Source organism: Denticeps clupeoides, chromosome 13 (genome assembly GCF_900700375.1).
Source record: "Denticeps clupeoides chromosome 13, fDenClu1.1, whole genome shotgun sequence".
Lineage (NCBI taxonomy): Eukaryota > Metazoa > Chordata > Actinopteri > Clupeiformes > Denticipitidae > Denticeps > Denticeps clupeoides.
Genome location: NC_041719.1, coordinates 14030597 through 14173268, shown reverse-complemented (window position 1 = coordinate 14173268; position 142672 = coordinate 14030597). Strand labels below are relative to the sequence as shown.

The 142672-nt window shown below is 42.5% G+C and overlaps 9 protein-coding genes across 12 annotated transcripts; 6 read left to right on the top strand and 3 right to left on the bottom strand.

The window, feature by feature from the left end:
- Window positions 1-32759: 32759 nt before the first annotated feature.
- Window positions 32760-80477, bottom strand: ttll7 (tubulin tyrosine ligase-like family, member 7). 2 transcript variants are annotated; one of them, XM_028999819.1, is made up of 22 exons: window positions 80228-80477; window positions 70796-71073; window positions 70365-70496; window positions 69341-69462; window positions 67403-67470; window positions 67077-67235; window positions 64626-64842; window positions 64158-64322; window positions 62274-62432; window positions 54053-54147; window positions 51325-51472; window positions 50559-50632; window positions 49010-49145; window positions 47841-47927; window positions 46175-46373; window positions 44405-44706; window positions 42835-42969; window positions 41720-41800; window positions 40613-40773; window positions 38219-38392; window positions 37456-37581; window positions 34940-35075 (listed from the first exon to the last, which is right to left on the bottom strand). In XM_028999819.1, exons 2-21 carry the CDS (start codon window positions 70818-70820, stop codon window positions 37497-37499), a joined length of 2724 nt encoding a protein of 907 aa, XP_028855652.1. In that variant the 5' UTR covers window positions 70821-71073; window positions 80228-80477; the 3' UTR covers window positions 34940-35075; window positions 37456-37496. The 2 variants fall into 2 exon arrangements, with proteins under 2 accessions (XP_028855651.1, XP_028855652.1); XM_028999818.1 differs by lacking the exon at window positions 37456-37581 and having other exon boundaries at window positions 32760-35075.
- A 1118-nt stretch (window positions 80478-81595) lies between these two features.
- LOC114801666 (cAMP-dependent protein kinase catalytic subunit beta-like) lies at window positions 81596-89366 on the top strand. Of its 3 annotated transcripts, XM_028999821.1 has the most exons (11): window positions 81596-82011; window positions 84288-84296; window positions 84785-84846; window positions 84943-85071; window positions 85166-85264; window positions 85404-85486; window positions 86099-86225; window positions 87144-87239; window positions 87336-87458; window positions 87565-87729; window positions 88607-89366. In XM_028999821.1, exons 1-11 carry the CDS (start codon window positions 81966-81968, stop codon window positions 88730-88732), a joined length of 1065 nt encoding a protein of 354 aa, XP_028855654.1. In that variant the 5' UTR covers window positions 81596-81965; the 3' UTR covers window positions 88733-89366. The 3 variants fall into 3 exon arrangements, with proteins under 3 accessions (XP_028855654.1, XP_028855655.1, XP_028855653.1); XM_028999822.1 differs by lacking the exon at window positions 84288-84296; XM_028999820.1 differs by lacking the exons at window positions 81596-82011; window positions 84288-84296 and adding an exon at window positions 82065-83661.
- A 1024-nt stretch (window positions 89367-90390) lies between these two features.
- On the top strand, window positions 90391-93563 carry samd13 (sterile alpha motif domain containing 13). The gene is made up of 4 exons (XM_029001070.1): window positions 90391-90590; window positions 91505-91547; window positions 91853-91964; window positions 92740-93563. Exons 1-4 carry the CDS (start codon window positions 90584-90586, stop codon window positions 92878-92880), a joined length of 303 nt encoding a protein of 100 aa, XP_028856903.1. The 5' UTR covers window positions 90391-90583; the 3' UTR covers window positions 92881-93563.
- A 228-nt stretch (window positions 93564-93791) lies between these two features.
- On the bottom strand, window positions 93792-96240 carry uox (urate oxidase). The gene is made up of 8 exons (XM_029001069.1): window positions 96220-96240; window positions 95804-96016; window positions 95602-95718; window positions 95327-95405; window positions 95020-95206; window positions 94797-94920; window positions 94632-94715; window positions 93792-93866 (listed from the first exon to the last, which is right to left on the bottom strand). Exons 1-8 carry the CDS (start codon window positions 96238-96240, stop codon window positions 93792-93794), a joined length of 900 nt encoding a protein of 299 aa, XP_028856902.1.
- Window positions 96241-96847: 607 nt separating this feature from the next.
- LOC114802452 (deoxyribonuclease-2-beta-like) lies at window positions 96848-99566 on the top strand. The gene is made up of 6 exons (XM_029001374.1): window positions 96848-96984; window positions 97069-97243; window positions 97324-97402; window positions 97887-98048; window positions 98157-98354; window positions 98844-99566. The coding sequence occupies exons 1-6, from the start codon at window positions 96860-96862 to the stop codon at window positions 99176-99178; spliced, it is 1074 nt and encodes a 357-aa protein (XP_028857207.1). The 5' UTR covers window positions 96848-96859; the 3' UTR covers window positions 99179-99566.
- Window positions 99567-101366: 1800 nt separating this feature from the next.
- Window positions 101367-104765, top strand: LOC114802224 (deoxyribonuclease-2-alpha-like). The gene is made up of 7 exons (XM_029000935.1): window positions 101367-101524; window positions 101988-102113; window positions 103324-103489; window positions 103567-103651; window positions 103727-103885; window positions 103986-104177; window positions 104422-104765. Exons 1-7 carry the CDS (start codon window positions 101367-101369, stop codon window positions 104763-104765), a joined length of 1230 nt encoding a protein of 409 aa, XP_028856768.1.
- Window positions 104766-107070: 2305 nt separating this feature from the next.
- On the top strand, window positions 107071-109687 carry rpf1 (ribosome production factor 1 homolog). The gene is made up of 9 exons (XM_029000439.1): window positions 107071-107373; window positions 107454-107510; window positions 107682-107762; window positions 108086-108181; window positions 108331-108484; window positions 108712-108794; window positions 108922-109103; window positions 109228-109354; window positions 109501-109687. The coding sequence occupies exons 1-9, from the start codon at window positions 107146-107148 to the stop codon at window positions 109540-109542; spliced, it is 1050 nt and encodes a 349-aa protein (XP_028856272.1). The 5' UTR covers window positions 107071-107145; the 3' UTR covers window positions 109543-109687.
- Window positions 109688-110277: 590 nt separating this feature from the next.
- ctbs (chitobiase, di-N-acetyl-) lies at window positions 110278-114776 on the bottom strand. The gene is made up of 7 exons (XM_029000438.1): window positions 114583-114776; window positions 114368-114506; window positions 112288-112496; window positions 111952-112123; window positions 111241-111338; window positions 110841-111002; window positions 110278-110738 (listed from the first exon to the last, which is right to left on the bottom strand). Exons 1-7 carry the CDS (start codon window positions 114700-114702, stop codon window positions 110499-110501), a joined length of 1140 nt encoding a protein of 379 aa, XP_028856271.1. The 5' UTR covers window positions 114703-114776; the 3' UTR covers window positions 110278-110498.
- A 3184-nt stretch (window positions 114777-117960) lies between these two features.
- Window positions 117961-126430, top strand: LOC114801945 (vitellogenin-like). The gene is made up of 35 exons (XM_029000455.1): window positions 117961-118012; window positions 118291-118311; window positions 118413-118564; window positions 118846-119097; window positions 119182-119343; window positions 119450-119598; window positions 119685-119835; window positions 119934-120095; window positions 120195-120356; window positions 120443-120568; window positions 120655-120873; window positions 120963-121180; window positions 121259-121356; window positions 121467-121591; window positions 121666-121767; window positions 121842-121961; window positions 122048-122234; window positions 122325-122418; window positions 122503-122688; window positions 122770-122905; window positions 122997-123197; window positions 123263-123528; window positions 123607-123748; window positions 123842-123886; window positions 123970-124032; window positions 124216-124422; window positions 124500-124642; window positions 124721-124859; window positions 124948-125077; window positions 125168-125351; window positions 125447-125541; window positions 125643-125737; window positions 125824-125989; window positions 126077-126232; window positions 126318-126430. Exons 1-35 carry the CDS (start codon window positions 117973-117975, stop codon window positions 126428-126430), a joined length of 5007 nt encoding a protein of 1668 aa, XP_028856288.1. The 5' UTR covers window positions 117961-117972.
- Window positions 126431-142672: the final 16242 nt, after the last annotated feature.

Here is a 142672-nt window from a genome sequence, read left to right as displayed (position 1 = left end):
ACAGTTAGAGGAAAGTGGCTTCTTGGACCTGCACATTGCATGTCTTCACTATATCTGCAAATACTACAGGGAGGAAGAATGCAGGAACATGTATTTGAAGATATGTCTTATTGTTAGGATTAGTGTGTTATGGGTTGGTTGTTCAGGCTAATTCATATACAGATTAGGTATTATAGACATAAATAATCTTAAAACACATTGTGCAGACATTGTGAGACATTTTTGTTCCCTACATCCTCAAAGTCAGCAGGTTAAAGTGCCCTTAATCTGACAGTAAGGTGACAGAGCCTTGGCTGGCACATGGGTCAGTAAAGCATATGGTCTGTGATTGCAGCTGAGCAGCCGTAGTGATGAGATTAGGTTTTCCCATCAGCAGAGATTAATGGCAGTCGTAAAGGGCCCTGATTGTGACACTGGAAGACACTCAAAGGGACTATTCACTCAAGCGGCTCCATCGGCCTTGGTCATTTCAATGCCTGCACTGCATAGCTTATCCTCTACAAAGTCCTAAATTACATGGAATGGATAAAAAAAAAAATTTAAATCAGTTACAGCACGTACAGTGTATGCATGTACTGTCTGCCAGTCTTCTGTGAATGTCATGTACATGACATGATATGGGGCAGCTGCAGGAATCAGTGTATATGGCAATCAGGGACAGTGGTGGCCTAGCGGGTGAGGAAGTGGACCCGTCCCCACGCACTGCTCCCCATGCGCCTGTCATGGTTGCTCACTAAGGCCAAATGCAGAAGACACATTTCGTTGTGTCACCGTGTGCTGTGCTTGCTATGCTTCACAATGACAATTGCTTCACTTTCATCAGGAAGGCAGAAGACATTTAGCCATTAGTTTTTATTATTAATATAATTTTTATTTTACGTGCTGAAATTTCATCAGCCATTCAAAACAATTGACTATTTGTAACTGCCTATGGATACAGTTTTTATAATATATTTATCATTAGGGTAAAGATTTTTATGTTGGGGCTGTAATCACAGTTTGAGTCGAGTGATTAGAAATGTGTAGCAACTCCGTAAATAACACAGCACCGGTGCCATGTGGTGTCCAAACAGGAAAGTGAATCTAGAGGCCCTCCTGTTTTCTGAGGTGCTTCCAGCTCTGTCGTGGGCACCATTGCATCACAACCGGCTGAGTAATTAGAGCAGCCAAACTGGAAATGATCAATCAAGTAATTATGAAGCTGTTGCTGAGCCATTCCATAGTCCCTCAACGTGAGTTTCAGCTGCAGGGCAGATGAGGCTTAGTGGCGAGGGAGTGGAATACAAAACAAAGAAGGAAAAAACCCACTGAATTAGCTTAGTCAACTATACACTACATACAAATACTTATATTGCATTGTATATGCAGCATCCACATATTATATATGAACACATTGTAAATAAATACAGATTTTAGAATGTAGTCATTTTAGTTATTAATATGAAGAAAAATTATTTCTTCACACCCTATACATTATTGAAGGAATTTAGAATCCATGGGACATTTTTATTTGGCCTAAAAAAAGAAGGGGAGGGTGGAATCACCCAATTTATCAACCTCCTCTTGGGTGTGTAATTAGAAATTAATGCATTTCAGCGTTACCACTACACTATTATAGCCACTACAGCTGCTAACCTCATGCAAAATATCAGTAAGTTATAATACTGGAGAACTGATTCAGATAGAAATATCTAACTGTAGTTATACATTTATGGCTGCATTCTAACTGGAAATTAATACCCTCTTTAATGATTTGATGTAATAAGGTTTAAGAAAATGAACATCAAGGGAATCTTTAAGTTTTCCATGTTTCTATTAGTGCTTACAATTAGATAATTTTTATGATCACCTACATTGATCAGTAGCCATTGTTACCAACTGCTTTGTGTAATGTTACATTAATTTTAACATAGAAAATTTAGCTAAAATTGTAAATGCACATTCTTTTGAAAGCAAGTGATGCTAAGCCTATTTAAAACACAGTCTTTGTTATTCCTTAATAATGGCATTTAAACGGATACTCTACTAAAGAAGTGCCACATAAAAAAAAAACAATACATTAAATTAATCACAACACAAATTTGCTATAAATACTGCTTGCACTATTAATACTTTTGTGTATTAACTTACTAGGTATTGTCAGGTTCCTCTGCAAAAAGATCTTACATACGTTATTTCACAAATCCACTTTCTGTAAAATTCCAGTCATCGTTTGCAACTTCTTCAACCATTAAAATGGCATAGTTTTGGTTCTCAAAAATGTACTCAAGTATACGTGCTGAAATTTCTCAAATTGGATTAGATGTTTTATTAAAAATACATTATTTTACATTCTTTTGCAATTCCAGAACAACAACAACACAATTACTTTCACTGAATGCACTTTGCGGACGGTCCCTTTATAGGTTTTTTAATTTCTCAGTTCACATAATGATGTGACCACTATTTGAGCCATATGTGTTGCGACATTTATTTCTGTATTTACTCATGTCAGTTTAATCATCTGAGTCTTAAGGAGAACAAAGTTCAATATCCAGATAATACACAATAATTACTATTTTAGTGTTTTTTTTTTTTTTTGCTACTCTGTTTTTTTTCTCTTTTTACAGTTCTTTTTTCCCTGGGAGCTGTCATGATCAAAGGCAAAGGCAAATGCAACAGAGGTGATCCACAGCCCATTATACAGCGCCCTCTGTAGAGGAGCCAAGTTCCCTGTTGCCGTCCATCCACCTGTTCAGAGCAGCATGAGCAGCCATGGCTGAAATGGCAGCTCTCAGAACTGAGCGTCGATACTGTGCTCTCTTCAATATTTCATAAGTTTTTTTTTTTTTTTTTTCCAGGTGCCTCATTTTCTACTTTACACCAGATCTGTGATGTATTGGTACATTTAAAGGGCAGATCCAGAGGGAAAAAAACACAAATAAATGAAAGAATGATTTGAGTGACAGGGCGGCGTGGTGCATTTCTGACAGAGCCAGTGGCCTGTGAGACTGGCACCTTTTGCAGTGTTTCTGAATGCTTAAAAGTAGGGGTGATCCAGAGCATGAAGAAGTTGCTTCACAGGCTGAGGACAACAGGTTGGGACGTTGTTCTGGCCATCTTCTGCAGCGGGCATCTTCAGAGTGACCCGCCCCTCCGTTACCATAATGAGCCGAGCCGCAGCGATTTGCATGTGACTTTACGTGGAAGCGCGTCGCCTTGCAAGCAGCCGCCCTCCCTGCAAATCTGCGGCGATTGTCCCCCGCCCCGCCCCGCTCCTGCCAAAGAAAAGCGGTTATGTGATCTGCTCACGTCCACCGCGCATCGATCCCGGCGCTGCGTCCCCATCACAGAGGCGGTCCGCAGGTACAGGATCACCCTGTTGAAGGCAGAGCGGAACACATGCTGCCCTGTCTCGGCTGGCTTTGCTCTGGGTCACGCACGTACACACACGTACGTACACACACACGCACACGCCACCGGTTTAAGGGCCATGTGTGCTTAACTCACCGGTGGTTGAAGCAAACGGAGAAGAGCCCCCTCGGGCGCCTGGCGCAGTGTACGGGTCACGGTGGTCTGGGGTTGTGTGTCCGAAGCGACACCTTCAACGTGCCACTTCGCCGCTGTTTGTTTGTGTTCATTAGAGGTCTCGTAGGCGAGGGGGGGGGGGGGTGCAAAAGAGGCAACGAAGAAAGAAAAAAATGTTAATCCGGCCGAGCAACAGCAGAAGGCCTTTGTTCGGCGCTGATTATGTTCGCCCTCGATTACAATCTGAAACGGCTCAGATTTCCTTAATTCAGCCAGCCGGGGCTGAAATTGTCCCTCGCTGACTGATCGGTCGGATTGAGGCTGTGAGAGGCTCTCTGTTTTACGGGAACGTAAAAAAAAAAAAAAAAAAAAACCTCACTGTAGTCACAGAGTGACCGTAGGACGGCGAGTTTGAAATGTGAACGCGTGTTATGAAGCATTTGGAGAATCGTCTGGATCTCACATCCTTCTTCTACCGAACAGGGCCGGGAGTGCAATTTAAAAAAAAAATAAACTTTTTGAAGACGTTGGACTGAAATTGCATATGAGAGTGAGCAGGGAGCCTGTTTCTTCTATCCCTCGTTCCTCATACTGAGACAATATCCGGTGTTTTTTCATTGGTAATTGTATTTGTTTGATCCGCCTGCTCCGAATCGGTCTTCTCCGTTTTATAATTCTACCAACGCATTTCTATAAGCAACAATGAGCTGAGGGGATAAAAGTGAAGGTTCTCATCAGAGCTGCTCTCCTGGTAAACAAAAGCATGTCTGTGTGTTTGTTCGTCCAGAAAGCATCTCTGAGATGTCTGAAATCTTCAAGGCACGTTTATCTGTACATAAGATGATCAGATAGACACGCCCTTAGCGGTGAAGCAACAAAGGCAAAATATGTATTTATACCCAATGTTTTTAAGCTGTAAAAAATGTGAGAAATACAGCAACTGGCCACAGGCAGGTTCCTGGGCGAGGCTGGTAGATGACGGTCAGCAACAACATTTTAGAATACCTCATTGGCACTGTCCCACTCAGATCTTGCCCACATTTGTGGTCTTACTTTGACGACCTGAGGTTTAATATAAAAACCTTTATGGGCCATGTCCAAGAGCATTTCTTTTTTTAGACAGTGCAAAAACACACAAAAAGGCTTTCAGAATGACACGTCTCCGCCTCTGTAAAAGATCTACGGCGTATTGCTATTATGATGCCATGTTTACCTGGGAAAACAGATGTATAGGAGAAACATGTGTAGGAGAATAAATCGAATAAAACGTATGAGCACTGCTTGAGTATCATGTAAAAATGGACAACCAGGCTTCATTTAAAAAAAAAAAAAAACACGGCTCCTACAAGCACGAAACCAAAAAAACGGGCCCTCGCTCTGTCTGCATCTGGTTACAGAAGTGACCGCTACCCCTCGGTCTTAATAACCACCCAGTATTTACAGCGCCTGGTTCCCATTAATGGTGTAATTTCACTCTCCCCATTCTGGCCCTGCTCCCATCCCCACAACTCTGAATGTGAGTGTGGACTGCCGAGGGTCTGCCCGTGCCCCCCCACCATTTTTTTTATTTTCTTGAGTAATGTCACTTTAATTATTTCCCAAGACCTTGTGCTATAGCAATTCGGCAGCATCTAACGATCGAATTTGTCCAAGTAATTAAGAAGACGATATTGAAAGGCAACCTCGGTATTTCTCTAGGTGGTGATGACGGAGGCCGCACTTATTATACTTTTGCACTCCTGCAGCGAGAGGGCCGGGGTGTGGATATTTAAAACCAGCATGACATTCTGCATTTGTTGTTGGCGTTTTTTTTTTTTTTTACCCTCCCCTGCCCCCTTCATTTTTAATTCCCTTTTCCCGGCGATTTATGTGTTGATAACCACCCAGAACCTTTCCCTGGGGCATTCTGAATATACCTTTCAGGCAGATTATGCCCCCAAACGCACTCACACTTTCTCTCACTGACACGCACACACCGCCTCTTTCTCCACTTGCTTTATTGTTTTTCCCTGTCGTGGCTATGAGTTGCGGCTCTGACAGTTCTTGCTGGGGCAGGTCTCATATGTTTTTTGCATTGGTATTTTATAGCTCTGTGTGTGTTCAATAGGAACAAAACCATAACGTTCAAATCATCCTGTCAGTGGTCTCCGAAGACTACGCCTCGATTATGAAGAAATATTTAATGCAGCGCGCCACATGAAGCGTGTGGCTGAGTGGTTAGGCCCGTTCTGGTCAAAGATTCAAACAAAATAGTGGAGATGCAAATAAAAAAAAAAAAGTTCTGGAAAAGGCATTTTGTATCATTTTGATGAATGCAGGGCAAATGAAATCTTGCATTGTTCAGAGTTTCTGAATTATACGTTTCCACAAATCGACTAAGTCCGCTTGTCTGTCCTGTTCACTTGGAGACAATGTGCAGACACCGGACATTTTCAGAGCACAAACCACAAAACCTGAAATGGAAATAAATACATATATATATAGTGTATATATACATACTTTGTCATTACACCACACAGAAAAGTGTAATTTTCTCATGGATGTAGGTCAAAGATTCAAATCTGCCTACTGTTCCACGCCTCAAAGCATCTTTATTTATGCCAACATAGACGTTGCTTCCATGGGTGCTGCCATTATGTCACGAATTCCTCTTTCTCCTGAACCACAACTGCCAGGCCGGCAATCTGTGTAATTGAAATGACCTTTAAATGATTTGCAGCAGATTTGAATATGTATGGCTGATTGTTATTCTCTGAATATTCTCTCTCATGCAACTCTTGTTACGAACGCTGCAACATGACAGAACTGGCGGTGGTGATGGGATATGGCAGCGGCGGCTAATTGTGCCAATTTCTCGTTCTTTTCCACCCCATTTTGCACAATTTTTGCATTTGTGCGGCAATCGTTTTCACCCAAAGGATGTCAAGGACTGTGGATATAACCTCACGACCAGCACATAACGCAGTTCAGAGTGCTGAACTACACTGGCATTTACATAATTAACCACTATACTTCTGATTAAAAGGTAGCGCTATTGTACGCGTGAAGGAAAGAAAAAAGTACTAAGGGCCTCATCAGATCTTGCCCGGCTAATTGGGCTGCGGTCCGTAATGGCTCTTTTACTGGATAAGCGCGAGTCGATGCACCACCTGAACTACAGAGGAGCAGAACAGAAGCCTTGACTTATCTGAATTAGCTGTAGCATTAGACGTAGCGGCGCCTTCATTAGCAGGCAGACATGCAAATATTCTCAATTAATGTCGAAAAGGGAGCAGTGCTTGCTAAGTGAACAAAGCACGGTGTCGAACTTTCAGTCACACCCCATTGACACGTGGGGGTCACGCCATCCGCAGTCTGGCGGAGATGTGCAATTTCTTCGGAAATTAGTTGATTCAAGAGTCCCTGCTCTCCCTTAGCTCAAATCCTCGGGTAAAATAGCTGTTGCCAATGATGTTAACAATGAATATTATTGATTTAAAAAGCGAAATGCTGGCCCATTCCCTGCAATGACGGATAAAGCGTGCACACTTTAACCTTTTAATTAAACAATAGTCTTTAGCAAAGTAATTCGAGATTACCCAGCAAGATGCCATTGTGTGGAGGTTGTTCTTCTTTTAATTAATTTTCCATTTGACTTTATTGTCCGTTATATGCAATTTCTGTCCCTTTTGTCCATTTTTATTATTTTAAGATTGTGAACTTTCATTTTTCATTACATAAAAGCTTCTGGATATATAAACTTCTGGATTTATTTATCTTTTTTTATATATATCTTTTTATTGATTTGTTTCATGGCACTTTTTCTGTGCCCTGGGGGCATTTCACCCACATACCTTTGATGTATTGTTGTTGCTACAGTACCCATGTATTAGACAGAACAGGCGGTGTACAGCACAGATTGATAGGACTCGGACAGCATAACACAACAGTGAAAGGCAACAGAGTAAGTAACAAATTAAGTTCTGCAAAACAAATATAACATAAAATGGCACCATTATGCGGTAATAAATTGAGAAAATTTGCAGATCAATGTTTCAGCGCTGCTGTCAGCCACAACATTAAAACCAGGCACATGCAGCGAGAATAATACTGCATTTCCTGGTTATTATGGCAGCTGTTGGGGGTAAGATATAGTATACGGCGAATGAGTAGCTAAAGCATTGGAAGCATGATGTTGGTTTCGATCCAACAGAAAAACAACTTGCTGAAAACCTCAAAACTGCTAGAAGGAGCAATAGCACCACGATAGAAAGGAGTCAGAATGTCATGCATTCAAGTAGATGATAGTTTGGCATGTACCACCTACCTTAAGATTGATGCAGACCAGCTACAGCTCTTCTGGAATGTTTTGATGAATGTGACAAATGCTCCAAATTCTCTGAATTTCAGTCCTGTCCAGCATCTACGGAATGAGCGGCTCTTAATGTCGAAGGCCTGCCACTTTCTAGGTTCCAAATATCACAGGAATTCATCACTCTTGTGGAGTCTATTATTTTACAGCCGGTCCTCATGTTGATAGTGATCTGATTATATTATAATTATTTACATATGTATAATTTAAGAAAAAAATACATTTCTATGGCTGTTAAGTAGCTAGTGTAATTGAAGTAAAGCTTTCTTTTGAATGAAATATTCATGTCAATCTTGTAACAAAAGCTTGTATGATGCCAATCAAGAGTTGCCGGCATGTAGACATATTGAGTTTGGTAAAAAAAATTACCATACCACAGACTACAGATTGAAAGTGGACTGACGGATGGACAGTCGCGGTGGGACTGATGGATGGACGTGTCGAGACATGCCTCTAATCATGCCTTTCTCAGCATCTCCAACAATGTCTTGTTGACGCCAATTAAGGGACTTAGAGAGTCGAAATGCTGGGCATTACCAAACGGCGCCTCAGTGAGCACGTAAATTGGCTTCTCGCCGCCGTTTGTGTTTACAGCACACATTTGTTTGCCCCTTGGTTTCATCATGGTAAAATCTGAAGAGAGCAAGTGAGAGCCAGGAACGTTCCTCCATCAGCTGTAGGCAAATGTTCTGTTCTGATGCCGTTGAGCCTTTGTTTTCCTGCGGGAAAGGCCACAGTTTTTTTTTGACAATTTCAGTAAAGTTATGAAATTAGGATCATATTACCTTCCTGCCCTATAGATTTATTGAGACATGTTTTTTTTTATATAGGTATTCATTTGGGAGACCATAAATGTGGAATTAAAATTCCAAATACCTGTACAGCCAGCTGCCTCAAACTGTCCAACCTTTAATAGAGCCCTGGTGCAATTTCCTGCTGTTGAACGTTGAAAAAGTCTTCCAATAGACCATTTCTTTTTTACAAATTTCCTAGCATGAGTCATGAAAATCAAAACCGGAGGAGCAGATTGCCAATCCAAGTTCCTTGAATGGCCGAGGGACGTTATTTCTATTAAATCTGCCATTGTTTTGGTGACCTGCAGGCAAAAAATGTGCCACGCTGTGAATAAATTGGAGCCTGAGGCTCCAGGAAGGTTTCTAAAGCCGAATTACCCAGCAACATCCAAACTTGTCTACATGGCAATTTAGAGGAAAAAATATGGGGGGGAAAATCTCACCAAAGGTTTGCACCCATTGCGAAAGCAGCGTTTGTCGGCCCTCCAAAGTGTTCCGCGGACCCCGTTATTTCCTCCAAAATGCGAAAGAGATGCAGACACCCACCCAGCCCCATCTCAGCCCCCACACCACTACCATCACCCCCCTGGGAGGGGGCGCCCCGCGAAGATGAGAAATAATCCGAGCTCCGCGCCGAGACCGGAGCGACAGGCCGCATGACATCACTTATCCAAAGTGCAGCGCAGCTTCAAAACAGAACAATTCGGTTAGCGTTTGAAGCTCCGGCGGACGGAAAAATGATTTCCCCTCTTTTCGTCTGCTCCTGGTCCCTCACGCGCCCCGATATACTGCCGCAGTCCTCCCTTTCGCGGGCCGCTGCTACTAATACACACGTTGCTTTTGCTTAATGAACGTCTTTTCATCATGAAGCCAGAACCAATTATTCCTGGTCTTGGAAATTTTTAGCAGCTGTGTAATTCGGGGTATTATTATTTACCGAGAGGGCCGTCAGGGTAAATAATGGTGCCGACTGTACGGGGAGGGACCGTGTTTTCTCTCATTAGACACATCACAGGAACAGATGTCCACCTCGGAGGTGATTTGTGCGTGACCTCCGCTGCCCGAGCCACGGGGCCTGATGGAGACGGAGTGTTTTGTTCTCTGACGGCGCGCTGCTCGCGGTGACCTGTGCTTGGCCAGGGGACCCATGGGGCTGCTGGGACAGACCTAAGTGGTGTTCCCCGGCGTGCCGGTACCTGCCGCCACGTTCCTTCTGTGGGAAGGAGAGCTGTGACAATTTTTGTCCAAACATTTATGGTCATTCTGGAAATTTTATTATATTCTATGGTTTAAAAAACATGGAATGAGTTTGAACAGACAATATTTTAAAAATGAATAAGAAATAGAAATTATTAGGTTGCCGAACCCACAATTGTGATGTACCAGACGCTTAATTAGTGTGAAGAAGGACATTTTTTATTTCTTCTTGAATCAGCGCGGCTGAACTAAGATAATTGAAACAGGTTTTCAAATAATCAATTAACATTTTAAAGTGACAGACCTGCATGTGTAAACGTAGAACACTATTGGAAGCCTAATTGTTACTGATAATGAGCTTCTTTATATTTATGCAGAAATTCCAGTCAATAATCATTGTCATTTACAACATGAACTGTGTCTGAACCGGATTGGTGATCAATTTTAATGCTATTTTAATGGACAAATGATTTTTTTACTAGTAAAACCAAGGACGGTTCTAAATGAGCAGTACACGTTTGTCTCGGTATGCTGTGCAGCTTCAAACTGACTGGCTCTGCACAAAAGAAAACGGCGCGGTTAAATCACCATGCTCCAGTGGGGCGTTGCCAAAGTCTTACAAGGTCACTCCCATTTCCACCAGGCCTTCCCCCCCGTCACCGGAACACATCCAGCCCATAAAACGGCGCAGGAGGTGAAAGCACCTCCACAAGTGTAGTGTAGACCAAGCGAATCGGTAGAAAGCCGAGGAGCGCTCTGCATTCCTCGTTTACACTCGTCTCGGCCGCTGTCGGGTTGACGGAGAAGGTTAGGGCCAAACCCAATAACGACATGGTATTAATAATAAAAATAAAAAAAGGCTTCATGCCTCATATCTCTCTAAGCTTTCGCCAGTTTGCTTTGATTCCTAAACACCTGAAGCGACATCAGCATTCCGGCGGCGGCGCCGGGTTTGGGGTTCAGGATCATGCGAACGCGGCGCCGCGCCGCTCCGGCTCGTTCATTAACTGAAGGTGTTCGCTCAGAGCTGCTACGGGCGGCGGCTGGGGATTTAATTTGCAGGATAATACCACTAATAAGCACCCTGATCCTTAAGTTCTTATCTGTCTGCTGGAATGCGGAGGCAAGCTTGGGCAGTCGGCGTGGCACAAATCTGAGCGGGTCGGGGTATAATTAACTGATTATGACGGGCAAAAATTTCCTCCCTTTGGTCAAATGAGCTTCAGCCAACATACTTTCAGCCAGAGCCGGCGCGACGTTGGCTTTATCGCAATCCGATCGCCATGGAGGCCTCAAAGCGGTCCATGACAACGAGCAAATGCGCGTGCGAGGAAAATGTTTAAGCAATTGGTCGTATTTGAGGATTTAAATGAAATGTGCGGTAATCTACTTAGAACTCCCACATTCCTCACATGCGTGTCAACGCTGATATAAAAGGGGAATAAAATTAAACATGCGCGTATGGGTGCAAAACGGAGGTCGCGGCACACATTAATTAATGAGCCCAAATAAAGATCAGCCGGTAAATCTTTGTTAACAGCGTTCCGTGGTGATGCCCATTACCGTGAGCCATACATCAATACTAATATGGGACCAGCGATGCGGCGCGCTCGGGGAAAGGTCAGGCCCGTCCGAGCACAGGCCCAGCGCCGCTCCGCACCCTCGCCAGCGGCCGGCCCCCTCCTCGGTGTCACAGTGGCTGGAATGTCACGTTTTTTTTGTTTTTTTCAAGTCCAGCGTAGGTGGGCCGACAGGCGAGACGGGGGGAGCAGATGGCACCGGAACGTGTCCAAGGTCGTTTGGCACGTCGCTGTCTGGCCGCTGGATTTTGAAACCCAACACCTTCTCCTCCTTCACCTCCTCCTCGGCTTCTCCCGGCGCAATGTAGGTCAGTGAGGCAGCGGCACAAGGCCACAGTCCCTGTGCCCAACGCCCAGGCCCTCTTTACGACGGCCTTTAAAAAAGACTAAAGCAGAAGGAGCGCTGTTGTCTTGTCAGGGCGGGGATAAAAACGCACCTCGATATGCGTGCGTTTCCGACGCCCCCGTTGTATAGAAATGACGGTGCACCCCGTCAACACTGTCTCATCTGTTCAAGAAACGGGACAAAAGCTCCTGCCACACGAACAAAAAAAAAAAGCCGTATGTTTCTTTTCGAACACAAAGAGGACTTAAAGAGTAGCTTAAAAGGGGGATTCGCACACGCCGGTTCTCCCAGGTAAACTGCCGGGACGCGCGCGGCAACACAAATGGCGGCCAAATCAGCTTGATTCGCGGCACTCCCACCAAACTGGGGCAGGCGGCGCGTATTTCTGGGGAAGAGCGGAATTAAACCGCCCTTCCCGGCCGGCTGTGCATTACTTCTTCCCTCTATCGTTACGAGTAATCCACATCAGAATATCATTACGCCCGGTGTCATGTCAATTTGGCCAGTGCAGTTTGTAACAACTTCACGTTGGCCCAAACAGTGCAAGAGTTTGGCACTTTGACATTTTTTTTTTTTTTTTTTGGGGGGGGGGGGGGCATTGAATATTTTAATTTTTTTCTGGTTAGGTGCTAAAAAAAAACGAGGTACGGCGCAGTGGGGTGCAGCCTGAGTCCATTCATTTTGCACCATCTTCAGCAGCTTTACCGCAGGTCTGTAATTTTGCATTTTGCAACTAATTGTTCATTTTTGGTCAAGCTGATTGGATTGTGCCGTTGCTGCAGAACAAGCCGAGCACGTTTAAGTCTCTCCATGTCTTTTCCACACACCATGTCTTTCAGGGTGGACCGCATGTTTTCCTCGAGTAGAGAAATGAATGGCCACAATGCAGAATACATATGGAAGTCTTTATGTAAAAGGGAACCAAAAATTTGGGAGAAAAGCTTTGTTCTCTCTGTGGCGAACGTAAAAAAAAACTTGCTAGTTTTTGCGTGTCATGTATTTTCACAGCTCTAAGACATTTTCTTTTTGCTTTTCTTTGGGATGCAAGATTTAAAAAAAAAATTTGGCATAATTTGGCCATATGTACAACAAATGGTCCAGTGTATTTTTTTTTTTTAGATGCAAACATCACAGTATGTGAGGAAATGGCTTAAACTTCTTTGGGTGCAGTCTTTTTTCCTTTTTTTTTTGCAAAACCTGCTCATTAAAAATTCTTTTCAATATCCATTAATCATCCTCCCTTGCACTCACATGGACACGGCCCCCTCTGTCCCTCCTTCTCTCTGGAGGCCGGAAGTTTGTGCAGGAAAGTTGCTGCAGGAAAAAGTGTAACAACATGCACAAGGCACAAGTCTGAAACTTATTCTTGAAAGTACAGTGACACCTAAAGGCTACTGGCATCTTACTGGGGGGCAAGATTTGGTGACTTACCCAAGGACATGCAATGTGTTGTCTGTGTTTCGTGTGACTGTTTTTTTTTTTTTTTTTTTTAAATGATGAGTTCTCACTTTTACTGTACTTGGGAGTTCCAAGTGCTGTTATGGGGCATCAAATTCCCACCCTAATGACATGCCTCAGGCTGCCTTCAGGAGAAGCCACATTTTCATCTCACTATCTCATATCTGATTGGACATTTAAATTTCCTTTTAATTTTTTTTTTAGTTTTGGAGAAAGTTTCACACTGATTTATTTAATAATTTGCCTTTAATTATCATTTGGGTGTGTATATATATATATATATATATGTGTGTGTTCGTGTGTGTGTGTTCGTATTTGTGTCTTTGTTCATGCATATGAAATGTGTGTGTGTGTGTGTGTGTGTGTGTGTGTGTGTGTGTGTGTGTGTGTGTGTGTGTGCATGTGAGTGTGTGCACTTTCATCAGCAGATGCGAGAGAGCATGCAATGCCTTCTGACTGTCCTCGTATTGGTGTGAAGCAGCGTCAGCAGAGGGTGACAGACAGTGTTTGATCTTAGCCCTTCTTGTCTTGGGTTTCACCGCCTACAGTGAAGCACCGAGGCACTTCTAATATGGCAGCGCAGGACCCAGCGGCTCCATACTAACAATAAACCAGGAGTGAACTGTCAGCGGGTCTTAATCACCAGGATTACCGCCATACAGAATGTTAGATTCATGTTAATAAGAGGCGCGGTGAGAAGGTAAACAGTGTCAGAGATACACATCTGGAAAGTCCCTTTGTGCGTCCCTCTCATTTCATCACTTGCAAATATGTTGAATAGAGAAATATCTACAGCAGGTTCTGAGGAGCACTCAGGAATAAAATTGAAGGATTTTCTTGCTGCACAAAGGTCCGCTGTTGAAACCTCAGCACTGGAGGACTGTCAGCCCACTTGGGGGAATGTATGGGTGTGCTTTAAAAATGTGGAACCAGCAAAACAATGGCTTAAAAAAAGAAAATAATATTTTATCATAATTTAAAAGAACAATAAATCAGTGTTCTATAAACAATGTAATAGACCCTAGGTGTTGAATGACATTTAGAAATATAATTTATTATTTTACTTATTGTGAAGTGCTCATAGTGTTACCTCAGTACTCATTACCTCAGTACTATATATATATATATATATATATATATATATATATATATATTATTTATTTTCAAATAAAATTCTATTATTCCTAAAATTTGAAATCAACATGTTATATTTCTGTGTGATATACAGATATCACACATAATAAGACATTTAAAGCTATACCTATGTTTTTTTTTATGAAATTGTATCTTAGAATGGCAGCGAGTTGCCTGTTAACACTGCACCAGTAGAGGAATTGTATGGGAATCTCTATAATTTTCCATATCTCTGTTTTCATACTGTCCATATCTCTGTTTTCAAACATTTCACAGCTGCAGTTTTTATTTACCGAGTAACTCTAATGGACTAATTTTTCCTTTCAAATTCAAATATGGATATGTTTATGGAATTCATTGTAAATATGGGTCAGACAGAAAGCACTGATGATTTTAATCGCCTTGTTACAAGTCAGCCTCAGGTTTCAGTGTCTGAGAGGTCTGGAAAAGAATCGCACCACAGGTGCCGACATTACATGAAGAGACAGGAGGGTGTGTTCGATGGGGGTTACACGGCTACCCAGATACACCCCCATAATGTTTCTTTCACGTTTAAGGTGAATGCTGATGACTCTCAGGTTCTGTCCATCTTAATTTGACAGAACAATCAGGTTCTGTCAAATAAATATGCAAAAATATATAAGTCTGGTGCAGGATCAGAGGCAATTAATGGTAAGTAAAAGAGTTAAAAAAATTAACACACCAACTTAAAAATGATCAACAGCATTGTACACAATTGTACTGATTTCAAACCTTAAAGCATTTAAAAGTAAGAAGCTTTCATGTAAAGATTTTTTAATATAAATACATTTCTTTTGTCTTTGGAGGTTTCAGACCTGTGGTGTTCATATTCATTTAAAAAAGTTTGGTTTTCTTTTTGTTTTTAGAGAAATAATTTGTGTTTTAATAACATTTTTTAATTTTAATGACTTTAATTCATCTAAATTTGATCAGTCTGTGTTATTTAAAGATCTTAATGGACTCATTAATCAGGACACATAATAGTATTAAAAGTGGCTTAAAAACGTTCTCATATGTACAGTATGTTCCATGTTTTACTTATTTGTATGAAGCCACAGCAGTGCAGTTGTGTTAATACTATGGTACAGGGTGAAAGTGTGAATTACCATAAAATTATCATCATATAATTGTCATGAAAATAATAGGCATGTAAATTAATTTAGGAAAATCTACTATTTGTTTATTTATTTATTCATTCATTCATTCATTCAAGACCTCCATTTCTACAAACTCCTCTGGTGACATCACAGTTGTTCTATTTTTTTTATTTCCATCCCTTACTACGTACTGGCAAAATCAAAAATGCTGTTGTTGACATTATGGACCTTTCTAGAGCAGCAGGCCGCACCTCCTTCTCTTCAGAGAGCAGCTTTAAGCAGCGTAATTGCGGTCCAGAAATGGACGGCGGGCCTTTGTGATCGAGAACTGCGTACACGTTTATTCTCTCTGTGCGACCACAAGTTGACTTTATGCTAAAACACGAGTGCGTTAATACACGTGTGCCCAAGCCGCAGGCAGGACGAGCCATGGAGACTCGGCATGTGCTCTGCAGCTCTTCTGGCAGAGGGGGTGAAGGACCCGGGGAGCGTCGGTGAGAGGAGAAGGAGAAGAAGAAGAAGAAGAAGAAGGGGGAGGGCAGATGTATACATTATTAACTATGGCTTCATCACATGTTCCTAGTTTCTTGGGGACTTATTATTCCAGCCCGCTTTAATGAATAACAAGAGAGAGAGAGAGAGGGCAGTTGAAGATGAGGGTTCGGGGGGGTGGCTGGCAGGGGGGTTGTGATTTATGAAGCGAGTGCAGAGACCACCACCATCTGGTCTGCACCAGTACTACATCACAACAGATGCATCTGCCTGCCGAGGTGGAACCAGAGGAAGAAAATGCAAAAATAGCGGTGGGTGCCATGGCCCCGGCATTAGCACCTGACAAGGTCCCCCGCCCGCCATGCCGAATGAGGGCGGCGGCCTGATCCACAAAGGGGGGGCTCTTAACAGCACATGGCGCCCGAATGGTGCAGTTGAGATGAAAAATGTGGTTTTACCTGAGCTGTGATCATTTGGTAGCACCCCGCCCCCTTTCCCTGCAGCCTCAGTAATTAATTTTTCATTATCTGGATTAACAATGCAAGGTAGCACAAGGCTGCTGGGACCTCATCCCCTACCAGAGTTGCCGATGGTTTGTGCCTTTTTTTTTTTTGGCTCGTCAAGTCAGTTTAGAGAAGACGCCTGGTGCCGCACCCGGTTTTACTTCTCGTGAGAGCCGGAGGTGGTCAGAGCAGGTGGCCGAAGCGGAATGAACCTCGATCAGGCTGAATGGAGTCTCATGATGCTCTCGCTCTCTCCCTCTCGCTGCCCGATCTGTGTACGCTCACCGCTGTGATCACTTCACGAGGTTGATTTACAGTGGGCTGGACTCAGACACGAAGTGGAGAACTCCACTCAAGTTCTCTTTTAGAATTTTAAGAGAATCTGCAAACGATTTTTATTTCAAACGTGAAATCACATTAAATCTGTGTTAAATTAACACATCGCACATTGAATTTAACATTGTATTGTGTTGTGTATTCAAGCTGGATCAATGGAATAAAAAATAAGTAATGTACTCAATATAATAGTACAGATTTACAACCTTATTATTTTTAAATATTACTGCACACTTTTTTGTTTCTCATGTATTTAAAGGACACGACTGACTGCTGTGTCCTACATTTATAGACGGTAGGGATTTTAAAACATTTACACTTTGACTACATAGATCGGCACTACCGTAGATTGAAATCACAGAACAGACAGCCACACCCCATTGTTACCCCCTACCCCGTTCCACCCACCCACTGATGAACAGACAGCTATTCTAAAACTTTTGTGTGCATTGCTTGCCACTTCGATATGAATGATTCCCTTTCATTCCCGATTCATCACTGGTTTCCTGTTTTGAGTAAACATTAACGTCACGGCTCTTTAATTTTTAAATACTGTAAATTTATGAGCTAAACTGCGTCCCGTGCGGTTGCAATTGCTCATTTTGATGTACTTTTTTGGGCAGCAGGGAGAGAGGCATCGGGGGAAGGAGCCATGAAAAGGATCTGGTTGCTTGGTTTGGTTCATTTGTGGCTGTAATTACCCTGCGTCTGTTAATGATATTTTTTCGTTATTTTAGAAACCAGACGCTGCTTGAAGAAGAAGCACGTTGTCCAAAGACCCGACAGACCTTCAAACTCAAGCGGCCGGCGCTTCGCCGCCATCAATCATTGAAGGGGCGAGTATCAGGACTTCATCCTCGACAAATGGGGGCCTGGTATCTGCGGCGCCCCGAACGTCAGATCTCCGAGTGACAACTTCAGTGTTTAACGCCCGCCTGATTTCTCTGGGCCAACTGAAAGGATCCAAGAGGAGGCTGCGGGGGGGAAAAAACGGGGCCCGCCTGGCAAATGTTTATCATCGCAGCCAAAGGTTATGCCTGCCGGTAATGCGGGGAGAAGGGCCGGCATTCTGCCGCTGATTGAGGAGGCGAGGTGGCGTGCGGGGAGAGGCAGCTGTTCCCCCGCCGTCTCGCGGCCCACCTGTAACGTGTCATTCAGGGCCTGTCATCGCAAATCAGCCCCATTAATCATATTTCTGAAACCCCCCCCCCTTATCTTTACACACGGCTGCCCTCGTTTCATGTGAATCCGTTAAAGTCCTATTGGCACATTAGCTCGACGCGAAGTCAGAGGGCGCGGCGGCTGCTTTCATTGTTTTACTTGGGTTACCGAACCTGGTCTGGGATTAGGAACATCAGCACCGGAGGATCCGCTTGGCTTTAAAACAAGGTTAAGTTCTTTGTAACAGGATGCCAGACCCAAATCAGCCTACTGACTGATGGCGGCGTACGAGTGGAGGATGACAGATTAGATGCTTGAGTGTGTGTGTGTGTGTGTGTGTTATACCTGGTGTCGGTAATCTCTTAAGAGTTCTGGTTTTATTGCCTCTGGTGGCTAATGAAGTTAGAACCTCCACCTCCTCCCATGTGAACACAGGGGTTTGTGAGGGGGATCAGTCATATTGCTCCGACTGGGTAAATATTGCCCGTAATCATGGGCAGCTTGTCAATCTACAGCCACATGCTGAAATGTCTTTATAAAGAGAACGAGGCCGAGAGAGATTTGCAGGAACGACAGCACTGAATGGATCCCGGGGGTGGAGAATACTTCAACAACCCGCATTAATTTCTGAGGCATATGTCGCTCATTTTCTCTTTCAGCTCAAAGCACTTGTTACATAGCTCATAATCAACACCCATTCACCACCATGACAACAGAGACCAGATCATTTGTCTATGCCTGGCATTTTATTATTACATTTAATATAATGATTTTTGGCATCATGCAACAATGAGCTATAGCTAATTCATCAGACACATTGAAACAGACCATGTCTTGAATTTTTAAGCACTAAAGTACACTCAAGTATACCTGATGGGACAAACCTTTCAAAGCTTCCACTCTCCACCTCACAGTTCTGCTCTTTCGAAATGAATGATGCAATTAACCTACACGTCAGCTAACAGCCAGGTTTAATCATCCTTTCAGGGGAACGACTTGAATGCAAGTCGAGCTACAATTGACCGTGAATGCATGCATTTTTAAAGATTGGAGTGGAGAAAACGTTACAAGCGGCAGGTTCTGGGTTCAAAAGTTCACTGCATCACCTTGTGAACTGTTCCTAAAACCTCCGCGGCCCACCCGCTCTCAAGAGCTAAAGGCGGACTTACGCAAAATAACAAATATCCCCGTATGGATCCCCTCACACACTGTCCCTGTGACCCTTCTCAGGACCTCGAGGAGGAGAAGGAAGGGAACGCGAGGCGCGCCTGGTGCTCAGGTGACCAGGAAATGACCTGCATCTGCATGTGTGTTTGTGTTTATGTGTATTTAAGAGCGCGGCATGTTGAGCCGCCTTCCCCTCTTAGTTTGGTTTGTCAGCCTGTCATGCACACGCCTCACACCTGCAAGCTGGAGTTCAACTCGCGTGTGAAACATCTGGCGTGGATTGGACATCTTCCACCTCGTGCCTGACGTCACCGAGGCCCAGCGAGTGCCCCCACCAACCCGTGCTCTATCCAAAGGGTGTCTGGAGTTCAGGTTGGACCAATCAAATGTCCCAAAACACCTTGTCTGTAGGCTGCTGTTTGTTTTCCTGACATAGCAAGAAATGGAACCCGAGTGAAGCATGGTCAGGACCCTCTGTGAACTTGACCAGAAAGAGAATTTCACCCACACGTCCCAACCCCGCAAAGCTAAAAAACAACACCTGTCCTTTTTTTTTTGTTTGTTTGATTTTTTTTTTAATCGGGAGAGCATTGTCACATGCCATAGGCTCTCATTTATCAATATTAAGGGGTCATGGCAAAGCAATTTCCAAAATGTGAACTATCTGCTCTGCACATATGATTTCATTCTTCCCTAATCCCCGAAGAATGCAAGGGGGTTTACGGGCTCTCTCAGCAGCTCTGGCAGATGTGGGCAGCTGTGCTCTCCTCACAGCCTCTGCGGACGGGTCTTCCCGGTGTCGTAATCAAGCCTTTAAACCCCCCTCCTTTTCCACTCATCAAACCCGGGGCTATTTTTACCGAGCCCTTGGGCTCTTGAGTGATTTCTTTCTGATTGCTGGTGAGAGTGGGCTTTCTTTCGCAAACGGACCATTTAATACCTTGTCTAAAAAACATGGACAAATGACAGTAACACTCATAACACATTATGACTGGGTTCCTATTACACTGGTAGACAAAGTAAATTATGTTGCCGGCCAAAGGTTAACCTTCTCTTCATTGTCATGTTATGAAAATTATGGCAGATCCTTTTAAGACCTTATTTTTGCAGCCACGTGTGCCATCTGTAAGATAGAAATATCCCTTATTAATTGTCAATATCACGTATTTATTAGTCTACCTGATATTGTGTATTTTCCATGTAGTGCAGTACACCAGCCAAGAATCTGAATGGGTAAACTAGACTGGTAGAATGCTTGTTGTGCACTTCCCATGCACGACTGCATATGATTTTGTTTTACAAACCAGGTAGAAATTACTTTTTTACACCTTTTTTTACAATAAAACAAATAAAGAAACTGTTTTAGACAGTGTACCTTAAAAAATAAGCAAAAACAATCTCAATATATTTATTTTTATTCACGTTGATTTCAGTTGTAAACTAGAGTATTAGCTGTTCCCTCACATGGGACTTGGTGTATCTTGACAGAGGCTCTACAATTCCAGCTGTGAGAGTGATGTGGATGCCTACAAGGACGCATTTCTAATTAACATGCTCAAATATGGGATAAATAATATTCGTGATGATGTTTTATTCACATTGAGGCTGATGTACAATGCATGAATGATAAAACTGGCACACAGCAGTAAGTTGAGGTTCTCACTCACTAACTCAGCTATCCATAACCAGTCATTGGGCAGTGGCAAAGGAAGCCGACTTATAACTGCTCCCCACGTGCCTCTCATGGCTGCTCACTGCTCACTAAGGGTGAAGGGTTAGATGCAGAGGACATTTTTGTTGTGCGTACAGAGTGCAAAACTATCACTTTCGGCCCACACAGACGTTCTGACTTCTACATGCTATAAGGGAATATATATAATGGAAATGTATTCAGCCGTCACTACTTTCTCAACCCTGCTAGTCACTGCCCCTGCTAGTCACTCTTGCTACATTGAATGTTTCAAACTTGGTATCGGAGGTTATGGTATGGGGTTTTTTTTTGACTAATTCAAAACCTGGGTCATTATTAAGATGAACTGAACTTGCTCTGTTTGATATCATTCATGAATTCTGAGCTGTGATATTTTATGCATACACTGATCTCAACACCTTTCACATCCGTAAAATGCATTTTGGGCCAAATCCTATGTGCTTGTCCCCTGATATTTTTAGACCTTTCAGCTGGACATGATTCCTTCTTTTCATCTCTCTGCAGGCCCAGCTGAATTTACATGCCGCAAACAGCTGACGGAACAGAGAGACAGGAAACACGGCTGTTTGGATCGCACAACAGTTGACACTAGAGGAAACACGGCCGTCTGGAGCCTACCAGTGCAGACAGTGTTGGCTTGTATAAATCTTTGAAGTTTGGCACAAGAACACAAAAGCAGCATGCAATACAAGAATGCAGGAAGTTATTCACTTTCCTTATTCACTTATTTGGCAGTGGAATGTATCTAATTTTTGTGCATTATGTTAAATGGTCATATAACATACAGTATATTTCATCCAGTAGAAAAGCGTAACATAAAGTATGTTCACATGGTAAATATTATGCGTGTATCACCCCATTCATCATGGAAAAGGGTGTAGCACCTTAATCCTTAATCTTCAAATAAATGTTTCCATAACATTTATTTGACCAAATTTTTGACTGGTTGAAGCATATGTATGCTTTGTTGTAGATTTTTTTACTAATGCTATGTGATGCAATTATATGTGTGACTGTTTGTAAAAAAATATATATTTTTTTTAATTGTCATTTTCCAACATATTACTTAACTGCAATAAAAATTAAATCACGCCTGTCTCTTATCCTAATTTAAAACGAACCACAATGTCTTATAATGGTGCATAGGTGAGAAACACAGGTGACGCTGAACAATGGAAAGAAGAAAATGCAGGATCATGTGTGTATTTTAGAGCATGTGGTTGCTGTCATCACTAGTTGTCGATTCTGTGACAGATCGCTCCTCCGCTGCATTAGCTCAGATTGAACTCTGAAGTAGTTCCTTAACTGGATGATGCCGCATATGCAGAGGCCTTGCTATCCTGCTATTTGCCACTGCAACATCCAGAGGTTGGCTGTCGCCAACGGCTCTGGCAGACGGATCTCTTGGAGAGCATGGATGTGAGACAGGAAGAGAGCATAACGAGAGGAAAGAGAGAGCGAGAGAGAGAAAGAGAGATTTACTGCTCTTTTGCCCATCTTTCCTGTGGATAGGTGGGCTTAAGCGAGAGCCTCCCCGGGGCTTATTATTCCTGTGTAGACCGGAGTGTAGTTACGGCTCAGTTCGGCACATTTGTTTCTCCTTTCTTGTGAGCACAAGGCCATTTGTCGTCAGGTGGGATTTTCTCCAAGAAAAGGATGAGATCAATTAAACACGAGAGAATGTCTCAAAATAATAGCATTCAGCACCGATCATTTGTTGAAGCAGAGAAGTTCAATGTTCGTCCGTCCTGTATTATTGATGTTTCACTGAAGACATGGCATATTAAACATGCTCCCTATATTCCAGATAATTATTTCAGAATCAGTAATAAAAAATCTCTCTATCTGCAGTATCATAAATTTTCAGATGGAAACACTGGATAGCAGAACTTTTGAATCATTAGCTCAACTTTGAAATGCCTGTGCTCTACTCAGGCCATCAGATAAGTCATGTTTAAAGAATGAGTTGGGTAATTATTTGGGGAAAAAAAAGTGTTAAATCTTGAAGTAAAACATTTGGAAAAGAAGTGTATAACTTTTACAATGTAAAGAAAATGAATTCATTTCATAAAATAGGTCGGGGTCTTGTGGATAAATGTAAATAATATTAAATTTGAATATAGTGTTATTACTTGGTTATTTGGGACGTTTGGGTGCAATCTAAGAGTAAAAAGTCATCAATTAGAGGTGAATACAGTCTTATTGTCATATTGCCCAATGTATGTTTAATGAGTATATCAATGTCTCTGTGCGTGTATAAATGAATTCACCCTTTTTCTTATCACGAATACCTACAACAAATTAACAAACATGCACCTTGCATTAACCTTTAGGCATGTATCTCAAGTGCAAGTTTTATAATCCTGTTGCTTCTGTCTTATCAAATGTTGGAAACATGTCAGGCAGCTAAATTAACTCAAGAAATTTTCTGCTAAATGATCACACTACTCGACTAGACAGGCTTAATTGCACTCAGATATTGTCAGGTATTATGTAGAAAATACAAAATATGGGTTGTATTAGCCTGTAATTATTGAATGAAAGTTTAGGGCACCTATGCATTGACAATTCAAAAATGTATAGGATCATCAAATGTTTGGCGCATTTTACATTTATGGCATTAATCAGACACCCTTATCCAGAGCGCCTAACAATCAGTAGTTACAGGGACAGTCCCCACTGGAGACACTCGGGGTTAAGGGTCTTGCTCAGGGACACAATGGTTGTATGTGGGGTTTGAACCTGGGTCTTTACATTTACATTACATTTACATTTACAGCATTTATCAGACGCCCTTATCCAGAGCGACTTACAATCAGTAGTTACAGGGACAGTCCCCCTGGAGCAACTTGTCTTGCTCAGGGACACAATGGTAGTAAGTGGGATTCAAACCTGGGTCTTCTGGTTCATAGGCAAGTGTGTTACCCAATAGGCTACTACCACCTTCAATTTGACACTCACTCACTTTGAGCAAGCACTTAATCCATGCTAGGGTCGCAGGTCACAGGGCATTGGAGATTTTTTTGTTCAGATTAATTAGTTTAATATGTATGTATTTTCACTGTAACATAAACCACAGAAAGTGCCATTCACAGCTCGAATGCTATTTACTGAGCTAAAAGACACTTTAGCAACGTTAGCAGGTAAAAATTTGCTTGGACTGAATTACGTCTATAAAAATTAAAAACATAGGAAAAGCCTCAAACCTCTCACATACCCTTAAAACATAACTCTAGAATCCACAGAGGGCCCATCCACATATCATATGGAATTACTGCACAAACACAGAGAGAGGAACCCCATCACCAGCAAAAACAGCTAAACCAAACTCCTGGGCGCCCTGTCAGAATGATTAAGGTTAAGATTAAGACACGACACCCCCCCATCCCCAACTGGCGCACTGATTCAGCTTTCCAGCCCTGTGGCGCGGCGCCAAACTTGCAGAATTTGGCCGGGCTCCTTCGCAGTTGATGTACAAACCAAAGGCAAAAACCCCTGAGTACAGCTTAACCTATATTTCTTATTTCTGTCTGCGGCCTGCCAGATTAAATGACGAGGAGAAGATCTGCGAGACTGTGTAATGACCCAGCACTAGGTTAAGAGATTATAGACAGGCCATCAAGGAAAACGCTGGAATTGCTCTCATGTTTGCTAGGGGGGGTAACGTCTGGCCGCACCATCTTAGGGGCAGTTTTTATGCCAAACTTGCCTTTTTTATATATATACATGAGTGCGAGTGCTTTTAAGGTCTGCCTGTTTTTAAAAGACCATAAGGAGAAACTAGAGATAAAGGTACTATGTTCAAAGAACTTCTCACAATTTCTGGATTTAAGCCATCACCATTTTGTTGCTAGTGGGCAGCCATGAAAGCCATGACTTTTCAGTCACGAGTCTGCTTCCTCAGCCGCTAGGCCACTACTGCAGTACCAGGAGTGTCTGTGTCAAAAGTCAAATCTGAATAAAACCACAGATACTCAAGATGAAACACAACATGTTGTTGTTTTTGACAAGCAGAAGGGTTGTCAGAAGGGTTGTCTGTCTCCAGGTTCCTTGACCTTGGACAGAACTAAAGGAAGCCCAGTCCCATCCTGCAGAATGCACATTTTTTTAATTGGTGGAACGAATCCCTGCTCTGTTGTCAGTGTTTAAAAGGCCACTGATGGCAGTTCTTACATTTTCATTTCTCAAGGTTACAGCAAAGCACAAACGTGTTGCAGCATGACTGTTAATTCATGATCATCTGCTTTATGTAGATTCAAGGCTGCGCAGAGATGACTGTTTGGTGGCTTTTGTTGATTTACTGCAAACAGTAGATTGAATTCGACTGAGGTCAAGGCTCGGCATAATAGGTCTGAAAGGAGAGTCTGATGTGTGCCCACGCTCCTGAGTAAACATGTAAGACCTGATGAATTCCACACATGGTCTTTTCACAAGCGCACTTCAGCGCAGTATTTAGCTAAGTGTTTTCTTTTTTTCTTCCTTAAGTCATGTTCTTTTTCATATCTTTCTGACAAGTTAAAGTATAGTTGCTTTTGGCGGCCTGTTTTTAATTTTAGTTTTGTGTCAAGATGTCATTTTAGTCTTTATTTAGTCATGTCCATACTCGTTTTATTCTGAGCATTTTAGTCTTATTTTAGTTTAGAGTTATCCATGACTAGTCAAGGAAACGTAGACCTTTCAGCATTTAGTCTAGTTTTAGTCAACAGGAACTGGCAGTGGTGGCCTAGCAGTTAAGGAAGCAGCCCCGTAATCAGTTCAAATCCCGAGCCACCAAAGTGCCACTGAGGTGGCACTGAGCAAAGCACCGTCCCCACACACTGCTCCCCGGGCGCCTGCCATGGCTGCCCACTGCTCACCAAGGGTGATGGTTAAAAGCAGAGGACACATTTCGTTGTGTGCACCGTGTGCTGTGCTGCAGTGTATCACGATGACAATCACTTAACTTTGACTTTAATCAAGGAAATTTGTATTTTAGTTTTTTTTTAGTAATGCAATTACATTTAACCCAGTCAATATTGTATTTATCTTGTAAACCATATTTTGTCAACAGTATTTCATTATATATTTTGTTATAGTTATCATCACATGACCAGCATTTATGTCTCATTTCTTCTCATGTTCCTCACATCAAAAAAGTTTGTTAATGAAGATATTTTGTCATTAATTTTGTTGAGGAAAACACAAAGAAACCATCCTTGTGGAATCCCAAATCACCAATTGTAGACCTGATTTCAGGGTCAGATCTGTGCAATCATCCAGAATACAGCCGACATGGCAGGGTGTTGTGTGGTAAAGATTTTACACTCAATTACATTCAATTCAGTTTGAGAAGCGTCTTCCCTCATTTTGGAGGTCGTAATGTGTGTTAAAACAATAAACAGAGCCACTGGGGACACAGGTGCCAGTGGGTTTCTTGGTGTTGGTTAAATAGAGTGTTGCGTCAGGAAGGCTATCCAGTGTAAAGCTTTGGCCAGGTCGATTGTGCAGACAACCAGTCTGTCTGATCCGCTGTGGCGACCCCTAACGGGACTAACCGAAGGAAGGAGGAGGAGGAGAAATGTCTGTTTAACCATAGGGGAGTGATGTCAGGTGTTCTGAAAGCGCTTTGCTTGGAGCTACAACACGTTTCTTTTAACTTCTAATTATTCATGTCTCAATGTGAAATCTAAAAATAGCTCCCAAGGGTGCACAATGCACGTGTTTCAAGTGTAATTACACAATTCCACTCTGGATCATGCCTATGTGTGTTTATCTGCAATATTACATAGTGTATGCCTTCAGCAAATTCTGTATGTTTTAGCAGATATATCAGCAATATATCTGAAGCACCACACCAAGTTCCTCAAGTCCCACATGGAGAAGTGTCAGAAGTCACCTATCCCTTGCTCACATAGGGCTTATGAATCCACTTGAGGTTTCATAATGAAATTGAGGAAGTAGAAGCCTATCCAAAGGCACCAGGCCTGAGTTATTTATGTCAGAACTCACGGTGGTAATTCATGTGAGTGACTACTTCAGCTAGCGAGGCTACCTTAATCCTTCCTTGCGTGAGCCTTGAGTCGAAGACACCAATTAGATTTAGTCAGATAAGTGTTCCTCATGAGCAGTGTCATCATTTACCATCAGCAGCAAGTGGGAAAAGCTTATTGAAAGATTTTTAATAGCTTTGTGGAGAACTACATGACACCCTTCATTTACACCAGCTATATAAGGACGAGTCTATAAATGTCTGCTTTTGTATTCGCCAGTATTGTAACTCACCTTTTTGAGAAGGTTGCGTATCATGCGATAGGAAGGGTGAGCCATACCCAGACATAGAAGAGGTTTCATGTTGACTCAAAGATGATCCATCCTACATCATATGATCATGCACAATTTTTCATGCTGGTTGAATAATGGAGACCACAGAGGCATCCTGAGAATGGAGGATACATCACCGTGAGGTGCTGAAAATATGTTCATGAATAGCTGATGCTGAGTTTGAAGATAATGAAACATTCAGAGGCCCAGGGGCATTGAGGTAGGAGGAAAGGAGACAGTTTTAGACATCTCACACACCAAACCAATGACCATATTGCACTTGAATTTCAAAGAGTAGTCATAATGGGATGATCAGCACTCAGCAAATCACCAATGACCTCATCTCCTGACTGAAAAACAGTGTGCTGAGTGAGAAGAGATATCGTGTAGTAATGCTCATTGTTGATAGCTAATTAAATCGTTGAGACTAATACAGCACATTCACTCTAATTTGATGGTTTCTGCCCATTTTTAAATGGATAATTTAATAATTGTTAAATAAATGACATTAAGAAATGAGTGAAAGATCCAGGAATAAATAAGGTTCTAAGACCAACTTTACAAGGTAAGTTTAAAAAATAGATAATTAAATACAACAAATCTGGAGGTCACCCAACAAGTGATCTGCACATTTTATTTGAAGGAAAAAGAGAAAAAGAACAGCCTTTCAAACACATAAAAAATAATAATTATAAAATAAAAGGCTCCTCGTGTTGCACTTGTAGATACCGGAAGCTGCTGCGACGCAGCTGGGTCACCAAACTGCTCACGAGAAAATAAAACAACAGAGGAACGACGTTATTCCAACGCTCACCACCTTTTCACGCAATTAATTTGAGCTGGAGTGGCCCGCCCGAAAAGCGCCTCGAGAGCCCCGCTGATTTCAAATACCCTACTGGGGGATCAGTAATCGTAACAAATGTGTTTGATCAGCGTCATGTCCTGTTAAAGATTATGCGGAGCTGTGAGAGGCTCCGTGCACATTTTGGAGGTCGTGGGCTGAAGTCCAGCCAATCAGCACGTCGCTCGGTGTGACAGAGGTTGTCTATATTCATTTGCCTAGTTTATTACCGAGTAGCTGTCACTGAACTTCGGGGATTAACGTATTGGCTGCCGAGGGAGTTTGGTCCTCTGAGTGAAGCCATTTGAGATATTTAAAAAAAAATGAAAAGCAGGTGGGTCATCTTCAGATGTACTGCAGGGAGCTGACGGTGTCTCCCCTCCCCCCAAACTCGTCCAAATCCAGGAGACGGTGCATCCCCAGGGGGCCTCCGCAGTAATTGGTCAATGGATCAATCTGTTCCTATTTGGAATAGCGTCCCTCACAATGAAATGGGAGTCAAAGGTAACCTTAAGTGCATGAAATTAAACACTTGGAGGGGATGAGAAAATCTTTGTGCTCCTAATTACTGGGTGTCGAGTGGATGGTAGGTGCTGAGTCGGTAGGCCCTTGCTGAGCAGGAGAGGTTTTGGCACCGGAGGAAGCCCAGCAGCTGTTCTGCAGTCCCCGAGCCCAGCAGCAGGCTAATGGGCAGAGCGCTTTGTCTCATGTCCCTGAGCCTGGCTGCAGGGGATGTATTGATAATCCCCGCAAGGATGTCTCAATCCCCACAAGGCTTGTGAACGAAGGTCCCTGTGTAGTCGTTTTGGCTTTCTACTTTGACACTTTTCTCCCCACCCATCTACCTCTACACCACACTGAGGAGGAAAGAGCCCCCTCAATATATATAGAAAAAAAGTTAGATCCTGTTCTATTCTGTCATCCTTGGAAAGAAAGAGGTGAGCGGGGCAGTGAGGACACCGTTCTAAGTGTCCAGAAGCTGCTCTCTGAGAAGTGTTAATACTGGCTCGAGAATTTTTTCTTTCCTCTTGTTAAGAAAACAGGCCTTTTTACCCATTAGCGCACCCAGCTCTGCACACTGCATCCCTTGTAGCACCCAGGAGACCCGGCATTGTGGGGAGTAGGGCCTGTGTGACAGCTGTGGTCACCTTGAGGGCTGAGACTTCATGTTCGCCCAGCACTACTATGAGACACACTTGGAGGGGCTACCAGAAGGACAGTACTGCGATGTCAAAGACTGTAATGCATATCACACTTCTATAGCCAGATCTTCATACAACCCTGAACACGTTCAGGCGCTGGAAGAATATCACAAAGCAGCAGAATAAGAAACCTTGGCCAATAACTGATAATGCCTCTTGGAAAAGCTGGGCCAGAGGTCAATCTATGACAGAACTGTCTTTCAAAAGTATTTCTATTACTGATGTGTGATTCTACATTGCTTCTCTGTAATATTTTTATGTGGTTCTCTGTAATGCATATCGAGATCTGAGAACCATATGGATGAGTGTTTGGGTGAAATTTAGTAATGAAACAAAAAGCAAATTACATACAAAAGCAGGTGAAGCCAAATAGGTTTTAGAGACTAAATATGTGTTTAAATATGTATATGGGTTCAAATAAATGTGTTTTAAAATCAGCTCACAAAGATACAGAAATATGTTTTTTTTTAGAACACCAAAAAAATATACTATTTAGTTAATTAACTATATTGTTACATGTCACTATGATTTAGTCTATTTAATACAAGGTCCTTTTTATGGTATCTTATCCAAACTACACATACTGCAGCTACCAATAAAGCTCAATGTTGGAGGATGAGGCCATGTGAACATCTTCACAAATTGGAATCATTGTCATTATTCTCTTTTCATCTCAGTCAAAGATCCCAATAACTGTTTTGCTGACTGTCAAGTTTAAGCCGGCAGGAAACTGTTCTAACTGTTCTTTCATTATTAAAGTGATTATTTTCATACTAGTTGCAGTGCTTGTGGTTTCAACTGTTGTCTCCTTCTCAACAAGGTTAACTGTGACAATAAAGTGGGTTTATTTATAAAAATATGCGGCACTCTGGGTGTTGAAATTGAAGTGATTGTCATTGTGACAATCACACTGTGCACACAACGAAATGTGTCGCCTGCTTTTAACCATCACTCTTGGTGAGCAGTGGGCAGCCATGACAGGCGCCCGGGGAGCAGTGTGTGGGGACGGTGCTTTGCTCAGTGGCACCTCAGTGGCACCTCGGCAGTTAAAGATTCAAACCGTACAGGGATTGGACTGCTGAGGACTGGGATAAAGTTTCTCTGATGAAGCCCGTTTCCGCTTGGGGCATCTATAAAAAAATTATTGTCCGGAGAAGAAAAGGTGAAGCTACCATCAGTCCTGTCTCATGCCAACAGTAAAACATCCTGAGACCATTCCTGTGTCGGGCTGCTTCTCATGCAAGGGAGTGCGTTCACCCACATTTTTGCCTAAGAACAAATAAAGAGTGGTACCAAAACATCCTCCGACAGCAACTTCTCCCAACCATCCAAGAACAGTTTGATGAAGAACAAGGCCTTTTCCAGCATGATGGAGCACCGTTCCATAAGGCCAAAGTGACAACTAAGTGGCTCGGGGAATGCATATCGAGATGTGAGAGCCATATGGCTGACATTTTGGGAGAAATTTAGCAATGAAACAAAAAGCCAATGACATTCAAAAGCAGGTGAAGCCAAAACATTGAAATGTTGGGTCCATGGCCAGGATATTCCCCGGACCTTAATCCAATTGAGAACTTGTGGTCAAGAGGCAGGTGGACAAATAAAATTCTGACAAACTCCAAGCACTGATTATGAAGGAATGAGCCATCAGTCAGCATGCCAGGAAGAATTACAGAGATCTTGAGGAAAAAAGGACCAACATTGCAAATATTGACTCTTTGCATAAACTTGTAATGGTCAATAAAAGCCTTTGAAACTGTAAAATCTGAATTTTTGAATTTTTTCACAGGAATTTGTCATTCTCAAAACTTTTGGCCACGACTGTACTACATCAAGTACCGCTGCTCATTACTTCCAGTATCTAACCACTAGAGCTGCTGCTATAACATCATGTGCTGCTGAACTAACCTCGACCTTCAGCCTTCAGCTTACAACCGCAGCACTCCACTGTGAATTTCTGACGCTATTGCACTCTGTCTCATGCATTATTGCTTAGGTGGCTCACACGTGTATTCGCCCTGTGACAGACTGATGCCGTGTCTAGGGGGGTTGTTAGCGTCTTGCGCGCAACTGAGCCTGATAGATTGGCATGATGGACTCTGATGAGCAGGATGCTGCCAACGGACGTATGTAGAGATAAACAAAATCGTCCATTACAAGACACAGTCTTCTTAGACGGTATTGACGGATGCTGAGTAACACTCTGAGAATATCACCTTGAATTAGAGATGCACAAGGCGCGAGCGGAGACTCTCAGCAAAGCCGGACGTGTGTGTGGATTCTTTGACAGGGGCCATTATCATTCTACTGAGGGCTGCTGGGACCGGTGGGAGAGTGAGTTGCTTTCCGAGGTTATCCGTCAGCTGTGCCGCTGCTCCCGGCGGCGGAAGGATGCCGTAGACACGCCCATCACGATAATGTCCTGTGAAGGATGTTATTTCACCGCCGTGTGGCAGCTTTACACGTTCAGAATTGTTATTCATGCCAATAAGGGAAAGACAGGCAGGTTTTTTTTTCTTTTCACTTTCACTTTCACATCCAGTTGTGTCCAAATGTGGGCAGCAGGACTCCACAAAACGTGCCAAATGAATACTAATAATTGCAAAACGATGGCACGTAGCCTTGCATCTTTAATGAGAGCTTTTTGCAAGGGCAGGAAATCAGCTGCCTCATTTTACTCTCTATTTGAAATCGTGCTGGATTGCAACCAATTCTTTTTTTTTAATTCTGCCCCCCTCCAAAAGAGTAAATATTCACCAGTAGGTGTTTCCGGTCACATTATCCAAACGCTGTCCGAACACATTATCACATTTGGTCAGCTCGCATCATGCTGCTTCCAGAGCCGCATGCCAGCGGGGTCTATGGTTTCAACCACGATTGGCCCTCTGTGCTCATTTTAAACTGGGTCAACCTCTGGGACCTGTCTCCAAACGGAAGCGGCAGGTGAGCAGTGAACTCTTGAAGTCTGAGATCCAGACACTCCGAGCAGAGTTTGTTTTTCTCCCCTTATTTTGGAGTAGAGAGGGAGCATGGCAGGTCAGGGAGTCAAGACACATTGTCTTCTTCCTCTGAAGACGGCCGTGCCATTTGGGGAGGTCTTCGCTCCACACCTTCTCAGCTGACATTCGGAAAAAGGGAAAGGGATGGTGAGAGAGGCTTCCTGCACGACCCTCGGCTTTGGCTTTAGGAGTGCAGAGAGCTGGCTGCCTGCCTGAGAGTGCAAATCAGCGGCAGGCTCACCTCCATTTCCCCCCGCTCTCAGGTCGGGTCGAGACACAGCCAAGGCTCAGGCAATTCTCACATGAGACGCCAACCTCTGACACCGGTGTCACTTTTCAACATGGGGCTGGCCCGAGAGGAGAGCGTGGGAGGGGGGCTGAGGTGCTGGGATTGCTCCTACAATCCAGAAGACGAGCACTCACACCTGAAATAAAGAAGCGCCACAGCCAGAATCCCCAAAAGAGTGAAGACATGAAAGCAAGTGACTCGGCGTTCCTGTTCGGAGCCCTGCCATATGTTCTGCTCTGCGAGAGAAAATGAAACAAACCACAGAAAGCCAGGGATGTCAGAAGCATTTTATTGCTATGTAAATTATAAAAACAAAAACACTGCGCACTGAGAAATAAAAAAATGTGCAAAAAAAAAAAAAAAACATATTTACAATGGTTCAAATGACACAGGGGGCAAAGGGGGAAAACATAATATAGAATTATCGTCTCCAGGCTCATTACTAAGGGAATTAAGATAATGGATCACCTCGACACTTTATGGCCAGATGTTATCATCTGTGTGAACTATGAAGTGGGCTGTTAAACAACACGAGCTACACAGAAGCGCAGTACCCACTTCCTGCAAGTAATTAGATGTGATATAACAAAAGGCCCCTACTGTAATTGATTACTTTTTAAACACACCCTAATTAAAAACCAAATTAACATTACTGGATGTGCTCAACGTTGGCACATCGCTGCACGCACTGGCACTTTCACCTGGCAGAGGAGGAGAATTGGATACAGCTGATAAAACACTTTTATGGCAAAATTACAGTTCGACTCAGACACAAAGCTCTAACTCTAGCAGGGAAAATCTAACCGGGTATCTCCATAAAGGGATATTCCCATTATATAAAATACTGGACATAAATACAAAATATTTAACACATGTTTTCAACAATAATTTAACTTGTTTAACGCTAAGTTCATGAAGTGAAAAAAGGGTAACACCTTAATTTAAGGTTGGATGATTAACTATTTGTTCGCAAGTGAAGTTAATAATGTGCATAAATGTTTTAAGAAGATGTTAGTCAGCTGATTAATTATGTATTGATTACAAATAGATCTGACATTGGTGCCTTTTCATGCATCAATAATCTGAAATTTTTCTTAATGATTACCAATGTATTTGGAGGTTTGTATAAAGTCAGCACAATTTTATTGATTTTATACATCTTTAAACATTATTATACATTTCACTGAAAAAAATTCTGAAAAAGAGCCAATTTAAAAAAACAAAATCATGGTGGTTCAGTATCCAAATTATTTGGAACAACTTTAGCTGTAAGCATCATACATTATAGGCCTTTATCACAAAAGGCACATTTTAGGCTAAACAGTTAATAATATTTACCAGCCAATCACAAACAAGTATGTCACCATATAATGGCATAATGAACCTTATTGTTAACATGTTAAAGATGTCTAATAAATATGAATTACTTGCATATACCTTATAGTGCATAATTCGTTAAACTCTTCAAGTCAAAGGTATTTAAAGATTTAAACTATTTCACTTGTTTACCAAAAAGTTAAATCACAATCTTAAACCAAAGTGTTACCAAAAATAATTGCACGCAAAATTTCAAGTATTTCCATTATGCAGTCACTTTCCTGCTCTATTGGCAATGTGTCAGAATGGAGGTTTCCGTGTTTGCATGCAGAAACTAATGCAATCATCTGCAGACCTTTCTGGACTGCAGGGGTGCATATTTAAAACAGTATTTGCTGAGGTTTAGTCTGGCCCCCTGCGGCACAGCTGTAACGTATACTAATCTCAAGGGAAGGCTTTGCTCGCACTCTATTCTTTCTTGCTTTATTTTTTTATTGTGTGAAAGGCGACATTTCCAGTCCGAGGGAACACCTCTTAGCCGTTCCCCTGCCTGCCCTTTCAGAAAACTCAAACAGATAAAGGAGCTCAGCAAGAGGTTGAAATACAGTTCCTCAACACACCAGGACCAAAGAGAGAAATAATAGTAGCGTGAAAATAATGCAATCCAAAAGGTGTCATAATTCATGAAACAAATTTTAAAAGCAGCACCAAAAATTATTTCACACATTGTAAACAACAAGTAAAAGAAAATGTCTTCCTTAAACAGCGCTCTCTGAATAATTATTTATCGGTCTCATTCCTAGCTAAAGCATTCACTATATTCATGACTTTTTTTTTTTACATCCAAGTAATTCAGTTGCTTTAATTTCTGTTATTTTTTTTTAACCATTTGATGTCTTTAAACTGTACAAGCAGACAGCTATACATCAAGGTACAGATCAGGAACAGATTTAGTGTTTATTTATCAGCCTGATCCAACGTTGGCAGAGCTCCCCGGTGACTTAGCAAATCTCCCCCATATGCTTGGCACCCAGGGGGGCAGAACTGGCGCTGGGGATGGGTTGCGAGGTCCAGATCCACTCACCTGTGAGTGGCCGTGTCGTGGGATGTGGGGGCGGGGACGAGGACGGGCTGATTGGCAGAGGTGCGGGTCAGAACTGGCCCATTCTTGCGGTGAACAGGTTTCGGGAGCGTGGCCCGGCAGAGGACACGCGGCCAAAGCTGGCGGAAGGCCACTTGATGATGAACTGGGAGGTCACTGGCAGCAGATACCTGCACAGACGGAAGAGTGTGGGGATTGGAAGGGAAAAGATGCAACGACGGGGATTAGAGAGACATAGCTAAAGGTCGACTAGCCAGATCAGGCTGCATTAACCCAGCGTTTCAATCTGACACACGCCCCCTCACCGCCGACGCTTGCGGTGGTGGAGAACGAACGCCCAGAGCTTCCTTGGGGCATCGAGGACGTGGGTGGACAGGCTGCTTTAATAATGATCGATGTGCTGCATGTCAAACGGCTGTAAAGTCTTTGCCAAGGGTGATGGACTGGCACGTCGAGTGCCAATAGCACATTCCGGTTGTCTGCCGTTTGTTTCCCCGCGAAAATTGCGGCGTGATAAGATAATTAAGGTCCAGCGCAAGACATGAAGGTTAACCAATCGAGACAGTGAGTGACCTACTTCGAGCTTCGCCCCCAATAAATCAGCGCAACAGCAAACTGAGGGCTGAACGCGGGTGTCAGCCGCGTGTGACGTCTTCAAAAAAGTAGCCGAGACTTAACTTTGGCAGCGGGCAAACAGGGTGGCTCCTCGTGCAGCCGTCCCTTGTCCTGCTGGCACGCTAACATGGAGCCTGTGACAGTCTTCCTTGTAAAGTATTGCCAGGACAAATTAGCTGAGCTTTCCGCTTTTAAGCATACCAAAAAAAGCCTGGCACCGGGGGCATCGGCTGCAACGCGGGCCTGCCCAGGAGAGTTGGGAGGATTCAAATTAACTTCATTTAGTTCAAGAAGAATGTCCTTGAAACCGCTCAAGTGTACCGCCGGTACTTGTTAAGCGCATACTTGATGCAGAGTAAGTACCAACATATCAGCTACTCGTGCCGAGGAGCGGGGGGGAGGGTGTGGGGCTTCCTCCGACCTCCCTCGCACAGGCGCCAAAATAATGAAGCCTCCGATTCCAAAACCAACATTCGGATCCAGATATTAAGAGTCGGCGTGTGAATTGGGGTGCGCCCTGTTTATTGCTGGTTTTTATTAGAAAATCTGATGCTGGGGACACGTCGAGGAGATCAGCACGGGTGTCAAGGTTTCCCCCCATTACCATATATATATATATATATATATATACATATTGGGGTTTTTCTCGTTGATTTATTTTGTGGTACACACACCCTCTGTCAACTGAAGGAATTCAGAAATTCAAAAAACCGGCGCTGTAGTTGTTTTCTCCTCTACCTCCACTAGAATTCCGTTTCAGGAGAAGTAAGGGGACCCATGAGACAGTCCATCATCTCCAGCCCAATCACACTGAAGGCTGTGTTTAATTGGCCCTAAACTAGACCTAGCACTTCTGCCAGGTCTTCATCAGCTTTTGATCTTGGAAAGGCGAATATATATATATATATATATAAAAATATTAAAACCTGTTTCCATAAAACCCTTGAGAGCCAGGCTGTCAACTGTCAGGAGGCAGTAAATTTACTCGTTTCGTTGTGATGTTCATTAATAATGCAGAGTGCTTGAGAACTTCGCCCACATGCCTCACATGTCTGCTGTCCTGCAGGCCAGTCGTTTAAATAGTGGCTGCTTCACAACAGTGTAAAATGAAGGAGAAATTCTCAGCCCTCCTGCTTCTGAGATCGTCCCGTGGCTTGTGCTTTAGTGTACTGGCAGCGTGGCGCTGTTGCTGTTACCGCCACTGTTATTGGTGGAGGTGAGAGAAGCATGACAGAGACAGGGGTGAGAGAGAGAGAGAGCGAGAGAGAGACAGTGGTCTGACTGATGACTCTAAGGCGTTTTACGTAGCCATTGGAGGACGTGTAAAGTGTGTGTGTTTAGGCCACATGCCAGGGTGGAAGATGAATTGGTTTTAAAAAGGTGTGTGTGTTTGGGGGGGTGCGGTTCCGCTGGCTCCCTGACAACGTGACAAGACGGTGCTCACACCTCCTGCCCGTAACGAGGTGAGGTGCATACACAGCCAACGGCACAATGACTGGGTTTGGTCCCCATTGTTCACAGCGAGCAAGTCAGTGAGTGAGGAAAGAGAGGCAGAGAGCGAGAGAGAGAGAGACAGAGAGAGAGAGAGAGAGAGAGGTAGTAGAAAAGTGGAACAAAGGAGAGGATGTTGTTGTGCACCGCTGTCAGCAGGAGAGACCATAAGCAAACATCTGCAGGCTGCGGCCTCGGTCAGCGATGTGCCCTCTTCGGGCGCGTGTTAACAAACAGAGAGCGGAGCGGGGGTGGAAGACTGTGAAAATGGGAGAATGCGTGATCTGAAGCAGGCAAAGGAAAAAAGACGTGGGGTGCATGGGGTGGAGTGGTGCGAGACGCATCTGGTTAAGCGGTTTCTGGTACATTTCATTCCCACACCTCAGCACACTGGACAGTAGGGGTGTAACGGCCAAAGGACCAAACTCGTAGGACAAAACTCACGGAACCAAACTTGTCCTCTTCAGTAGAAAGAGACGGAAGAATCAGTCACCGAAATGTGTCCAGGGTGGCCTAGCGGTTAAGGAAGCGACCCCATAATCAGAAGGTTGCCAATCCGCTGAGGCGCCACTGAGCAAAAAAAGCATCGTCCCCACACAATCACAAACGTGTCCTCTTATTAAAATCTCGACAAAAATATGCAGATAAATGATCAGCGTTTTAATTCCAGCTTTCTAACGCACGATCTAGTGGATGTGACACCCACCATCTCGTATAATGCGGGAATAATTGCTGCATTAATAGCCTGAACTTCCTAACTATTCAGGATAATGATTTCACAGTTTTCATGTCATAGTGCTGTGAAATGTAAAAAGTATTATACTGAGAGCAGGCTGCACCTATAAGGGCTGGGGACAAATTCATAAGGACTACATGTATCATAATTTTGGACCTTTCGTGTTTTCTGTATTGTTACCAGAGAGACACTTGTGCTTTTTTTCAGTGTAATGTATTGCACCAATGAAAAAAAAAGAAAATGAAAGTAACGGTGTTGAAAAGAAAATGCTAATCATTCAAGTCATATAGCAGAAACTGAAGACGTTTAGGGTTAATAATTCTGAGCCTCGTCTGATTTTGTAATTGAATTAAGCTGCTCTTCGGGGGCCTGCTGACCTCCTTCCCATTAACAACAAGCCTTCAAGGACCTATGAAAATGTATTCTGCGGGTCCTTGCCGGGTCGCACGGGACGGGCGGACATGTCCTCACCTGGTGTCGTCCCACTCTGGGCTGAGGCCGGTCAAGGAGCCCCGGGAGTCCTGGACGAACTTGTAGACAACCAGCAGGCAGTCTTTACACAGCTGCACTACCCTCCGGCAGCACTGCAGCTCCTGCACGGTCACCACCTCACTGCTCCGGCCGAACGAGCTCTCCCAGGACGACCTGACAAAAAAAAAAAAAAAAAAAAAAAGCAGTGCAGGAAGGCCTTAGGAAAAAACCTTAAGGCATATCAACAGCGGCGAGAACATTCCGGGTGCTCTGAGCCTACCAGTTTCAGGTGGTAGATGTTGGAAAAATGTCAGAAACGTTGCATTTTAATCAGCATTTCATACAATGTTTACCTTGTGTGTTTCTAATGACGTTTCTGTGCTGCTTCTTTTATTCACATTCGCACGTTGAGAATCACAGGCAGTGGTTAGAATCATTCATTTTTTTACATTTTAACTAATACAAGGAGTCCGGTGGTTTTAAAAATATGACGTTTTTACTATTTTATTTTATTTAATGAATAAAGATGCTCATTCTTATTCATATCGGCCTTCAGTGTAGATCTCTGACGTCTGCTCTGTTGGTTCAGCGGCGCAGCCTGGAGGAGGGATTTCCAAAATATTTGCCTTATGAACATGCAATAATCACAAAATCTCAGAGTTGAATGTGAATATTTGCTGTGTTATTTCTTGTTTGCTAACAATTCCACAAAGACCAGAAAAAAAAAAGACAAGCATCTAATTTAATAAGCTCGTCAGAGAGAAGGACCAAATCGCGAATGTTGTCACTCAGGCGGACTGGTACGCTAATCCTCAGCTTTGATCAAGCACACAAAGGGAAAAAGAGGTGTGATCAAATTATTTGGAATTCCATAAAAGAACAAAGAGCAGGTCCGTTATCTTCGTTACCACAAATTAATTCAAGACCACAAAACATATTTGAAAATTTCTCTTATTTTCTGAGAGAAACAACCTTGTTCCGGCTAGAACTTGTGCACGTGGGCTGCAGCAAGACGTTTCAAACTTGGAAGAGCCCACAGCACCACTTTTTCCAGCGTGAAGCCATGGCCTTTGTGGCGCTCTTCCCGCGAATTAGCCACGTCAAACGCGCGCCGCTCTGTTCGTTCAAAGACGCCCTACTGACTGTGTGTCTCAGCGCCGGAAGAATAATAGGGGGTTTTGATGTCTCTTTTCATTCACCGCTTAAAGAAAATACAAAAAGGCCTTTCAAAGCCATAAAATTCTTCATAATAGTCGCGAGCCATGTTTGATTTGTCATAGATGAAATATTGAGAGGCGTGGGGATTTGAAGTGTACATTACCAGCGAGCTGGCCTCTCGCTACACGACAATGCCCACCCGCCGAGATTATCCCCCGCGCCGGCGGCCCACCTACTCCACGGCCGCTCCTCTGATTAGAAGCGAGCCGCATGGGGTGTTCAATGCAGCCATTAATCCCTCGCCACCTCACACCCTCATCAAGCGAAAGGAACCTGGTCTGGAAGCGCTGCCGCGTTATACGTGGCCGTCTGTCAATTATGAGCGCCAGCACAGGAGACGGCTGTCCACGTGGCCCTGGCAACCTGCTGCTTGCACGAGGAAGCGCTCACCAATGTGCTCACATAAGCTCTTTACGTGTGCAAGTTTCTGCGAGGAGATATATATACACGTGTGTGTGTGTGTGTGTATATATATATATATATATATATATATATATATATATATGCGCATACATGGACTTTGAAAGGCCAGTTCCAGGAGTTTTGGTGCTACTTGTTACGTATGGGGTTAAGGGTGTCTTATAAAACAAGAAAGCATCACAATCTTTAGTGATGTTTGTGAGTGTGACGTATTTGACAGGTTTGGGTTTAAATTATCCAGAGAGAGAAAGCAGCACTTATAAAAAACACATTCTGGCCATCAAAAATAATTACACGGCAACAAAAAACTGTATCACAAATGAGTACATGGCACGCACTGGCGTGCTTTATTTTCTTCAAAATACAAGAATGAAGTATTACATGGTTCTTAATTGTTTTAACTATTTATGTAAACCCAGAGGACGCCTTTAACCCTATAAAATTTCAAAATTTCACTAAATAAAAATCACCACACACACTGATCAGTCTTCGAAATTAGTCAGTAATGTTGGTTTTAATGTTATGAGGCATCTGTTTCTCTAGCAGACACACATTTTACAGACATTTGTGTTTGAAGGTTTTAGGGCAGATGAGATGTGGATGAGATGCCTGGAGACCCCAGTTCTATTCTTCTGAGGTGGGATCAAAGGCCTCAGAATTGGACCAATAGCAGCCATAATGAAACAATAGGGCAATGCTTTCGAGGGTGTATTGGATTTAAATCTGCCAGCAGGGCCCCCAAACATGAACTCTTACCCAGAGTTGGAGAAGCAGTTCCACAGACCCTGCCCGTGGCTCCAGAGCAGGCGGTTGAAGATGCGGTTGAAAAGGCGGTACAAGTGTAAACTCTCCACATCTGGCTCCCTCCAGACCCGCTGCAGCACGGAGCGCAGGTTGGTACGAACAATATCCACAACCTTTGCAATAAATGAATCCAATAATTCATAAAACTCTTAAAGAAAGCGCAAATACAAATAAATACAAACACACACACACACACACACACATATATATATTATTTATATTTATATATATATTAAGCCACTTGCAGCGAATGAGGTACAAAGAAGCCTTGTGCTATAAGGTAAATGCAGAAGCAGAGCAGTAATTGCTCGGAATGCCAAGCAGACGTGAGCCCTTCTCACACACTTTAAGACCCCTCTGCCCCTCTCCTTCTCATATCTGAAAAGAGCTGTACTTTTTTTTGGGGTGGAAGGGTGGGGGGGTCGAGTTTTCTAGTTTTATTACTGACGCCTGTGATGTGATGTGACATTCAGCAGATATGCCAGATTTAATGGCCTTACTGATGGCAACAGCAGCAACCATCCTGGCCTGGGGGGGGGGGGGGTGCACACACCCCCGCCTGCAACTGTCTGTTCGTCATTACCGTGGGTTTCAAGCTCCAAAATTTTCAGCTACCATGAAATGTCCTGTCAGTTTTATTACGTTTGGAATTTTTAAACGACACCAGAACATGAGTTTTGCATATCTGCATGCGTGACTACTTCTGGTTTACAGTCCTGCATCATTTAACCTGAAAACGATGATGTCCTTTTTGACAAAAATTGAATGCAACATGTACACAACTACCGAGACCATAAAGAGCTGTAGCTATATGCTGAATTATTTATTATGCCCGATATGTTAAAAATCAGAAGTGAACTGGAATATGACAGAAAATAACTAACTTGTTTGTGTTTTAAGAGCGCATTACCCTCCAAATTCAACACCCACAAGCCCCACCCCTTTTCATTTCTCAAACATTTCAGAGTTAAAAAGTGCATTCAGGTTTGAGCAGTGACGGCCATACTGGTAAAGGCCCATGTTACGCCCTCACAACAATAAATCAATGAGGAGACTCACCTTTCTCTGTTTAGTAGAGTCTAATTTCACCAGCCAGTAAGAGGCCACTTTTGGTTTGTGGTATTTCCAGTTGTCAAGAATCTGAAGGTGAAAAATAAGAGCAGAGAAAAATGAACTGACGGTTATTTCTCATTTATGACATGCCTTCACTATCTGGTCTGTCGGACTAACAGCAGGAATAAATGAAAATAATGAAAAACACTTGGATTAGAGTGCTGGAGACACTTCATTCCTTTTAAAACCACTCAACATATCGATTTGCGAGTGCTTGAATACATTTGCAGGCTCATCAATGGAATGCTTTTGCCGTCTCTGTCTGTCCCTTCCACAGTCCTATGTCTTGCTGAGAACCAATCCAAATCTCCACCAAATGTTTCCACTCAGAAGTCATTTCAAAGTCCCACATGCTCGAGATAATGTTTTTGTTCATTCAGGCACTGCTGGATTCATGAGCATTCATTTAGTCTGACAAGAAAAAACTGTCATAGTGACATAAGACACAGACACGGATCCCTAATAAAAAAATAAATACATTTAAAAAAGGCCATACACAGATGCAACCTAATAAGTAAATGCAATTAATTCCAATTTGATTCTTCATCATTCCCTTCTTAGCAAGTGAACGGTTTTCACTGATGCACTTTCCCTCGCACCCTTTAAAATTCCTAATGACTTTTCTGCTTCTTCCTCGAGCTGTGAAGGAAGCAGAGCCCCATCCCCAGGCTGGCTGTAAATGCGGGTAACCGGCGGCTGCCAAGTCCTGCCGTCCTCGGTGTGCTGCAGCACCTGAGTGAGAACGTGTGTGGAGCAGGTGCTGCCGTTCAGCTGCACGACAGCTAATGGTCCTCATTAAATGTGCAGGTGGGTAAATAATTGTCTCCCGCGAACCAGCGGACACAAAAGCGCAAAAGTAGAAGAAGGGAAAAAAAAAACACACACACACACACACACACACACACACACACACACACTTGCACAAATGAGTTTGGGAAGGGAGCAGGCCGGGTGCCAGGAAGGTGGAGATGTGTGCCTTTTTTGTGAGCGGAGGCCAGAAGGAAGCCGAGGCCCGAGAGCAGGGACGCTGTCCCCCCCCGAGACCAGGAAGACGCGCTCACCTCGTCCAGAATCATTTCGGCCTCCTCCTCGCTCCTGCCCGGGAAGCGGATGCGCATCTCGCTGAGCGTGGCCAGGGTCTGCTGCGTCAGCTCCGCCTCCTCCTCTTTGGTCCTCAGGTTCAGCAGGGACTCTCCCTACAAGAACATTATCGCATTGGCAAAACATGATGGCAAAACAAAACTAAAGACCAAGATGAATTAACACGTGTAGCACAACCGGGCTTTCTCCCTTCATCATCACTTTTCAGCAAACGCTTCCCAGCTCAGCAAGACGGCGGCGCGGCTGTGCCGCAGTTAAGAGCCTTTCCTCATCCCTGCCTCGGAAACAGAGGGATCAAGAGGAAGAGACCCCATCACTCAGAGTCTGTGGATCGGAGCGAGCCGGCATAACGACTCCCAACTCTGATCATATGACATGGAGACGCATGTTCAATCAAATAAAAATCTTGACTTCGACAGATGGCTCACTTCAATCAGAATAGAGAGCAGTGGTGGGGTCACAGTGGCACTTCACACTCATGTGACCAGAAGCACATTACCAGAAGCTATGTAGAACTATGATTCAGCATCAATACTTAATGAAAACACGCACATTCTTAAAATCTATGAATAAGTAAAATGCTAATTTGTATGTAATTTGCACGGTGGCTGCAAAATCATTTGTATTTGTGTTTAAATAAGAGTTTAAATAAGACTGAGAATAGTGTTTTTGTTTTTATAAATTTTTAGTGTTCATTGATGAGGACAGAAGATTTGACATTTTTTATAGGTTATCCATCTTCAAAAAGCCATATTAATAATTATGCTAAAATGTGTAACAAGAAACATGTATAAGCATTGGCATCACAGACATAAATTGGAGTTCAGGCTGTGCTGTTGTGCTTTGGGGAGATTTTGGCTGATTTGTTATATGGCAACACTGCCAACTGGTCAGACAAATGAATGATAAGTTAAGAAAATATGATTATAATTTTCAAGGTTATCTAAGGTATCCAATAGGAGTTGTAGCCTAATTATAACGCCATAATTAGTCATTAACAATAAAATGTTTGCTTATGTCTCACCTCTCCACACACCTGTCAATCAGTGATATTCATGCAGTGCACTTCCCACAGACAGCGGGCAAAGTTATGAGGAATGACCTACTTTTGGAGGATTTTCTTCAGAGAAACCATAATTAAAAAATGAGTGCAATGATCAAATCACTATGAATTTTGTGCGTATATATATACCTCATAAATATTACAGAATTGGTCCTATCAATTGTGAAGTTAGGAAAGATAACATTTTGAGAGATTAAAGTTTGTCTTACAATGGCATCAGTTTATTTCTAGTGGAATAAATTTCACTGGATATCAATATTTAATTCTTCCACACACAAAACTACAAATGTTCATTTTAGCCTTTTGTTAGCTTTTAGTTGGATGTGGACCATTTCAAGCTGAGAATGCCTGGATGTGGAGCCTGACACTGATAGAATGTTAAATTTTTTATTATTTGCAGATGAAGGTATGTAAAACAGGAAAAAAAAGAATCTAAGATAATAAAAAGAAGCTAATCTGGGACTTGCCATGTTAGAGTGGATGGTTCCTAGGCTGCTGCTGTGGGGGACTCTGTAGGCTGAGCCACTGCGGCTGAGAGAATGTGAGCGCGACACTGTGTTGGGCCGCATCAGGGCTGCTGCTGCGGTGTTGGTCGCAAGGGTGGGGCTTTTTGCCGCTCCCGCCCTCGGCTCATTGGTGGGCGACTGCGCTGTTAAGGAGGATATGGAGCGCGGACAGGAGATGGAGCGTCGGATGGGCCCTGAAAGGACAGGGGAGGCAGAGGGCCCGGCCTTTATCGACTTCAGAGGTGGCTTTCCAAGTACTCTGCCTGAAAAAAAAAAAGAAGAAGAGGAAAACACACACAATAAAGAAAAGAGAAAAGACAACAATAAAGCAGTGACCCAAATAACTCTACTCTGAGAGCTGAGAAAGGCCAAGTGTTCACACAGCAGCACTATCTGCTCCAGCTTTCAACAAGCCAGCCGGCTGGATTTGCTGTCTGAATGAAGTACGGGGCGGGGTGCGGGGGAATAAAAATAAATAAAACATTCTCCCCTCTCTCCCCACTTCTGACAAAGGCCATTCAAACGTGGCTTTCAATAAGCAGAAAACCATGTGCTGGTCTTACTGGTTCCCTCTCCAGCTCGGATTAGAGTGGCGGCTCTTGCCCGCACGCCGCCCCTGTATGGCTGGTGTTGAACGACCTCCAGTTTGACCAACAGCCAGGGCATGCTGTTCCGCCACTGAATCTTGAGGGACGGAAGTTGCCAAATCGAGTGCATTATAGGGGCTTAGCTTAGTCTGCCCCCAGATGGGTTGTGCGAGTGGAGGGAGTGAAAGTCACTGCAGCATGGCCCCGGAAACACCAGCCAAATTACCGCTTTGTCCTTCAGTCAGGAGCTAATAGCAAACCTCTTGTTCAAGCAGAAAATGACTCCTTCTGTTGCAATATTAGAAAGAAAAAAAAAACATTTTTTGGGACCCCCCACACCTTCCCCATCAGAATGAAAATAACTAAACCCAAACCACTGAAGCCGTGGTCAAAATGTTACATACGTGTTTATGAACCCCGGAGGAATGTACAATTTATCAGCCTTCAGAAGTAGACGTGGAGTTAACTTCGGCCAAGAGTTTTTTTTTTTTTTTACTTTCTCTTTTCTTTTTTTGTTCAAGGTAAGCCCCCCTTTTCTCTGTAGTTATCCAAAAGCTGTATTTTACAAGCCCTGAGACCTGAGACCCCATCAGATTACTGGACTGGAACACATCAAAAAAGCTCATTAAAGCAACAGAACATGTGAGCCGAGCGGGGTCCTCGGCAGCTATCGCATGCCACATAGACGCAGTAAAATAAAGAGAGGCTCCGCATTGAGACATCAGATGTTGCGACCCTAATTAAAAAGATGGATTTCGTCAGTTTCATGTATTAATTAGGTAAACAAACGTATTATACAGATTTACATCTGTAATTTAGGTTTAGCTGGCGCAGACAAGACACATAATACATCTAAAGTCGGACTGGGCAGACGGTGTTCTTGGAGCCCGTGTGTGTGACTGAGTGTGTGTGTATTAGAAAACTTGTTTAAGTAATTAAAGGACCCTCGTTGTCATCTGGAAATCATCAGGAAAGGAAAGGCCTCTCGTATAACAGACTCCGGTACAAAAAAAAAAAAAGAAAAACGGGGGAAATAGTGCTGAATGTCCTGCAAATATCGGACATCTTAATGGGCCTGGCTGATTGGTAATAAAGACATTCCCAGACCCATCTCAATTTCCAGGCACACCCACCCCATACTTACTGGATCGCTCGGATGATTTATGCTTGCTCTCTCCCAAGCTGTATGAAACCGTCTTGGTCTGGCGGAAGTCGTCCTTCTGCTCGTCGTCGTCATCATTCTCTGAGGCCGAGGAGCTGCTGTTGTTGCAGCTGCTGGAGCTGGAGCTGAAGTCCTTCTGCCGCCGGGGCACATGGGCACTTTCAGGCATGGAAGTTAGGGTCTGTCGTGGGACATTGTGTTGCATGAGTCTCCCAAATGTAGCTACAGTTAGTCAGTGTCTGATCAAATAGTTAGATGAAGCAAAACTATGCTGGGGGGGTTGGTGTCCATAGTGGGAATGTCAAGCTGTAGAAGCCAAGTCAGCAGGGGATAGTTTCACGGAAATTGCATAAGGCATATAATGTGGGACATGTCAGATTCTCTCATTCACTAATCCAATGAATCCAATCAATCTGATTCATTTGGCAAAGGTCATGGTTTCATCGGGTGATTTCTGCTAACACCCCCCATGGACAGCACGAGGGGTATTGAGACAAAAGAAGATGAAAGGTATTTTTTGTATTTGGTTTTTTGTTTTGACTGACAGAAAGGGCTTTTAATTGTCCAGATTGAGGACGAGGGCATGTGAGATCTGTCAATCATCCCTATGAGCTCCACTGATAGTGTGTAAAGATATTTTACTTAAACATTATTTAAATAAAGAAAAACATAACCTGACCTTAGGCAGAACAAATTTTACAAAAAATATTTAACTGTTTTATTGGCCCCCACCTAATTATATTTGAATTAGATCATTATGAGTAGTAGTAGTTTATCTACTGCCATTGTTCTGTCAAAACTGAATTTAAGTCGTTTTTAATTTTAATTACTGAATTGCTGACTTTTGAGGGATCCTCAGAAACCCACCACGAGACCTTCAACCAGCCTAATTAATGTAAGCAACACAAACTTTTTGATGAATTTATAATTACCTCCGTTACAGAAGAGAGTTAGGAAACAGAAAAAATTATGAAATTGTCTATTTCACACCATGGAAGCATTATTAAAGTACCCACAAGTACCCACAGACATGGGCTTGTACAATCACAGGGATAGAGGGAGGGTAGAGCTGGAAAGACAAGGAGGGGTGGAGGGAGGGAGGAGACAGCGGGAGAGATGCGAGAGCGAAATGAGTAGACGGGACGCGGATGGGGGAGAGGGGGAAAGAGGGAAATCTCTTCAGATTTGAACTAGTGCCTTGGCACGGCCTGTCTGAGTGTGAGCTGCTTAAGGACGACCCCGCAGTATTTAAATTGCTTCATTTCAAGAACACTCCTGAATTTTCCAGATGGTCTGTAATATACCCCGGGGAGAATGTCTATCCATCACAGGGGTGGGCTACGGCCTGGGCAGAGCAGGGAATCAACTCACACTTCACAAAAGTTCAGATTGACAAGTGCAAATTTATTTGACCCCCCCCAAAAAATTGTGCTTGAACAAGTAGATATCCATGTACGCTTTTAATATGGTACGAGATACTCCCTCCCCTCCCATACAGCAGCAGTCAAATCCCACACATCCTACATAGTTAGAAAAAAGTCGTTTTTTCATTTTTTTTCATTTCCCAGGAAGATGGATTAAAAATGTTGCTGCCATGGAAGCTGCTGGTGGTGCGAGAGAAAGATGAATAGGTTTCTTTTTTTCATACCTTGGATCCTCTTTGCCGGGCGGATTTGCCCATGAGCTTCTCGTCGTCCAGTTCACACTGCTCCAGGAGGTCCAGGATATCTTCTTCCTGTGGATGCAGCACATTTGCCTTATGTTAGAAAGGGCCTGTGGGGGGGACCAAGCAGCCTATTGCAGAATGTATTCTGACCTGTGACACCCCATGTAACGAGCATCTTAGTAGAGTGTGCTTCACGTGATTTTAAACGTGTTTTTAAAGCAAATATTTATTCATTTTCAGTTGTTGATGTCTTGCATTGTTTCATTCCAAGGTCTCAGGCTGTTCAAATTTAGCAATTTTGACACTTTAATCTTTAGTATTTTAATGTCGTAGGAGGGATCCTGGAAACAGCATGCATAAAATGAGTTTCTACAGTGCAGTTTAAACATCTATAACATCGGTAGCTTCTTGATGAAGAATGCATGCAGCTTTTTGATATTAAACCATTATGCACTCTCTACAAAAGGCTTTTTATTGATCTCGTCTGGTTGGCCGTGGAGATGAAATGTATTAAAATGCTTTGCTCTGTTCAGGGCCAACGTTCTATTGTTGCAGAAATGGAGATTAAATGCTGTTGTGCGGAACAGGCCGGCTGGTGAGAATGTGGACGGGCCGCAGTGTGGGAGCTCGCTGGGAGCGCTAATGTCTGAAGAGCCCTGCCAAGGAGAAAGGTCAGAGGCTAATGCAGAGCTGGCACCAGTTCATCTCTTCATCGTTACCCAACCCAACCAGCTCTCTCCGCTCAGCATGGCCTGCCTCCTATGGACACGTCTTCCTTCTTTTGCTACCACGTCCCATTCTCAAAGCCTTCCCAGTCTGGGCAGCAACCCCCACCCCTTCTTCCCTCTTCCAAATTTCATAAATCACAAGAGAGAAATACAGGGAAACTATGAGTTAAATATGAATGGTGGCACAAGAGGATAGGCAGAAGCAGAAGAGCTGAAGACGCTGCGGGGCTTTTAAAAATGCGCTTTTTAAAGGACCTGTGTACAAGGACGTGATAACAAAGGAAGACTGAAACATCATTTTCCACCATTTTCTTTTTTTTTTAACCAACTGAAAGGGTCTAAATAGAGGGGAGAAAGGGAGAAAGAGAGGGGTAGAAGATGGAGCTGGCAAACACTGAAGTCAGCCAAGTCTCAGGTACATGCCTTCATTCGTTTCAGCGGATTATTCATTTCCTTTTGAAGTGAGGCCGCTCGCCCGGCGAGAAACGTCTCAAAGGCAGCCGAAAGCAGGCTTTCGTACTTCTCCAACAGCAGCTTGTCATCTGGGGGATAAATACGTCTGTGCGAGAGAGAGAGAGACAGCGTAGAAGGGGGTGGCGAGGACAAGGGGGAGGAAAAAAAAAAAAAAAAGAAATGGGGAGAGATGAAAAAACAGCGATAGAGCGAGAGAGGAAAGGAGGAGTATTGGGGGGTATTCAGAGGGTTACTATGGTGAACCTCGTTTTCATGCAGCACACATATCTTCCTTTTTCACGAAAAAATTGCATTAGAAAAAAAAAAACGTTTTTGCTAACATGACCAATACGGCTTGCTTTGCTTCGGCCGATGTGCTGGGTTACCGGGCGGACCCGTTTCTCGAGCCTGACGCTAAACCAGCAGCTATGAATCTTTATTCTAATGCCACAAGGGACCCATAAGAGTTCAGGTCTATTTTTATTTCATAACACATTGAAATAACATCACTGTTTGAGTGTGGCCCTGTCATGAAAAGAATAAAATGGAGCCACAACCTTGATATTTACTTTTTAGATGGAACATACAAGCATAACATATGTACGTCACAAGCATTTAAAACACAAGCATTGGCCAGGAGTCACAGCTCTACCATTAAATCAAAGAATCAAAGATGACAAAACACGGGGACGTGAGGAGAAGAACAATTCTTGAAGAAAATCTTTACGGCTAATTTTGTGTATGTTTAGCAGACATTCCGCTGGAAGAAAAGTAAATCGATATGTTTTTCTCCTCCCGCATTAAACCGTGAGCGGTTTTTAAACAGTGGCCGGTCTGCCTAATTACTCATAGGATATATAATGGGCGATGGAGACAGTAATGACCACATGTGGAGGGTTGTCTTTGAACTAGTACCCCCATATCTCGTCTCTGTTTCATTTAATGGAGGGCTAAGTTAGTTAGGAGATTCCGCTAATGAGGTGCCTAAATCAGATGCTGGCGACGTGCTTCCGGACTGTCACTCTTTTTATTAGTCACATCCAGAGAGGGCTTGTTTATAGGTTACAAAATAATTTGCCGCCGCCGCTGAACGGAAAGCCTTTAGCTCCCTGGGAATTCAAAGAAGTCCTCCAGCGTGAGGGGGAGGGGTAGACGGGATGAGTGAAGGGCACGCCACCAAACATCAGCGACACCCGTACCACTGTGGCATCCGTTGAGGTTGAGAAGGGGAATAGTTTAAAACCGTGGCGTCTGGCGGGCCTTATCAGAGGGACGTTTCTGCAGCTCCTCGCCACGCATGTGTTCTGGACTCATGCGGGAGGATCGTGGGCGTGGCTGGGGGAGGGGGAGGCGCGCATCTCCTGTTCACTTTGACTCTTATCGTCTTTCTGCAGAAAGTCAACTCTCTCAATGTTATTTATCCTCGCGGGAGCACGCTGCTCCGTAAATGACCCTGTAAACGTAAGTGGAGCCCAGGGGAGGCTCCCGTGGGAGACCCCCGCACACATCCTCTCCTTACCTGTAGTTACCTAGATGTCGCTTTTCATGTTCCTCCCTGGAGATCTGCTTGCGGACCTGAACCAGTCTCTCTTTCTGAAACAAAAGAGGAAAAAGGAAGTAAAAAAAAGGAAGCTCTCAAAAATGCAGCGGCGAGATTCATCAAATCTGAATAACAATGCAAAGGGCGACTTCTTCCCCATTAGAACTCCCTTAATAAAGTCAGCGAATGGAAGAACGAACAAAGGCCTCATCTCTACACTTGTTAATACCGCAAGACGATTCATAATTCATATGGATTTAAGTCCCCCGTTCCCATTTTAATACATCAAAAACTATAATTGTGAAAAGGTCAGGTGGTCAATTTGCAGAGGACCAGCGGGGTACCTCCAATTACCGTCGCTGATCTCTGCTAAATGCTCCAACACACTCATTCATCCAAGCCCAACTCCAATATTTGAGCCATTCTTGTAGTTCGCAGTGGCCTTTTAAAGTACCACCTACCTGCGAATGTATTATAATTCGCGCATCACATGTTATACATGAAAGGTTGATCAAAAGACTAATCAAGTGGTTGAATGTTGTCTCAAGGCGCACAGCCCAGACTCATAGCTTGAATCTCTCTCTCTTGAACCTCTGCATCCCAGCATATCAGGGCATGAATAATTAAAAAAGGCACAGTAATTTTCTGTCTACAAGGGCCAATACGTTGTTGTATTAGACAAAAGTTTGAGGCGCTTTTGAGCCTCAATGGAAAAAGAAAAGAAAGAAAACTTTTGAAGCCGAACCAGTTCTTCTTTCCTCCTCTCCAAGGTATGCCGCTGTTTCTCCCACTCAGAGGACCCGGCTGAGAGCTTCTTCATGGAGCCCTGTCCGTACAGTCGTCGTTGAGCCTCAGCCTTCTGCTGGGCCAGGTTGCGCTTCTTATCGCTTGCTCTTTGATAAAAGAAAAAAATATATATATGTACATGTTTAGCATGCAAGATTGTTCCATCTTGGGAAAAGATTCTGAAATCAACAGCTAAGGCCTTTATAGCAGCAATGTGCCACTATGGGTAACAGTGTATTCTGAATTTAGAGGCACATTTTCACTTTTTGTTCTCTTAGTACTTTGACTGAGTGGAGATCAGACTCCATCGGCGAACAACTGATCTCCAGAAGGGAGAGTCTGTGTTCAGTGGAGTAGAGAGGCTCGGTAAATGGAGGTGCAAGCTCTTTTCATTTTGTGAAAGCTTGCAGCACACAGTGCCTTGACAAACAGTGCTTGTCTGCTTCAGGTGATCAAAACATAAAAAATAAAACAGTAACTGAAACTATTTTTCTCCTTACTGGCTACTTCTTTACATGCCATTATGGTTTATTTCTGTCATAATCATGCTCTTTTAAACATGTCACAGAGGGCTCACACATAGAAGGCTTAAAAAATGCAACGCAATTTTTGCAATGCATAATACAATTTGAATAAATTTCAATATATATATATATGTGTGTATGTATGTATGTATGTATATATATGTATGTGTGTGTGTGTGTGTGTGTGTATATATATATATATATATATAAATGAAGCATATGTTTGTCCAAATGTGGCCTAAATCATATAGGGCATTTAAGCACACCGTAAAAATATAGAAACTGTACAAGTCTGAATGTCCATCAATGGGCATATTGTTGCAGACAAGACTAGCTAATGGTTCTGGTTTATAGCTAATGGTTCTGGTTTATAGTTCTGACTAGTGTATCATTGTATTTTTTGCCATTAGTGATAATGTGAGTATTTTCATTATCGTCACAAAATAAAATCTCATCATTTAATACATTTTGACAAACCTTAAATTGAGAAAATAAATAGTGGTTGAAGTAAGCCACCTGAACACCAGTTCTCTTGATAAAAAAAAAATGTCTCTGTGTTTTGACAACCTAGGTCATTTGTAGCTGCCACTATTTTTCCAGCTCAATTTTTCAACAAGAGACCCCTCTGGTTGATTGCGTACCTCTTTTTTCCTCTTCAGAGCATTTGAGAAGCTTGACAACGCTAGGAGGAAATAAACTGTCCCGAAACTGCAGAGTGCTTGCGAAAGAGTTGCAATATGTGGCTCTGGGAACTTTCCACTGTCAGCATAAGACAAACATATACGCACAGTTTGTTGACCTAGTGTTGTTAAGCGAGGAGCTGGAGAGTATGACTGTTACTTCTATCTCACACCCGAAAGTGTCGTGTTCAATTATGCAGCGCACTAAATAAATGGCGAGAACGGATGCCTTGTTATAAAAAAAAAAAAGACAAAGGACCTAAAAGGCAGGAGCATACAAGTCCCTTTTTTTTTCATTTGAATATTGCCTAATCCCTTTCAGATTTGTGGCTGTATTTAAATTGCACTACAATGACAAAAGTCTCATAGGAGACTAAAGTCCCCAGTGCCGCACGAGGTTTTCATCTTCTGCATTTTCAGAAATCAAAGCAAGTGAACAAGAACTGGATTGTTTGGCTCCTTCTCCCACAGCTACAATAGGCCCATTTTCACACTTTTTCATGTTCACGAAACGGAAGTGGTCAGAGAGGCAGGCAGCCGAGGAAAGATGGTGGTGAAAATACTTAGCAGATGTAGTGCTCTGCTTTGCGTCAAACACGACCACAATAAGCCTTTCATCGCTTTCCCCACAACACCATGATATCAATGTAAACTAGTTAACCAGGTTACCCTAACATATTAATAAAAGAGTGTTTAACCTCTCAGAAGTGGAGAAACACAACACATTTTAGTTAAGTCTTGCAAGAATGTAAAAAATTCCAGCTCATTTTTTTTTTTATTAATGTGTGTCATATGTTGTCATATGATGTACCAAACAGGCTAACATTTACACCAGATTTTGTTTTTAAAAATAGTACAGAAAAAAGGCATTTGTACACTTAAACGAGACAACTCATAAAACATGATACACTACACTGGACTGGTCTTTTGTCCTAATGTGGTGCGGTTCCTGGGTTGAGCTATATTTAGCCACACAGAGTCAGGGAGCACAGTCACAACTAGAGGTCAGGTCTATGATAATCAATCAGCAAAGAGTTGCCTAGGGGCTGCAGCGTGCACGCTCACAGACAGAAACAAATACGCACACACAAAGCGAAACGCCTGAATGCAAGATGCAGCACAAAGCGAGCAGCACAGCGGAGAGTCCCGAGCCCGGTTTCTGCCTGTAGAGATCCCGGCGCGCATTCAGGTGGACTGTCGGTTTTACCAAGTCTTTTTCAATGACGTAAAAAAAAAAAAAAAAAAAAAACGCTATCATACAACATTGCTTGCAGATGTTGAGATTTTAAAACATCAAAAAGAGTCCACAAAGTTTCTGTGGTGAAATAAAGGAATCGATAAAATCGGCCTATGCCATCTAGAGCTTGACTGAGTGCTTTTTCTTTAACTCTTCCCGCCCTCTTTCTTTAATGGGACTCAGGAGATTCTGTCCAACGATAGCGTGGTAGGGGAAAGACAAGGAAAATGCTGCTTGAGAAAATACCTGATGTTCAGCAGTTTCAGAGCGTTGAGCAAAACCCCTTTCTTCACATCATAATCAATCTTCTGATCGGTCCCAAAGCTCGGAGCACGATTGATCTGTTGAAAAACATGAGAAGATTTTTTTTTTTCATTTCATTCTATCTTCGACACACTTTCAAATTAATCCCAAACGACAGTGAAACAGAAGCATTTTTTGGTTTGTTTGTTATTTCTTAACTTGAAAGAAAGACGGGGAAAGCTGGAGGGTGAAACGTGCTAGAGAGGTGCTGGGGGGGGTGTCTGTGGGGAGTCCTTACAACCTTTGACCTTACAGGCGCACACATCCTGTCCGACCAGGGGGCAGCTGTCACTCGCTGGACGTGGCCGTCGCCGCTTCCCTGACAGGACAGGGTCTCTGTGTGCAGCGCCACTCGACCCCTCCCTGCCCTCTGTGCAGCAGCTAAGCCCCATACATATCGGGCCTTGATCTGAACCTCAGGAACTCTAGCTCACCGTATAAATTGACCGGTCTGCGCCGAGTGCAATGGAGACTGCGTACAGTAGATACTGGCTGAAAGGGCCCATTGAAAGGGTTGTGACAATGAATGCGACAATGACAACCCCTCTTTAAAAGGAAAACAGTTGTCAGGTTTCTGAATTCAGGTATCAAGTGTTATTTGTTACATGCCAAAATCAGTTCTTTCTCCTGTCGCTCCAGATGGCCCAGAAGCTGTTAAAATGCAACAAAAGAAGTAAAAGGAGTTGGGGGGAGGGGACACTGATTGAATTGCCTTCCAACATAAAGGACAGTTCAAATAACAGAGGTAGTGACACTGCTAAAGACAGGATAGTTTTTCAGGGCTGGAGGTTCATAGATAACAGCACTTCTTTAGTCCTCGAGGAGTGCCGACGCCACCTGTCTTGGCCACCCGTAAAAATTTGTCAGCGTAAATCGCCCCATGTTAGTGCACTAGCATACATTTTTGCAAATTGTTGGCTCAGTTGTGAAAAGACTTAGCCTAGCAGCTAACCAACTCCAGTAGCTGGCTGCTAGCTTGCCAATACCATAAAACTACACACTCAAATACTGCCTTCATTGGTAATGTCATAATTGTTAGTTCTGAGCTCATGAATGGCATGTTTACTAGTGGGAAAGGGACATTTTTCACATGTAAGATTGCAAAAGAATTAGTTCAATGTTGTGTGGAACAGCCTGTACTAGGGGTGTTAGAAAATATCGATACAGCAATATATCGCGATATTTAACGTGGTGGTATTGTATCAATACAGGGACATCAAATATCAATATTTTTGTGTACAAATTTAGTCCACCGGGTGGTGCTGTCGAGTTCAGCAGAAAAGAGGATCAGCATGCGTCTACAACCTCCACTCCTGTAGATGGCGCTGTACAGTTGGGTACTTTGATTTACTGCCTGGCATTTCAGTGAAATCGCAAAACATGACAGACCGATTACAGCGTTCTGTATATCAGCTTTGTTCTTACATTTTCAGTGAACTGTAGAATATTGCAGTTTTTGTACAGTATCACAATGCGGGATATAGTCGCATCATGTGTAAAGTAAAGTGTAAAGTGAAGTGATTGTCACACGTGATACACAGCAGCATAGCACACGGTGCACACAGTGAAATTTGTCCTCTGCATTTAACCCATCAACCTGAGTGAGCAGTGGGCAGCCATGACAGGCGCCCGGGGAGCAGTGTGTGGGGACGGTGCTTTGCTCAGTGGCACCTCAGTGGCACCTTGGCAGATCGGGATTCGAACCAGCAACCTTCTGATTACAGGGGCCACTTCCTTAACCGCTAGGCCATGCATCGTGATATGCATCATAACGACCCCTAGCCTGTGATCTGTATTTCACTCTCAGAACCGAATTTTTTCTATTTTTTTTTACTAAAATATTAGTCACAAATTGGAGGTTTCTTTTTCTTCAAAACACTTCATTTGAGTGGAAACAAAAAGATTAAACTTTTAACCCTAACCTAGATTTTCAAGGAAAAGCAAACTGCTGTTGTTTTCCCGCCATTTCTTAAACTAGCATCTTTTAGAAAGAAATTTGGATTTTTGAGGTAAATGAAATAAAAACTCCCGCTCACATCTTGCACTACAAGTTTTCATTCTGGGCCGCTGTTGCGGTTTATTTTTCATTTTTCAAGAAAGCGGCCGGTAGGCGCCGGAGTGCGACGGCGCATACGTGAGCGCCAGGCGGCAGGTCATTAAACCCAGACGGGGCTGAGCACTCAGAAATGAGCAGCGTGGCTCCGACGCCGCCCGAGAGACACACAAATCCTCTCCGGGCTCGGGTAAATCTACCCCTGCTGCCTGTTAATCCCCATCACAAAGGTGGTTACTGATGTGTGCGAGGCTTAGGAGCGAGCTGTAAGATAATATTTACATCACAACCGAGCGTGCCACGCAAATAACAGCGAGCAGCGGCAACCGCGTGCTAAATCGGCGGGTTTCACTGCACTGACCGTAACCTGGGAGGCTTCTGCTCTTCTCCTGCCGTCAAGATGGCTGTCCTGCCTTATACCCACTCTCCCCCAAAAAACTGCAAATTGCCCTCCGAATTGCAGTGTCACTTGTTTGGGATGCTTTTTGTGAAGCCAGGTCCAGTCAAGGAAGGACAACAGTGGTCTCCCACTTTCAAATTCAACTCATCACAGTACCTTGGGACGGGAGGCCGAGGGGGGGAAAAAAGTGCATTTTTAATTTCCCCGCTTTTCAAAGACAACAAACACAAATGGGCACCAGGCTGCAAAGCTGTTGTTCTGCATAATCCCTCTCTGTCTTTTCTTTTTTTTTTTACGCTGTGATTTGAGGTGTCAATCTGTCATCTTGGGAGGAATGAGGCTGACAGCATAGCAGGCACCTTCTCAATGAGGAAGTCAAGCCAGTCTGGGGCTAATGAACCCCCGTAGCCTCTAAAACCCTGTAGTGATTTCCTTAAGTGTCTTTGGCAAGAGGCTTAAAGACTGTTTATAAAGTAAAAGACAAAAAAAAAAAAAAAAGATTTGCAACACTGCAAATTTGCAAACTTCAGGCGCTAGATAGTTTTATATATTTTTTTACTATTTGCACATGTCTTTCATACATAAATAAACTGCCAACAGTACTACAAAGGCACTTACAACACCTCAGCTATTTGATTCCTGTATTCATTCAGCCCCATTTGGATTCAATTTACTTTGAAGTCTAATGATCGGTGTTATTGCCCTTTACGATGGAGCGTGAAAGCAGCAAACGGGAAATGAATTCAGAAGATGAATTCACCTTCTGCATCCAGTTGGTAAATGAAAAAAAAATAGCACAGATATTCACAGTACAATAGACCAAAAAAAAGTTGCGATCGGATTGGAGATCAGAGAGTTGTATAATAACCCTGATTTGTCCTGATCGCTTAAAGCTTTCAGCACAGGACTCGTAAGCAAGATGAATTGTTCCGTGAGTTTGCGCTGCCCTGTTGTGCCGGTATGAGCGTAAACAAATACTGCTTCCTCTGGCTCCGATCGGCCCCCGAACACTCAAGGGTGTTGACATAGTTCAACCGCTTGCAGAGCCGACCGAAGCCCCGTCTCCAGTTTCCTGTCATCATCAATCAGTGTTTTGTTCACTGTTTTGCGATGACCAATGCTGCAATAAAAACTGTGCAGGCTTCACATCAGGTGAGGTCCAGGGGCGTCGGCCCGCCTGCCGTCACCTGTTCGGGACACGTGGGACGGCTTCTCCATGAAATGATGTGGTTGTGGCCCTTTTGCACGCAGGGCCGGCTGCTGGCTATGCTTTATAAAATGTGAGCGAGGGCTGGAAAACTGGCCTAATTGCCCCACACGGCTGACAGGAGTATTCCTGTTTTGAGGTTTATTGTGTGAGAATGGCGCGGGGAAGAGGTAACACAGTTTTATAAAGATTCAGATGGAGAAGGACAGATGCATAGATCACTGTAATTATTTTTTATTAAACCCACTTCTGTGGCAGGGCAGTCCACAAATTAAGCAAATACTGCCATCTACGGGCAAAAAGTGTGGAACAATATATGCCATTCAGAAAATTCCCATCCAATCCGAGATTCAAATGGTATAATTAACTTATTAATGAACCAATAGAAATAAAACACTTATTTCATTCTAAAGACTTATTTTACATAACCCTATTAAAAAGATCACTCATTCATTAGACACAGTAATATTTTAAATAAAGTAATACAATTCTGAATGGAAAAATATTTTAAAATGTTTTAATTGTACCAATTTGTCACTGTTTCTTAGAAAAATTGTACTAGTTGGTATAGATGAAAAAATTAATTATATATACATGTGTGTGTGTGTGTGTGTGTGTGTGTGTGTGTGTGTGTGTGTGTGTGTATATATATATATATATATATATATATATATATATATATATATATATATATATATTCCCATTATCTAAAGTTATAATGTTTAGTTTACAGAAATATTTGTCTGCCAACTCTAGGTCCTGTCCGGCAGCTCGGAGCCAAGACCTTTAAAGTGTCATTTGAGGCCACATCTGGTGTCACAGGGGGGGAAATGGCCGTCGCGATGGAGAAGCAAACAGCAGAAGATCAAACAGAGCATCTGAGAGCACCATGAAAAAGCAGCCTGTTTGTTTATGCTTGCTGGTGCAGATCATTTCCATTCATTCCCTGAGAAGAAAAGGGAAGTCTGGCTTGTGTTGCTTTCAGGGAAGGACAGCTAAACTCATCTTGAAACAATCGGGGGAGCGGGAGAGGGGAGGGCCTGACCACTGTGGGGGGCTTGCTGTCACCGTCCCAACAAACAGTCTGACCGGCACGCCTGACCCAACACAGACTCATTAGCTGCCATTCACTTTGTGCGCCCCCGCCAAAATACAGACACGGGCACCCAAACAGCCGAGGGGAAGCAACTCTGTGACAATTTAAAAAAAAAAAAAACCCCTAATAACTGCTGAACATCACGCCCTGCCTAAATCAGCCACACTTCAGCCACAGATCATGTGATCGCCCTGTGATGCATTCGCCTTTTCAAACATTACCAAACCCCTGGGCCTGAGGAGGCACAGCCCTGAAGAAGCACCGAGGTCCCGCAGACGGGTACTTCCTAACAAGCGACTCAGTCTGTCTGATAGAGAGAGAGAGAGAGAGAGAGAGAGAGAGAGAGAGTGTAGCAGCCAATGAGCTGCTGCCCCATAGCCCACCTTCCAGGACTTTAATTATTCCTCTAGCTGGCAAACACTTGTTTCTTTTATTTAGCCAACCAGCTGTATTCCTCCCCACCCGCCACCCCTTTAACAAAATCCACAAACAAGAAGTAAACGGAGATTTAATGAGGCCGAACACTGCGAGCGGTCCACCAGCCGGTTCGGCTCAGAGGGGAAAGACGCGAGAGAAATTTCTTTCTTTTTTTTTTTTTTTTTTTTTTTTTTAAAGATGAACTAATAAAAACAATAAATATTCTCCCAGTCAGGTTCCAGCAGGATAGACATGGCGAATCATTTAAAGGGGCAGTTTGCATGTATATTCTTTCTCTCACTCGCTATGCGCCCTGAATCTCTCCCTGTCGCCAGCTTTTGCATTATTCGTCATGCCAGCTTAACAACTCCAGTGTGACCAGCTCCTGAAAAGGGCTTCAAGGGGTGCAAGAGGCAAAAAAAAAAGAGAATTTATAAAAAAAAAAAAAAAGGAGAATTTATCAAAAAAAAATTTTTTAAAAAGAACCCAAAGGCCATGATATCAGTGCTCTGCAACGCTGTATTTAACTAATGGGCTGGGGCCTTGTTCTGGACGCTCCATCCTGACCTGTCTGGTCTTCAGCCTTCCCAGCAACAACCTGTCTAATCAGTAGGCAGCGCAGCAATTAGCATGCCACCAGCAGCCCTCGAGCCGACGACATTCAGATGATGCCCAGGCGAGGTAATGAAAGTGAGGTTTCTACGGTTACACCGTTTTGCTGGCGTTTTCTCCCCGCGCCTACGCCACAGCGGTGTTTTGAATGTCAATAGGAGGCAAAACCGGTGTTGAAAACCCCAGCAAATTAAGATAAGGATCGCACAAAGGCTGTCTCTCTCTCCCTCAGCTCGACAACAATGTGTCCCGTCTCACGGCTGTGGTCTGAGGCGTATCGGCTCTCCTCCCCTCTCTTCTCTTTCAGTCGATAGAGGGATGCCACACCATTATTACTGCCAATATCAAACACTCTTTTCTCTCGAGTGCCTCTTTTTTTCTCAGCTTTACCTCGTACGAAATACACACAGGTTTTTCACCTCGTTTACATCACATCCAAAAGAAACTTGCAAAGTATAAGTAGATGAAATGGCTTCCTTGGTATGTAAAAATGATCATATTCGACAAGTTTCTTGAGTTCTTTTCCTTTATTTTTTTTTTTATTTGCAAATTTATAAAAAAAAAAAAGATACCATCAACCACAGGGTTAACCCAACATGCTGGGAATTTATTTGGTCTGAAGTCTCATTTCCTTGTTGAGTTAGTGGGCCGGCGTCGGCAGCCGCGCCGTCTGGCAGCTCACGGGGGGACGCGAGCGAGCGGCAGCATCAGAGGCGGCGGCTGCTACCACAGAGTCCCGCTAATCTGCAGTGACACAAATACGGTAACCTGAGATATTGGGGCTCCGGAGTCGAAATGTTAAGTTGGTGCGTGGGCTCAGGTCTGAAAAATGCTGTTCATAAGAAAGAGGGGGGAGAGAGAAGGGCGGGAGAAATAAAAATGTAAAAAAATGAAATAAATGAAAATGCTTTTTAAAAAAAATGATCACTGTAATCTTCTGAGATCTGTTTATATTTTCAGTATATTTATATGAGTATTTTTAATTTTTTTTTTAATTTAAAAGCAGGCTTTGTTGGACAGGCTGAAGAGTTAAAGGGGGTGGAGGGGCATTTGGAAATGTCTCCTGACTAATCACTTGAATTCGGAAATAAATGATTGCTGCCTTAAATGTAGCGTGAAAAAGAAACTGTTTTTTTATTTATTTATTTTTCTTTTTTTTCCTGAAAAGGGACTTGCAGGGATGTTAATTGATGAGAGTTATGGCGGCTGCTAGTAGCACTGAGGGGATCATTACCAGTCGACTGGAACAACCGCATCTACGGCTGTTTGCATTCCCTCCAATACGGGGAGGGAGGGGGGACGAGAACTGCTGGAGCAAAGGTTCCGCCTTGGAGACCCAGTCGCAAAATGTGATTTTTTTTTTTTAGATATAGAAAAAATAATAACAGCCTGAATAGTGAGATTTGAGACATTGTGCCTCAGAATTACCTGGTAAAACAATAAGTCCTGTGAAAGTTTATCTTTGGTAGGCACTACGGTTCTACCAGAGGCGGCTCACATCGTGAAGTCAATCTGCGGGAGGTGAGAGGGAAAGGAGGAAAGGGAAAAGGAAAAGCCCAGCACTTTGGGTTAGCTAAAGGATTTAGGTCATGCTTTAACTGGCTGACATCAGAACGGGCTGGATGGAAAACATGGTCTGGATCTTGGTGAGTCTGGATCCACCCTTCACCCTCCTCCCCTTCAGATCCCAAACACAAAAAAAACAGAAAGAGGGGGGAAAAAATCATGGCAACATTCCTGGGCCGGTTGGCCGGTGAACCTGCAGTTGTGACCTACATTTGTGTGAGCACACACACACACACACACACACACACACACACACTTCAGCAGGTGGTTTTCCCAGCAGTGGTCACCGTGCTTTTTTTTCTGAGGGGGGTCTTGAGAAATAATCTACCTTTCCTCAAGTCCATGAAACCGACTATTCAGGTCCTCCTGTTGCAATCTGTGAAGTGGCGGTGGCGCCTGGCACCAAGGACGTTATGGAGCCCGCCCACCTCAAGCCCTACATAGGGAGAAGGATGTCTCTGGTGTACTCCCGCGCTCTGCCTCCGTAATTCACCGTGCAGCCCGAGACGAGCGCTCCTCGGGCAGATGAGCTTCCCGCGTTTGGCAGCAGGCTCTTAATATCGCTGCCGAAACTGCCGGTGCCTCGTCAGGCGCGCCATCATTATACTTTCAGATTTGACGTACGTGCCACAAAATTTTGGGGAAAATACATGTCTATTCACACGTTACATTTCCTACCGACTGCCAAAATCATGCAGGAATGTCTTTTTTTTTTTTTTGTTACATCCAGGTAACGTGGAGGTGGGTTATGTAGGTTCATGTATCTGTTTGCTTCGTTGGGGTTTTTTGGTGCATTCATTCATGTTTATTTACCTCTAAGAGCCAAGGCTTCAGCTTGCGATCGAGAATGATGTCGAAGCCGAGCACCTCGAAGCACACGCTGTCGCTCCCTGGTGGCTGACCAGGGCGGCACATCCGGTAGGCATGCAGGACATGTGGCTCCGCAACGATAAGGGTCTTCACCACTAGCTCCTGAGAGGAAGAAAACAACAACAACAAAAAAAGAGATCAGTCAAACCGCTAGACACAAAACTGCTGTTTGTGTGTGTGTGTGTGTGTGTGTGTGTCAGCCCAGCCTGTTTCAACAGTGAATAATACAAGGACATTAGACACCGTTGTGCCTAATGGGACGCAGACGAGTAAATCTGTCACCCGGAAGGCGCGGGCATGCACCACGTAAGCGCGTGGTTCAGGCCAAAAAGGAATAAATGGTCTGGAATCATCGGCGCTGTCTTATCTTCCAAGACGCAGGCCGCGGCCTCACCCCCCCTCAGAGAACGCCGGCAGTTTTGGGGGGCGTTCGCAACGCTGCGCTGGAGCCCGGGGATGTGGCCGGGGCCCAGACGCTAGTTCATCTGCTGCAGGCTCCATCTGCAGAGTGGCCCGGCAGGAACACCTTGGATTCTGCTTGTGATGGACCAGCCAGCAGCGCCGTGACAGTATATGTCTATATGTACAGAAGCCCCCACCCAGTTCCGATGGGCCAGTTGTGAGAGGATCGTGGAGCAGCAGGCCGGGTGTGGTGAGGAGAGGGAAAGGAGGGCTGAAAATGAAGCTGTGATGGAAGGGAGGGAAGTAAAACTGGAGAGAGAGGCTCGTCAGCGGATCAACAGCAAGCCAAACCAATTTGAAGGCGAGATCTGTGCGAGGAAAGAGGTCAGGCGGATACAGTCCGAGAGCAACCAGGGATCTGCAGGGGCTACTGGGAAGAGGAGTGGAGTAGAGGAGAAAATAATCACAGTAATCTGAGAGGAAGGGAGATGGACGGTTAAATGTGTGGAGAAGCCAAAGGCCTCGTCTTCTGGGGAGTTCAGGGGGTGGCATCTGACGCCGAACTATTAGGTATCTTGTTGGATGTTGTCAGGTTCTTCTTGAGGCATCAGTGTGTAACACAGACATGCTTGACACTAGTCAAAACACAGCATGAGAGAAGACGTCAGTGGAAAAAAAAAGAGAAGAGTATGATAGCAAAATAAAGGATGTAAAGGGAGGACAGACAACAGGGACAATAATAGAAAGGAGTAAAAACTGAAATAACTCTTGTTCATAATTAGAAAAGACCACCCTGTCAAAACAGCATTAAGATGTGTTACTTAATACAGTGTGGATAAGTAATAAATAACTATTCATTTGCTACTAATAGTTTATAATTGTGAATATGTTATTCTTGTCATTCTTATATTTGTTGATGTTGCTGTTGCTAATATTTAGATTTTTACTATATTTAGTTTATGTTTGTTGACTATAATACTATTATTACTATTTTTGAAAGAATATTCAACCATTGCTTTAGAGAAATTGTTAATATGTCTGTGTGTGTGTATGTGTGTGTATGCATGTGCATGTGAGATCCCAGCAAGGAAAGCCAATGTACTTGATTCTTTTTAACGGCAGTGGTGGCCTAGTGGTTAACAAAGCGGCCCCCATGATCAGAAGGATTCCGATCCACCAAGGTGCCACTGAGGTGCCAATGAGCAAAGTACCGTCCTCATACACTGCTCCCCGGGTTAAAAGCAGAGGACACATTTTGTTGTGTGCACGTGAGCTGTGCTGCAGTGTCTCACAATGACAATCACTTCACTTTCACTATCTTTTTAAATCCATCTAGTGAAGAAATGTCTGCATGTAAAATATATTTTGTTGTCTATCATCCCTCAGGAAAAATGTTTAACAAAGCTCAGACAAAAAGCAACTTGCCGACACGTCTCCCCAAAATTTGGCCACATCATAGTCATTTGTGCGGAGGAACTCGGTGAACCAGCCAATGGAGCGCTTGCTGCCCTTGTCCGCTGTCTCATCCCTCTCGAAGTTCTCATTGTGTTTGTTGACAGAGTAGTTAGTCAGATGCATGTACAGTTGATTCTGCAGCAAATAAGAAAACAACGTTTATTAACAGAGACGCCTCGGCTCATCCACTAAAGGTGTATATGATCAATGTTGTATAATGTAAACATAAAACCTTTATGAATTATTGATTTATTTTTACACTGCTGATAAATTCTAGAAGAGCACCCTATGAATCTCTCTGGCACACATCAGTCTCAGATGTCAGACGGAGCCTAAGAGAACAGGACACGTGTGACAGGGCGCGGCAGAGCGCATCCTCCGGGGAGACGGGAGTCCCTTAATATTTGATAAGACATCTGCTGGAGACAGCTGGCTCACCAGGTTGGACTCATTGGGTGCGTGGTACTTCTCGGTGCCCATCCGGACCAGGCCGTCATTGTAAAGGAAGATGCGCAGCGGATCGCAGGAGGTGACTAGGATGTAGATGCGAAGGTCGAACTTGTAGCCCTCCATGAGGAAGGGCTTGTCAAGGTACTCCTGAACGATGAAGTGATCTTGAGCCGGAAGTTTCTCACAGTTCCGGATCAAGGAGATCCTTCAAGGGAAGGAATTTTTTGAGAGAGAGAGAGAGAGAGAGAGAGTTGGGCTATGTTGGTTCACAGGCTTGTTGGTTCACAGTTGACACACTGGAACATTTCAACATCATTTTTAACTGCTGATTTGAAATCTTGTCACTATCACTCAAACGTTAGAATGCACAGGTCACCACCGCACACATCAGGCTGAACACACAAAGAAGCAAAGTTGGGATTTTTTTTTTTTTTTACAAACAACAGGGCCTGCTCTGGGGTGAAACATGCCCTCCTCCACAGGTTAGCTTAATTGGTTACATGCCTTTCTCATTGTATCCTGCATTAAGAGAGCAGAATGTTTAACTGAGACCATAACATCCATACCACAAAGCCCCCACAGCAAGACAAAAAAAAGCTGGCAGCGTTACCCCTTTTTTTCTTGCGTAATACAAAAACACAATGCGCAGCAGTAGCCAGCTTCCCAATTGTTAGTACAACTACGTTTCTTATACAAAGTTGCTATACAAAGTTCTTATTGTTTTTAGTAGTCCTCTTCTTATTATTATTATAGTTGTTGTAGATTTTACAAGGTTAAAATTACACATACTCTTCATCAATGCTAAATGTCCCAATAGATTAAATATTACTTATACTTTGTTTATGTTTTGTTATGTGATTCAAGTAGTATACTAAAAAAAATTATACATACATAATCGCTCTCGTATAATAGGACATAAAAATACTTTGACCTAGTTTTTCTTTTCTTTCCTTGATTCCCCCAAAAATGAAATGGTAAGGATTCCCATGGTTGCAAATAATCTGGAAGGTTCCAGAGGATCTGGATAGGGTTAAAAGTGTTTGTAGCTGTAGCAGTAAATTAGATGACATGATTGATGAGCACTGATGTCAGGTAATCAAAACCAACTCTCGGTGCCTGTTTAATTTGGCACCAGTGGGGATCTTGTATTTAAGCCTGACACTATTTAACAAGCTCCGGTTCAGACACAAACAATAACTTCATTTAGTTTTCAGACGGAAAATAAATTACGGAGGAAGATATAACTTAATTTCCTGCGTCATGCTGCGCATTTCTCAAATTTAATCTCTTGCATCCTCCTCCAACCGGCCGAGCAAAACTCATCATCTTTCACTTTCTTAATATATTGTAATAATTCAGGCTTGGACAACTTTATTTTTTTCTTTTTTTAATAAATACCATCTTACTGTAACAAAGGACCATAATGTTGTTGGACTGCACAAACTACTGAAAGTGAGAAGTGAGTAAAATTATCCTGTTTCAACAGTTCCATCTTTTGGTGGAAAATAGAATTACAAGCATTTACTAATAAAAATCTATATTAATATTTCATATTGACTAATTGCCACTCAAGCCACTTATATGGAATATCTAGAACTTTTATTTTACTTTTATTTTTAATTTAATTGAAATACAAAATCTTGAAATTAATATTTGCTTCTTCAGAGATGTTAATAAAATAAATAAACTGTTAAAATTACTGTTATTATTATAAAAATGTATTTCATTTACACTCTACCATCTTTTCAATTTATTTTCCACTACAATACTACTTCTGAATTCATTGATTCATTTAGGCATTTATGAAAACTGAACAAATTTTCCTCAAATATCTGATTATTTTAATGAATCCGGCAGCACTTTATTATTATCTTTACATTCATTAAGACATCTACCCTTTTTGCTATTATTGGTATTTCTGGCTTGGGCATATTTATACTAGAAAGACTCATGAGCCCCAGCATACATTACTTTTCTCGCCAACTCCAGCATGCCCGCTCTCCTTTTCAGTAAGTAGCTGAGGCCATCACACAAAAGTGAAATATTTCCTGACTTCAGGCCTGACGGTGTTGCAGTGTGACCTGCCCGCCAGTTGCTTTAGGAATGAGTGAGAGAATAGTAACAGAAAACAGCAAGCGCAGGGTAGCGTGCTCTATTTATAGTCTGGCCAGGTCTCCATGGCACTGGATAAGGTGACTCAATAATCACATGCAGGACCTTCGGGGAATGGACTGCCTGCGAGTGCTGCCCTTGCAGTGGATTTATGGAAGGGGAGAATGAAAATGAGGTCTGTTATAGGAATCGTTTTAGTCTCGCGCCAGAATTACTCAATTTGGGCCGCGTGGTGGCTTATGCCCCCATCTCTCACGGCGCCGACGCCGCGCAGTCACTCACCGCCAAAGCACTGCAGGGGCCGCGGCCTCCCTGCTCATGACCTACCCATGACCCATGGCTCCGTTGGCTGGCTTGACAATGAATGTCTTCTGCTTGCGCTTGCGCCGCAGCTCCTTAACGTAGTTCTGGAACTGCGTGTATTCAGCGGGGAAGATCCAGGTTTTGGGGCTGAAATTGTACTCTTGAGGCTGGTTTTTAATCATTCTAGACACGGAGGGGAAAAGAACATGAGCAAAAGGACCCCGACTCCACATGAGAACTGACATAATTCAATGATCTCAAACAGTTAAAGAGTGGTTAATCTGTCACAAGCTGTTTACGCGTTAAACCGAACATTAATTACTGCACTCCTTTTCTCCCGTTACACTTACTTGCCCATGTTCCGTGCCAAGCAGTCTTTGCGGCAAATTTCACCCATTCCAGGGAAATGGTTAATTCTCTGTGGCAAGGCAAGGGGAAATAATAATGTTGTTAGGACCATTACAGTAGTCACTTAATAAAAAAAAAAAAAAAAAAGCCTAAAGTGAGACTACAATGTTCTGACATTTATGCCCAATTACTGACTCAAAACAAAAGGTGATTGCGGGACCTTTCTTAACCCTTATTTAGTTTACCACTTCATTTTTAATTTAAAATGAAAAAAAGACAATCAATCTCGACTCCAAGGGCCAAGGTAATTGGTTCTGCACCGGAGCCCCTGCAATTGTAAGCAGTGACAGATGAATGAATTGCTTTGAATGCGGGGGAAAACCCAGGGTTTCTGTATTCTTTGACCAAATGAGGCTGAACAGTGCAGTTAATTAGGCTTGTACGAGCTGCGGCTTGACAGCAAACCTTCTGAGTAAATCACGAAAAAAAAATGAAAAGAATGAGAAAAATAGAAAAACACAGGAATAAGCATTTTACAAATTGTGAATAGATTCTGGAGACAGGGGTAATTACGGAAAGGAGACTGGAAAACTCATACAGCTTTACGGAGGCGCATATGGACAAGGGAGTCATAAATGGCAAAATCGATCAAAATATTGACTTTATTCTTTTCTGGCATTCTTGTTGTGATCGCAAGGCTTATGAGGACTCCGCAAGGAGGCAAGAGAATTCACCCACTCAAACATTAAACATCCCCCTAACCTGCTCATTTTCATCTGGCCAAAGTGCTGAATCCACCGAATGAGTGATATAAATGTGGTGAATGTGATTAAATCTGCAAAGAGTCGTGAGAACAATTCCATTTACATGCATAAAACAAGACCTCAAAAATCATCGTATTTTTGAAAGAAGCTAATTATCTCTTCCTCAGTCTCTTGTTCTCTGTCTTGCTCTATATACACGTATATACACACCTACACAAAAAGGGCGATATAAAATCTACTTCTCTTGTATAGTTATTATTTTATTGTTATTTTGTTGCTATCGCTAATTAATATAACAATGAGTTGCCCATGAACATGAGTAGACTATAACATAACACTCCAAATGTTAATTTTGTAAATTGTAAAATCTATCTCACTTAATATGATAAATATCATAAATATCATCAGTTGTATAAATCACAGATTACCCTTTTTCTGCACTTTCTACACATACACCTGTCAGCCCATTTCATCTATTGTTGGTTTGTTCATGTTGATGGCACAAGTTGAAGAATCCTGTGAAGTCTGTCTGTGCATCTGTCCATCTGCCTGTCTGTCTGTCCCCCCACAGAGAGGGACCTGAAGGGTGAAGTAAATCCCTGCTGCGAAAGGCCAATCATCGGGCCTGTTTTCTTTCCTTACGGAACAAAGGCTGCCGTTGAGGCATTCGTCTCGCTTGACTTCCGCACCGGACCCAAGGCTCCTGATCCAGATATCACACAGCAAGTAAGGGCTTAAAGGCATCACACCACAGCCTCCAACTGCTTCACCCCAATAAGCATCAGAAGCGCTCTAAAATCAACAGTCCTCAGAAGGTGAAGAAAAATGTCAGTGTTTCTGTTTTATTCAAAGTATCTGACCTTCATTTCTACAGGACATGATCTTACCTGCACCGCCTTGCAGGTCAGCTCTGACAAGCATCTTTTTTTCATCCCTGATAAATGCACAACTCTTGTGATCTTTTCAGCATCTGGCCTTTTTTGATGGACAGCCAAGATGTGCTGTGCCTGTCCACGGGCTCTGTGCACTCTCACGGCGCTTCAGAACAACCCTTTGCACTCTAAACAATGATTAAAGCTGAAAAATGTATCAGACTAGATCCACTTTTCCTTGGGGGTGAAAATGATGAGGCGTTTATACCGCATGAACGCATGCTTTGGAGAAATGCCATCATACCTGGTAGTTCCTGAGCTCAGCGATTTTCTCATGCTGCACGGCAGAGTCATTCCAGATGAAGTTGGCTGTTTCGTCCTCATCCCGTGTTTTGAGGAAAGCCATTTCGCCAATCACGGTACGAACTGAAAAAACAAGGAGAGCGATTTCAATTGGCAGCTTTAATAACATCATAGGCACACAGCCCTAGCAGCTCCGGTGTCATTTGGTTTAAACCCAACTGTGTTCAACTGTGTTTTAGAGACGGCCTGAATTAATATATGCATAAATTACACTTACACAATCTCACGGATCAAAAGCCAAGGGTAGTATTAGCTATCCGTACAGTGGCTGCACTGCATTAATGTTTTTTCCCCCAAAAAGATCAATTAATGGCCTATAATAAATTCAGATCCCACCAGAATAGGGAGCATGAGAGATAGGTGGCCAACATGTTTAGACATTAATCCAATAACTATTCATTATTCAGCATCTAATGAAAAATTCATATGCCCCAACGAAACAGCATATTAATTATTACTTGAGTACCCCAACCCTAAAAATGCTATACCTAATGTTGTATACTGGAAAACACACACACATATATAAATATATACAAACACGTCAAATCAGCAGCTAAGATTTTAGGTTAAAATGTTAATTAGCCAAATTATTAGCTATATTTTTCTACCTGTTATACCTGTTGCATCATTTAGATTCATTGCTTAATGGTAACATTATCTGGCTCTTTCTTATGACCTACCATGCTTGAGGAAGCATCCCATATTTTATTAAATAAATTACAAATAAACAAAAGCTTCACTGATTCAAGAGCTATGACCTGGGATCCAATCCCAGTATCATTTCACCATTTACTTCTTCTTCCCTGGAGGGTTTACCAACCTCCAGACTGGAGCTTATAGAAAATAGAACCAACCATAAAAAATACATATATACAAAAAACATGCAAATATGTCACTATTGTGGATAACTGACTTTCTTGTCACATGCAGACTATGGCCCACTGAATCATGGATGTCCACATTACCGATTTCATATTTGGTTCCCACAACATTGGCCGTGATGGTTCCTTTCTTTTTCTTGGTGCGAACCTTCCGTTTCACGCCATTCTGATAGGCCAGCGCAGATGGCAAGTTCATGGGGGACTTTTCTTGATCCTCTGCGGGAATCAGGGCACAAGATTAGCAGTGAAAGTTATGGAGGTGCTGGGGAGCTCAGAGATTCAATCTATTATAAACAACAAACAGAGGGAAGCTCATTTGCAAATAAATTGAAAGCAGTTGCAAATTTTTTAAAAAGCGTGTGGTGTTAGTGGCGACCTTCTATTGTCATTCACTGAGTGTTGGCACATGTCTTCTGCTAAGGTTCCAAGTTCCTTTTTTTTCTTTATTTCCTTAATGTCTGTGCCTGTGTGAGGTAATCATCCATGTCAGGCCTGGAGAGCGAGGCTATGCTCACCTCCATCGTTGGGGAGAGAGGGCATCTCACGGGCTGACGGATCAAAGGCCGATGCTGAATTGTCTGCCAGGCTCTCGGGACGTCAGGCAGCACCGCCGCAGATCTACTTTGTCTGCCCTGTCTTCGCAAATGTCGTTATCGCTGTGGCCAGCAGCACAACCATTGGATGCCCTCGTCTGGCTTCTTTTCATGGATGGAGAAGGGGGGTGAGGGGCTCTCCGGAACTATTGTAGCCACAGAGCATGAACCGACTCGGTTAGCGGGGGTCTCTCTGGCATCTGTGGAGAAAAAGTTAAATCTGTTAAAAACACACACACACACACACACTGATGCAACACACTTAAAAGGTGTCGGTCGAGTGAGTGCCTCTCAGACAGTTCACGAAGCTGTCAATCAATCTGGTTCACGCCGCTTCAAAGAAACACCACTGGGAGAGTGCAGCATGTCTCCTGTGATTGTGATTGGACCATGACAGAGGTGCACCCCTGTTTAGCATCTGTAAAGTCTATAATATCATTTGACCGTGGTTCTGGGCTGCTACTAGCTTTTGTTTCTGCCCATCTCCATTTAGTTGCAGACATAAACAGGTTTTTGTGATTGTCTTGTCAGTTTTGTCAGCTTGTCAGCTCTTGTCACTATTTTCCCAATAGCCTTGGGGATCTTCAAGATGTTTTCAGGCGAAATTGAGCTGAGCTTTAGTGTTCTTTTTCCTCAGCAGTGCTTTTCGTCTTGGCCATACAAGCCATTTTTTGGAGTTCTTTGGATGTTGTTGGGGATTTTTTTTGTGACCTTTTGGATGATTTGTGGGGTAATTTTGCTTGGCCGGCCACTCCTGGGAAGGTTAACCACTGTTCAATGTTTTTGTTGTACGATGGGAGATTCCAGGTCCATGACTTTTTATGTGTTGTGAAAGTCCCCCGTTTTATCTCCAAGCTGTGGCCTCCCCCAAACAAGCAAGAAGAATCACCAGTTGGATTCCAGGTCCATAACTTTTCGTGTGATGTGAAGAACCCCACTTTATCGCCAGGTGTCCAAAAGACCACTGTATTCCTGTATCATGGGCATCAAACATCAACATCAACATTGGTCGGTGGCAACCATTTGGGGGGGCTACATGTGCAGTACAAGGAGGAGTTCAGACATAATTTAGCTGCTGGGGCTTCTTCTCCCCTAGCTTCTGGGCTCTGCTCCTCTTCTCCCCCTGCTTCTCTAAGATGCAAGCTCTGTCTCTAGAGTCTCTCTCTACCTCTTATTTATTTCTATTGTGTCATGCCTCTCTATGTCCAGGTTACATCAGAAGAGTTTAAATGCATTGCTAATAAGTGAAGAGATTGTCACATGTGATACACAGCAGCACAACACACGGTGCACACAGTGAAATTTGTCCTCTGCATTTATCCCATCACCCTGAGTGAGCAGTGGGCAGCCATGACAGTGTGTAGTGTGAGGGGACGCAGTATGTGGGGACGGTGCTTTGCTCAGTGGCACAGATTCGAACCGGCAACCTTCTGATTACGGGGCCGCTTCCTTAACCACTAGGCCACCACTGCCCCAATAATAATTAATGGAGTCAGATTAACAAGGTCTACACAATGTCGCCCCTTCATTGCTGGATTTCCTTACATCACCATTAGTGGATAATGGCTCTCAGTGTGGTTCACTATAAATGGCTTTATAACTTTTTCCAGAGTGATGGATCTCAATTATTTTCTTTCTCATTTGTTCCTGAATTTCTTTGGATCTCGGCATGATGTCTAGCTTTTGGGGATCTTTTGGTCTATGTCACTTTGTCAGGCAGGTGTTGTTTGAGTGATTTCTTTATTGAGAAAATGTGTGGCACTAATCAGGCCTGGGTGGGGCTAGATATATTGAACTGTGTGTGTGTGAGATGAACCACTGTTAACTTATGATTTAGCAAGGGGCGGACAGTCACTTTGTCAATTACGGGTCCTCTCCTTACCCACTGAATATTGTGAACAACAATCAGCCTCATGTCAATGAGCACTGCCCAGTACATCTAGTAAGATGAACTTTGCATGATAAACAATTGTAAATCATAGAGTAAAATCATAGAGTCTCTTTTAGGTTGACTTCATGGGAGGAGATTAATCCTACCAGCTCCACCTACCATCTGCCTATTGGTCACCTCCACCTATATAAAGAGACTTTGCATGGTCCCCAGGGTCTGCTAGGCCCTTACTCTTTTGGGAGGTCCCTAGGGTCCACTGAGCTCTGCAAGGAGCTCCGTTGGGGATCTCATTTGTGTGTCTTGTTGCTTTGTGTGATAGACCCTTTGTCGTTAGCCTGTGCTAGCCTGTTAGCTTTATGTGCCCTTTTTTGTTAACTTTTGTGCGTATTTGAGTTTTCCCCGCTGGACCATCCCTTCCTTTAGGCTGTACTGATGTAGGTTAGCTGTCCTGAGTCCGCTTTTTTATAGTACCTGTTAGCACACTGTAAATAAAAGCACTGTTTGTATGCTTTGTTTGGTTGGTTGTGTGTGCGTAACAGTGGACGTCCTCCTCTCCACACCGTTGTCGCGTTTCATAGACCCCTAGACTTAGGAACGTGACACACGCCATCCTCCCGCATGTAGCTGCTGCGTCGTGTTCCCCTCAGGTTCTCAGCAGTTGGTTGGCACCTCTATCATGTCTTCTGAAGTAACACTTGCTGTGCGTTCACTGTTATTTGTCCAGAAGGCACATTTGGTGGTGTGTTGGTGAGTAAATCAGTGCCACTGACAGAATGAGTGAAGCCGTACTCAGATTGGCAGACCCCGAGGAGGAAGAGGAAGGTGGGGAGAGCAGGGGCTCATTATCATAAAGCACTCAAACTAGCCGTGAGAACAGGGACCTGTGTTTTTTTGGTTTTTTTTTTTTTTTTAACCAAAGCAGGTCACCGACTTCTCATCAAGACTTCAGGGAACTATCGGAGTATAGAATGTCACCTTTAGAGAAGTGGGCTCTGACAACTTCCGCAATAATTTTCTTGTCCCGACGTGCATGCTTTCATCAGATCACTTTGCTTTTGTATGTCACTCATGCACAAACTCTCATTTTGTCAATGTTTCTAGTGTTTTCTCAATTCTCAATTGTGTTCTTTTCTGAGCATTGATTAATGGCTGCATTAATGGCTGTTCAAATCCAGACAAGTGTTAATATAGAGAATTCCTGATATGATAAAGTAAAGTAAAAGTGAACCCACAACCTTCTGATTACGGGGCCGCTTCCTTAACCGCTAGGCCACCACTGCCCCTAATCTCCTGTGAGAAGTGTTGTGTACGCTCGTTTTGTGTAACCTACTTCACAAGTTCTGATGGACACCAAGCAACAAATTCATCGATCTGCTTTCATAACTGATGAAAGCTGCTGTCCTGGCTGCAGTAAGAGTAAGTGCCTGAAAAAGGCCACCAATGGGCCTTTACATGCTGCCCTCTTTCACACATCCATGCTGACTCCCTACTTGCAATATCAGGTCAACAACAGCCTCTAGTGGCCATTTGTAGAATGATTTGACCAAAAGAAACTTGGGACGCGTAACACATGACAAACTCTAGACTACACCGGTCAATCAAATCTCTCTCTGTCATTTACAGCGAAGCAAAAAAAATATCCATCAGAACTTCAGGCTTGACCATCATCTATGGCCTTCATTTAAGCGGTATGGTGATGTGGAAACACAGGATGATTCGTGATGGTGCAGGGAGCAACAGGAAAGCCGATGAGCTGGCTGCTGACACCAGGCCTCCCCGGGGGGGTGTACAGTTCAGCGTTCAGAGACAGAGAAGATACAGTCAGGAGATGCACTGCAAAGCCATGCCCCATCCAGCCCCCACCTCGAGCATACCAGTATCCATTAACTCACTGTGGCCCTGCTGAAGAGCATCCGGCTTCCCCACGGACCCCAGCTCATCCGTCTCCAGCAGCACTCAGTGAGCACTGACGGACGCATGTAACACAATCAACTGGGATATCATGTACTCCGAGGTCAGGAATAAACGAAAACAGCTCAGGGGAGCTGTGATGGGTGGTCATTTCTTCATCAACCAGTACCCATCACAAACGATGCTCGGATCAATCAGTACATGTTACCACACAAAATCTTCACCATCCATCGCTGTTACAAACTTAACTCAACAAAGAGTCCCTGATGATAGATTTATTATTACTGTAATGTATTATTTCTCTTTTTTCTCAAATTTTAATGAACTTTAATTATACTCAAAAACAATTTATTATTTATTACAATGCTCTTTAGTATTTTAGCTAAATAAATATTTTCATAAAAAGTACTTTGTTGTGACTATAAAGGTTAATATAATTTTGTTCTCGGTTTCGGATTAATCCACTTTTGATTCCAGTTCTTTATAATATCAAAACCCTTGGGACCACAAACCAAAAAATAAATATGGCTTAAAAATTTAAGCTCTTATTTACCATTCCAACATACATTTCCACCATAAAGGTGAACTGCTATGACAAATGAGTTCCAGCCCTAATCATCAGCCCTGCCTGCCTGCAAAGTCCCGTCCTCATAAATCATCCTGGCAGCTTCGGCAAGAGAGCGCTGGGCCTAATCACAAAATCAAGTTAGAGCTGATTTCTTTAGAGAGCATCAGGGGGATCCTTAATATTTCTTTCATCTCGCCTCGTGTCTGCTTCCAGACGGGGGCGGTAGAGAGCAGAACTGGAGTCCAGGCTCCCGAGAAGCTCCACGTCGCCCCCTAGTGGACTGTTTTTATAGGTACGCTGGAACGGCTGCCTTTGTTCTTCGAACCAAGTGTCAAAGATCATCCAAAATTTTGCAAAAAAAAAAAATTCTTTTTGCTGTCTACCAACTGTGATTATGAAACACTTTCAAGGAAAAGAAGGCCGTGCATCTGTAAAACAAGACATTTAAAATAGTGAGAAAGACCGACTAATTCCATGGGACCAATAAATCCTTTTTCTGCACACATCACCAATGCAAGTCGCAGTTATTTGACCAAAGTTCAGGGGGGAAAAAGCAACATTGACAGACTCAGTGTCGGTGACAGCGACAGCGTCAATATGCTTTCTACCTTTCTACCTTATGTAAAATATGTAAAATATTGAGCCTGCTGAACTGTTGATTGCAGAGAGCCACTTGTCCGGGGAGAGAACAGTGGTCGTCTCTGTCGGTGTCAGGAGAAAATGGAAGCCCTTGTCAATAGGAGAGTAATGAAGAGTGGTCTCAGGCCTGGGAGGAATGAGAACAGTACTTGAGGGATGCGAACGTGCCAGTGTTGTGCCAGTGTTGACAGCTAAATGTTTTCACACCGAATAAAGCAATGTGCAACGGTGCTTTTAGAACGGCCAGTAACTCAAATCAGACTTTATTGTTGCTGCGTTCTTGTAATGGAACAGAAAGTCTTTAGCATATGTGTTCTTAGTACCAAAATGCAATCTGTCCAACTTTTAGTGTTTTCCATCATTTGAAGTACAGGCAAAAATGGAAACAGACTTTCGAACAGAGCTCTGACGAAAATTAGTGGTAATAACTACCGATGCACCGATTTCTCAGGTCCAATAGGGACGGCGTTTGGCTGATCATGCTCTTCAGCATGATGCTTCCTGTGCTTCATTTACTTGCTGGTGTGATACTTTGCAGTGCTGCTGCCACTTTAGAAGCCCTGGAACGTGTTGGTGTGCCAAGCTTGAAGTAACTCCACACTGATGACATTTTATTTGCTAGCTCCCTGTGGTATTACTACATTAGAAATTGCTTAGAAAAACGCACAATTACACCCTAAGCACTCTATACATATAATAAGGAGCGCACAGGCAGGATGTACACCCAACAAATTAACTGGATAGATCGGTTTCACGCCGACACCCGAACCGACATGCGATATATCTATCGGATCTGTGCATCCTTAATAACAACCTTGCTGGATAAGGATGAGATGCATTTTTTGCCCTTCCCAAACCTAAATTATCACAAAAAGCAAAGTTCACATATTCTGGAACAGATACTAAAAGCAGAGGCACTTCATATGAAAAACAGCATTATAGCATTATAGTAAAGTAAAAAAAAGTTTAAAAGAGCAAACAAATATTTTTTACTACTGTAATGGGAACAAATACACTAAACAGCTACAGGTGACATTTTTCAGTGCATCCAAATACTGTAAAAAGTGAACACTGGCTAAACTTAAAAAATTTAAGTAATCTGTCCCACCTAATTTCTTAGCATTGCCTTAATGTAAACAAACAGTTAATGTTAATGCTTTAATATTCAGTGTGACAGTTTACTTTTTTTCATTGTAGTCTTTAGTGACAAATTAAAACTTGTATGTTGAAAGAATACTGTATGAGTTAAAATTTTTAACTGGTCTAATATCTGCATAATTTTAGGTTGGCCATTGACTTTAACCCAGCATCAAAGTTGTTGTCAACACTGTAGGAGACAACAATGCCCAGAGTCTGAATACTACTGAAATTCAAAAAATATTCCATCAACCTACAAAGTAGCTGATTAAGAAAAGAAAGAAATGTGAAGTGACTGTCATTGTGAAACACTTCAGCGCAGCTTGGTGGGTCAGGATTCGAACCTGCAACCTTCTGATTATGGGGCCGCTTCCTTCCCTTCGCTTCCTTCCCCAGCACCACTGCCCCACTGTAATAATAATATTCTGTTCACAATAATGTAAAACCATAATGCCCTAGCAGTTAAGGAAGCAGCCCCATAATCAGAATGTTGCCGATCCGCCAAGGTGCCACTGAGGTGCCATGGAACTAAGAGTAATTTGTCAATACTGTTACACACACACACACATATATATATATATATACATATATATGTGTGTGTGTGTGATATATATATATATATATATATGTGTGTGTTTATGTATGTGTGTGTGTGTGTATATATATATATATATATATATATATATATATAGAGAGAGAGAGAGAGAGAGAGAGAGACATACACACTCTAAATTATTCATCACATAATGTGGGATTAGTATAGACTAACACAGGAAATAAAACCTTTTTTTCTGAAATCATCATCAGACGTTTTTGCCCCATGGTCAGAATTTGGTTCAAAGTCAAAAGGTATATGGGAGTCCATTCTCACAATGCATTCAAATTACATTTCTGCTTGGGAGCACCTACTCCATTACTCCAACAGTTTCATATGCAGGTGATCCCTGCATCAACTGAGCAGTACAAGTAGAGCGTCCTCCTCTCTAGTTTGCGCCAATTTTGCAAGTGTCAGTGTTGTTATCAAGTAAGTAGAACTCTGTACGCTGCCGTGTATTCCCTGTCCTGGAATGTGCACACAAAGCTCATCTGAAGAGCTGCAGCTGTAAATCAGAGGACGTTGGGAGTGCAGTGGGTACGTATATAAAAGTAGCAGGTATGGCGTGTGACCACTAGATGGCGACAAAAGTACACAGTCAAAGTGAAGTGAAGTAAAATGAAGAGAAGTGTTTGTCACATGTGATACACAGCAGCAAAGCACACGGTGCACACAGTGAAATTTGTCCTCTGCATTTAACCCATCACCCTGAATGAGCAGTGGGCAGCCATGACAGGCGCCCGGGGAGCAGTGTGTGAGGACGGTTTTGCTCAGTGGCACCTCAGTGGCACCTTGGCGGATTGAGATTCGAACCAGCAACCTTCAGATTACGGGGCTGCTTCCTTAACCTCTAGGCCTCCACTACCCCGTCAAACCCATTGCTACGGTATCAGAAGAATAATACAGCTACTGGAGTAAATACCGAAAAAATCCCTTAATATCCGATGTTCTTGAATCGTTACATGTGCAGCCGGTCTAAGTGTGCAAATATTCACAAGACGTTTGTGAAGTGTTTGGTGCTGACCCTGGCAAGTTCCCAACTATTCAGACAGTTTGAATTCGTCAGCAATAATGCTGCTATGATGATCCTGACTTGTGAGGCTCCAATCATCTCTGTTCTCCGTTGTTGTCCATGGCTGGTGGAACAACCTGCCCTCCTCCACACGACTAGCCGAGACTATCACCACTTTTAAAAGCAGGTGAAAACCCTCTTGTTCAAAAAATATTACAGACAAATCTAACACTTACACACACACATGCGTACACATTGCACAAACTATACAAAAATGTATAAATACATTATAATTTTTCTTCGTCTAGCACCTAACAATCTCTGAGCATGCTCTTCACTGACAAGTCTGAGCCTTATCAGGGCTCTTAGTTTGTAAACTCAATATTCTATAGAAATCGAACGAGAATTGCTGGTGTCTTCCTCTTGTAAGTCGCTTTGGATAAAAGCATCTGCTAAATAAAGTAAAGTAAAGTAAAGTAAAGTAATTGTTAAATCTGCACAGTTTTGTTTCACTGGACCGGCATTATTTGCAATAAAGTGACCCCAATGGTCAACGGCAAAGGCCATTTCACCAGAACCTGTGACTGAAAAAAGCAAAAACTAAAAATATTCTAATATTTTCTACAAATATTTAACTGCTGGACAACCAATACCTATCACCTACTCCATAAATAACATAATTATGACAATCATCGCATATTTTTCACTCTGCATGTCATGATTCAATTACAGGCTTTATCGTATAATTTACAGGGCACGTTAACTCGTTGTGTACTAGATGCTGTGCTGTATGCAGAACGATATGGAAGCCATCATAAAATGCTACACAACCCACACGCCATTTCTGTATCTATCAGTTACATTCTGTAACTCATTATAAGTAAAACAAATTGTAAAAAGACATCAGCAAAATCATACAAACATTAAAATGTATATATTTTGTTATTAAGAGTATATTAATACGGCACTAATGGTGTATTAACAAATAGTCACGACACCATGTGCTGACCGATATCCATTCTAATATTTAGACCATGAAGGGGCGCAGACCTGGTGGAGATATGCCCGAAATGAACAGCGCAGCGCGTTAAAATGAACTGTGCCTCACTCATGGTGTCAGTGGTGTTGGGGGAGGCACCCCAAAACTACACCCAACGAGGAGGGGGGCAGGGAGGGGACGGTAATCTCCACTGGCAGATGGCCCTCCTCATCCTCATCCTCACCTGATCAATACCGAGGCCATTACCTCGCAGGCGCTTCGCAGGCGCCGCTTCTTCCGGCTTGCTGGCAGCTTTCGGGCGCCTGACACGTCACGACTGTCCAGGGGAGGGGGGCAGGGTGCGCATCTTCATTTTAAAAGCACAAATAACACGTACAGGGGCAGGAAGGGGTCTGTCATGACGGCGATGCTGCTGCTAACGCTGCAGCACTGTCAAATTAGCTTCAGGACGGGGGGGGGGCACGGAAAACTGAACAGCGACAATAACGAATAACAAACCAGTTTTGTTGAAGCAAATAACAAACGGGAAAAAAAGATTAGGTTAGTCCGTGTTCCACCGATGAAGTGGCATGCAGCTAGCGCAGGAGAGAAGGAAAGTTACCTTCACCGATGCCTCATCGGAGGAACAGACACAGCCTGGTACCCAGAAGATTCCTTCCCGTCGCGCGTTTGCTCCGTTTGTGCGGGTTCATGAGCACACTTCGATGTTCGGCCCTCGCCTTGTATTGCAAATTATTGTTTTGCCCTGTTATAATAATAGCGTGCTGTAAATGAATGAACCTGCTCAGTGGCCTACAGTCAGGCCGGTAAAGATTGAGGGTTAAGCGTCAATAGAATGAACCATGTTAGGGATGAGGGGGGGCTGGCTTTCGTCACCATAGAAATGGACACACAGGAGGAGGCGCGGCCTGCGTTCCAATCCGAGCCACACGGGCCCTCGAACACTTCCCCCCGACTCGTGACCTCGGGGGAAATCCCAATCCGTAATGGTCAACGCAGCGGCATAAACCGCGCTGGACGCGCGCGGACCTTCCGAATGCCACACCCAGCGTGCGAAAATATATAGGGCGGAGCGTGTAGGGGCTTGTGCAAGGAATTGAGACGCAGCCCAGGACGCTGGGACGGAGCTCTGTGCGAAATACTTTTTTTCAATTCGTTACAAAACGCCTGTGATGTTGAAGCTATATTTTGTATTTAATCGACGTCACGATTTTATAATATTGTCACATGCAGTGAACTTATATATATTTAATTACTATGTGTAGTCTGTACACCACTGAGCCATAAAGACTGCATGGCTCAGTACAGACAAATGTTTACTTCATTTTTGACAGAGTAATGTTTATGAAATAGGTAACATAAAAGAAAACATTTAACCCACAAAACTGAAGTAAAACTGTGAAGTAATGTTAATTGCATACTAGCAAATAAACATCACATTGAATCTAGATTTCTCCAACACAGTTAATGTTTGCAATACACCATTAAACAAAAAAAGAGCTGTAACGTAACACATTAGCTAAATACAAGCGATAAACACGTAAACAAACAAACAAAAACAGAACAAAGGATGTGTCACACTGCAGATGTACACTACCATTTAAGGGTTGCCAGATTTGGAGATTTTAAATATGGATTAGAGGGTAGGTCATATGTTATTTATTGAAAAGAGGAAAGTGGTTCACATTTGACTTGAGTAGACAGTGTAATTTTTTGGTATTTGTATTTTGTCTGTGAGCAGCAAAGTTGTTATTGTAATTAATTATAATTATGTGTTTGTACGCGTTTCCTAATCTTGCGTCTGGCTGTGTGTGTTTTATTCGGTAATATATAATGCTTTCCTATTTACGCATGTTCCTGATGATTTAAATGCTTTAAACTACTTCAGATCATGGCGTGTTTGTAGCTTGTAGCTACAACCTGGCAATGCAGCGCTGGCGCGCTTACGTCAGAGTTCGTGAAACGTCACTTCCGGCTTGGTGCCCCACAGATTTGTTTGGGTTCCAGCCTGTTGGCCGTGAAGCTGCGCTCCATTCGAACCCGGAGTCGGCTCTCTCCCAGCGCCTGGATGCGAGGGATGGAGCCGCGTACATGATCGGCCGGCCGGAGGACGCGACGCTCGGCACAGGCGCTGTATCCACGCGGCGGACTGTACTCTGTCGTTTCATGTCGCTCGGGTTTTTTTGCCGGGAAAAGGGGGCCCGAGTTCCGCGCGTCCAGCGCTTACTGGCACTTAGCTAGCCGGCTAGCTGCAGCTGATACCGTGCTAGCCACCCGAAGAATCGCGTTGTCCCGCCGTCACCTCTGTCCGTACCCCGCTGTCACCTCCCACCTCCATCATGGGGAACGCCGCCACCGCCAAGAGGGGCAACGAGCTGGAAAGCGGTGAGTCGCCGCCAGTTAGCGTCGCCATGCTAACGTCCACGGGCGAAAGGCATCCGTCGTCCTGCGGGTGCCTGGTTTAATCGCACGCCGGTTTTCGCGGCTTGTGTGGATGCGATCTCGGAGGAATGGCATTCTCCTGTCAGTCCAGTAGTGACAGGGACAGATCCCCCCCTGGAGACACTCCGGGTTAAGTGTCTTGCTCGGGGACACAATGGTACTGAGTGGGATCTGAAACTGGGTCTTCCGGTTCATGTTATAATACCATCATAATCTATATATAATGCACCAATAGCCTGAGCACATCATGCATTTATGCAACACAAGTTTAATGCAGTATTTAATTTTATTTTTACACAATATGACTCAAAAATTAAAGCTTTGTAAAGTTTTTGTTACCCACTAGGCTACTACCACCCATGTCGACTGAAGGTCGGATGCTTGCACGGCTCTCCGCTCCGTTACACGCCGTTACATGTGTGGTGTCCACGTCGTGCTGGCGCCCTGACTCTAGGTCGCAGCAGTAGACCGTCTGTAACCCCACAGTGCGAATAGGCAGAGATATTATGCAGTTCGCTGAAAATATAAAAGCAGAGCTGATATACAAGATGCCGTATATGATCTTTGTGGATCACATTACGTTAATTATTCAGCCAAAACAACACAACTGAATTTTGGACAATTTTTAGATTACTTCAAATCGATATTAGATGTGCCTGTAACAGTACAATATCACAACATAAAATATCGCAATATATTTCTGTATCGATATTATCCAACACTCCTAGTAATAATAATAATAATAAATGTTTATATATATATATATAATGTGATGATGATGAATATGTTTTGTGCCAGAAGGAAGGTGTGTTGTGTACACTGAGTGTTAGGGATGTTATAATACCATCATAATCTATATATAATGCACCAATAGCCTGAGCACATCATGCATTTATGCAACACAAAAAGTTTAATGCAGTATTTAATTTTATTGTTACACAATATGACTCAAAAATTAAAGCTTTGTAAAGTTTTTGTTTTAAACAGTAGTAATAGTGCTTTTATGTATTTTCTTTGCACATAGTTCAGTGTTTTGAGGTAAATATTATATGTTGGATGTGGTTTAATTGTTTTGTGGGTTCAGCCTGCATAAGCATAGTTTGTATCACATCTGCACAAAACAACTGAACATTGCTAATTCTTATTAATTGATTGTATCCAATAAGCGACCATTGTATTATTTATTTTACTGATTTGTGGAGCAATAAACCTAGCAAATAACGTGCTGACGGTGAATGCTTTTGGAGCTCACTTCCTATAAACTACTATAAGCCTTTAGCAGACACAGCAGCAAGTTTACTGTAATCTGCATCCGGATTTGCACCCTGTGCTGTACGTGGTTAGCATGAAGTCTCAAAACAGGAAGTGTGTCTGTCAGACGAGCCTCCAGGCCTCAGTCATCTGTAGTTGCTGCCGGGTGGCTCCGTGGGAGAATTCTTAATTCTCTGCTGATGGCTCAGGGAAGAGATCCAAACGTTGGCCAGTTTGTGGCCAGGTTCTTTCACAAGTATCGCAAGGGAAGCCAAGAGCACAAATCACAGGACAGTGAGGGACCACATGTCTCAGATTACATCACAATATGGGATGAAACAAGTGAGTATGGCCAAGATTGTAGTTTTAAAAATCCACTCATGGTGTTTCCTTCTTATTCCATGTGGCAACGTTGGATTTAATAATGAAAGATTCTGTTACAGTTTTAGTTTCTATATCGTGTGGAAAGAATGAAGAATGAAATATTTTGCATTTACGGGCATGCAAGTTGAAAGTCCGATACGTCAAATAGTTTTTACGCACCCTGTGAACGATTGAAGCGGAAAGCGGCTTCGAGAGCTGACTTGAAGGGATTTGTATGCAAGCCGGACTGACTTTCTGCGGTGAACCGTTGCACCTGCATGCGTCGGCAGGAAGCCAGCAGTTGACCACCCCCACAGGAACACAGGCTTTTGCTGGATGAAGTGGGCTCTTCATAGCAGCCCAGCACGCAGTGTTCAGTCGCGAAACAAGTCTGGCCTTTTCGGAGGAAATTTACTTGCGTTGCAATTGTTTTGTTTGATAAGTCATGGTTTTCCTGTGTGCGTTTGAGCGTGCGAGTTCTTTGTCATACAGCTACAGAGGTTACTAACCAATCTAATGTTTGCTTGTCATTTGAACTGCTTAACCCTTTCCTTTCTTTTCCTTCTATCGCTGCATTATCCTGCCAACCTTCTTGGGAACTCTAGAACTTTTTGGTATGCTCTTTTCCCCATATGTCACAGATGATGTCACCATTTTTTCTGATCATGTGCGGTCACACAGCAGTGAGGACGTTCAAAAAACTCAATTTTAGCTCAGATATTTGAATAAGGGCTCTGCATTCTGAGTGGTCAATAGGAGACTTCAGTTTTCTTAAACTGATCCAGGTTCTTTCCTGTCCACAGCAAAAAGAACTCCCATTGAACTACATATGGAATCAGGGTTTATTGTTCACATTGTCCCAACTGTTGTGTATTGTAGCTTCTTAATGGCACCTCTTCTAACCATTTCGCCAAAACTGCTAATTTATTACGTGAATTCCTGCTCTGCTGACTCTGAAGCTGCAATGCCTGCAGTACCATACAGTGTCCAACCAATATCTACTACTTGCTGATTGTACTTCATATTTGGTCAAACAAAGTTCTAGAACTTTAATTGCTGCTCCACTTCATGAGCTTATACAGATTGTTTGTTTTCCTTATAGTGAAAGAGTTTCTTGCCAAAGCCAAAGAAGATTTTTTGAGGAAGTGGGAGTGTCCTCCACAGGTGGGAAAAGGCAACTGTCCATAAACACTGGTGCCGCTTGAAATGTAATGCTTTCTGAAAGGGTCTTGCAGCCAATGGCATGATTTTGTGTTTTAGTCTACAACACGACTTGAAGATTTTGAGAGATTGAAGACTCTTGGTACGGGTTCATTTGGAAGAGTCATGCTGGTTAGACATCGAGTGACAGATCAATACTATGCCATGAAGATCCTGGACAAGCAAAAAGTGAGTTCCAACATGGCTTCTTCCATTAGTAGAAACTCACAGAGCATTTTTACCACCAAATTGTTATTACATTTGTGTAAATGCTTTTTTTAAGGTGGTGAAGCTGAAGCAGATTGAGCACACATTAAATGAAAAGAGAATATTGCAAGCTGTTTCCTTCCCCTTCCTTGTAAAGCTGGAGTATGCCTTTAAGGTGAGTTATTGGTGTTAAAAATACTGTTAATTTAATACTGTGTATGCATGCGTATACAGACCTAGTTAGAAGTGGTAACGTTAGCTGTATTTCTCCATATATTTTCAATTATTTATTGCTTCCCCTAATTTAATTACAGGACAATTCCAATTTGTACATGGTTATGGAATACGTTCCTGGTGGGGAAATGTTCTCACATCTGCGACGAATTGGAAGGTTCAGGTAAGGCACACTAATAGCGCCTTTATTGCATTTGTTTATTAGGATTATATATTTTTATTGAGTGTGCAAAAGTCACAGTTTAGTTTTGTTCTGTATTTCAAATTTTAAACAACGTTTGTACCAGATAGATAAGGCATGTAGTAATACAAATTATTCAGTACTATGTTTGTCGTGAAGGAATAAACCCTCAAGTCACTAATAAAAATACAAGCAACAACAAAAAAAATTGCACTTGCTGTAAGGGATATCAATCTCTGATCAGTTGCAGTGGTCATGAAAGTTACTACTTCCTGTCTGAAGTTAACTGAGTGCTATGTGTTCCATAGTACATTTACGGTGATCTTTGGGTCAAATTCCAACATCATATGTGAAACATATTTGAGTTTATTAGTTATTAGTGCATATCAGATATTGATAACATCCAATGAATTTCCAGAATGTTCCAAGATTCATAAGAAATGTTTTTTTTTCTCTGTAGCCCTTCCTGTGGCACTGCTCATAAAGAAATGTCAATTGGTAGTTGGAAGTTAAACTAAAAAGCAGTGCATGTGCAAAGAAGATTGTTGCAAAATGTTCTAATTTTCTCATCTTTTTCTTTCATTATTACTTAAGCGAACACCATGCAAGGTTTTATGCGGCTCAGATAGTGCTCACGTTTGAGTACCTCCACTCCTTAGACCTCATCTACAGAGATCTAAAACCTGAAAACCTTCTAATTGACCAACAAGGGTACATTCAGGTAGGTCCTGCTTTTTGCTTTTGAAATTATTTCAAAAATCTGTTTTGTCAGCTGTATTTTGAAATCCCGAAAGTGTACATATGAACGTTTGAACGTTTGAAACACTGCAGCACAGCACATGGTGAACGTTTGAAATGTATGAACGTTTGAAACACTGCAGCGCAGCACATGGTGACACAATGTGTCCTCTGCTTTTAACTATCACCCTTGGTGAGCAGTGGGCAGCCATGACAGGCGCCCGGGGAGCAGTGTGGCGTGCTCAATGGCACTGCTAGGGCACCACTGCCCCACAACTGATAAATTATATTAAATGATGATATTTCCAAATTCAGTTTGCGATGATGCATATATATGCCCAGGTTTATATGAAAATAAAGTCATTGCCTAAAACCACATGGAGCCACCCACTAAGAATTACATTTTATACCTCCCACACTGTGTTCTAGGGGTGTTAGAAAATATCGATACAGCAATATATCATGATATTTTACGTGGGGATTGTATTGTATCGGTAAAGGGACAGCAAATATTGATATTTTGGTAAAAAATGTAAGTCCTCAATTCAGTTTCTGTGTTGTGTTGTTTGGCTGAATTATTAACATAATGAGATCCACACAGATCATACACAGCAGCTTGTACATCAGCTCTATTTTTACATTTTCAGTGAACAATAAAATATCGCAATATGTAGAGTATCAGAAAATATCATAAAATAATAGTATGGTGACTACATGTATCATGCTGCGTATCGTATCGTGAGATCCTTGCCAATACACACCCAAACTGTCTTTTTCTCCCAGTGCTTACTCCAGTTAATCTTTCTCAATGTATTATGTTTTTTGAATTGCAACTTTTAAATATATATCAAAACATCTTACATTTTTTGCTTTTGTTTTGGGATTTTTTTGTTCGTTTTAGGTGACAGATTTTGGCTTTGCAAAGAGAGTAAAAGGCAGAACGTGGACTTTGTGTGGGACTCCAGAGTATCTGGCTCCAGAAATAATTCTTAGCAAGGTAAACAGAAGGATTTAGTGTTTATGTTCCAGTGTTTCTAGATCAGAATTGGAACAACTGCATTTCATATCTTTATTTGTTTGTGTGATTTATCAGGGCTACAACAAGGCTGTGGATTGGTGGGCACTGGGGGTTCTGATTTATGAGATGGCCGCAGGGTACCCACCATTCTTTGCTGATCAGCCGATACAGATCTATGAGAAAATTGTGTCTGGAAAGGTACTGAATGATTCTGATTAGCAAGACTTTGATCTCAGGATTCTAACATTCACATAAACACCTATGCAGTCTCTGTCAATATAAATTTTTTTTTCTCTTTGACCAGGTACGGTTCCCTTCCCACTTCAGTTCAGACCTGAAAGACCTGCTTAGGAATCTGCTGCAGGTGGACCTCACAAAGCGCTTTGGCAACCTGAAGAATGGCGTCAATGACATTAAAAATCACAAATGGTTCTCAACAACGGATTGGATTGCAATCTATGAGAAGAAGGTAGGATTCCAACTCTCAATGGATCACTTAGACTTGTTCATTTATACTATATATTTCTCTCAGCTATGTTTACTTCTAACTTAACGTTAAGTTATAAGGCAAACACTCAGACTTTATCACATGAGGTCAAACATTTTGTCCATCTAAGTTTGCTGTAGCACATAATTTTTGTGACTAAGTATCAGTAATAAAAAATAAGTTCAAGCAGTTACTGAGTTTTGCGGTTCAACGTCTCTGTGTGCTAATCGCCATGTTTGGTTAACACCATGAACTGACTTGCCCCATATGAGAGCTTGTCAGTCGTAGCAACAGTAACCACGGTGTGTGTGTGGGCAGTCGAAGGCACCTTTGCTCATTTTTTGAAACAGACTACCATGTCTTTGTGAGAGTAAATGTATGCTGATCAGTACAAAATGGTATACAACTTATGAAACACCACTTATTAAATGTATGTATTTTTATTTGGGACCTGAGAATGTAGAATAAACATAATTACATTCAGTCTCAAATATGAACCTTCCTGTTGCAGCCTCATTAATACTGCTCCAGCAGAAGAGTCTTACTATTATTTTCCATCATGTTTTTGTTTTTTGGAAGCATGCTGTTCACTCTTATGCCTTCATAACATAAAGCATTAAAATGTGTCATTTTTGAAAATAGGACACATGGGAGAGGTTTTTTGTTATTTATTTCCATGATTATTACATACTTTCTTCCAACCTTAGAAACTACTTTGGATAAATGAATAGATTTGCAGTTAAATACATTAGCTATAGATCAGTTAAAACACACATAGCTCCCCTAGTGTTTAGCTCTGGTATTACTAAATGTACTGATAAACATGGACAGCCCTACCAAATTTGAATGCTTTTAACAGGTGGAGGCTCCGATCATACCAAAGTGCCGAGGACCAGGAGACACAAGCAACTTTGATGACTATGAAGAAGAGGACATTCGCATTTCGGACACAGAAAAATGTGCTAAGGAGTTCCTTGAATTTTAGAAAGATTGGGGCTAATTGACCTTGTATGTTTGTTATGTTTCTTTTCTTGTCATTGTTTTATTTGCACTCATTTTAATTTACTTTACAATGAAGCTTAAGCTAAGGCCATTTTTATGTGTTCAAACAAATGCCTACTTCCTTCATTCCTCAACGCTGAATGAGATCCTTAGTGCCATTATTCTAATGTGCATCTTGCACTGTACCTTAAACACGGGCACATAATGCAGATATGACAAAGTATTAAACCACTTTATACCGGTTGCTTATTTATCTTTAGTATTTGTCACTCTCTATAGTATTATTTTCTTTATTGAGAAGAAAGAAATACTTCATAAAAGGGAAATGGCTACTCTACCATCTACCATTGTTTCCAATGGTAAAAATAAATGGTCATTAATTTCACCTTGAGGTATTGCACATTTTGACAGAAATTTTGAATTGGTGCTGCTTGTCTTTGCAAGCAACATTTTTGTCTGTTATTTGCCAGTACATATTTGTATGGTAGCTTGAAGGATCTACTTTGTATCGTTCTAATCTTTAGCACTCCATTGTGTGTGAGTGTGTTTATGTTTGTGTTTGTCAGGTGTGAGAATATGACACCCTCTTGTGTTTAAACCACGACCAAACATTAAAAAAAAAATATATATATATATATATATATATATATATATATATATATATATATATCTTGTACCTAGGAGAAGAATGATTCTCAGGTCAGCGCCCCTTCCAGTTTTCATTTTATTTGCACTTAGTTTATATCACAAACTCTGCATCGCTATGCAGACATAGAAAACACCTTGTTTGCAGCAGTTTTCAGTGTTACTGGGGATTAATGTTTTTGAAAACTGACAGACACCTCCGATGGAAATCTTGATGTAAAATCTAATTTGATGTGCCGTGTAATATGTCAATTTTTTTTTTATTGGGCTAAAATATTGTCCTGCTCCCCTCAAGCAGCTTTCTGTAAACAGGATTATTTTCACTCATTTCATAAGTGTATCCCTGCATGTCTGTTATCATTCTGCCTCTGAACAGAGGATCACAGGTGACAGGTATTTTAATTGTTTAAGGGGCATTTATTCTGTAGTCTGCGGTGGTCACTGAATTCCTTATTACTATTTTAGTTAACGTGTTTTTTTTTTTTCTTTTACAGCTACGACTCTTTAATTATGTACATATTAGAGAGATATCTAATAAATGTACTTCAAATGTCCAGCATTTATATTTTTGTATATTTATCATTTGTTTCTCTTCAGATGTATTAACGACAATGGAAAACTGTATATCAAATGAAAACATTGCTGTTACAGAATAAGATAAATGATGGATCTGCTCCCCCGACTTTCCAAACGTCATTGCAGCCATTTAACTTTACCAGTACAAGTATTTTATTTGTAATATTTTGCACAAATTAATTTACAAAGCTGAAACAATTGCCATCACAATCACCCCTTCCACCACACACATGTGTATTTGTAAACAACGTGTAACCTACTTCACTGTAGCATATTTTATGTAACAATGTCACTGTAATAAATTAAAGAAATTTCTTTTTTGTAGTCAAATTCTTTGTTATCATTATTCCGTCGGTCTGTTGTAGAGGGATCGGCCGTGGCTTTGGAACTACAGCTCCCACAATGCCCCGCGCCTCCCGCTGACGCAGAGCGCTTCTTAGCCAAGTTCTATATTCGGTGTACAATTAGGAAGTCTTTGGGAATGCGGGATATATAATCCTGTTCACGCAGCGTGGACGCCGGCGCGTTTATTGCGTACTTTGAAGTGTATCGAGCAGGACTGGTATTACAGTTTTGTTAATGTTGCACCCAGTCATTCGCAGAGAGGACTTGAATGAAAGGTAACGAAAATAACATGTTTTGCTATTGAAGTGATGCAAATTCAACTCTTGTTGCCAAATGAAATGTTGCTGTTGCACCTTAAACTAATGTTTGGGTTGTGTGTCACAGTTGGAAAATTGACTTTGGCTGCTTATGCGATGCCGTGCACCCGCGGGTGAAACATACCAAAAGACTTATAGACTAAGATCTTAGTGGTATGGGCTGGAATTAAGTCATTCTTGATACAAAAGCTTTTTGCTAGAATTGAACTTTACATATTTGTCATTGTTACGGCGCGGTAATGTCAAGAACTGTATGTCCATCTTTCCCAATGCGTTTGACCGCACTTCGCAGGTGGACATTCGGCACGTAACTGGTGAAATATGCATGATCGTGTACATATAAAATGGCCATATTGCGTTTACGGCGTTAATTTACGTAACAGGTGCGTAACAGATTACGCGTGGTTCGTGCACGGCTCCATTAATTTATTACACCTTCATTTCTCGCTCTCTGGGAAAAGAAAGGGCACGTGTGCGGTGTCATTTTTCTCTCCGAATGCCAGCTATGTGTTGATGCACATTTGTGAATGTTAACTTAAACGTGACAAAACACACCATCAGTCCGACTCCTGACTGAGCTTCAGTCGCAGTACGATCGGGTCGTAGTCACACAGTAATGGGTCCGGGTTGAAACAAGCTCCTTTTCTTCCAGTCCAGCCTCCGCGGAGCACAAGCCCGAGGGTCTCCTCGTTGTTACGTCGCGATTTCCACCCTCTTCACCGTCTAATTTCAGCACATTCACTGATTTATAGTGCTGAGGTTGCGTAAACCCGTAGTTCACTAGAGGTTTACGTGTGTGTGTGTCCATATAAATCCCGACTGAATGTTTGATTTCTCTCTTCTTCTTTTTTTTCTCCATTTTTACTTCTTAGTCACCATGGAGACCAAGACAAATGACTCTGCGGAGGTAAAAAGGTATTGAACAATTTACAACAATCACAATTACAAGTTTTTCCTTCATGCCAGAGTTTCTTGTAGAAATGAAGGTAGATGGCATTCTATATAAGACACACATAGAGTTACACCAGAGTATGAAGAAACTCTTCTTTGTAGGCTGACACAGATGTACCTGGTCATCATCATCCTTATAATTCTCTGCATGTTTCAGATATCTGGCTATTTCCTTGCATTTGTAGTGATCAGAAGTTTTTTTTCATCTCTTCAATTCTATTGTTTGCCTTTCCCCCCCACCCGTCTCCGTCTGACCTCCGCCGGGACAGTCCTGCTGAGAATGGACAGACACTCGACACTGTCCACTGGTCTGTTTCTGATGTTGCCTGTTATTTTAGAGGTAGAGGTTTTGAAGTTGAAGCAAATGCTTTCCAGGATCAGGTAATCATCTAAATTCTTTATCTTTACGTATTAATTTTATAATAGCGTGCATCAGGTAAGTGGTCTCTTGCGTCCGCTTTGGCCGCTTGTTTAGTGCATAATCAGTAAACGTCCCTAATGATTATCAGAATAATTGATCGAAATGTACAGACTTTAAGATTTAATAGTTCCCCTTGATATCTCTGAAAGTTATTATTGCACTGCGCTTAAAACAGAAAACTGTGAAATGTATGCATCGACATTTCCTTTATATTTGCAGCACCCTAATCCTAATTTCTGTGAATGCGTTGTGACTCTGGTTCACTAGGATCCAGGCTTCATAGCCCATCAGTCTACAATATTTCTAATGTGTAGAATTAAAACTGTGACTGTTCGGTTTCAAGCTCTTCTGAAAGAGGCAGCCCTGGCAGACATCTAGGGCAAGTTAAAGCCTGCAAAACAGAGAAGGGTCCAGAGACGAGTCCAGATGCATCTCTACCTTGTACTTTGATTGACAGTGGGTGCAAGCACACTGATGGAGTGGTGCAGTGCGCCATTCAGAATCTAATGCGGTTGATTACTGGAAGTGTAGCTGTGTTCTCGATCAGCTGGAGAGGCCGAATGGCGCTCATAGTCTAGCCTTGAGATATCGAGGGACTGAACCTGAGTGGAACGAGCAGTAGGAGATGGACGAGTCTTTCTAATTTAAATGGCGGCTGTTAATGTTTACACGCAGCAATGTTTTGCAGCCATGTAGACATATATGCACTTGTGAACAATGTTCCGTGACTTGCAGGAAATTGATGGGAAGTCTCTGCTGCTGATGACTCGCAATGACGTCCTTACAGGCATGAAGATAAAGTTGGGCCCAGCGCTGAAGATCTATGAATACCACATAAAGCCGTTTCAGGCCAGACACTTGAACAACGCAGCATAGCACTCCTTGCATGGACCAGCGAGAAGATAACGCTCACTGCAGAACGCTGCAGCCTGCATGTCAAGAACTTTTGGATTTTTGGATCTAGCACATCTCGGGCGGCAAACTTAAGTTATGCTTGTTGTGATGGTACGTTTTTTTGTGTGTGTGTGTCTTTGTTTATGAAATCATAACCATATTGTTTCAAACCATAACCATATGAACTTAAATTCTAGGTTTTTGTGCCTTTTTACAAATATGCAATATATTAAACAAATTTCACAAAATGCGTTTTGCTAACTGAATTGGGGGCTGCCTGTAATGCATTTGGTTACCATGCATTATTACAATTCATGAGGGTTTATTCAAAACCCAAATTTAATAAAGCACAAAACGTGGGGAAAAAAGTGTTTGCTGGCTTTTGAGCATGCCAATACAAAGAGAAGATATAACAAATATATTAATCATATTAAAGAAAAACGTTTTGTAAGTGGCAACAGATAGTGTCAAAGGCTTTCAGCCTCATGCCTAGGATTGCAGGACCCTTGAATTCCTGTGTTCAATACAGTATATGATTGTATAAATACAATTTGCTATAGTATGAGCTGGGATATGTATTGTCACATCACAGGGAAATGTATTATTATTCACAGGTAAAAAGCAGATTGTGGTTATGGTCAAATAAACAAGCAACTTTAATTTTACTTTTTTATTATTATTAAAATTATTACAATTATTATTTACACCAAACTTGCCATTAGTTTAGTTATCAAGTCGGTGCAACCAGCATGTAATGATGTGATATCTGCTGCAGGCCGATCTAGGGTCCTAGAACACATTTTCAAAGACATTCAGTGCTTGTATTAAAGTTTTTTTTTTATTCATTTTCATTCTTTGAAATGTATGGTGCAATGAATAGTCATGGGTCTATTTTAGAGTCTGGCATGTGGTTTCCTGCATACTGTCCCTGTGATGTTCCCAGCAGGATTGTCCAGTGGCAGGAGAACCTAAAACAGTTTATTGGATTAAAATCAAATCATATATGAATTTCAGTGTACATTGGCAGAGGGTAGCTCAACAAAAAACAAGAAAAGTGAGTAATATAAAATTGAAGATTGAGTAAAATGGCAGGCTGAATAGTGATGCAAGAGGCCAATAATGAGGCTGGTAATGAGTTCATACAGAGTGCTGTATTTTTAGTTGAATTCTATTAAAAAAAAAACCTTGCAGCCAATGCACTGTGCACATGATGGCAGCCATATGGGCCCTCAAGCTAGATTGAGTTAAAAAGCAGAGAGAGGGAGGATTCTCTCAGAACTGTGCACAGAGCCCTGCAGTAATCAAGGTGTGATGAAATAAATGCATGAACATGCATCTCTAACTCTGAACTTTGTGTCTTAAGCCAGCAAGCTGCGTAGTATATGGTTTACGGTTCGAATCCTGGTCAATCTTAAATACTTTAAGGGTCAGTGGTGGTCTAGCGGTTAAGGAAGTGGCCTCGTTTCGAATCCCAGCAAATCACCGTCCCCACACACTGCTCCCCGGGCGCCTGACATGGCTGCCCACTGCTCACCAAGGGTGACAGTCAGAAACATTCGTTGTGTGTCACCGTGTGCATGTATGACAATCACTTCACTGACCAGCTAACATGAGGCTTAGGGACTGATAAAACAACAATAATATAATATAGGGATGTGATTTGAGAAAGCCATGTAAATATCTTTGCATCGCTAGAATAAAGACTTGAGATCATTAAGAGCAGAGCCACCTACCTCGTCTCTATTTGTAATGCCCATTTTAGTCATGTCTATAGTGATGTAGTGTTGGTTGGGCATAACAATCTCGATTTCTTCCACCTGACAGAACAAAAGGATCTTTTAGTAACCTGATTTTTGCAATGCATAAACCAACCGCCATTTCTCATAACTGCAATTTACCTCTGGCAGTTGTTGCAACACAAGGACCTGAGTCTCATAAAGAGTTTTCTGGACAGAGGGGGAGTATTGGCCGCGGTCATAAGGCCCGGCAAACTTCTCAATTATAGAATCCCTAATTGTTTTCCTGCACACATTACCCAATGGAGAGGTGCTTACAAAATAGCTTTAAATGTTATACCAAATTCAGAATTATGTGGTGGAGGCTTCATACCACAGTACATACCATGTTTCATTAAAGGCTACATTCTGGTGCCTGTTATAGCGCCACCTAGCATACACTGAGGTGCAGAAGAACCTGTCCTTGGCATCTTGAAGGGTGGTGAACCTGTCCCTCAGAAAGCCTTCAAACCCAGACTGTGTGGTCTTCAGCAGCTTCATGTCTTTCACCCCACTGTGGATCACAGGATTTCCTGAACAGACATGCGTGAAGGTTTCACTTTACAGTACCCAAAGAATCATTTTTTAATTTCCATGTTCTCGTTTTTACAACTAATTTCTTCAAGCATTTATTTGAACACTCTCAAACTTACCATGGAGATTCTGTTGAACTTCGCAGAAGTGCCAAGCTTCAGGAGAGAGGATGAAGGCATGCGCATGCTCAATTCCGTTCTGTGGAAGAGGGTCTCGGGTTAAGAGGTCGGTTTTACTACCTCACAACACATTTAAGCTGAGTGGGCAACAATCAAGCCAGTACAGGTTTTAGTCTGTCCCAGAACCCGGGAGGTCAGGGCTCCACATCCTTCTGATTGCATGGACTGGCTTGGGGGCCATTGGGATCAGGTTGGGCACCATCAAAAGAAATCACCTTTTCCAGTCTTTTCCATGGCACTTCGTCAATGTTCACTTTAGCAAAAGTGACATGTTTGAAGGATGTCAGGAAGTGCTCGCAGATATCCAGAGCAAATTCCTCAATGGTTTTAACCTGTCAAAATAAAAGCCCAAGTTGACAACTGACCTGAATGTAACTATGATTTGCTCTGTGTCCCTGTGATAATGGTGGCACTTACTCCTTTGAGCTTGGCCAGGGCATGGACAGTGTTTTTGATGGTGTCCGTAGGGATGATGTCAGAATTGTCCCCTGTCAAGTAATCTTTGCGGCTGTTGAGCGTGAGCTGGACATCAACCTTCAGTTCAGTTATGGAGTGGTGAGTTCCCTGACGCCTGATGTGCAGTACCTTCACCATGTTCTTCCCATAGCCTGTCCTGACAAACTCCACATCCTGTAAAAACACCAGGATGTTACACTTGAATAGAAAAATGTGACATTATTGTTACTGTGTTTTTTATCAATTTTGTTGCCATTTTCCCCTTTTTGTGTAATGCTTGTGTCAATCTAAATACAATGAAAAATTGAACAGTTTACCAAATTATGTCATTTAGTCAGATTTGAAATGATACACAAGGTAAAAGGTCAAAACCATACCTGGCTCGGGGTAGATGCCATGTTTTGTCAAACTCTTCTGTAGGTTTTTCTTCATCAGGGGATCAATCGGGTTGACATGGGATTTTGTAAAGTGGGTGACGTTGCCTGTTTGTTTTGTTACTGTTGCACAATGGACATCTGGCAAATCGGAACGCATCTCTAAGGTGTTCCAAGGTTAATGCAAATGCTGCAGACATTTTATCTAATAAAGGGCAATTCTAATGCTGAGCATTTAATATGAAAATAATACATAAGTGGCCTGTACTTTATTTAATTGGTCTCATTGTGTATTTTTGTGTCTCCTGGATGTTTCAAATTATACACAATATACTTTGATGATGATGGTTATGATTTTAAATGATAAAAATATTGTTTAATTATTTAAAGAATCTTCCTGATATCAAACATGATTAAATATGAATAAAAATTATGTCTGAGGCTGACTGGGTTTATTATGGATATTATAATGAATCACACAGACAATAAAGGGATTTAACTTAATCTTTCTACTTCCTGTTTTAATTAAAACAGCTGCATGTTAACTTTCGATATTGGCTGGGGAGGAAACAGAAGTTTTCAGAGCTTCTCTTTTTTCGGCTGCATATATATGTGCCAGAATGTTGAACATTCATTGCACTGCATGCAGGAATTTACAATGAAAGGATATTTCTTTTTGTTTTTAAGTCTGGTCAGTGTGTCCCTGGGGATTTCTTTCTTCCAAAATGAAATTTCATGTCTGAATGAGAAAGGAGAGCATGTGGACTGGTAGGTACAGCAACTCAAAGACGGCTCGTGTACTCTAAACACTTTAACAGTATTTTAAAAGGTATTATTCTATTGTCCTGAAAGGTTCCTCATATACAAACTACCAAAGTTTACATCCAGCGGGGTTGGAAGTGGACTTAACTACATGTATACGGATGCAGTGGTGAAGAGCTGGGTGAAGAGCACGTACACAGTCAACAGCACTGAGGGAGCTTTGGGACGGACCTTTGCTCAGCTTTACCAGGGCAAAGGGTACATGGTGAGATTTTTCCCGTTATTATTTGCGCGTGTACAAATAATAATCCGTGTAGGTGCTCACATGTATGTTTTTTTTCACAGTCCAACAGCACGGCTTACATCCTGTACAATGATGGCCCTCCTGAACTGAAGTATTTGATGCTTTTTGGACACACAAAAGGTATTGTCCTATAGGTTGTTTTCCATGCCTATTCTACTATGTCTGTGATTTTAGTATGACATTGTGAGTTCTGCCCTTGACGAGCACTCTAGAGCATTTCTGGTGGAAAATGGCCAACTTGATAAGGAGTGTTGACACAAAGCATGGATGTCCCTCAACATTTGAGGGCAACAAACTTTGTGAATCCATGGCTGTGCACCCTATGTGCTAGTTCAAACGTGAAGAGCTTTCAATCTCAGTTCCATGTCATTTGCATGTGTCGTGTAAATTTCCCTTTGACTATAAAAAAGTACCGAACACGATGAGCAGTCAGCACCACCAGTAAAAACGCAGAAAATACAGCTTTTCTTATGGAGATAAATTACAGGACAATCAATCATTCCTGCGCCTATATGTATCTAAATTTTGGGATCTGAACACTGAACACTCCTTTTGTGTATGTGCTGTATATGTGCGTGCATCTCTGTCTTCATGTCTTCTTCAGGCGCGTTGTACTTTGACAAGTCTCAGGGGTTCTGGATAAGCCACACAGTACCTCACTTTCCTCCGTTTCCTGAGAGAGGTTTTGACTATCCGTCTAGTGGCAGACTATATGGCCAGACAGCCCTGTGCATCACCTTCAAATATCAGCAGCTCCTTCAGATATGTGAGCATTTTACTCACACTCACGGTGCAACCAGCATTGCGTTTGATGTTATATTAAATTTGTCTGCGTTGTTGTTCATATTTCCTCGTCACAATCCTTCCTCTACAGCCCAGCAGCTGGCATATTACAATCCACGGGTGTACAACTGCTCCATGCCTGCAGTCTTCCAGGCCGACATGGTCGTATTAGGCAAGATGTGTGAGGGAGTCACACCCATCGTGCATATGAACAAGAACCTGGAGATACTTGTGTCAGCTGGAGGAGAACTCTTCTGTAATTTTGCGAAGTCTCAACTGTTTGATGATGGTAATAAGAACTTAACGAATGAGATAATATGTGCTTTTATGATAATGTTCAACGAAACAGAAAAAAAAAAACAGGTTGGCCAATGGGAACTGCAGAGTTCAAGAGACTCCCTGTGCAATTATTGACATTAATTACATAATGGCCTCACTGAACATTAGGCCAGTTGGAGACATTCATTTTAACCCTTGTGTTCGTATACTTTTGCAGGTCCAGTCAAAGGGGTGGTTAAAGTGTGAAGTCACTGAAAATATGTTATATGTTCTTGTTCTTAATCCTTGGATTAAACTATAATAATTTGCATATAGGGGTTTAATAAAAACTGTATGCTAGTTTGATTCCAGGAACATAATTACTAATTTTAGAGCACTGATATTCTAGTATTCTAGTATTCACGTTTCTAATTTGCCTTTTTGTGTATAAGAGAATATTCTCCGTCTATGGTGTGAATTTCATATGATTTCTTTATTCTGTGTCCCCTTTGACCCATAGATATTTACACAGGGTGGGTGGCACAGGAACTAGGCACTGACCTTCTTGCAGAAACCTGGCAAAGGTTCCCCTATCAACTGGCTCCTAACTGCTCCCTTCCAAAGCATGTGTTCAACGTCCAGAATGTGAGCCTGCCTGGGCCTGTGGTATTCTGGTCCCACAACGACCACTCCAAGTGGTGTGTGTCTTGGAAGTACGGGGACGGGTGGGCGTGCCTGGGGGACCTTAATCGCGAAGCCACGCAAGCCAAGAGGGGCGGTGGGCTCCTTTGCACCCAAAACCCAGCAATCTATTCGGGTCTTCGTCTGGCGGTTGGATTGTATGATGGCTGCTGAGATACAGTTAATACAGGTCCACCTACCTTACTGAAAATATGTTATATGTCTTTGGTGTGTTGGATATTTTCTAACAGAAGAGTGTGTAAAATGCAATATAAATAGACAGAACTGTACAGAAAGTTCAAATATGTCAAAAGCAGATTTACAGAAGCACTCAATTTTTACCCGCATTTTTATTTTTTTTGGAGCCAAGTGTCATAAGAAAAAGAACATTAAGGTTAATATTTTTCACAGTTTTTTTCTATTGCTATTATTATGTATATGTTACTATGTTACTATGCCTTTGATATTGTGGATTTGTCATGGTCAAATAATTCTAAAAAACCTCAATGAAAGTCTCATGGCTCTTTTTCATGAATGTGAAACAGCAAAAATAAAAACTAAATAAATATTTGAACTCTGTAGTTCTGATTATAAGACATTGATATTTGGTGAACACTTGGAATATTGTGAAACATAGAAATCCCTTATAGAGCTCCACTGTTGACTTCAGAAGACAACGGAAGGACCACTTTCCACTGAACATTGATTTTGTGTGGAGATTGTCATGAAAACAAGGTTCCTCAGTGTTCATCTAAAGGAGAACGGAAAGGAGAGTCTCAACACCAGCTCAACAGCCAAGAAAGCCCAGCAGCATCTTAACTTCCTGTGGAGGCTGAGGAAAGCCCATCTCTCACCTTCTATAGAGGGACTATTGAGAGCATTCTGACCAGCTGCACTACTGCAAGACCCTGAGAGGATCATCAGAGTCTCTTCCCAGCATAACAGACATAATTGCACTATTTTGTTATTGTGAATTTGTCATATATGGAGCGTCTGATCCTGGTGCAGCTTTGGCCTTTGGTGAGCTCATCACTGGACCCGCTTCAGTTTGCTTACCAGCCTGGCATTGGAGTGGATGATCCACCTCCTACATCGTTCCCTCTCTCACCTGGAGACCACTAGGAGCACTGTGAGAATCACCATTCCACCCACAATCCTGAGGGACAAGTTGGAGTACACAGGAGTGGACCATCATCTCGCCACATGGATCCTGGACAACCTCACTAACCGACCACAGTATGTGAGAACTCAGGGCTGTGTGTCAGACACGGTTGTCTGCAGTACGGGGCCCCGCAGGGAACGGTTCTGGCGCTGTTCCTCTTCACAATCTACACTGCAGACTTCTCCTACAACTCCACCAACTGCTTCCTGCAGAAGTTCTCTGATGTTCTCGGGCGAAAAGTTCTCTTTTTATGACTCTGTAGTGCCATCAGCCATCTTTCACAGTGTGGTCTGCTGGGGTAGCAGCATCTCCGCTGGGGACAGGAAGAGGCTGAACAGGCTGATCCGGAAGGCCAGCTCTGTTCTAGGATGCCCTCTGGACCCAGTGGAGGTGGTGAGTGACAATAGAATGGTGGCTAAGCTGTCATCCCAGTTGAACAACATCTCCCACCCCATGCAGGAAACTGACAGCACTGAGCAGCTCCTTCAGTGGCAGCCACCCACGATGTGGGAAGGAGAAGTTCAGAAGGTCTTTTCTTCCAACCGCTGTCAGACTCTATAACAAAGACCTCACAGTTGACCACAGACACAGACAAACAAAACACACATTTCAAATACACCACAGTAATTACCAACTTTGCACTTTACCCATTACACATGGCTAGATCTCAATTGTACATTTGTAGAAATATACATATTTATTTATTTACTTACTGTCACGGTCCCCTCTAGCTCTGGTGATAAATGGAGGACGCAGGTTGAAATGAGAAATGAGTATTTTATTGAAACTCAGGGAAGTAACTGAAATGTCCTTGATCATAGTGCCACGCCTCTCCTCTAGAGGTCGTATTGCGGGATCTTCAGCGAGGCCCTCAGCGTGAGAGCCGAAGATTGCCTTTGTCTTGCACAGGCCACGCTGGATGTTACAGTGTGCTCCCTTCCAGACCCTCTCTGCATTCCGGAACTAATAGTCCACCCGAGAGACCTCAGATGGGGACCGATCCCAAAGACACAAAGGTGGCTGTCGCCCGAGCACACACTCAAACGGCGTTAGACCGGCAGCGGAGTGACGCAAAGAGTTCTGGCCATATTCTGCCCAGACCAAGAACTCCGACCAGTCGTCCTGCCGATTGTAACAGTACGCCCGGAGGAACCTGCCGAGGTCCTGGATTAAGCGCTCAGCCTGACAGGATCAGACAGGATGTCCTCCGGGATCCCGTACACCTGGGACACGGACTGCATCAGAGCCTCAGCCACCTGCAGGGCAGAAGGAAGACTAGGAAAAGGGACAAAACACCACCCTTTAGAGATCCAGTCAACTACAACCAAGAAGGTAGTGTACCTTTCTGATTCTGGGAGGTCCGTGAGTAAGTCCACAGCAATGTGGGACCACGGCCTTTCCGGAACTGGCAGGGGTAGTAATTTCAACTTCAAATTAAGTTACAAAAAAAACATTATTGGTGAAAACTTTACTTGACATCAATACTACTTTGCGAAGTTTCAGTGTGACGTAAAAAAAGAACATGAAGAAAGGGTAATTGCTACTTGGAAAAGAAAAAGCAAGAATCATGTGTTTCAGCAAGATAAGTTAAATTGCTCAAACACCCACTAATGCGTGTACAAACACAAACAGCATCAAACATTTGGTTGTAAAGCACTCCATCAGATAACAGTGATATGATTGTTTGTCTGTTGTATATAAGAGGCTATGAAAGCATTGGCATAAAATCTCAGAGGCATTACAGGTGCGACAGGGGGCTGTTAACCTCTTGTCGAAAAAAATCACCCATAGTGATTAAAATTCTTGTGTACAACGGCACAGCTCATCTCTCCATACTGTCGGGGAAAGAATGGACTGGAAACGTCTTACGCTTGTGTTCTGCTGGCTTGAGTGTGCCTCTGCTGCTGGGATTTCCTGCAGGAACGAGCAGGGCCAGGCAGTGGACTGGTGAGCAGTAGAAATTACTCCAGCTTTATTCAATACTCTGTTAAAAAATGGTTATTCAATAATTTATTGTTCCGCATTGATAGTTCACTATGTTCTGGGTTTTTACGAATGTCTATATTTTATTTTTTGGTGCTGAGACTATTAATAGACATAAGCCTATATGCATATACAGTACAGGCCAAAAGTTTGGACACACCTTCTCATTCAATGTGTTTTCTTTATTTTCATGACCATTTACATTGGTAGATTCTCACTGAAGGCCTCAAAACTATGAATGAACACATGTGGAGTTATTTACTTAACAAAAAGTGGAGACCTGGCCTTCACAGTCACCGGACCTGAACCCAATCCAGATGGTTTGGGGTGAGCTGGACCGCAGAGTGAAGGCAAAGGGGCCAACAAGTGCTAAACACCTCTGGGAACTCCTTCAAGACTGTTGGAAAAGCATTTCAGGTGACGACCTCTTGAAGCTCATCGAGAGAATGCCAAGAGTGTGCAAAGCAGTGATCAGAGCAAAGAAACTAGAATATAAAACATGTTTTCAGTTATTTCACCTTTTTTTTGTTAAGTACATAACTCCACATGTGTTCATTCATAGTTTTGATGCCTTCAATGAGAATCTAACAATGTAAGGGAAGTGGCCCCGTAATCAGAAGGTTGCCGGTTCGAATCCCCAATCTGCCAAGGTGCCACTGAGGTGCCACTGAGCAAAGAATTTGTTTCTAAAATAGAAAGTAATGAAACCGTACCATCATGGTATCTTGAATACTTTGCATAACTGATGAAGGAATGACCCCCCAGCGATGTCATATTTAGTTGACGGTCCCAAGGTGTTTTTTTCGGATAACAGCCCTTGTCGGCCCACACACTGCTCCCCGGGCGCCTGTCATGGCTGCCCACTGCTCACTCAGGGTGATGGGTTAAATGAAGAGGACAGATTTCACTGTGTGCACCGTGTCCTGTGCTGCTGTCTATCACAAGTGACAATCACTTCACTTTCACTAAATGGTCATGAAAATAAAGAAAACACATTGAATGAGAAGGTGTGTCCAATATTTTGGCCTGTACTGTACATATAATTTGCCCTAAGCCCCCCACCCCAATCAATGCATGTTTAGGCACCGCCAAAATACAGCAGAAAGTGGAAAAAAATAAGACTTGACTGTAACATAAACCTTTAAGATTGTATGCTTATTCTGAAATGTGCCAGGTACATCTTGTACAAGCAGCCTTCGATTAATGATGAGAATGGCCTGGTGTATTTGTACATGGATGAAAGCACTGGTGGCTGGGTCCCAGCACACAATCCCATTGATGACCAAAAGAGCGCGCTTGCTCAAACACTACTGCCACTGTTTCAACATTTTACTAATGAGGTACCAACATGAAATCACGATGAGAATGCTTTGAATGCACTGAGGATTTTTTTAAATATGTATTTTATATTCTCTAGACTATTAATTTTGGATACATTCTGTACAACGATCAGCCACCTGAACCTTTTAAAACAGCTTCTTCATCCTTTGGCCACAGCAAAGGTAAAAAAAAATGTAAACCAGCTTGATGAATAAGAGACAAGGAGCTTCATTAATGAGCCTCTTGGTCTTGTGTAGGACTTGTGATGATGGACCAGGAGACTGGGATTTGGTTATCGCACAGCACGCCACATTTTCCTGGATTTGACATAACAGGCTTCTGGCCGAATTCTGGATATGCCAACGGGCAGACCTTCATCTGTGGAACATATAAATACTCTGCATTCAGAAACATAGGTGATGCTCTTCTGAGGTTTGGTTTGGTTTGGTTCATGAGCGTCTAACAGCATGGTGCAGCGTTGCGGTGTCCCTGTAAAAACTTTCACTGTTTCCACAGCTGTACAACTGCAGTACATACATGTTTACTCGTTTGACGCCTACATCCCAGAGTATTTTTACCCTGAGCTTCAGTGCGTGGTCGACAAGGGCTGTTATCCGAAAAAAACACCTTGGGACCGTCAACTAAATATGACATCGCTGGGGGGTCATTCCTTCATCAGTTATGCAAAGTATTCAAGATACCATGATGGTACGGTTTCATTACTTTCTATTTTAGAAACAAATTCTCAATATACAATAAACTCATGTACATATAGAGTTATGGCATTTAGCAGATCCAGACTGGCTTACAATCAAGGTTCAGTGTCTTGCTCAGGGACACAATGGTAGTAAGAAGTGGGGTTGGAACCTGTGACTTTGTGCTCTTCTGGTTTACAGTTAAGTGTCTAACCCACTAAGTCACTTCCGCCCTAATCTTTCTTCTGTACTTTCAGACTTATATTCTGGTTTGCTTGATAAACACTTGGAAAGTGCCTTCTACGCCAAGAGCTGGGGCAGGCTGCTTGACCCGCTGCCGTCCAACTGCTCCGTCGACTTCAGCGTCTACAACGTGGAGACAGTGCAGCTGCCCACTACGGAGCCCTACAGCATCACAAAGGACCACTCCAAGTGGTGCGTAACCATGGATAGCAAGTTGCATCGGTGGACCTGCATTGCAGATATGAACAGGGAAGTCAGTCAGGAGCACAGGGGAGGGGGTGCGATCTGTACAGACAACGCTGCTGTGTGGAGCGCATTTCTTGATATTGTCAATACATACCAGCCCTGCCAGAGCTAAGAATGTATAACTAGAGATCATGTAATTAGTTATGCATTGTATTTAACACCATTTTAAATGATGTTTCTGTATTATTTAATAGTTTGCTGCATTGCATTACAGTTTTTCTCCGTTGGTTTGGCTAATTTTTTGAAATAGAAATGACACCCTTAAAACTAAAAGATAATTTGGTCAAACAGCCTTACAGTTCTGCACAACATTACAGCTCACTAGCAAAAGTTCATATTTCTCCCAAAATGATTCCTTTCCCTTATAAAAAAGTCAGTACCATGAAAGTTCTTTCTCAATTGCTTTGGCTCATTTGCATTCACTTAACCTGGATGGTTCAGCACAACACCATGGAGCACCTGCAAAAACTCATTTCTCTCCCAGAACCCACATGTCAACATGAAATTCCATTCTCATGTAAATAGTCAGCGTCCCCAAAATGCATCATCTTTGGCATTGTGCAAGCACTGCTAGTCAAAATGGCTAGATGTTTTGTCGCTGTGGAAGAAGTCTAACAATAGACTTCACAGTAAGAAGGGCCTGGTGGCCGGGCGAACTGCCAAGGTGCCACAGAGCAAAGTGCCATCCCAACAAGTACCTCCCGGGCGCCTGTCATGGATGCCCACTGCTCCCTCAGGGGATGGTTTACAGTAAATGCAGAGGACACATTTCACTGTGTGCACTGGGAGCTGTGCCGTGGTGTGACACACAATCACTTTCAGGCAGCATCCAAAGCTTTGAATTTATCATGAATACATGAATTGTCATGAATTTATCAAATGTTCCAAGAAATTCATATATGGATTATGTTCTTGACTAATTTTGACAATTGAACAGACTATTGTGCATATGATGACTTGGGGTGGCCTAGCGGTTAAAGAAGCGGCCCTGTAATCAGAAGGTTGCCGGTTCGATTCCCGATCCGCCAAGGTGCCACTGAGGTGCCACTGAGCAAAGCACCGTCCCCACACACTGCTCCCCGGGCGCCTGTCATGGCTGCCCACTGCTCACACAGGGTGATGGGTTAAATGCAGAGGACACATTTCACTGTGTGCATCGTGTGCTGTGCTGCTGTGTATCACATGTAATCACTTCACAACAATTGGACTGTGAATTAACATGATAGACAGTGAGGTGAAATTAGAACTTAACTTACAAAGAAGGAGTTTCCCACATGTCAGATGACCAATAAATAAGTTTGTTTGGTTGTGAATGCTGTATTCATAGGGCTTGTCCAGGGCCAGTACAATTTGCAGTATGTTGTGCATGAATAAGGGCAAATTACTGCTAGAGGAGGAGGAAGAAGAAGCAGAAGAAGAGGAGTGAGGACTCGTGGTGCTGGAATAGGGAGGAGAGGTCGAGGACGAAGACATCATGCTGTCCTGGATGAAATTCGGGCCACAATTATAGACCATGTTGTCAACCATTGCCTCACAAAGGCAGGACGCTGAGTGCAGCTAATGTGCCTCGCTCTACAGTCTCCTCCATCATCCAAACCTTTCGCAGCGAAACCAGGTATGTAATCAGTCAATGATGGAATAAGAGTTTTTCTCCATTGGTTCAGCTCATTTCTTGAAACAGAAATGACATTCTCAAAATAACATGGACAAATCTTCAAACCACCTTGCAATTGTTCACAACAGAATGGCATTTCTCATTGATTTCATGAAATTGCAAATGCACGTGTTTCAAGTGTCTCAGTTCATCTTTGCAAATGGTTGTGTAAAAGTAGGCTACAGTTAGCACAATGAGATCATTTCTAGCACATTTTACAGATAAATAGATCTTGCTGATCTAAACTGATTAGTTAATTCTCAGAGAAAGGAATTTAGTTTTTAGCCAAGGCAATTGAGAAAGATCTTGAGAAAGATTTTGACACTTTATATGGGAACGGATCTCTCTAGTTTTGAAACATGTGTGAACAGTTTTGGGAGAGATGTGAACTTTTGCTAGTGAGCTGTAATGTTGCACAGAACTGTCAGGCTGTTTGTACAAATTATCTTATAGTTTTAAGGATGTAATATCTGTTTCAGGAAATTAGCCAAACCAATGGAGAAAACTGTAATATACAATACTTTATTTTTGCTCTCATTTCTAATTTGTCAGTGCATGAGCCTGAGACCTAACAAATGTATGGAACCCAGTAGAGTAAGAAAACCTTAAGAAAGATAGATAAATAGACAGACTGACAGATAGATAGGTAGATAGAGAGATAGATAGACAGACAGACAGATAAGTAGATTGATGGATGTGCTTCGGAACGCTACTTTTACTCCTCACCGCCAGGTGGCGACAGATGTAAAATGGACAAGGAAGTACGTCGTTTCTCGCGAGGAAGCGACGAGCCGCATCCCCACGTGAGTGCCAAGTGGAAGGCGAGTTGCTTCGCAATATGGATTTTCAAGGGGACGCGTGTACGAAGACCGAGGCGAAGAAAGGGGCGAAAACGAAGAAGCAGAAGAGAATGAACGAATGCAAGGATGTTGAGGCCGAGACGAGCGTGCAGGCGGACTCGGTGGAGGAGGAGGCGGCCTTCCCCCCAAACTTCAGCGTGTCTGAGATCAAAAACAAGCAGCGGAGACACTTCATGTTCATGAAGCTCAAGCAGGAGAAGAGAAAGGTCGCTGTTGTAGACACGCGTCTGTTTATCTGTTGTAATTGGTGACAATAGCACTGAACTGTACCTTTTTGCCCATGCAGCGGAAATTGGAGTTGAAAAAGAAAAGAAAGAAGGAAAGGGAAGCTCTTGGTGACAAGGTAACAACATCCTTCCCCTCAAACCTCGCGAAAACGCCCATTAGCGATTATTTGTGCATGTGCCCATTATTTGTCCCAGTAACTTCTGCTTGGCTACATGCCGCATCAATGAATTTTATAGACAGGCAAATGTTCATACGGTCATCATAAAAGGTGTGTGTTTCTCTACAGGCACCCCCAAAAGAGGTGCCAAAAACCATCGAGAATCAGAGAATATACGATGAAACGACGGTTAATCCAGAGGACGAGGAGGTAAAGTTGGATCTGTTTGTACCCACTACACTGTTTGTACCCACTCGCAGATTAAAAGTGTCTATTTGGGGCAGGGGTTGGTCTAGTGGATAGAGAAGCGCATCAGACTTTATCGGTAGGTTGCTGGTTCGAAGATGCCACTGAGCACAGGACCGTCCCCACACACTGCTCCCCGGGCACCTTTCATGCTCACCAAGGGTGATGTTTAAAATCAGAGGACACATTTCACCGTGTGCTGTGCTGTCACAATGACAATCGCTTTACTTTCACTGTACTGGCATTCGTTTGACTTTTTTTTTTTTTTTTTTTTTTTTTGCTTACAGGTGGCTTTTGATGAAGGGACAGACGAGTTTTCATCTTACTTCAACCGTCTCACAAACCCAAAAGTGCTAATCACCACATCTGACAGACCTAGAGGTGTAAGTTATCATTACTCTCCGTGGTTCTTAAGATCATTTGTAATGTTGCCTGTCGGGTGTCTAATTATTTCTCTCAATTATTGTCCATCGTCTGAACCGGTAGTATTTTTACTGTTGTTTATATCTGAGCATGACCCTGTGCTTTTCAGAGGACCGTTCGCTTTTGTGAGCAGCTGTCCACGGCCGTCCCGGACTCGCATGTGTACTACAGGAGAGGCCTGGCGCTGAAGAGGGTCATTCCACAGTGCATCTCCAGAGGTTTCACGTTTCTCATTGTTATAAATGAGGATCGAAAAGTGCCCAGTATCCTTTGTTTATTTTATTTCAGTAACACCATTCTACAATAAACTTTTTAAGTAGCTTCCGCCCCACCCAGTGTGCTGGGATGCGGTGATGACAGTGAGTGAGTGATGAAGGAGATCGGCTCTGTATAATATGTATAATACATCACGATTTACTTTTTAAAAAAAAAAAAAAAAACTGTTTAATTGTTTTAAAATGTTAGGACCTTTGACCAAGCATTTGTAAAGACGGCATGGTCCTCTGTCACCTTCCTAATGGGCCAACAGCTCACTTCAAAGTTAGCAGTGTTCGACTGCGCAAAGAAATGAAGGTATTTGAGTTTTCATTTTAAACATCAAAACTATTTATATTTTATTAATTGTCTTTGAATAGAAGAAAATGAATGGCACAGTTAAAAAAAAAAAAAAAAAAACTGTACCGTGTTCGGACACATTCAGAGACGAGGGAAAGACCCAACAGAACATTCTCCGGAGGTCATCTTGAACAACTTCACTACCCGGCTGGGCCACAGCATTGGCCGCATGTTTGCTGCTCTCTTCCCACATGATCCACAGTTCATTGGTCGGCAGGTGGCCACTTTTCACAACCAACGAGATTTCATCTTCTTTAGGTTTCATCGGTAAGAATTTGAATAACCCTAATTAGCTAAATTATTTTTTTGGTTTTGTCCATGATTGCTGAATGGACACAAACAGGCAGTTCACATAATAGGACTAAATTGAAGTTCCCTTTTATTTTTAAAGGTATATATTCAAGAATGAAAAGAAAGTTGGTATTCAGGAGCTGGGACCCCGCTTCACCCTTAAGCTTCGCTCTCTTCAGAAAGGCACGTTTGATTCCAAATATGGGGAGTATGAGTGGGTTCACAAGGTGAGTCTGTGGGCATTGCATGCACGTATTTTACAGTGTTTAATATGATACTACGTTACAACGTTTTATTGTGATTTTGTAATAATACATTATGAGCATTCATTTCATTTGCACTTACAGCCAATTTTTTTATTTTTTTATTTTAGCGACATGAGATGGATTCAAGCAGAAGAAAATTCCACCTTTGAAAGAAGCAAAACTGCCTTTGAACACGGTGTGTGTCCATGTGAATATCCTACTTGCTGCTGTATAAAGATATGCTTGTGTATTTTGTTACAAATAACGGGTTTTGAATTCAACATAATGCCATCAATTAAAAATCTGCAGCATCAAGACGTGTTTTTCTGTAAGGAAATAGTAATTGTTTGTTTTAAAACAACGGCAAAAAGCATAATTGCTTCTATCCTGGGGAAAAGGATATATCAATAAGATACATCTGAGATTATTGGTAAAGTATAAAAATCCCTCCAGGTTTGTGATATGATTGTAACACTGACTGCAAATTCTGCCACCTTGTCATGTTAGTTTCAACTAAGGCAGATTGGGGCTGCGGTCACTACCACTGCTCTGCAAGTGCACAGGAAAGAATCATCTGACTGGGAAGTGGTCTATCTTATGATTATGGATACCAATGGATTTCACAATTGAAAGAGGAAGCATGTTCATACCAAAGTCTTCAGCTTTGAGGAAGAGTTTTAAAGAGGGAAGGGGAAAAACAGTGGAAAATGCTGAGGGGATTAAATGTAGAAGTAATTTAGAACACTATTCATGCACAAAGCGCTTTCTTTGCAGAACATTCCTGTATGGGGAGGGCTTGAGGTGCATCTGTTTTTTTTTTTTAGGAATAAATACTTTCTCTAAAAAACAGATTAGATGTGCTTGTGCTAAGTCTTCTGATACCATACCACCGATTCAGCCTTTGCTCCTGGAAATATGTTTAATGTCTTGAGATCATTTAACAGATTATGTAGTAACAATAAACAAAATAAATATTAATCATCTTCTCTCAGGTTGTTCATTTGTCAAGAGTTTTAAAGTGCAATTTCCTAAACATGTGATTCTGCATGGAGAAATGGAGTCCTGGGTTGTAAAATGTAAGAGCTTCAGTTTTACAACACAGGCTCAGTAAAAAGGCAGTTAAATCCTAGTGCTGGAGCACAGGTTTGCAGTTTGCAGCCATGGTTATGTCTTTGTCTGAGGGTCCAATGAGAGCATTCCACATGGCCCTGGTCTGCTGCTGGGCAATAGGGTTGTTGCTGTAATCCAAGAGATTTCCGTTCCACATGCCGACTCCACCTAGACCTTTGGTCCTCACATAAGAAGTCTTTAGGTAGATGCTTTCTGGATCATCATACCACACCTGGTGGATCTGCCCCCCATTGTCCTGTCGATAATATTGATGTTTGGACACTGTGTTAACATATCTAATTTGACATGCCATGATGAACATATCATTAGCTAAAATAGTATAAAGTAAACGGGGTACCTTGTAGACATAATAAGGCGCAAGCTGTTTCTCATCCCACATTCTGCCTGACTGGGAACTGTTGATCTGCTCCATCATGGTGCTGTATGGTATCTGCTTTCCTGCAGCATCACTGCACGGGGCACCCCTAAAAGGTACCATAGGGATTGTACACACCCCATCCTAGAATGACAAGATGTGTCAGCATGCTCTAGCATGTAATGTTTGAATTTCATTGATTTCAAAATCACATTAAAGGATAAATGAACAAAATAACAACTTAATTCCTTACTGTTTAAGTTGTGGTATATTTTACATTCTGGAACTAATAAACTCAATGCAAATATAACCTGAAGGACCTCAGTATCTAGCCTGGCTGGTTACAAAACAAGGCAGGTTTAATAAAAGTTTTTAAAAGTACCTTGGAGAAGTTGAGGCATGGGTAGTCATACCCATACCAAGGCACACCCATTAGCAGTTTCTTTGGATCAACTTTCATCTGTATGTACTGCTGATAGGCTGAAAGGAAAAGGGTTACAGTCAGTCCACTACAATGAAAAAAAATGGACTAACACGAGTATTTCAATAACCACTTGTTACTAATATGGCTGTCATGATACTAGAATTAAAAACATGATACCATTATCCAGGAAAACACTCTGAGCTTAGACCTGTTACCAAACACTCCAAAAGCCCATATTATGGTAACTATTAATGTCTAGTTCTTGCCTTATACAGTGTGCAGTTTCGGAAAAAAATATTTTAAAATGAGTATATGGAATGAGTGAGTGAGTGAATAAGGATAGTACAATAAGGATCAGAACAATACCAACATAAGACAACACAAGTTTGTAGTAAACAGCACAATAACTAATATGTGGCAAATATTTAACATTATTTAGTACAAAAACAGTAATTTAAAAAATAATTAGAGGTTTAGTATATTGGTAAATGGTCTGAGGTTGCACTGTTTATTAACATTACAGATGGCCAGAAATGATGAAGTTTCCTGACAGCTCCTGCAGAGTCACCAATTCACCTAGTGTGCAGTTTAGAGGAGAACAAAGTGGAAACTTTTGACCTTGGAGGTATAAAGCCACTTCACTTTGCTTGTGGAGGGATTAATGCCTACCTGTTATTGTCTGGCTAAATGGAGCATTGGCCATGGCAATACAGTCACCCCAAATCTGACTCTGCTCATCATAGGACATCACAAACAGGAAGTCACATGATTCTGCAATGGCAGGATAATCATAGCAGCGCTTATCAATGCATTTGGGTGACCAGGCCACATCAAATGAGACCTGTTTAAAAAAAATGTTTATGACATATTCAAGTGCATAATAATAATACATTTTATTTACAGAGTGTTTTTTAAGGTAGACAAAGTAGCTTTACATAAAATTGAAGAGTACAAAAAAATGTATGGTATGGACTAATGTCAAAATGTGTTGCAGAAATGTTTCACCTGAGAACCTGGAATTTCACTGTGGAAAGCCTCAGTAGTTTCTTTAACCAATGCAGTTAAGGCGTAGTACTCAGTTGAAGACGTGTCTACAGCTTGTTCTATATCCAGGTTTATTCCATCCATGAACTGCTTCTTTGCCAAGTTTACTTTCTCCTTGATCCAAGCAGTCCTGTTGGCCGGGTCCACAATGTCAGACAGGGACACATCTCCTACGGCCAACAGAAAAAGATTTACCATGGTTCCAGATTGACAGGATGCATCAGGAATGAGATTGCACGAGGCCATGCACCCATCATAACAACCCCACAGCAAATGTATGCATTAATCAGAGCTAAGGTGGATCAGCCAAAAAGTGCACAACTTTATTTGGCAGGTCAGTGTACAGTTGTGGCCAAAGGGTTTGAAAATTACACAAATACTGGTTTTCACAAAAAAACAAAAAACAAGCAGAGGTAGAGGACGGATACATGGCGGAGGCAGAGAAATCTGCGCGGCCCAAGTCATCCAAGGTGTGGGAGCATTTCACGCTAAATAAACAGAAAAAATGTGTTAACTGCAAAATATTCAAAAGCGACATGGCACGGGAGCACCACGGCAATGATCCAGCACCTGAAACGGAGGAATGATCCAGCACCTTGATGAGGAGGAAGGGAGTTCAGCAGCAGGGTAAGTCACTACAGAATCCTACTTTTGTTCCGTGTTGAAGTGAGGAACGTAATGTCCCTGGTGCTGGTGTTTACCAGCTTGTTTACTTTGCATTAAAAGACTAAAGACATGTTTTTATTCACTAGCCTGTTTTGGACCATTCATTTTTCAATCTGTTGTCATGTATAGCTACATTGCAAAAAAAAAGCTTTTCTTACCTAGTAATTTTGTCTCGTTTCCAGTCCAAATATCTAAAAAAAAACCTTAAATCAAGATTACTAGACAAGAAAAATGGCATGAGAAAATTAAGTGATGCTTAAAACCTCTGTTTGAGATTATATCTCATTAAGATTAGTTTTGTTACCCCATTGGCAGATAATTTTGCTTGTTTTAAGCAATCACTTAATTTTGAGGTGTTTTTTCAGAAAACAAGACATCATTTCTTATGCTATTTCATGTGTCTAGTAAATGTATCTTGATTTAAGATGTGTTTAAATGTGGTATAAATGAACATTTCACTTACTACATTGATGGTAATAATTTAATGAATAAGCTTCAAGTGATCTTGTGAGAGAGAGAGAGAGAGAGAGAGAGAGAAAGTGTGTGCATCTGCAGTGCAGTATAGAGAACAAGTTCTGACATTCAAGCAAATCCTGTTAATTTTCTGATTATTACATTATTTATCGTTCTGGCAGCTCAGGTGGCACTTTATTTAAAAAAAAAAAGTCTATATTTGGCAGATGTAAAGCATACATGTGTATTTTTTGTGTTAGTCCATTTCTAATTTTATTATTATAACAGCTCAAGGAGCAATATGTTTGTGCACTTTCTAAAGATTTTAGTTATTTTTTTGAATAAAGGGTTGGAAATGAATGCTTTTCTTGTTTTTTAATCCGATTCTACGATTAATTAAAAAAAATAATCGACATATTAATCGATTGTTAAAATAATCGTTAGTTCCTAATCAACTCTGTTCTCCTTTGTTGTCCCTGGCTGGTGGACCAACTTGCCCTGCTCCATTCGACTAGCTGAGACTACCACCACCTTTAAGAAGCAGTTGAAAACCCACTTGTTCAAACAGTATTTCAGACGAGTCTAACACTAACACACGCACATGCACACACTCACTGCACAAAACTTAATTAAAACCTTTAATTTTTTTTTTTGTCTAAGCAATTCCCGAGCATGTTCTTTTTCTGACAAGTTAGGTCTTATCAGGGCTCTTAGTTTTGTAACTCAAACTCTATAGAAACCGAATGAGAATTGCTGGTGTTTTCCTCTTGGAAGCCGCTTTGGATAAAAGCGTCTGCAAAATAAAGTAAAGTAAAGTAAAGTAAAGTAAAGCAAAGCAAAGCAAATGCGTAAAGCGCGAACACTGCGACGACTCGAGCGGCTGCAGCACTGCAAATGGACGATTCTGACGTCGTTTCCTCACCTTTGAGGACCACCCTCGCCCCGCGGGAGTGAGCGAAGCACATCAACTCTGCGTCGTACAAGCCGAACACGGCGACAGTCGTGACTTTAGTCCAGTCGTACGATCTCCACTCCTTTCCCCCGACGTCAAACACGAACACCTGGTCAGAGGCAGGCCATTATCCCTCCAGAACGTTCCATCGCGGCCTCGCGTCCCCCAAGCGTCGCGACACCTACCTCCAGGTCCCTCGCCCCTTCAACGCTGCGACACAGTTCTGGCTGGTGACAAGGGCAGCACAGTGCCCGCGGCGCCCGCAGCGACAGCGAACACAGCAGCGTCAGCGCCAGCAGACGCATAGTTCCGCTCGGTATGACGCTCCGCCGCTGTTTCACGCACCTGCCGTGAACGTGACGCGATGACGTCACGTCGCTGCACACAGCCGCCGTTGGAGATTCGTTTACTCGTGGTTTTGCACGCGCAAAACACATGATATATCGTTTTTTTTTACATTCCGATTTAATACTCCAGACAGGCGTGGTCAAATGTATGTAATACATATTCTCCAAAGAAAAGGGCGGATTTACACTAAATGCAACGAACCTGCCGTCGAAGTACGGAAGCCCGTAGCACACATTATCTCACGAATTTTTTCTCGAGTTTTTTGGCTTGAGATCACAAAGTAAGTTCGCTGTTGAAATTTCCAGCGTTTGGTATCGTGATTTCACGCGAGATCACAGCAGAAGGAGAATATGTGGCCCCCTGTGACGTGGCCCCCTGTGACGGGCAATAAGGTGCAAGTTGTCCCTGATTAAAGTAAAACCAATGACACTATATAGCGACACAGTATCTCCATTCGAACGAACTATTATTTTTAACTGTTCACATTTACTATTGAGAGGATAAAAAAGTGACAAGAAGCATGCATCAAGTAAATAAAGTACATTAAATTACAAATTATATTATATTTATATTCTAGTAAAGAAAACTCAATATTGTAAACAATATTTATAAACACAGAAAAACTCATTTGTGGATCTGTTTATTTCTTAAGAGATCCCTTAAAAACCTAAATGTCACCTTCTAAAATCTGTATTATAAAAGTATTGTGTTTCTGCCCTTTTTAAACAATATTTTAGAACAACTTCAGCCTGAAACATTCTTAAAAATTATATAATATAAATATATTTATCTTTAAATGTATCTTTTCTTAATGATTTTAACAATTTAAAGTCCAGTATGGTTATCTAACTCCATAGCTTTTTATTGAAAGAAAAACAATAATTTACATAAAATACAGTTCTACAAGTATTTGATTATCTTTATTATTAGACCCTGAGATGGTCAATGATTGGCAGCAACATTGATTTTGATGCATTGTTTATTCCTTCGTGATGTAAGGCCAAAAAGGTCACCTTCCAAAAAAACTGCTGCAATTTTGCAAGACTTTAACCGTTTAAAAGCCATTATGATTATAATGATTATAAATTGTACACTTTACAGACATACCTTCAATCCAACATCAATAGAAACATGCATGAGTTGAGAAGGGAAAAGAAGGGCAATCTGGTGGACAATTATAAAAATGTGAAATTGAAACCTAGCAGTCCATAATGAAATCTTAAAATAAAGGAATGATTTAATTAAGGTTAAGATATATTTGGTATACAAATAAGCAATGCTTTTTATATTTTTGTCATTAGGATGTGTCAAATTAGCTATAGTATTAATAATAATAATAATAATTAAGTTTTTAAAAACTATGAACATTCTCTTGCAAATCGAACCCCTTTTCATTCAACATTGAAGACAAAAAAACTTAATAGCACATAATGTTGCTAGGATCAACCAAAACCTCAAATGAGCCTTTTTCACATTGTCAATATGGGGTGTTGTGTGGGAAAAATGAATTTAATCAATTCTGGAATAAAGCTGTAACATAACAAACTGTGGAAAATGTTTTGTGCTGTGAATACTTTCCAGATGCACTGTACACCTTTTTGCTCCCACATAGTGTATATGTATTATTTTTTTTTTGCATTTCAAATTGTGTGTCAAATTAATTTAATAATAATAATAAATTTATATATATATATATATATATATATATATATATATATATATATATATATATATATATATATATATATATAGTTTTTTTTACATGAACCATATGAATCACCTTTATTGAAACATAATCATCACTTGAAATCATTTGAAAGACCTTTGATGCCTCATGACATTTGGACTATTATCAAATGCAAGTCACTGTGACAAAAAGACATTTTAATGTCAGTTTGACCCATTATCTGTTTAACTTTTATCAGAATCTGTACAGAAAAACTGTTTAGGACAACACCAGCTTCTGAAAACATGTCTTAATGGATATTCGATTGTCCTTGAAATTCTTTATTGAATTCATCTTCACAAATCTGATAAAATGCATAAACCAACTGCTTATAATGAATATATACTAAGACTGAATTATCCTATTTAACAGTTTTATAATTTAACATGATTCATCAGTATATTTTGTAGGGTCAGAACATGGAGATTGTAATGTTGAGGAGGTAGCCATAGCTTTTCAAAATGTCAGTAGGCACTTAAAGTGACAGCATGCAGGACTGATGTGAAAAATACATTGAAAGAGACGATGCAAAGCTTCATATTAATATTGCACAGTCTGTGATTTCAAATTGTGTTTATCAATACTTTCCCAGTTTTAGTTATGAGACCATTTAAATATGTCATGTTACTTTTTTCCCAATAAAACATATACAATATGCTGTTTACATTTACTATTGAGTGGATAAAAAAGTCACAAGAATCAAGTTAATAAATTACATTACATTACATGTTAAACTAATATTCCAGTAAAGAAAAACTCAATATGGTTTACAATATTTGTAAACACAGAAAAACTCAAAAAAGAAAAGTCATTAGTGGATCTGTATGTATAACTTTTTCTTAAACTTGAACTAAGTAACAAATAAATATACAAATGAATCTGTGCCTGACCTCAAATATTATTTCACCACCACTTGGTTTGACCTGATGGAAGTCCTTCCTCATGCACATTTTAATAGACACCAGTGTCAGAATAATTAATAAATAAAAGGTTATTGTTCCAAGAATGACATAACAGGCTTTTCACCTAAAATGATTGGATTATGCTTGAAATATTTTGAATGTTGCAAAAATCTCTATACTTTTACCTTAGATATTTAATTACATTTGAAGGAAAGTAGTGAATGTTTAAACAGGGACTTTTACTGGACTAATATTGTACCTCTTGTTTGCAAATTATTATGAGCCACCTTCCATAAAATTAAACATACATTTCTCAAATTCATATTTTTTTTAGTTTCAGTAATGTATCATATCACTGGCTGCAGATGTCAGAACTCATATAGTTGGAACTTGGCATTAACAGACTGTAGCTGTCAGAGACCAGGTTAACCTAACCTTGGTGAGTCAACATCACTTTTCCAATGGGTACAAATGATAAAACACATAGATCTTAACTGCAATCATCTAGTTAATAATACATTTTGAGATCCTCGTACTGTCAGCAGAAATTTTGCTTTAAAAGGCATGCTCGTTGCTGTAGACTTCACATTCCACCAGCCATGAGACTGGTTGTACTTTCCCTGGCTCTAGCCCTTGTGGGTAAGTAAATTTTTTTTATGAAAAATTATTATATATTTTTCAGTAATATTTGCACAATATTTTTATATTGAACTCTATATAGCTTTAAATAGAATGCAATAGTGGTAAATGTGTATGGATGGAGAATCAAAGTAACATAATCAGAAATTGCATTTCTGCTAAAGCATGTATTGCACGAGATAAAAGTAATTTATTCCAAACAAGTGCTTATTTGTTTGAATTGTGCTTCTTTTAAAAATACAATTTTTATAAATCTCCTTTTTTTTTTCTTCTAACAGCTGGTCAGCATGTCAACTTTAGTAAGTAAAGCAGATTAGCTTTATGTACCTTATGTACCTTAAACACACTTTGCAAGCCAGAATATTTTCATTAACATTTTTTATCTCCCACCTCTTAATAGTCCCAGAGTTTGCTGCCAATAAGAACTATGTGTACAACTATGAGGCGCTTCTCTTGGGTGGCCTTCCAGTGGAGGGTCTGGCCAGGGCTGGTGTGAAAGTCAACAGCAAAGTGGTCATCAGTGCCATGGCTGAGAACACCTTTCTGATGAAGGTACCTCTGCATTCATTAGTGCATTCTGTGTACTTTAAATGTAAAAACTAAAAAAATCAAACAGTATACACAGTATATACTTCTTTATGGTCAATGCAGTGGTTCTTCACTGATTTCAAATCAAACAACATTTCTAATTAGTATTTATGTTCTGACATTAATAATAGAAAATATATATATTGATATATAATATATATCAATATACATAATAATAATAAAAACATATATTCATTAGGTGTAATAAACTGATTTAGAGACATACAAACCTTTTTGTTTTGTAGCTCATGGATCCAGAGATTTTTGAGTACAGTGGTGCCTGGCCCGGTGATGCTTTTGTTCCAGCTACCAAGCTCACCGCTGCATTGGCTGCTCAGCTCCTAACGCCCATCAAGTTTGAGTATGCTAATGGTGTGGTAGGCAAGGTGTGGGCTCCTGCTGGAGTCTCTGCTACTGTTCTGAACGTCTTCCGTGGTATCCTCAACATCTTTCACATGAACCTCAAGAAGACACAGAATGTTTATGAGATGCAAGAGGTGAGAGAGTGGCCATACATACATTTTCATATTCACAAGTTTTATTACACATGGCGTTGACTCACGTATACCTGCTTTCCAAAGGCTGGAGCTCAGGGTGTGTGCAAGACCCATTATGTCATCAGTGAGCATGCTGAAGGACAACACATTGCTGTCACAAAGTCCAAGGATTTGACCAACTGCCAGGAGAGGATTGTTAAGAACATTGGCTTGGCATATGCTGAGAAATGCTTTGAATGTCAGCAGGTAAAGCTGAAATAGAAAACAACAGAAGATTTACCATTTACATGACGCTTTTAATGCTATGAATATATTAATATCCTGGACCATGAACACTGGTGAACCGTTGCAGAGAGAAAAGGTCCTGGCTGGAGCTGCCACCTACAACTACATCCTAAAGCCAGGCGCCACTGGAGCTTTGGTTGCTGAAGCCACCGTCCGGGAGCTTCACCAGTTTGCACTAGCCCGCCACATGGAAGGAGCAGCACATATGGAAGCAAGGTATATCTAACACTCCTTTGTACGTTTTTGAGAGAGGCTTCACATTGGGGACATTGTTTTTACATGTTGTGTCCCTTCAATTCCAGACAAACCATCGCCTTTGCTAAATTTGCCGATGCTGCTGTAGCACCAGCCAAAGCTGATTATGTGGCTCGTGGGTCTCTGCAGTACGAATTTGCAACTGAAATCCTGCAAACGCCAATTCAGCTGCTCAAGATAAACAATGCAAAGGCTCAGGTACCATTATTATACCTGTTTAAACTGAGGAGACAACATTTACACGCAATAGATATTTCGCCATCTCACGTACATCTCATGGATGTTACTTGTTACAGATTGTGGAGATTCTTCATCACCTGGCAGCAAACAACATGGTCATGGCTCATGAAGATGCCCCTCTGAAGTTTATACAGATGGTTCAGCTGTTGCGTTTTGCTGGTATGGATGAAATTGAAGCCATCTGGGCTCAGTTCAAAGGCAACCACGCACACAGGCAAGTCATTCCTCTCATTTCTCATGACTTTTGACATTGTTTTATTGAATGGTCAGCAATGAGATGCATAGTGATGAACTGTATAATATACCATTCCAGACAGTGGATTCTGAATGCTGCCCCGGCCATTGGAACACCAGTTGCTTTGAGGTTCATCAAGGAGAAGTTTGTGGCAGGCGAGGTGACTATTCCTGAAGCCACCCAGGCTCTTGTGGCCGCGGTGCATCTGGTGACAGCTGATGCAGAAGCCATCAAGCATGCTGCAGTAAGTATACACCCTGTATATAATTCCTGGTCATGTACCTCTGGCAGACATCAGATTAACTATGTTCCTTATGTCCTAATAAACAGGCATTAGCGTTCCACCCAAAGGTTCAGGAGCATGCGGTTCTGCGTGAAATTGTCATGCTTGGCTATGGTACCTTTGTTTACAAGTTCTGTGCTGCTCATCCCAACTGTGCTGCAGATCATATTAAGGTAATGTAATGTCCTTTATAAAAGAAATGCAATAACTAAAGGTCATCGTTGTATGTCTGACAACAATGCAAATATATTTTCTTTAGCCCATCCATGACCTTGTGGCTACAGCAGTCGCTAATGGTGACTTTAAAGACATCGGCTTGCTTCTCAAAGCTGTGGGCAATGCCGGCCACCCTGCCAGTCTTAAGCCGATCATGAAGCTTCTGCCTGTTTTTGGAGCAGCAGCTGCCAACCTCCCTATCAGACACCAGGTCAATGCAATCTTGGCCATGAGGAACATTGCTAAAAGGGAGCCTAAACTGGTAAGAAGGACTTCCCATTTCTCCAAATGTACAAAGATGTTAGTCGTTTCATTTTAAAATTCCTTTTCATCATTCCTCCTGTGATACAGGTGCAACCAGTGGCCCTGCAGCTTCTCATGGACAGGACTCTTCACCCAGAGATCCGTATGGTTTCTTGCATTGTGCTGTTTGAAACCAGGCCCACAATCGCATTGGTGGCCACCGTAGCCAACATGTTGAAGAGGGAGACCAGCATGCAGGTGGTGAGCTTTGTCTACTCCCACATGAAGTCCCTGACCAGGAGCACTGCCCCTGACTTTGCTCATGTGTAAGTGTCTCTGGCACTATCAGTGTCAACCACGGTCATCATGGAATGGAACTTAAATTACGCTTTTTCTTCCAATAGTGCTGCGGCCGCCAATATTGCCATGAAGATCCTGAACCCCAAACTGGACAGATTGGGCTACCGTTTCAGCAAAGCCATCCACGCCGACTTCTATCATTGTAAGAAAACCTGTTCTTCCTGATTTACTTCATAAGTAGAAATTCATGGGAAATTGTGGCAAGCTGTCATGGCTGCATATTTACGAAACTGGATTGTCTTTTTCTTTAAGATCCTCTTATGGCTGGTGCCGCTGCCAGTGCTTTCTTTGTCAATGATGCTGCAACTGTTATGCCAAGAGCTATTGTTGCCAAGGCCCGAACATACTTTGCTGGAGCTGCAGCTGATTTCTTGGAAGTGGGTGAAAGTTTGATCAGTTTTATTCTGTAATAGTTCATGTGGTCAGTCCTAAATGCATTCATTTGTCTTAGGTTGGTGTGAGAACTGAGGGTCTTCAGGAGGCTCTTCTGAAAACTCCCGGCATGACCGAAAACACTGACAGGTTAACCAAGATGAGGCGTGTTCTCAAGGCTGTAAGTTATGGGTCATACAAAATCTCCCTCTTTCAGATGAGTGGAATTTTGAAAATGTTTTACTTTTTTCACAGTTGACCCAGTGGAGGGCTCTGCCCACCAGCCAGCCCCTGGCATCAGTTTACATCAAATTGTTTGGACAGGAAATTGCCTTTGCCAAGATTGACAAGGACTTTATTGATCAGGCAATCGAGGTATGCAATTTTTTTATTCTAACCATTAAACCTTGTCATGTTCTTGGGCTTGTGTCACATGGCTCTGATGTGTCCTCTCTTGACAGTATGCCACTGGAGCTGCTGCTCATACCACGCTGAGGGACGCTATTCGGGCCCTGCATTCTGGAGTTGCCATCTATCATGCTATGCCAATGCTGACAGCTGAGGTGCGTCACATCTTCCCCACCGCTGTGGGAGTTCCCATGGAGCTGAGTCTGTACAAAGCAGCCGTGGCCACTGCCAACATGAATGGTAGGGTCTGCATCCATTAACAAACATGCATTGCTTTTGTGCCCGGGAGCAGATTGCCTGACTCTTTCCCTACTCTCTCTGAATTCACAGTACAAGCCGGTTTAGCACAAGGCGCTGCTGAAAACTTCCACCTGGGTAACCTGATACAGTCTGAAGTTAGGTTACAGGCCCAGATCACCCCAAGGTTCGTTTTATTATAAGAACATCTCTTAATATACATTATTCACCCCCTCCACCAAAGTAAACATCACTTTTTGCATTCATCTAGTGTTGCCATGCACACGTTTGCTGTTATGGGAGTGAACACCGCTTTTATTCAAGCTGCTGTGATGGCCAGAGCGAAGGTCCACACTGCGCTACCTATGAAGGTGGCTGCTAAATTTGACTTTGCCAAAATGAACTTCAAGGTGGAAGCAATGCCTTTTGCAGTAGCAGACCACATTGCAGCTATCCGGTAAGTACATCTAAAAAATGTAGAAAATCATGTTGTTTATAGTTCATCTTTTAAAATGTCTTTCTCTTTGCTCACCGACAGTGTTCAGACCTTTGCTGTTGCCAGAAATGCTGAGGACTTAGCAGGTGAAAGAATGACACCTTTGGTTCCTGCAGCGGCTGCTGCACAGCTTTCCGATCAGAGGTTCACCTCCAAAGTGGCTGAAATTGGTGGTCTGGTAAGAGCTCTTTTTTTTTTACATTTAACTCTGGATTACATTATTGAAAAATGCAAAAAATTACATAAAACTTTTAATCTTATTTTTCCAGTCAGGTTCATCTGAAGTTGTTTACTCTGATGTGTCAGCCGAAGCCAAGCCGGCACTGAGGGCCGCTGTACCCGTCCGAAAGGCCATTTGCTTCCCTGCCGCAGTCTTTGGAATTAAGGCCTGCTGTCGGATCACTTCTACCAATGCTGCCTTTATTAGACAGGAACCCCTTATGAACCTGTTTGGCGATCATGCTGTGATTGTTGCTGTGGAAACAGGCAAGGATTAGTGACACCAACATTGTTCTGAAGTTCTTTTCTATTTTAGATGTTAACTGTTAATGCTTCTCTATTCGCAACAGAGGGCCAGGCTGTTGAAAGAGTTGAATTTGAGATGCAGATCGGCCCTGAAGCTGCAGGCAAGCTCGTGAAAGAAATCAAACTGAGTGAGGCGGCAACTCCTGAGCTGAGCCCTGTCCTCCTGAAACTGAAGAGGCTCTTGGAATCAGGAAGGAGGAACAGCTCTTCTTCCAGCTCCAGCAGCTCATCTAAGTCTTCCAGCTCTGTGTCTTCCAGCTCTGCCTCCTCTTCTTCGTCTTCCTCATCATCCCAGGCTGTGGATAAGAAGCTGAACGTGAAAGCCCAAGCTAGTAGGAAAAACAATCGACGCAGCAGCAGCAGCAGCAGTAGCAGCAGCAGTAGCAGCAGTAGCAGCAAGAGCAGCAAGAGCAGCGCCAGTGGCAGCAGCTCCAGCAGTGCATCAAACAGCTGGTCTACATCTTCCAGCTCTTCCAGTTCCTCCAGAGGGTCCAAGGTGGGACTGAGTACTTATTTAAATTTATTAAAAACCTGTTACAGCAGAAACTGTCATTAAACCTCCACTTTCCATTTTATTTTGTCCATGCAGCAAGAACTGTTCAGAACAAAGTTCACCAAGAACCACATGCATCTGGTAATGACTTTTTAACCATTTCTCGTAATAAAAAAAGATAGATGTTTATTGTTTCCTAAAATATTTAAATATATGTCCTACAGCACAAGACCAGTTTACGTGCAAGCCGAAGCAGTGCAAGAAGCTTTGAAGCCATCTACAGCAAGGTAACGGCTTTAAATTGCATGTGTCCCACATGTTTCATCTGTCGTCTATAGCACAACAAATACTTTATAGGTGTCAATTTGCCATAATTCAATCTTTTGTTGGGCAAGTAAGAGTGAAGATTATATTCTTGTAAAGCCTGTTTATGCTTCTCTGTAATGACATAATGTTATACGTTTTATCAGGCTAAATACCTTGGGGAAAACCTAGATCCAGTTGCAGTCGTCATCCTCCGTGCTGTGAAAGCCGACAAAAAAATACACGGATACCAGGCCGCCGCCTATGTGGACCATGCAGCCGACAGGGCACAGATCATCATCAATGCCTTGGCAGAGGACAACAACTGGAAGATGTGTGCTGATGCTGTTCTTCTGAGCAAACACAAAATCATGGTAGGGTTGCATCCAGACCAAATATTAAACGACATGAAAACACAAAACATATTAAATACTACACATATTTAAAATAGGCCAAGCTTGCATGGGGTGTTGAATGCCAAGAGTATGCAGCAATCATCAAGGCTGAGAGCGGTGCCCTCGGCCCACATCCAGCTGCTCGTCTGAAGGTGCAGTGGGTGAAGATCCCAGGCATTTTTGCTCATTATGGAAAGAGGTATGTGTTCATAGGATTCATTTCCACCAAAATTGTCCAAATTGGCATTTTAAACACCCCTGTGCTTGTTGATCTTAGAGTTGCAGATTACATCCCTGGTGCCGCCTTCATGGCTGGAATGAGAGTGCATCGTGCTGACAACGATGACAAAGCAATCCAAGTGTTGATGGCTGTACAGGCTCAGAGGGTCCTGAATATCATTGTGAAGACACCAAAGGTAAAAGTCAGCACAATGGCACATGTTAATGAGTTTTGGCATTGTTTGGTGTTCTTCATGAAATGCTCCTGTGCTATGTGCTATGCAGATGACGCTCTCAAATCTGATCGTGCACCTGCCCATCACCCTGGCAATCGGAGGTGAACAAGCTCTCCAAGCCATTCAAACAGAACGTGCAGCTGACAGCATAAGATTGCTTTACTCTGCCGCCACTGCTGGTTAGTGTTACGAATGTGAAATATCTCGCTTTCATGACTCTCAACCCTGACGCTGAACTAAATCTTGCTCATTAATTAATATTTGACCAGCCCAGTGCAGCATGGTCGGACGCACACTGACCACCTTCAACAACAGAAGGTACAACAATGAGCTGCCCTTCGCTTGCTACCAAGTTCTGGCTCAGGACTGCACGCCCGAGCTGAAGTTTATGGTTCTGATGAAGAAAGACGCAGCAACCGAAGAGAACCACATAAATGTTAAGATTGCCAACATGTACGTAATGTACATTTTCAAAGCTGAAATGTCTGTTTGGTTATATGTGCCAGTTGTTCATAATTTACTGTTGTTTTTTTCTCCATCACTCCCAGTGACGTCGATATATTTCCAGCGGGCAGTGCTATGATGGTTAGGGTTAATGGAATGGACATTCCTTTCGCCAATTTGCCATATAAACATCCTGCAGGTGCCATCATCCCCCATCTTTAATGCTTCAGCCTATGCAAAAAGAATGAATTCATTTGTAAGGCTGTGAAATATCTTTACCTTCATGTGATTTTCTTGCAGAGAACATTGCCATAAGACCAGAAGGTGATGGTCTGGCCCTAGTTGCTCCTGGCCATGGCCTTGAGAAGGTTTATATTGCCAAGGACATGTGGAAGGTAACGTAAAAGAGAGATTTACCACAGTAATACCCTGTTTTCATATACAGAAAAACTAAATATACATACATATATATTGTCTTCAGATTGAAGTTGCAGACTGGATGAGAGGACACACCTGTGGACTCTGTGGAAGGGCTGATGGAGAGATCAAGCAGGAGTTCTACACACCCAGCAGTTTTGTGACCAAGAATGCGGTCAGCTTTGCCCATTCCTGGGTGCTTCCTAGTCAAACCTGCCGTGATGCCAACCGTAAGAGAGCCACTGCTGTTTAACGACTGAATGAAACATGCCCATGCCTGCTGCGAATAATCAAGATCTCAACTGCTTTTGTTGCAGAATGTCTCATGACACACAAGACTGTGAAGCTGGAGAGGAACATGGATGGACAGGTGTCTACATGCTACTCCATTGAGCCTGTACTGCGCTGTCTGCCTGGCTGTTCTGCAGTGAGAACTGTCCCAGTGACCGTTGCATTCCACTGTCTGGCCAATGGTGAGTATTGATGACTTGACTTGAGCGGTGGGGTGGAGGGCATTGTCTATTTTATGTAAACTGACTTTAATCTGCTCTGTCTCAGACTCACATCGTTCCAGTTCTCGGGATTTCAGCATCATGTACGACAAGCGTGTGGACCTGCGTGACACTTCAGATGCCCATGTGGCCTGTCGTTGCTCTGAGCAATGTGCATAGATCATCAATATAATTCCTGTAAATTCTACTTTTGACATGTACTTAGATCCATAATTAACTAAATGTTTATTACCATTTTTTTTTTTTTTTGAGTTTTGGAAAAAAAAGAAAATTAATAAAATCACCACTCTTGCATTATCATTTTTGCATTATGAAGTCTTCATTTAAAAAATACCTTAAATCAAATATTAACTTGTCACAACAATGGGAACATACAAAAAGTCAAATATACTTTCTATTAGAAATATGTCAGTGCTGAATATGCCAGAATCAAAGCAGTTGTTGCATAAAATTAGACATTTCAATATTAATAGACAACTAATTACTCATTTACATTTACAGCATTTGGCAGATTCCCTTATCCAGAGCGACTTACAATGTGCTTTCAAGTTACCATCAATGAAGAGATCAATTCTGGTTCACTAGGACCCCCAACTATGAATACAATCTTTTTATTCACTCTGTTGTAGATTCTGTACACAAGTTCGACAATAAGAAAGTTACAAGTTAATCTAAACATTCTCTAAAGAGGATGGTCTTGAGCTGTCGTTTGAAAAGACTCAGTGACTGAGCTGTTCTGACCTCAAGGGGAAGTTTATTCCACCACTGAGGGGCCAAGATGGAGAAGAGTCTAGATGAATGTTTTCCTTTTACCTTTAGCGATGGAGGGACCAGTCGAGCAGTACTGGAGGCTCGGAGTATACGAGGTGTAGAGGCCGGATGGTGCATAGAGGTAGACCAGCTAGAAGGGAGTTGAGTCTTGAGATTACTAAGGACTGAACCAGTATCTGGGTGGCCTGGGTTGACAGATAAGGGCGGATTCGTCTGATATTGTAGAGAAGGAATCTACATGAGCGGGAAAGATAGCTGATGTGAGTCGAGAAGGAGAGTTGGTTGTCTATTGTTACTCCAAGGTTGCGGGCTGTTGTAGAAGGAGAGAGCTGTGAGTTGTCCAGGTAAATAGCAAGATCCTGATGTGGTGAAGAATCTGCTGGAATGAATATTAGTTCAGTTTTGGTGGGATTGAGAAGGTTGTCTCCCAGGCTGTCGTCCCCACCTGTTTCAAAGCAACCACGATCATTCCGGTGCCAAAAAAGCCATCTCCTTCCTGCTTTAATGACTACCGTCCAGTTGCACTTACCCCCATCCTCATGAAGTGCTTTGAACGGCTAGTCATGAAACACATTAAGTCTGTCCTTCCCCCCTCACTGGACCCCTTCCAGTTTGCATATCGGCCCAACCGCTCGACCGATGATGCCATCTCCACTGCACTCCACTCCATGTCCGAATGCTGTTCATAGACTTCAGTTCAGCATTTCACACTATAATCCCACAACAGCTCACACAAAAACTGATCCAGCTGGGGCTCAACACCTCACTGTGTAACTGGCTGTTGGACTTCCTCACAGGAAGACCACATGTAGTACGGGTTGGCAGTAACACATCCAGCACCATCATTCTAAACACGGGGGCTCCTCAGGGATGTGTGCTGAGCCCCCTTCTCTTCACTCTGCTGACCCATGACTGCACTCCGTCACACTGCTCCAACCTCTTCATCAAGTTGACACGACTGTTGTGGGTCTCATTAATAATAGGGATGAGTCAAACTAAAGAAGCAAGGTGAGCCGCCTGGCCACGTGGTGCGGAGACCACAATCTCTCTCTGAATGTGGAGAAGACGAAAGAGATTGTTGTTTACTTCAGGAGAGGAAACACTCAGCATGCTCCTCTGACCATCAACGGTGCATCTGTGGAGAGAGTGAGCAGCACCAAGTTCCTGGGTTTGCACATCACTGACGATCTCTCCTGGACAAATAACACCACTGGACTGGCCAAGAAAGCACAGCAGCGTCTCTACTTCCTCCGCAAACTAAGAAGAGCACCAGCCCCCATCATGTACACGTTCTACCGAGGAACCATCAAGAGCATCCTGTCTAGCTGCATCAATGTGTGATCTGCAATGTGACCTGCCACAAAACTCTCCAACGTCAGAGCAGCTGAGAGAATCATCGGTGTCCCTCTCCCCTCCCTCTAAGACATCTACAGCACACGTCTCACCAAAAAAGCCCTCTGCATAGCAGCCGATTCCACCCACCCAATGCAAACCTTCTTCAGCCTGCTGCCATCAGGGAGGAGACTTCGGAGTCTCCAGGCCAGGACCAGCAGACTGAAGGACAGCTTCACCGATTTTGAATTCTAACACACACACACACACACACAAACTGACCTGCACCAGTCACTCTGTGCAGCATTGGTCTGCCTCACACTACTCATAGTCAGATACAAGACTGCTCTGAAACTTTTACACTTACAAGCTCTGTTGCACTACATTGTTTACGTGGTAATGAGAAGGGGTGTGGTCTAATGACATCAACACCCTATATCAGGTGTGCATAATTATTAGGCAACTTCCTTTCCTTTGTCAAAATGGGTCAAAAAAGGACTTGACAGGCTCAGAAAAGTCAAAAATAGTGAGATATCTTGCAGAGGGATGCAGCACTCTTAAAATTGCAAAGCTTCTGAAGCGTGATCATCGAACAATCAAGTGTCTCATTCAAAATAGTCAACAGGGTCACAAGAAGCGTGTGGAAAAACCAAGGCGCAAAATAACTGCCCATGAACTGAGAAAAGTCAAGCATGCAGCTGCCAAGATGCCACTTGCCACCAGTTTGGCCATATTTCAGAGCTGCAACATCACTGGAGTGCCCAAAAGCACAAGGTGTGCAATACTTATAGACATGGCCAAGGTAAGAAAGGCTGAAAGACGACAACCACTGAACAAGACACACAAGCTGAAACATCAAGACTGGGCCAAGCAATATCTCAAGACTGATTTTTCTAAGGTTTTATGGACTGATGAAATGAGAGTGAGTCTTGATGGGCCAGATGGATGGGCCCGTGGCTGGATTGGTAAAGGGCAGAGAGCTCCAGTCCGACTCAGACGCCAGCAAGGTAGAGGTGTACTGGTTTGGGCTGGTATCATCAAAGATGAGCTTGTGGGGCCTTTTCGGGTTGAGGATGGAGTCAAGCAGTCAAGAGTTCAAGCAGTGGTACAGGAAGAAGTCTGCATCCTTCAGGAAAAACATGATTTTCATGCAGGACAATGCTCCATCACACTCGTCCAAGTACTCCACAGCGTGGCTGGCAAGAAAGGGTATAAAAGAAGAAAAACTAATGTCATGGCCTCCTTGTTCACCTGATCTGAACCCCATTGAGAACCTGTGGTCCATCATCAAATGTGAGATTTACAAGGAGGGAAAACAGTATACCTCTCTGAACAGTGTCTGCGAGGCGGTGGTTGCTGCTGCACGCAATGTGGATGGTGAACAGATCAAAACACTGACAGAATCCATGGATGGCAGGCTTTTGAGTGTCCTTGCAAAGAAAGGTGGCTATATTGATCGCTGATTTGTTTTTGTTTTGTTTTTGAATGTCAGAAATGTATATTTGTGAATGTGGAGATGTTGGTTTCACTGGTAAAAATAAATAATTCAAATGGTTATATATTTGTTTTTTGTTAAGTTGCCTAATAATCATGCACAGTAATAGTCACCTGCACACACAGATATCCCCCTAAAATGGCTAAAAATAAAAACAAACTAAAACATTCAGCTTTGATATTAATGAGTTTTTTTGGGTTCATTGAGAACATGGTTGTTGTTTAATAATAAAATTATTCCTCAAAAATACAACTTGCCTAATAATTCTGCACTCCCTGTATATTGTGTTTTTAAATTTTATATATTATGCTTATTTTTTATACCTTTGTATTTAATATTATTGTTGTATTTAATGTTATTGTTGTATTTTAATGTTACTTTTATGCACCATGGGTCTGAGAGTAACGCAATTTCAATTCTCTGTATGTCCTGTACATGTGGCAGAATTTACAATAAAAGTGACTTTGACTTGATTTATAAAAAGAGTAGTATTGTATAGACACTCTACACAAAAGCTCAGAATTAAAACCACTTCAACCTGATGTTACCTGTGTCACATGATTCCATCCTTGTGACTGGGAGCAACACAGAAACAAGGTAACGTGACTCCTATAAATTGGCAAGATGGCCACTGCCAGCCGATCAGTCATTGACGCTCGTCAACTAGACTCGGCTCCACTCCCAAAGTAAGACCGTTCTCCTATCCTCTCTTCTGAACTCCTTCCATACTAAAGTGTACTTTAACGTGAATGACAACATCCTTGTGGTGTTGCGGCTCACGCCGGTTCATGTTCGCATAGTAAGTCACACCGCACCGGTGTTCCTTGTCTCCTCCAACACATGCTGGTTCCATGGACCGTGACACACTGTGAATCCCTCCGATTCCGCTGCTTTATGTGATCAGGTAGCGCGCCAGTCGAACCTCATCGAATGTCTGTTGTAGGAGGTTCACCAACTGCGGCAGCATTTACATGGGGTGGCTGCCGGGTGCCGTGAGCATGAAGCGGCGAGCACGGCGCAAGGTCTTCTCCCTCCCGTGGCTCCTGAACCCAGTCTGATGCTCCCGGAACGCTGGAACGGGACCGAGGGGAGCGGCAAGGCACTCCTGGCCACTCGGTCTCTGATTTTCGAGTTGCAGCCCCGCCGTTACACCAGTTCTCATTTGCAGATTGCGCTGCTCCTCTCCCTGTTGACCGTCCCCGCTGCTGAGTGGCTGGCCGCATGACTGAATGTCCCTCTTCATGGAGGAGTTAAAAAAACACATTCGGCCATCCGGACGGCACAGAATCGTAAATTGACTGATGGACGAGGAACCCTAGTGCAGATGATTTACTATAGAGGACTGGCCCCGCAAATCAGCAGCAAGATGGTCAGCTGGGAGATGCCAGCAACATACGAAGCATTGATCTAACTGGTGCTTCAAATCGATCGCCACCTGCTGGCACACCTGAAAACTGTGGATCCTCCAGACAATCGGGGGGAACCCATGCAGCTTGGACGGGCAGCCCTCACCAATGAGGAGAAACAGCAGCGCTTTCAGGAGGGCTTGTGTGCATACTATTCGTTTCCCTCACACAACCGCTTAACCTGCCCCATTCATCTGGGAAAAGGGGCGCCCAGCTAATTGGAGCGGCACGATCAACTGGGCCACTTTCCTGACGCCGACCTCACAGCTCACCCTCCCAGCCGTCCTGGAATGGAATCAGCACATCGTCTTCACCACCGCCTTTGTGGATTTCGGGGTGGCTGGAAACTTCATAGACCACTCATTCATCAGAGCATATCACATCCCCATGGAAACCCTCGCATCTCCACTCACTATCACCTCTGTGGACGGTCGACCTATTTCTTCGGGACCCATCACCCACCGTACGGTGACTCTCCAGCTCTGGATTGACTCCCACATTGAAAAAATACAGTTCTTTATTACCACAATAATCACTTCACCACTCCTCCTCGGGTTCCCCTGGCTGTCTCTCCACGAACCTCATCTCTCAACAACAACTACAACATTTATTTCTTATATAGCCCAAAATCACATACAGTATGTCTCAATGGGCTTTGACAGGCCCTACAGTTGACACCCCCAACATTTGACCCTTCTGCACACAAGGAAAAACTCCACAGAAAAAAACTCTAGGAGAGAGAAAAAAAGAAAGGAAGAAACCTTGGGAAGGAGTGATACAGAGAGGGACCCCCTTCCAGGATAGAGTGAGCCTGCAAATGGGGTCAATGCAGGACTGGTGATGATTTGTACAATGTAATAATAAGTCCTACAGTTGTAGGGTTGGAGAAGTCCAGAATGTAGTCCAGTGTCATGGTCTAGATTACGTGTCCATAATGATGCTACTGGTCATCAGGCGTGGTGTTGGAGTGGGGAGCGCATTGCCATCGCCACTGCCTTCTGTCGAATCCGGAATCAACCCGTCATGTTTTAGATGACGTACCACAATCTAGCCGCCATCTTCAGCCCGTCCAAAGCTGCCCAGCTGCCACCCCATCGGCCAGGCGACATGGCCATTGAACTGCTACCAGGAACCACGCCACCCAGAGGCCATCTCTACTCTCTCTTTAAAGCAAGCAATTGGCCATATAGCAGTTTATTGCTGAGGCACTTCAGAACGGCACCATCCGCCCATCGACCTCACCAGCCACGGCAGGGGTCTTCTTTGTTGCCAAGAAGGATGGTAGTCCCAAGACCCTGTGTGGACTATCGTGGCCTCAATAAAATCACCATAAAAAATTGAACACCATTGCCTCTCACTAACACAAGCCCTCTCGGTGGTCAATTATTTCACAAAGCCGGATCTACGCTTGGCCTACAACCTCATCCGCGAGAACGACGAGTGGAAGACAGCATTCATCACCCTGGATGACGTCCTCATCTACTCACCCACCTTGCAATCCCACATCCAAAATGTGAGAGCAGTCCTGAAGAGATTGCTCGCCCACCGACTGTACTGTAAGTTGGAAAAATGCGCCTTCCACCAGCGCTCCACCACGTTCCTGGGTTTTACCATCTCGCCCCAGGGTGTGGCCATGGAGCCCAAGAAGCTGGTAGCAGTGGCATCATAGCCCCCACGATGCTGAAACAGCTGCAACGGTTTCTTGGGTTTGCAAATTTCTATTGTCGCTTCATCTGTGGCTACAGTACAGTCACAGCTCCACTTACTGCTCTCACCAAGCCTTCTACACGCCCTTTTCACCTGACCACAGATGCCAACCATGCTTTCAAGTCCCTGTGCCATCAAAAAGGTCTAGCCCTGTGCTTTCAATAAATTCACATCGGTATTTCAGACATGCCTCTCTTAACAACACAACATCGTTTCGACAGTAGGAGCGTAGTTCTTTCTGAAATTCAAAAACACCACCCGCAACCTCATTGAACCAACCATCAAATTCACGCCTACAATTATTAGACATAGTGTCATATCCATAAAAGGACTTATCTGGATACGGGCCTATGTAGTCGTTATTCTCGCTAGTGTTAAAATAATGTGGAAAAGAACTCTTTTCTGTGGTGGTAAGATTTAATGTTGCTGTTGTTTTCGCCAATCGCATGGGTATGAATGAGTAGCTGTCGATAAACCTCTGATTAAAACATTTATTGTACATGAAAATCAAGCGACAACCAGTCATCGTTATTCTAGGTGTGACACCATTTTTGGAATAATATTCAAAAACAATGAAACCCGGCGGCATTGTGGGCTAAAAATGTGAACCCATTAAATCTTGGTCGTCTAAACCATTTCATAGGTTCATACACACAAACATCACCTTCAGCAGTGAATTCCTCCCCTGTAAATGTAATTGCACAAACAATATTTGCATTATGTTTGCCATTCTCGAAACATGTTTCAAAGTCAAAAAATATCTACCGGCTGTCTGTTTCTTTCAACCTAATGGGTTGAATGAAGCATTCGTGCTTAGAGTCCAGGATCAATTCTTCACGACAATGAACACAAGGCAAGGTTTAGGATCTATTACAATTTTTACAAAAATTTTGTAAGATCGCAATTTGATGCAACCATGCTAGGATTGTTCTTCATAGGTTTGGGCTGTTTATGTTAGTCAAAAACCAGACTTGTATAATCTTCCACAAGACAGACAATATTGTGACACACCTTCCCTCACAGGACACTCAGGATCGTTACAAACAACACACCAGTATTTACAATGATGATCTCGGATGGCATAGCAGAATTTGCAGACGTATGGCACTCCTATGGAAGCCTTAAGATTCATAATTCCATAATAATAAGAGTCGTGAATGTACAAAAACACTGTTTCAGGATGGAGAACGAAGTTATTCAACATGCCATGTAAAAGACGACGATTTTGACCCCCAGTGGACTCTCAAACTTTGGAACATCATTAAAGCCAACTTTCTGATGACTAGCTAGGCTGCATCTCATCTGAAATGTAACAGCCATTTTTTTTCTAAATACTCTAATGATTTGTAAGGATTTACAAAATTTGCCAGACATATTACGAAGAACAAATTGACAGAATAGGTCACCACAGGCGGGAGGAAATGTGTAAGTGGGGAAAGGAGGGCCGGTGAGGGAGAGAGAGATAGAGGGGAGGGGGGAAGGTCATAAATCAATCAAAACTTTTTTTATTCTTTTGACAGGTCATAAATCAATCAAACTGACATTTTATGTTCACAGTATATGTGAACACTACTATTGTTCATCCAAAATTCTCTTTTGTATAATGTGTGATAAATTCATAGTAAGTGAAATGATTGTCATTGTGATACACAGTACAGCACACACTGACACAATGAAATGTGTGCTCTGCTTTTAACCATCACCCTTGGTGAGCAGTGAGCAGCCATGACAGGCGCCCGGGGAGCTTTGTTCAGTGGCACCTCAGTGGCACCTTGGTGGATTGGCAATCGAACCAGCAACCTTCTTTTTTTACGGGGCTGTTTCCTTAACCACTAGGCCACCACTGCCCACTAAGTACCACTAAGTACAGTGTGCTTAAACATCACAACTATGTTAACGTCAGAATATTAAGTTATGAGTAAATAATGCATTCAAATAATTATTTACTGCAGATGTAAGTGGCTCTGTTGTAGTGCCTTAGTCAGAGAGACCATAAACGACAGTGCCTCAAGGACACAATGGTGGTCAGTGGGGTTTGAACCTGGGTCTTCATAGCTACATCCAATGTATATTACCATGTGGAAAAAAACGTATGCTTTTGTCAGTGGATGCCAAACCCCTGTTCCTCCACCTGTTCCCCCACCCACTGAATCTCCTCTCTAAGAGCAGCATTTTCCTCCAGAAGGTAAATGGCGGGATCTGGAGCTAAAGCAGGAACCTGGTCTGGGGAAACTGTGTGAATGTCCTCCATGAGTCGCTCCCTCCTCTCCAAAAGAACAAGTTACAGTGGTAGAAACGTTGGAGCCGCTCCCTTCTTTGGAATTTGTAGTCCTCTGTCGGACATCCTCTTTTTTAAAATGTCGGCTACACACACGGGTATGGGGACTGACTGTGACTTCCTCTGGACAGCATCGACCCATTTTCATCTAGTTACCTCAGTGGAGGGAAATGTGTGAAAGCAAAGTATTTTTTTGTTGCTCTGAATGGCTGACTCAGCACAGTGTTCTGATGTTGTGCAATCGATTTGCTGAAATTTTAGAGAAATGGTGGGACAAGGTGTGAGGTGGTTGCATGTAGGAAAAATTGGCATCATCATTAAGCAGAAGTAAAGCTGGTGACAGTGGGATATTGACTTTAAGCATGTCCCTCAAAGTGTGAGAGATTTGCGTCCAAAATGCAGACACACTGGGGCACTCCCAATTCATAAAAGCCAATCAACACCTAATAATAATCAATCATAATAATAATTAAAACTTCTGTACCTCAGCATGTGGCGTGCCGAGAAATTGACACCACACAAATGTAAATTTAACGTGGGGTTCTTTATTTGCTAGCTGCTCAGAACAGAGAAACAGCTGGGTTTTTGTTTCCTCACATTAACAGAAAATAAATTAAATAAACATGAACCCCTGATTTCAATTAACAAATAACAAAAATAAAATACAATGTCATAAAATTTCTAATTCCAACAAAACAACGGTGAACAAAAACAGCAGACTGCAAAAATAATAGTGTCCAAAATACAGCAGTGGCCTCTGACTGCACAGGAAAATACAGAAAATTAGATCCATTTCAATAAAACGAAATAGAAATTATTGCATAGCCTCTGGAACTTACGTTTCAGGTTCCTTAGAAACTCCCCTTAGAACTTTGCTCCAAAATGGCTTATGCCTCACACCACAGCACTAAAGAAAACACATATCGTCAAATGTCTGAAAATGGACATTAACAGGAAATCTGCACCCTTTGCCAGCACTCAACACGTCCATTTTATGAATTTTAATTCCGCTCGCAGTTACACTTTTATGGAAGCATTTAGCTATTACCGTTTATTCCGTATAAATCTTGTGTTTCCATAATTACACAGCGTAACTCCGAAACTCACATATCGTGCTCCATGGACACAAGATCGTTTTTTTCACTTCTCAACAATACCGAGTTCGCTACATCTTGCCATGAGTCCCTTTGCTGCTCGTGTGCCAGCACCGGAACGACTTGTGAAATACCGGAAGGTACAAACTGAGCCCTGACTTCACAGTGACCCAGTGATCTTCCACCACCCTTGGGCCAAATGCGTGCATTATTTAATTTCCTACCTGTTTACAAGAATTATAGTTTGGAGTATTATATACTAGTTTGGAGCAGTGTAAGTCAATTTATAAGTCATTATAGAAACAAATTCTGCTGGCAAGACAGACACAATATGAGCATTTCAAGACACAGTTGTTCATTTTTCTCATTAATTATAAACCAGGTATAATACAAAATGACATATATTTACAATAAATAAGTAGAGTTGTGGTTATCTGAGTTTAAAACATGGTCTAAACGGACCATATACGCAAATGTAACAGGGTTCGTTATTTGCATTTCACCAAAACATGCAACCTCTGGTGTGATTTTTCCTGTTAGATGCATTTCATTTTGTTTCTATAATCTTGTGCCTTTTGATTTTGGGTGTGTGTGTGAGCGGGCTGAGGACGCGGGTACCTGCGTGCACATGCGTGCTCCGCTCATAGTGTTTCTTACTTTACTGGTGGTTGGTTTCTCCTGCCACGCTGGGTTTGAGAAATTCAAATCAAATTCAAATTCAAATTTTATTTGTCACATACATAATCATACACGGTATGATATGCAGTGAAATGCTTTAGCGACTGCTACTGACCACGGTATTGCAAATATACAATGAACCAATATGCAAATATTGCTAACATAACCAATTATTACACTTATGTCTTTAACATAAAATATGTGTAACATGTAGGCTGAAGGTGTGCAAATGAGTGAAGTCAAAGTAAAAATAAAATTGTGCAAGAGTAAAAAGAGTAAAATGTTTGTGCAAGGATTCTAAGGGTATTGAGTCCAGAAGTGATTGAAAGTGCTGGAGTGTATTAAAGTTCTATTAAGTGTTAGCCTGTGGGAAGAACCTCCTCCTCATTCTCTCTGTGTTGGACTTCAGGGAGCGAAAGCGCTTCCCTGATCGCAGCAGAGAGTCCATTGTTGGGGTGGCTGAGGTCCTTCACTATCTTCCTGGCCCTGGTCCAGCACAGCTTGCTGTAGACTGATTGAAGGTCAGGGAGCTTGGTACAGATGATGCATTCAACTGATCGCACCACCCTCTGTAGGGCTCGCCTGTCCTGCATGGTGCTGTTCCTGAATCAGGTTGAGATGTTTCCCATCAGGATGCTCTCTATGGTGCAGGAGTAGAAGTTCCTGAGTACCTTGGAGGGTAACTGAGGTAACGGTGATGACAGGTGCTTGGTACTAAAGTCCACTATTAACTCCTTTGTTTTGCTGACGTTCAGGTGGAGAACCTCCTCCATCGTTGTCAGAGATCAGGCCCACCACGATGGTGTCATCAGCAAACCTAATGATGGTGGTGGAGTTTGTAGTGGCTGCACAGTCGTGGGTGTACAGAGAGTACAGCGGGGGGCTCAGAACACAGCCCTGAGGGGCTCCAGTGCTGCGAGCTGCCGAGACATGTCCACCCATTGCCTATTTAGAAGTAGATGAGATCGGTAGTGATGGAGGGGGAGTGTTTCTAATTGAGTTAGACGGAGCTTTATTTCGCCACTAGCATGCACGCTAATCGTCAGCGTTGGGAACATGTGCCGCACCTTGTTCACTGAGCGCATTTCATATTTCTTCAGGGGAGCCCAGTGGGAGACGCTCTGCACCCATGACCCATGTTTTATTTGTTTCAGGTATGGAGAAGTTTAGTCTGTATGATGTTAATGAGTTATATTTGTTGTACTGTATGTGTTCATATTGTTCTCATGTTATTATTTATGGAATAATTATATGTATAGTGATTTGTTAGTGATTTGTTTTGTGAGTTTGAACCATCATGTTGCTGCGATCTCCAGATCCTGCAGGTTCACTCTCTACAACATTCGCAAGATTCGGCCTTTTCTCTCACAACAGGCTACGCAGCTCCTCGTCCAGGCAATGGTCATCTCCAAACTCGACTACTGTAACTCTCTCCTGGCTGGAGCCTCTGCAGTCACCATAAAACCACTCCAGATGATCCAAAATATGGCAGCCCGCCTCATCTTCAATCAGCCAAAATACACCCATGTTACACCTCTTCTTACCTCCCTCCACTGGCTCCCGGTAGCTGCTCGCATTGAGTTCAAATCCTTGATGCTTGCCTACAGGGCTGTAAATGGAACTGCGCCCTCTTACATCAACACACTACTACCTAGATACACTCCTGCACAGAAGCTACAATACTACCTCCTACATCAACACAATACTACCTAGATACACTCCTGCACGCTCTCTCAGATCGGCAAACGAAAGGAGACTAAAAATTCCTTCTTCACGGGGTCTCCGATTCCAATCATGTCTGTTCTCCGTTGTTGTCCCTGGCTGGTGGAACAACCTGCCCTCCTCCACACGACTAGCCGAGACTATCACCACTTTTAAGAAGAAGGTGAAAACCCTCTTATTCCAAAAATATTACAGACAAATTTAACACATACACATGCATACACATTGAACAAACAAATACAAAATGTATAAATACATTATAATTTTTCTTAGTCTAGCACCCAACACTCTCCGAGCATGCTCTTCAATGACAAGTCTAAGCCTTATCAGGGCTCTTAGTTTGTATACTCGATATTCTATAGAAATCGAACGAGAATTGCTGGTGTCTTCCCATTGTAAGTCGCTTTGGATAAAAGCGTCTGCTAAGTAAAGTAAAGTAAAGTTGTTAATCCTTCTATATATTTTTGAATGTTTAATTGGTAATTGGTCAATTTGTATGAGGTATGAGATGCTCTGCACCCACGAACCATGTTTTATTTGTTTCAGTGTCCTGTCTCTACTATATGATCATGATGCAGAGTACTTGAAAGAGACAGGTCCCGGGACGACGGGTTACACACATAAAAAGGCTTAAAAAATGGATTTAAAATTTGCAGAACACTGCCACCTAGCGTATTGATTTCAAATTTGAAATCCTAAAAATCACAGTGGTTAATTTTTCTATTTTGCCCCACAAGATAACCAGCCAGACAGTCAACCCTGAAGGAGGAGAGGCAGATTGGGACTGAGAGCCACTCACCAGAGCAACAAGGGCTAGCATTTGGCCTGTTGATTAAAATATAAGGTATATATCCAGATATCTCCTACATCTACTGTGATGGTTGTGATCAGGTCTGATTTTATTTCTTACAGGAGGACATGTTCATTCAAAGGTTCATTCCCCAGAGATCAGGAAATGATAAAAACTACTGAAAAAGTTGACACTTTCTGTCATTGCTGGGTGCAACTGGGGACACCGCTGGCACCAATCAGCTTGACAGCAGGGCTCCAGCCATGGACAGGTGTGGCAGCAGAACAACACTGCGGCATGTGGTTACTGCCATTAACCTATGTGTGTTTATTGGTGTATGAACCTGGCAATCGCCACACGCCTGCGGGCCAGTTATTGTTCTCCCCTTTGTTTCCCCAGTTTTGGCCCTTGAGCTGATTTCCTCTGTTGTTTAATAAATCCCATTTGAAAGACCCCCACGACCAGACAGAGCAAGGCGCTTGATGGGGTCTTGCTGTGGGTGAGTAGTTGGAGGGACAGCTAGGAGGACGCTCTCAGCAGCAAGGGAAATTCGTGGGATGACGGCATGAGGATTGCGTACCAGTGTGGACCTCTGCAGGATATTTGCCCACACGCAAGTGAACTTTTCTCCCCTTTAATTCCCCAGTTTTGGCCCTTGTGACTTTTCCTTTTTGTTTAATAAATACCATTTGTAAGATATCCCATCTCTGCTCATAAGGTGGTAGTAACCTAGTGGGTAAAACACTCGCCTGTGAACCAGGAGACCCAGGTTCAAATCCCACTTACTACCATTGTGTACCTGAGCAAGACACTTAACACTAAGTTGCTCCAGGGAGACTGTCCCTGTAACTACTGATTGTAAGTCGCTCTGGATAAGGGCGTCTGATAAATGCTGTAAATGTAAATGTCTGTGCATCCTTCCCTCATCAGCCCCCGTCTGTGACACTTTCTTTTATTTTTACCGCCATACTTCCCTCTAGTAACAAAATTGAGTCAAAATATCACACAGTAATTAACTTTTGATTGCCAGTATTAAGGCAAGTGTATTAAAGTGTTTTGATGGGAGGAGGCTGTCTGGTCCAGGTCCTCTCAGCTGGCAACACCAGGGCTGGCTGCTCATCCTGATCATGATTTGCTCTAAACGCTCTTGACCTTAAAATGTGATATGTGCTACAGGGAGTGCAGAATTATTAGGCAAATGAGTATTTTGTCCACATCATCCTCTTCATGTATGTTGTCTTACTCCAAGCTGTATAGGCTCGAAAGCCTACTACCAATTAAGCATATTAGGTGATGTGCATCTCTGTAATGAGAAGGGGTGTGGTCTAATGACATCAACACCCTATATCAGGTGTGCATAATTATTAGGCAACTTCCTTTCCTTTGGCAATATGGGTCAAAAGAAGGACTTGACAGGCTCAGAAAAGTCAAAAATAGTGAGATATCTTGCAGCGGGATGCAGCACTCTTAAAATTGCAAAGCTTCTGAAGCGTGATCATCGAACAATCAAGCGTTTCATTCAAAATAGTCAACAGGGTCGCAAGAAGCGTGTGGAAAAACCAAGGCGCAAAATAACTGCCCATGAACTGAGAAAAGTCAAGCATGCAGCTGCCAAGATGCCACTTGCCACCAGTTTGGCCATATTTCAGAGCTGCAACATCACTGGAGTGCCCAAAAGCACAAGGTGTGCAATACTCAGAGACATGGCCAAGGTAAGAAAGGCTGAAAGACGACCACCACTGAACAAGACACACAAGCTGAAACGTCAAGACTGGGCCAAGAAATATCTCAAGACTGATTTTTCTAAGGTTTTATGGACTGATGAAATGAGAGTGAGTCTTGATGGGCCAGATGGATGGGCCCGTGGCTGGATTGGTAAAGGGCAGAGAGCTCCAGTCCGACTCAGACGCCAGCAAGGTGGAGGTGGAGTACTGGTTTGGGCTGGTATCATCAAAGATGAGCTTGTGGGGCCTTTTCGGGTTGAGGATGGAGTCCCAGTCCTACTGCCAGTTTCTGGAAGACACCTTCTTCAAGCAGTGGTACAGGAAGAAGTCTGCATCCTTCAAGAAAAACATGATTTTCATGCAGGACAATGCTCCATCACACGCGTCCAAGTACTCCACAGCGTGGCTGGCAAGAAAGGGTATAAAAGAAGAAAAACTAATGACATGGCCTCCTTGTTCACCTGATCTGAACCCCATTGAGAACCTGTGGTCCATCATCAAATGTGAGATTTACAAGGAGGGAAAACAGTACACCTCTCTGAACAGTGTCTGGGAGGCTGTGGTTGCTGCTGCACGCAATGTTGATGGTGAACAGATCAAAACACTGACAGAATCCATGGATGGCAGGCTTTTGAGTGTCCTTGCAAAGAAAGGTGGCTATATTGGTCGCTGATTTGTTTTGTTTTCGAATGTCAGAAATGTTCATTTGTGAATGTGGAGATGTTATATTGGTTTCACTGGTAAAAATAAATAATTGAAATGGGTATATATTTGTTTTTTGTTATTAATTATGCACAGTAATAGTCACCTGCACACACAGATATCCCCCTAAAATAGCTAAAAATAAAAACAAACTAAAAACTACTTCCAAAAACATTCAGCTTTGATATGAGTTTTTTGGGTTCATTGAGAACATGGTTGTTCAATAATAAAGTTATTCCTCAAAAATACAACTTGCCTAATAATTCTGCACTCGCTGTATAAATGTGTTGTAATTTTGCATTTGAAATACTGAATTTAATTACAATAAACTTTGGTATGTCTTTTCACAAGTGCAATCTGTTTTTGTCTTGTCTTGTGCAACATAACAGACCGGTGGGTGAGTAAAAACCTGATAGTACTAAGTTGGACAAAGTTAATTTTTTCCAATAAATCATTAGTCATCATTTGAACTTGAGGAAATGAAAGATATATATTTTATAGTAATCAACAACGCACAACACAAGTGCTGAGTGCGAGGGTGGAGGATTTTTGGAGCTTGTGGCTGGTCAGTGAGAAAGGACGTCCAGGTTAGCCAGTTCAGATATAAGGATGTCTGGGAAGTATTAAAAATGTTGGTGGACAATGGTTGCAGATTTCAGGCAGTGAAGGACAGTGGCTTGTGGCAGGGAGAGGTTGAAATGT

Excerpts from the sequence above, each read along its gene's own strand:
- samd13 (XM_029001070.1), top strand. Across the intron at positions 91,548-91,852 it reads GACTCTGCGGAGGTAAAAAG|TCCTGCTGAGAATGGACAGA; the intron begins GTATTGAACAAT and ends CCGCCGGGACAG. Across the intron at positions 91,965-92,739 it reads CAAATGCTTTCCAGGATCAG|GAAATTGATGGGAAGTCTCT; the intron begins GTAATCATCTAA and ends CGTGACTTGCAG.
- LOC114802452 (XM_029001374.1), top strand. The coding sequence starts at position 96,860 with ATGCAGGAATTTACAATGAAAGGATATTTCTTTTTGTTTTTAAGTCTG. Across the intron at positions 97,244-97,323 it reads ACCAGGGCAAAGGGTACATG|TCCAACAGCACGGCTTACAT; the intron begins GTGAGATTTTTC and ends TTTTTTTCACAG. Across the intron at positions 98,355-98,843 it reads GTCTCAACTGTTTGATGATG|ATATTTACACAGGGTGGGTG; the intron begins GTAATAAGAACT and ends TTTGACCCATAG.
- ttll7 (XM_028999818.1), bottom strand. The coding sequence starts at position 70,820 with ATGCCCTCTCTCCCCAACGATGGAG. Across the intron at positions 64,843-67,076 it reads AACGGAGCCATGGGTCATGG|GATCTCCTTGATCCGGAACT; the intron begins GTAGGTCATGAG and ends CTTCCCTTGAAG. Across the intron at positions 51,473-54,052 it reads CTGAAACTGCTGAACATCAG|AGCAAGCGATAAGAAGCGCA; the intron begins GTATTTTCTCAA and ends CTTTTATCAAAG.
- LOC114801945 (XM_029000455.1), top strand. The coding sequence starts at position 117,973 with ATGAGACTGGTTGTACTTTCCCTGGCTCTAGCCCTTGTGG. Across the intron at positions 119,344-119,449 it reads AATGCTTTGAATGTCAGCAG|AGAGAAAAGGTCCTGGCTGG; the intron begins GTAAAGCTGAAA and ends GAACCGTTGCAG. Across the intron at positions 124,860-124,947 it reads TCATTGTGAAGACACCAAAG|ATGACGCTCTCAAATCTGAT; the intron begins GTAAAAGTCAGC and ends TGTGCTATGCAG.
- LOC114801666 (XM_028999820.1), top strand. The coding sequence starts at position 83,520 with ATGGCTCAGGGAAGAGATCCAAACGTTGGCCAGTTTGTGGCCAGGTTC. Across the intron at positions 85,487-86,098 it reads CGACGAATTGGAAGGTTCAG|CGAACACCATGCAAGGTTTT; the intron begins GTAAGGCACACT and ends TTATTACTTAAG. Across the intron at positions 87,730-88,606 it reads TTGCAATCTATGAGAAGAAG|GTGGAGGCTCCGATCATACC; the intron begins GTAGGATTCCAA and ends TGCTTTTAACAG.
- uox (XM_029001069.1), bottom strand. The coding sequence starts at position 96,240 with ATGGCATCTACCCCGAGCCAG. Across the intron at positions 96,017-96,219 it reads TGGCATCTACCCCGAGCCAG|GATGTGGAGTTTGTCAGGAC; the intron begins GTATGGTTTTGA and ends GTGTTTTTACAG. Across the intron at positions 93,867-94,631 it reads GCATTACAAATAGAGACGAG|GTTCTCCTGCCACTGGACAA; the intron begins GTAGGTGGCTCT and ends AAACTGTTTTAG.
- rpf1 (XM_029000439.1), top strand. The coding sequence starts at position 107,146 with ATGGATTTTCAAGGGGACGCGTGTACGAAGACCGAGGCGAAGAAAGGG. Across the intron at positions 107,374-107,453 it reads TCAAGCAGGAGAAGAGAAAG|CGGAAATTGGAGTTGAAAAA; the intron begins GTCGCTGTTGTA and ends TTGCCCATGCAG. Across the intron at positions 109,104-109,227 it reads ATCTTCTTTAGGTTTCATCG|GTATATATTCAAGAATGAAA; the intron begins GTAAGAATTTGA and ends TTATTTTTAAAG.
- LOC114802224 (XM_029000935.1), top strand. The coding sequence starts at position 101,367 with ATGTCCTCCGGGATCCCGTACACCTGGGACACGGACTGCATCAGAGCC. Across the intron at positions 101,525-101,987 it reads TACCTTTCTGATTCTGGGAG|CTCATCTCTCCATACTGTCG; the intron begins GTCCGTGAGTAA and ends ACAACGGCACAG. Across the intron at positions 104,178-104,421 it reads GTATTCAAGATACCATGATG|ACTTATATTCTGGTTTGCTT; the intron begins GTACGGTTTCAT and ends CTGTACTTTCAG.
- ctbs (XM_029000438.1), bottom strand. The coding sequence starts at position 114,702 with ATGCGTCTGCTGGCGCTGACGCTGCTGTGTTCGCTGTCGCTGCGGGCG. Across the intron at positions 112,124-112,287 it reads GTGAAATTCCAGGTTCTCAG|GTCTCATTTGATGTGGCCTG; the intron begins GTGAAACATTTC and ends TTTTTTAAACAG. Across the intron at positions 110,739-110,840 it reads CGCCTTATTATGTCTACAAG|GACAATGGGGGGCAGATCCA; the intron begins GTACCCCGTTTA and ends TATTATCGACAG.